General features: G+C 36.6%; 15 protein-coding genes across 21 annotated transcripts in view; 8 read left to right on the top strand and 7 right to left on the bottom strand.

Moving 5' to 3' along the window:
* LOC147559730 (uncharacterized) overlaps positions 1-1,755 on the top strand; it is a 2,771-nt gene extending 1,016 nt beyond the window's left edge. The window contains exons 1-3 of the mRNA XM_086661638.1: positions 1-115; positions 342-744; positions 936-1,755. The exon at positions 1-115 is cut by the window's left edge and continues 1,016 nt beyond it. Coding sequence (XP_086517764.1) covers positions 1-115; positions 342-744; positions 936-1,572 — 1,155 coding nt within the window. The 3' untranslated portion in view covers positions 1,573-1,755. The remainder of the gene's footprint in view (positions 116-341; positions 745-935) is intronic.
* Positions 1,756-27,891: 26,136 nt separating this feature from the next.
* On the top strand, positions 27,892-34,348 carry LOC147559729 (beta-glucosidase 42-like). Its single transcript, XM_086661634.1, has 18 exons — positions 27,892-28,116; positions 28,335-28,400; positions 28,867-28,929; positions 29,304-29,410; positions 30,772-30,871; positions 31,026-31,087; positions 31,201-31,267; positions 31,355-31,413; positions 31,696-31,771; positions 31,863-31,937; positions 32,020-32,107; positions 32,338-32,563; positions 32,694-32,809; positions 33,072-33,289; positions 33,387-33,421; positions 33,526-33,628; positions 33,761-33,872; positions 33,959-34,348. Exons 1-18 carry the CDS (start codon positions 27,945-27,947, stop codon positions 34,143-34,145), a joined length of 1,932 nt encoding a protein of 643 aa, XP_086517760.1. The 5' UTR covers positions 27,892-27,944; the 3' UTR covers positions 34,146-34,348.
* Positions 34,349-49,644: 15,296 nt separating this feature from the next.
* On the top strand, positions 49,645-57,965 carry LOC147559728 (beta-glucosidase 4-like). Its single transcript, XM_086661633.1, has 19 exons — positions 49,645-49,865; positions 50,074-50,130; positions 50,510-50,563; positions 50,950-51,068; positions 51,180-51,329; positions 51,932-52,025; positions 54,951-55,024; positions 55,145-55,211; positions 55,298-55,356; positions 55,587-55,662; positions 55,758-55,832; positions 55,906-55,993; positions 56,172-56,397; positions 56,513-56,628; positions 56,728-56,942; positions 57,022-57,056; positions 57,160-57,265; positions 57,355-57,454; positions 57,547-57,965. The coding sequence occupies exons 1-19, from the start codon at positions 49,688-49,690 to the stop codon at positions 57,722-57,724; spliced, it is 2,067 nt and encodes a 688-aa protein (XP_086517759.1). The 5' UTR covers positions 49,645-49,687; the 3' UTR covers positions 57,725-57,965.
* A 342-nt stretch (positions 57,966-58,307) lies between these two features.
* On the bottom strand, positions 58,308-60,397 carry LOC147559727 (mogroside I-E synthase-like). The gene is made up of 2 exons (XM_086661632.1): positions 59,620-60,397; positions 58,308-59,293 (listed from the first exon to the last, which is right to left on the bottom strand). The coding sequence occupies exons 1-2, from the start codon at positions 60,253-60,255 to the stop codon at positions 58,559-58,561; spliced, it is 1,371 nt and encodes a 456-aa protein (XP_086517758.1). The 5' UTR covers positions 60,256-60,397; the 3' UTR covers positions 58,308-58,558.
* A 4,273-nt stretch (positions 60,398-64,670) lies between these two features.
* LOC147559726 (beta-hexosaminidase 3-like) lies at positions 64,671-69,308 on the bottom strand. Its single transcript, XM_086657864.1, has 15 exons — positions 69,143-69,308; positions 67,838-68,182; positions 67,651-67,725; positions 67,515-67,550; positions 67,277-67,388; positions 66,670-66,740; positions 66,450-66,580; positions 66,294-66,359; positions 66,088-66,188; positions 65,943-66,002; positions 65,798-65,831; positions 65,625-65,723; positions 65,472-65,531; positions 65,127-65,377; positions 64,671-65,036 (listed from the first exon to the last, which is right to left on the bottom strand). The coding sequence occupies exons 2-15, from the start codon at positions 68,168-68,170 to the stop codon at positions 64,876-64,878; spliced, it is 1,590 nt and encodes a 529-aa protein (XP_086513990.1). The 5' UTR covers positions 68,171-68,182; positions 69,143-69,308; the 3' UTR covers positions 64,671-64,875.
* A 4,823-nt stretch (positions 69,309-74,131) lies between these two features.
* Positions 74,132-76,810, bottom strand: LOC147559725 (uncharacterized). The gene is made up of 3 exons (XM_086659210.1): positions 76,036-76,810; positions 75,773-75,858; positions 74,132-75,715 (listed from the first exon to the last, which is right to left on the bottom strand). The coding sequence occupies exons 1-3, from the start codon at positions 76,808-76,810 to the stop codon at positions 74,132-74,134; spliced, it is 2,445 nt and encodes an 814-aa protein (XP_086515336.1).
* A 3,520-nt stretch (positions 76,811-80,330) lies between these two features.
* Positions 80,331-84,117, top strand: LOC147559724 (polygalacturonase-like). The gene is made up of 4 exons (XM_086657863.1): positions 80,331-82,780; positions 82,872-83,161; positions 83,265-83,493; positions 83,746-84,117. Exons 1-4 carry the CDS (start codon positions 82,346-82,348, stop codon positions 83,962-83,964), a joined length of 1,173 nt encoding a protein of 390 aa, XP_086513989.1. The 5' UTR covers positions 80,331-82,345; the 3' UTR covers positions 83,965-84,117.
* A 9,491-nt stretch (positions 84,118-93,608) lies between these two features.
* Positions 93,609-95,580, top strand: LOC147559723 (polygalacturonase-like). Its single transcript, XM_086661627.1, has 4 exons — positions 93,609-94,158; positions 94,292-94,581; positions 94,670-94,898; positions 95,063-95,580. Exons 1-4 carry the CDS (start codon positions 93,706-93,708, stop codon positions 95,279-95,281), a joined length of 1,191 nt encoding a protein of 396 aa, XP_086517753.1. The 5' UTR covers positions 93,609-93,705; the 3' UTR covers positions 95,282-95,580.
* A 3,532-nt stretch (positions 95,581-99,112) lies between these two features.
* Positions 99,113-100,533, top strand: LOC147559722 (putative expansin-A17). The gene is made up of 3 exons (XM_086661628.1): positions 99,113-99,370; positions 99,486-99,798; positions 99,966-100,533. Exons 1-3 carry the CDS (start codon positions 99,202-99,204, stop codon positions 100,273-100,275), a joined length of 792 nt encoding a protein of 263 aa, XP_086517754.1. The 5' UTR covers positions 99,113-99,201; the 3' UTR covers positions 100,276-100,533.
* A 1,951-nt stretch (positions 100,534-102,484) lies between these two features.
* Positions 102,485-103,526, top strand: NDHS (NAD(P)H-quinone oxidoreductase subunit S). The gene has a single exon (XM_086661625.1). The coding sequence runs from the start codon at positions 102,640-102,642 to the stop codon at positions 103,378-103,380; it is 741 nt and encodes a 246-aa protein (XP_086517751.1). The 5' UTR covers positions 102,485-102,639; the 3' UTR covers positions 103,381-103,526.
* Positions 103,527-104,562, bottom strand: LOC147559720 (germin-like protein subfamily 2 member 4). Its single transcript, XM_086661626.1, has 2 exons — positions 104,333-104,562; positions 103,527-104,235 (listed from the first exon to the last, which is right to left on the bottom strand). The coding sequence occupies exons 1-2, from the start codon at positions 104,436-104,438 to the stop codon at positions 103,691-103,693; spliced, it is 651 nt and encodes a 216-aa protein (XP_086517752.1). The 5' UTR covers positions 104,439-104,562; the 3' UTR covers positions 103,527-103,690.
* Positions 104,563-105,158: 596 nt separating this feature from the next.
* Positions 105,159-108,271, bottom strand: LOC147559719 (Haloacid dehalogenase-like hydrolase (HAD) superfamily protein). Its single transcript, XM_086661624.1, has 8 exons — positions 107,217-108,271; positions 107,058-107,126; positions 106,906-106,971; positions 106,714-106,811; positions 106,502-106,627; positions 106,053-106,385; positions 105,893-105,958; positions 105,159-105,517 (listed from the first exon to the last, which is right to left on the bottom strand). Exons 2-8 carry the CDS (start codon positions 107,110-107,112, stop codon positions 105,365-105,367), a joined length of 897 nt encoding a protein of 298 aa, XP_086517750.1. The 5' UTR covers positions 107,113-107,126; positions 107,217-108,271; the 3' UTR covers positions 105,159-105,364.
* Positions 108,272-108,440: 169 nt separating this feature from the next.
* LOC147559718 (flap endonuclease 1-A-like) lies at positions 108,441-114,852 on the bottom strand. 4 transcript variants are annotated; one of them, XM_086661620.1, is made up of 19 exons: positions 114,452-114,852; positions 114,250-114,366; positions 114,101-114,159; positions 113,910-113,969; positions 113,765-113,818; positions 113,609-113,657; positions 113,474-113,521; positions 112,636-112,701; positions 112,441-112,491; positions 112,231-112,350; positions 112,070-112,154; positions 111,792-111,873; positions 111,061-111,175; positions 110,910-110,966; positions 110,758-110,804; positions 110,628-110,679; positions 110,147-110,333; positions 109,710-109,810; positions 108,441-108,808 (listed from the first exon to the last, which is right to left on the bottom strand). In XM_086661620.1, exons 1-17 carry the CDS (start codon positions 114,461-114,463, stop codon positions 110,169-110,171), a joined length of 1,239 nt encoding a protein of 412 aa, XP_086517746.1. In that variant the 5' UTR covers positions 114,464-114,852; the 3' UTR covers positions 108,441-108,808; positions 109,710-109,810; positions 110,147-110,168. The 4 variants fall into 4 exon arrangements, with proteins under 4 accessions (XP_086517746.1, XP_086517748.1, XP_086517747.1 ...); XM_086661622.1 differs by having other exon boundaries at positions 114,093-114,159; positions 114,452-114,614; XM_086661621.1 differs by having other exon boundaries at positions 109,766-109,810; positions 114,452-114,614.
* Positions 114,853-115,082: 230 nt separating this feature from the next.
* Positions 115,083-119,919, top strand: LOC147559717 (pectin acetylesterase 10-like). Of its 4 annotated transcripts, none has more exons than XM_086661617.1 (13): positions 115,153-115,288; positions 115,678-116,918; positions 117,492-117,574; positions 117,683-117,812; positions 117,924-117,997; positions 118,166-118,252; positions 118,335-118,459; positions 118,567-118,627; positions 118,782-118,835; positions 119,012-119,089; positions 119,202-119,307; positions 119,402-119,547; positions 119,648-119,919. In XM_086661617.1, exons 2-13 carry the CDS (start codon positions 116,711-116,713, stop codon positions 119,759-119,761), a joined length of 1,266 nt encoding a protein of 421 aa, XP_086517743.1. In that variant the 5' UTR covers positions 115,153-115,288; positions 115,678-116,710; the 3' UTR covers positions 119,762-119,919. The 4 variants fall into 4 exon arrangements, with proteins under 4 accessions (XP_086517741.1, XP_086517743.1, XP_086517744.1 ...); XM_086661618.1 differs by having other exon boundaries at positions 115,153-115,343; XM_086661616.1 differs by having other exon boundaries at positions 115,153-115,418.
* Positions 119,920-122,178: 2,259 nt separating this feature from the next.
* On the bottom strand, positions 122,179-124,304 carry LOC147559716 (uncharacterized). The gene is made up of 2 exons (XM_086661614.1): positions 123,082-124,304; positions 122,179-122,492 (listed from the first exon to the last, which is right to left on the bottom strand). The coding sequence occupies exons 1-2, from the start codon at positions 123,962-123,964 to the stop codon at positions 122,407-122,409; spliced, it is 969 nt and encodes a 322-aa protein (XP_086517740.1). The 5' UTR covers positions 123,965-124,304; the 3' UTR covers positions 122,179-122,406.
* Positions 124,305-141,778: the final 17,474 nt, after the last annotated feature.

The raw sequence follows: 141,778 nt of genomic DNA, 5'->3' as shown, positions 1-141,778 counted from the left end.
GCATCTATCCTTGGGTTTCAACACTGTCGCCCTGTGATCTATATTGATGGAACATTCGCCAAAACTCGTTTTAATGGCTGCATTTTAGCTGCGGTTACCAAGGACGGAAACGACGGTATGTTTTCATTTTCACATCACATGTTAACATTCTAATGTTCCTGCTAACACTTGACAAAATGTTAGAACATGATCAATAATGACGCGTCATAGAAAGAGATGCGGCGTAATTTATTGAAGTCATACCTCATTCCCAAATATGTTTTTACATTTCCGGAAATGCTTATGCACTTTTGCTTCATGCATCAACAGAACTAATTTTGTATTTCATTTTTTTTTGTTAGGTCTTTTCCCCATTGCTTACGCAGTTGTGGACATTGAGAATGATCATAATTGGGATTGGTTTCTGCAAAATTTGAAATTAGCGGTGGATCCGATAAAACGTTACACCTTTATTTCGGATAGACATGCTGGAATTCTAAAAGGCGTGAAGAACGTTTTTCCCACCGCTCATCACTCATTCTGTGCTTGGCACTTACGATGTAATCTGAACTTGAGGATACGTAACGGGGCGCGCCAGTCACGTTATTTTCAGAGTCTTATGTTTACGGCGGCACGGGCATTACCCGAAAGCGAGTATCACGCAACCATTGAACAAATGGTTGAGATGGGTGGAACCAATGTCGAGAGGTTTTTCCAATCCCTTAATCCGGAATCATGGGCAGATTCCTTTTTCCCAGGGGATAGGTATTTTGTTTTCTCTTTTTCAGTTATTTTTTCACATTAATCATATCTTTCTGTTATGAAAAGACATTTGTTCCTTTGTTCCGTCAGACATATACATGTTACCACATTACGCGCATTGTTTTAACACGACATGATTTATTACAAGCATTCCATTTAATGTCCTGGCATTCGTTTTAATGTTTTTCCTACAGGTATGGCGCCATCAGTTCCCAACTGTCTGAGAGCTTCAACAACATGGTCAAGAAAGTCCGCGTCCTCCCTATTACAGCATTGTTGGATGCCATAAGACAGAAGATTATGAACAAGATGAGAAAGCATAGAGACGCTGCTATTGGATGGAATACATTTCTTTGCCCATCCATTAACTTGGAGCAACAAGCAAAATACAAAGTTGCGGAGACTTGGAGATACGTCGAGGCAGCCCCACTTGTTTATGAAGTATATTCGACTCCACGCCATTCCGTAAATCTTGGTACTCTCACATGCTCTTGTCGGCGTTGGCAAGTAGATTCGCTTCCGTGTCAACATGCAATGTTATGCATCAACAAGACTCGTGGTGATAGTACATGTTTTTACGATCTGGTCTGGACCGTGGAGGCTTACAGGAACACATACCAACATTGTGTTTACCCCGTTCCAAATTTTGACGAACCCTATACTTTTGATCCATTAACCAAGACTCTTCCTCCACTAGTTAAAAGGGCACCAGGCAGACCACGTACAACAAGGTTGCAGAGTTCCGGAGATGTTACCAGGAGGAAAAGAATATGTCGCAGGTGCAACCAACCCGCTTATCACAACAGTGCGACATGTCGAGCCCAACTGTAGTTCTCATTTTCGAAAATGATTTAACATTCACCGATATGTCTCAACATGTAAGAGAGTGTTGTTACATTGTGCTCAATGTTTTAGTAAAATCTTTTGGTCTTTAGTACATATATTTTTGTCTAGTGAATATGTTATAACATTCTACAAAATGTTCAATGAATGAATCCCTACATGTCTAGCTACTATTTACAATGTGTCAACATTATGAAGTTTTTTGAATACATTCTAAAAAATGTTAGTTCATTATTACATATTTCTCGAGACATTTGTCAATATGTCCCACCATTAAGAGGAATGTTCTAACATGTCTGTGTATGTTCTTTCCTGAAACAAACTTAAAGGGGACAATGCATGTCACACATGTTGTTGAAGAAAACTAATAATATATTCAAATTTACTTCATTTAGTTTTAACATAAATATCCCATCCAAAATCATTGTATGTTGTTAACATCCCAAAATAATTTACAAACCATCTTTGTTTGTAATCTAATCAAGAATGAAGTCGTTTCGGGTTTAGTGAACATAACCCGTTACCTCAACAACTACTTCATTTTTTATTAAAAGATCCTTTACAAAAAAACATATTCACGGCAACCACACTTTCAACATCGGGCCATCCTCCAAGATATCGTGTTCTCCTTCAATATATTGTGGGTGAGCTTAGCCCTCTTCCTTTGTGCCAGGGAGACCCAATCTGGGTTTTTTGTACGCTGTTTGGGTCCATTTGTCATGCAGTCTTCCACTAGCTCTTCAATTTTCAAAATTACAAATAGACCGCAATCCGGACTGTTCAAGACACAAATGGAATGTTAAAGCATAACCAATAATGTTTCTACAGTCCCACACAAAACAGAAACATTATGTTAAATGAGAATACATTAATAATAATGACGTGTCTTTTTATCAATTGTATGAAAACATAAAAGAGTTTTGTCCAACATTTCGCGGAATGTTAGAACATTTTCAAACTAATTAAACCATGCATCATAATGTTGGAACAAATAAAGAGTGAAAACACTTACTTTTCTCCCTGAGTTGGGAATTCTGGCTCCCCAAGAACATCTGCATATCTTTGTTGGGTTCCATACATTGTGAATCCCACCTCTTCCATTACATCCTCAACATATGCCGCGTACTCCCTGGCATTTTCGTAACACTCCTTGGCCATCTTCTTATCAAATGACATGGAATCATAATGGGTCCACCGATGGAGAAATGCATTATATACCAAGAGTGTTCAGTGCCCCCCCTTGCGGCGTCTCCCGTTGTTGGTTGGCAGATAGGTGCACACACAAATAATATCTCCGGTTTCCCAGCATTATTACTCAACGTACGATTGAGCATTTTTTCGATTGAAGGTTGGTTGACCTCGGACTTTATCATTGTCTGTAGAACATACACAAAGTTATCAAAATGTTCACTCATATAAAAGATGATGATAGGAAAACATTCTAATCACTAAACTTACATAGATTTCTGATGGGAGGCATATGACACTCTTTTCTTTCAAATCCTCGTGATTAGTGACGAAGGAACTCGCCCAGTTAATAATTTGTGAGTCGCACTCGAGATTCATCATCAACATATCGAGCTGCTTCCCACAGATGTCGTTGATCCCATCACTGAACCAGACTTTCGTGCTGCAAAATTTGAAAAAACCAGTGTCACCTTTTCTAATGTTATGACATTTATGATAATGCCTGGACATTACAGTAAGCGAATATAAATGCGGAAACACAAACACTAATGTTCGAACATTACTGTAAATGCATGAACATTACAGTAACCTCCTCGTACCTTTTGTCACTTTTCCTGATGAATTCTTCCAACAGGCCCTTTTCTTGTTCCTTCAACTTCTTCCACACTGGGCTTCTTTTCCAGTTACCTAGCTTCTGACCTTCCTCCTCTGCTGCTGACCTTCCGCCTCCCAACTCTACAATTTCTTCTACATTAATTGTTTTTTTCTTGTCGAGTTGCTTTGCTTTCTCGGTCATGGTTCGGGTTCTTGGCTGTGTTTTAACCCTCTTAACCAAAGAGTTTGGTTTGTTTTTATCTTTCTTTTCCACTACTTCAGCCGTTTCAACCTTTGGCTTATCTACAAAATCGTCTTCAGAAGAACTTTCATTCTCCACGATCTCATAGTTTTCATATACTTTTGCCACTTCACAAACCTCTGAAAAGAAAGCTGAAGGTCAAGTCAGCTGAAAGTCAACTTCTTCTGTCTCATTTTCACCTACATTCAAAAAACTTGGAAATTGCTTTTCACCTGTTCCCACCACCACACGTTTAACTAGTCAACATTCGATAGAAAACCAAATCTTAACATAAATGATTATCCAATTCTTGATCAATATATATAAACGTTATCACGTATGTTCAAACATTTTACGTATTTATGTGGGAGAAGAACACTTACTTGTTTGTTTCTTATTTATTACTTAGCCGACCAGTCTATTGTCGTTCCTTCGTGGTAAAAGAAAGTCTTCAATTGTCGTGGTAAAAGACATCGTGGGAGTACGATAGAACTCTTTTACTTACCGTTTATCAAAAAACTTGTAACGATGGCGGAACAATTTATGTTCATACCAATCATCTGACAAGTAAGTAAGAATTTCAGAGAAGATAGATTGATTGCACACAAGTTAATACGTTGCTTAAAAGAAATAAACTAGAAATAAAACCAACTTAAATCTAAAAAAAGACAATATTCATTACTTTTATAACAGTATCTCAAATGTTGAAGCATTCTGGTATTTGCTCCAACATTTCCTACTTCTTATCAAGCAAAGACAGGAATGTCAACAGAAGTAAAGAATTGCGTGAGCATTTACTCACTTGACCCAGCAACTTGGCTCTCTTTCTGCTCCTGGTTTTGCCCCTCCCCTGAAGTTTAACCCTTTACCAACTCATCAGAAATTGCCTTCTTACCCTTATTGTCTATTTCTGCTCCTTCAGTTTGGGCTTCGGCATCACTTTCTTTTTCGTTGCGGGCTTCTACGTTTACTTGTTCCGGATTTTTCGGGGCAACTTCCTTCTCCACTATATTCTCTCCACCATCTCCACTCTCTACCTCTTGTCTAACCTCCCCACCCTCCACCTCCTCTCCACCAATCACCTCATCTCGACCAATCACCTCGTCTCGAACATCCACCTCCCCTCCGACACCAAAATCAAATTCCAAAACATCATTCTTCTCTCCTCTCTCTCTCTTCATCCTCTCCAACTCCTCTCTTAATACTTCTCTCTCTCTCTTAACCATCTCATTCTCTCTCTTAACCAACACATTCTCTTCTCTCAACCTCTCAACTTCCTCCTTCAACTTTTCTACTTCCTCATCATTCATCTCCACCACCACCCTCTCAGTGAACTTTAACAACTCTTCCTCTTCAACAGACTCCGGCACCAACTCCACCTTCACCTACAAGGAGGATACATATGGTTATTATTCAACACCTCTCAAAAAAATTCATACATTTAATTAAATGTGAAAAAATTCATGCAAATGTTCCAACATTTGCTACAATGTCACTCAGACATCAGTTATGTTAGAACATTTATTCAAATCACAGAGACATTATAAGAAATGTTAAAACAAATTACCTGCTCCTCTGTAATGCTTTCCAGCTCTTCTTCCAGTCCTTTAAGGAAAAATGGCTCGATCATCCATCGAGCTATTCTAGGACTGACCCCTACTTCTCCAACCAGGTCCTCATGGATCCTGGTGTGCATGCAATACCAGTACTGCAAAGAAATTAAACACTCTTAGGTCAGTAGTGTTTTTCTTTATCATCATAAGGAATGGAAACACATTTTATAAAATGCCCAAACATTCTCCAAAATGTTTCAGCATTAGATAAGCCCCCAAAAGAATGATGAAACATTTTAAAGAATGTCAGAGCAAACTAATTTGACTTTTATCACTATAAGAAATTATGAAACATTTAAGTGCATGGTTATGAATACTTACAGGGAGAAGAGTCAGGCATCCTGAAGCTTTTGTCGGGTCTTCCGAGTGCTTGTTTATTCTCTCCATCATGTAGGAGTGAATAGCTCTCGCCCATGAAACTCTTTTCATCATTCTCTCCGTTTGGAGATTGTGATAAAAACTCCCGACAACCGAGGAGCCGGCAGCTGAAGCAAACAGGAATGTGGCTGCCATGTACATAATCCAGAGTTTCAAGAACTCAATGGCCGGAGCCTTTGTTCTTGCAGCCACATGCAAAGCCTTTTCGATGCTGGGGCCGCCAAAAGATGCAGCCTTTCCCTCTACAATACAGTCTCTGAAGTACTTGCTCAGAAACTGGTCCTTTGTGGCATCTAGGGTGACATTGGTTGGGAATGCTTCATATATTTGTCCTTCCATTGGGACTCCCAACAGCAAAGCAACATCTCCGGGAGTGAACTGAATCATCTTCCCTCCGATGTTGAAGGCTTGGCTCTGTTTGTCGAAGCAATAGAGCAGATCGTAGATGGCTTTGTTAGGCTTCTCGATAACATTCTCCTTTCGGAAAGTAATACTGGTCACTGCCTTAAACAAGGGCCCGAAGGGTGAAGCAAACAACATCTTTTTTTGCTCTTCAGTAATGTCGTTCTGCAATTCCCTCGCCACCTTATAAACTGCTTTCAAATTACATTTGTAATTGAAAGTAGTTTTCTTCATTTGTTCCTTAGCCTCTGTATGTTTGGGCTCCTCCGTCGGCACTCTAGCCTTCGATGTATACCCACGGTGCTTCACAGAAACAATAACAAAAATGTCAGGGCATTCAACAAAATGGTCAACAGTAAACTGAATGCTACATCACAATAAGTAATGGCAGATCATTTTTTAATATGTCTACACAATAAGCATAGGCCAATGGTCTACACAATAATGACAGATCAATAACTGAAGCAACATTTTACAGAATGACAACACACTAACAAATATGCATAACCATTATAAGAAATGTGAGAACACAAACATTAATTACATGACATTGTAAAAAATTTGTATACAATAACACACCTTTGCTTGTTTAGGGCTGGCAACTTTCTTGCCTTTTTTGCTTGGCCCAACATTTGATGGCTCTTCAGCAGGCCTCTTCCTGGGGCTAGCCCTCACAGGAGTCTGTTGTTTTTTATCAGCACCATCTCCTTTCTTTGTGTTTGTTTTAACCATCTTTTTTATCTGCAAAAGTTCTTATGTTTCAAACAAACACAAAGACAAACAAACGCAGAATGTATCTACACAACCAAAATGTATAAACATATACTAATTTCTTTTTCACAACCATGAATGTTAAAAAAAAAACATTCTGTTAATCAACAACCACAAACACCCATAAATCTAGATCAAATGACTAAATTTCTCCACAGAAACATAAATGTTAAAACAACCCTAACCTAGAAACTTGATGTAGTATCATAAACACCCAAATGACCTTTATGTGTAGATGCATGCTTTCGAAATCACTAACAACTATCAAAATGTCTAAACATAATCCAACATTTCTTCAACACAACCCACAATGATAAACCAAATCATGCACTTCATAAACAAAGACAGACCCCCAAAAAACAAAGACAAAGTACTAAATGTCTCCACAGAAACCTAACTTTCGGATCACAACCCTAAATGTTAAAACAAAACTAACCTAGAAGCTTGATGAAGAACCATAAACACCCAAATGCTTCCGAAATCACAAAACAACAACCAAAATGTTTTATCACAAACTTTAGAGCAACTTAACCCTAAAACTTTTTCGAAAAACAACCCAAAATGATTTATCACAGACTATAGATCAGACTACTAAACTTGAAATCATAAACCCTAATTGTTTGAAAACTCCCCCAAATTTTCAAACACCCCTAAAACTGTACCAAAATCCACAGATCTGAAACAAGAAACCCCAAAAATGTTCCAACAATCCTAATAATTTACCAACAACAGAGAGAGGATCAAGAGTTAGAGGAAGAACAGAGATGTACCTGTTTTTGAAAGAGAGAGAAATCGAGAGAGAAGCTTGAGATTCGTTGAAACAGAGCGAAATAGAGAGAAAAAAGAGTAGATCCGGTTGCTTAAATAGGTTTGGTTGAGAGAGATTCGGCTGTAACGTTTGGAATGCAAGAGGCGTTAATGGCTGTGCTTTTTCGCTTGAAAAAGAGATAGAGAGAGATAGAGATGGACCGGTTTAGTTTGATCGAGATAGAGAGGAGAGATAGAGAGGAGAGATAGAGAGGAGAGATAGAGTGCAATCGGTTGAATGAAGAGAGAGAGAGATGGAGAGTGTTGTGTCTGATCGGGTTTGAATGAGGAGAGAGGAGAGATGGAGATGGAGAGAAATCGTTTGAATGAAGAGAGAGAGATGGAGTGGGTTTGTGTGGATGTGAATGAAGCAGAGGGTGGTCAGTCTCGGGTTGTGTCTGCCGGCTCCTCTCAATCAAGTCAGAAGTCAGGGAGGGGAAGATGGGAGGGTGTTTTGGGCGGGAAATGTGTGAGGGATAAGAGAGGGAACAAATTCTTTTGGAGGGATAGAGAGGTAATCTAACATTTTGGGTTTTTTTTGAAATATAATTCCCTATTGGGTTGGATTTCCTATTTGGGCTCCTTTTTTGGGCCTTAGATTTATCCTCTCTATATGTTACGAGTAGTCCATGGAAATTCTGACCATAGATAGATGTATGAATGCATCGGGGTATCCTGTTGTGTTCTATATGTGTAAATGATCAGAGGAATCCTCCAGGCACTTACTAGTTCGTTCCTCCATGGCTTGCCAAGGCACTATGGGCTATTTCGCTACCTTCTTTATGGATTTGATCCATGACCAGGAGCGGAGCCATGATTTCGTTTAGGCAGGGCCGACTCAAATAAAGTTGTGTATGAAATTTTAAGACACTACTAATTTCGAAAGACGGCGACGTTTTTTGTTCGATTACAATTGCTTCATTCTTTTATTATTTTACAATAAAACTTTTAATTTTCTACCGCTAGACGTACCTGAGAAGCGACACAAATTTCGAGTTAGATTTATGACAAAAACACAAAAATTAAGGGCATCAATTCTTTTGTTTTTGTTACCAAGTAGTTGGAACGAAATATGATAGACATACCACATAATTTCACTAAGAAGAGCAGGGGAGAAGCCTACGGTGATGCTGGTTGAAGTGGTAATAAAAAAAAAATGATGGAAAAAGAGTAAAGGTAGAAAAGAGAAAGAAAAGAGAGGAAAAATTGAGAGCGAAAGAATTTCATAAATGCTTTTAAGACAACGTGGGCTGGAATTCCATGTTTGCTTTTAAGACAACGTGAGGTAATCAAAGATACATTAAGATACATTAATTGAATAAACATTATACTAACAACATTATTTTAGGACATCCTGAGCTCTTGAGAGACATGTGTCAAGCTCTAAATGCAACATGAAAGAGCTTAAAACCCATCTAATCAGCGTTTATTTTGTTTACACTCAAATTTAATAAATCATGAATTTATATATTTAAGATCTCGAACCTGAGACCTCATGGAATATACAGTTCATTTTATCAAATAATAACGTATTATGAAGCATGAGTCAATGTGCCGGGTAAGCAGGTCCATCGGTGGTGTGTCTCGGCTAGTTTCTGTCCATAATGGACATTAGAGCAACTCCAAGGCCAACTCTCTTTTGCCGAAAAAAAATCACATTTTCACCCAAAATTTCAGTCTCAATTTAGTCCGAAAAATTTAGCTTCAACTCCAACCTCTCCTAAAATTTGTCCAAACGCGTGTGTGGATTTTTTTTGGTGCACGAAAAGTGTGTGATCTTTTGTATATGTGAAACACGTGTTCAAATTATTTTCGAATTATTTTTTTTAAAACAAAAAGTAATTAAATTTAAAAAACAAAAACAAGAAACTTATTATATTTTAAGATAATATAAATTAGAAAAATCAGACCGTTGGATGTGATCCCCAACATGACCGTTGAAATGTCCCCAACTGTCATCTTGGGGACTTCATCCGACCTTAAACCATGGGTCGGCTGAAGTTTAAGTAGGGGCTGAGCTCAGCCTCAACCCCTACGGGCCCAGATTGGATGGGCCGACTGAGCACAAAATTTAAATTTTCGACCTCGGCCCACGCACGTTGGTGATGCTCTTATAAAATCAACCCGACCAAGTTGGAGTTGGTTAGGGAGTAAGAACCCCAAGGGAATCAAGTCCTTCATTAAAAGGAGACCGAGAGACCGGCGTAAGACTATTGAAGGGAGAGAGAATTAATTTCTTGACATGATATCCAAGGTATTAAAGAGGAGCATTAATTTATACACAGATGTTGCCTTTTGCTACCCTTATAGATTACAGGAATGGGCCATGATTGATGCGGATACAGTTTTTCAGGGAAAAAAGATTGATGCCCATACAGTTTTCAGAAAAAAATTAAATTTGATGCCCATACTAGCTAATAGCCTTATACTATAGATGAGAAAAAGGATAATGCTACTCAGACTCCCAAAGTACAGACAAAGTCAAGAATGTAAGCATTTTGAGGGTGTAGGTTTTATTCACCTTTACCAAAATAAAAGTGATTTACAAACCTTTAATCAAATAGGGCCTACTTTCTTGACTTTGTCTGTACTTTCGGAGTCTGAGTAACATTATCCTGAGAAAAAACCCTATCTCCTTGTTCCTTAATTGCTGTTCTTTCATCCAAGAGGACCAAGACTCATCCATAGTCCCACGAATCCAGCAAGCATCGTGTGTTTCACATATTTATAAAACTCACAAAACATTTCCTCCAAACAAATTTAAATACCTAATTAGGTATATATAACTCTAATAGTGCATAGGTGCAGACGTGCAGTGACATGTCTACTTTGATTGGGTGGTAACATATGTTATCTCTCCATTAGGAATATTGAAGTTCAAAACTTTTTTTTTTTGTTGAAATTGATAATTTTATTAAAACTAGAACTTAAGAGTCTTATTACAATACATATTAGAAACTATATAAGGAACATTCTTCCATGATTGCGTCTTATTCCTCTTCCTTGCCCATTTTGCCAATTTGTCTGCCGCTTGATTGAATTTCCTGTTCGTGTAAGAGAATTTAACTATTTCCAGCCTTGGTATATAAATTTACATAGAATTAATGATGTGGCGTGAAAATGCCACATTTAGGTCACTTAACTTTGATGAGTTAGTTCTTTTCGAGTTTTATCTCTAATTATTTATGTGTTTTTATTGCTAGGTAGTTTATTTGGGGTTTCGCGTGTAATTCGGAATAAAGAGAGCGAATTATCACATTTTCATCTTATGCGGCAAAAGGGAAGAAAAGAGTACCAGGGGTATTTTGGTCATTTTGGTCAAAATCAGAAGTCAAACAACAAGTGAATTCAATGACGAGTCCGACGGTGAAAACGGAAGTTGATTCGGAGTTCGGACGGAGAAGTTGTGAATGAAAGAAGCCGAGGTTCGGTCTTGAAACAAGGATTCTATGAAGGCACCCCCCTTGGTTCTAAATGTAGAGACAAGATGAAGACACTCCCTTGCTTTAGAAAGAAGCCCAACCCAAGAGCCCAAAGAGGAAGAGAATAATAGAGATTCTATGGGCACCTTTTTGGTCCAAGTCAAAATGATCTAAGACTTAGTCAAGTTAGGGTTGTGTATACACAAGAGAGAAAAAGGATAGGACACTATTCATCATCTTCTTGACTAAGAACCAAGGAAGAGAGAGAAGGGAGGGTTCTTGAGGGTCCTCTATCACCAAGGTTCTAGGGTTAGAGTTTGAAGAGAGGGAAGTAGAGAGAAGGTGCCGGCCAAGCTAGGCCGGCCAAGACTAAGGCCGGCCAAAGCTTGGCCGGCTTGGGCTGAACGAAGAGTACTCGGGACAGGCAGCAAGAACAGCTCGGTCCTTCAACTCGGGCAGCAAGCTTCATAGCTCGGGGTGCTTCAACAGCTCGGGTTTTGAGGACACTCAACAGCAGCTCCGACCAGCAGCGCACGGGACCATCATCAAGCACGGGACAGCAGCTGGTTATGGCCGGGATTGATGTTCTTTGGCCGGATTTCTTGAAGCTTCTTTGCCGGATCTATCTAGGGTTCCCGGCCACTTTCTTGGCCGGAAACCTTAGGGTTTTTGCTCCCCATCATCTTGGCTACCTACCCATGTTGTTTGATTTGGTTTTTGATTAAAAGTGATTAGAGAGAGAAAGCTTGGTGAAGCTTTAATGGTGGTGGGTTTTAAATGAAGAAGATGAGTCTGGTTGCTAAGGGGAGATCTGATTTTTGCTCGGGGAGACCCATTATGCACTGTTAAGGGGAAATCCTGAAATTTGCTAAGGGGAGATCGGCTGAACCTTAACTACTCAAATTTTCCGACGAACCTAGCCCCGAACCACATCGAAAAAGGGGGATTTCTCATCATCTTCTTTTCATTTATTACTTATTCACCATGTTAGCTCAATCAAGTGTGTCGTTAATGAGATGAAATGTGATGAATTTGTGATTATCTATGTGATGATTTAATGTTTTGACAATAAATTGATGTTTTCTTATTTTGATTACTTGTTTCAATCGTTTTTCATGTGTCTTATCAAGTACTTCGCATAGTTAATCGATTAGGCAAAGTGATCGATATCGATCGTAGTCTAGATCCAAATTTCATGTGTCTTGTCATGCACTTCACATAGTTAGGCGGCTAGACGACATTTTCGATGATTCGGTTTTAATCGTTTAGGAAGTTTGTTTGACTAAGTATTATCTCCGGACATACGTAGTGCTTATGAACATCCACCGTAGGAATCGAGACTAGGTTTGTATCAATACATTCGATTGGACCGTAAATAGTTGTAGGTCCACCACAACGGATTCCCGGACCTCGACACTTCTCTCACTTATTTGTTGCCTCCCTACTCTTGTTCCTTTAACTCTTCTCTCGAATCTCTCTCGCCTGTTTACATTGATAATTTAGTTTGTTTACTTGTTTTCTTCTTTTGTTAGTTATTCGATTATCAAACTCCTCATTTACCTTTGTTCCCTTTTCGTCTTAGTCTAAGTTAGCTAGTAACACTTAAACCGACGAATAAGACCCTTCGATATCCAAACTACCTTCCTATCCTTGGATCGACTCCGGTTTTACCGGTTACTACTTGATACCTCCGCTTGGGTGTGCAACCTTTTCGGGTGCATCAATTAACAAACACTACTGTATTGTTATATGATACTTCATAATCAATTGAATTCACATGATATTACTTAAAGTGTGGAATTTTCTTTTTCGCACAATCGATATGAAAATTATTTATGTTCAGTTCGAGTTTCAGTTTACCCCTCTATCAATTAATTTTCTATTAGGAATTTTTAGCTATTTTAGCATATAATCTCATAGTACCATAACGAAATTCTCTTCGGTAACCCCTAGCATTAAGCGTTTTAGAGACCCCTTCGCTCGAGCCATTTAGAATCTCTTGGTTTGGCACCGTTAAGGCCTAAGGTCTAAGCTCCGTCGGCTTTAACAAAAACCCTCGGCCTTACTCTTATGGCCGACGGTTTTGAGGAATTCCATCGGCTGGTCGGCAATAGAGTGTCTTTTTTTCGTGAAGACTGTTGAAGTTTGCAGAGATGGTACAACATTTATTTAGGTTTGGTTGAGTCTAAACACAACATATTAACAAATGGTATTTTTAATCTTTGAATTTGAATCATAAAAATAAATAAAAAGTTGACTGAAGTGTAAAATCTACAAGACGATGAGTCAACTTTGAGTTAAACTGTAAGTAATAGTATTAGTTAACCAAGCATTTCTCTTACATATTATCAAGTTCAACTCTCTCACTTTTCTTGTCTTGAAAATGCATTTGTTTAAGGGTTATTTCCCAAATGGCCCCCAATTTTGTGACCAGCTTCCTGCCAGGTCCCCTAGATTAGCAATAATTCTCGTATGACCCCCTTTTTCTGTTATCTTTAACATTCTGTTACTCTCTCTCCTCCATCTCATTTTCTCTCTCTGCCAAGTTACCTATCACGCCATATCATCATCTTCTCCGACAGGGGTCGCCGGCCGGCAAAATTTCCGGTCGGCGACCTTCAATTTTTTTTTCTCTTTCTCTCTAAAAAAAAGGGTCTGTTCATGATGAACAGACCCAGCTCTGTTCATGACGAACAAACCAGATCATGGTCTGTTCGTCACGAACAAACCAGATCATGGTCTGTTCGTCACGAACAACCATCACGAACAGACCCTCCGGCGAAGGGAAACTCCCTTCACCGGAGTTTAGAGAGAGAGAAAAAAAATTTAAAGGTCGCCGGCCGGAAATTTGGCCGACCGGCGACCCCTGCCGGAGAAGATGATTATATGGCGTGATAGGTGACTTGGCAGAGAGAGAAAATGAGATGGAGAGGAGAGAGAGAGTAACGGAATGTTAAAGATAACGGAAAAAGGGGGCCATACAGAAATTATTGCTAATCTAGGAGGGCCTGGCAGGAAGCTGGTCATAAAGTTGGGGGCCATTTCGAAAATTACCCTTTCTTTAACTATCCTTTTTGATATATTTTATTTTGTCTCTGAAATTCATTTCTTTGTTCTTAGAGTAGTTATTATCTTTTTCTTGTAGAAGGAATTAAGCAATCGGGGGCAGAATTATGTGAAGACTAACCCAGGCTAAAGCAATCATGCAAGATTGATCCTCAGTGGATGCTTTGATCCAAAATATTATAAAATCATGAACCAATATTATGATGTGGAAACCTCGTACCCAATCCGATTTCACAAAATATCATTTGTTTTCCTCGTTTCTAGCTTTAATAGTTCCATTCTAGGCCAGTTAGTGGTACTCCATTTGGTAGTGCATCTACTCTGTAATACGTACGAAAATTTCAGGTTTGATCCCATGGAAAAACAAATACATGATTATTGAACTTGCGTATAAGCAAAATGAGTTTCATTGGAGCTTAAGCCAGTATTTTTCTGTAAAGTTTAATTATGCGGTCATCGTACTTATCACATCTTATTGATGATCAATGCATTTGTAACGACTATAATAATTGATATAAAAAAAATAGCTCCATTCTAACCCACTTCCGTATTAATTTTTCGATGTACTTTTAATTAGTCGGTGTCTTTACTCAGCGCCTATCTCGCATCCTTATTTAAACATAGAACACATCCAAGATATCTTTACCTCTCATCTTTTAGAAATTAATACTTCTGAACACACTTTGACCGCTTCAGACATTCTTAACCTCTTTCAACCGGCTATTTCCACTCAGCAAAACAATAATCTAACCGCCATCCCAGATGAATATGAAATCAACCATGCTATTTAAGAGTCTTAAGAGAGAAGCAGCGCCTGGGCCTGATGGTTATCCTCCTTTCTTCTTTCAAACTAACTGGGATACGGTCAGCCCGGATATCCTCCAGCTGGTTCAAAATTTTTTCCTCACAGCTTCGCTTCCTGAAGGAGCCAACCACACTCACATTTGTCTTATTCCTAAAACGAACACCCCGCAGACCCCGGCAGACTATAGGCCCATTAGTCTTCTGAACACGACCTATAAGATCATCACAAAAATTCTAGCGGATAGGTTCAAAGACACCCTAAATGGTATTATCACCCCAGTCCAAGCGGCCTATCTTCCGGGTAGACAAATTTCGGATAACATAGTCATCGGACAGGAAATTATTCACTCTATGAAAAATATGAAAGGTGCGACAAGTTACTTTGGATTGAAACTAGACATGTCCAAAGCTTTTGATAGAATCGAGTGGAATTTTTTAACTGACATTATGCTGAAGCTAGGTTATTCGGAGCACTGGATTAGGATGATTAACTCATGCCTCTCCACCTCCTCTATGGCAGTTCTGGTCAATGGTCTTCCCGAGCGCACCTTTTATCCGACCAGAGGCATTAGACAAGGAGACCCTCTATCCCCTTTCCTGTTTATCTTGGCTATGGAAGGGCTGAGCAGATTATTAGCAGACTACCAAGACCAAGACTCTTTTAAAGGGTTCCCTACTAACAGTACAGACCTTACCATTTCTCATCTTCTGTTTGCTGACGATTGCATTATCTTTGGCCGCAACTCCTTGGATAACATTCACATCCTAAAGAGCATCCTTAAAATTTTCTGCGATTCTTCAGGCCAGATGATCAATTATAAGAAGTCTAACATTTTCTATTCGAAAAACTCCCATCCGAAGTTTAAACGTATGATTATGCGCGCATTCAAAGTTAAGAATGCATCTACTTCGGATAAATATTTAGGGGCACACCTATTTATTGGAAAAAGCAAGAAAATTGCTTTTCAGGATATCCTTCAGCAGGTAAAGAATAAACTCGAGAAATGGAATTTTTCATTCCTTTCTCAAGCTGGGCGCACTATTGTTATTTCGACAATAGCTGCCGTCGTACCCCGATACCAAATGCAATGCTTTGCCATTCCTAAAGGCATCTGCAAAAGCATTACGACTCTCCAAAAGTCGTTCTGGTGGGGTAAGTCCAGAGGTATCTGTACGAAATCGTGGTCATCCATTTGCCTTCCTAAAGCCTTGGGAGGGTTAGGGATTCATCACACTGAGCTAGATAACGCAGCTATGCTCAGTAAATTAGCCTGGAGGCTTAAGGCGGAACCCAAAGCTATGTGGGTTCAATTCCTTAAAGCGAAGTATTTCCCTCATACAGAATCCCCAGGACCGGTTAAATCCCATCACTCTTGGCTATGGAAGACTATCAGTAAACAGCTTTATCAGATTGAAGATTTAACTACATGGGAAGTCCACAATGGATTTCAGATAAATATATGGTCTGATCATTGGATCCCGGATACTCTACCTTCTCAGCTATCTCACAGAGATAGTCATATCACGAAAGTGGCACAGTTAATTAATAATAATAGATGGGATGAAGAATCTCTTAATAATATTTTTGACCCCCAAACACAAAACCTTATTAAATCTATTCCCATTTATCCGATAGGAGAAGATCAACGGATGTGGAAGCTCACAAAATCAGGGAAATTCACGGTTAAATCCATGTATAAATACCTTACCACTAGTATAAATTCTCCCACTAATTTTAATCCCAACTGGAAATTCATTTGGAATATCCATAATGTTCCTAGAATACAAGTCTTTTTATGGAAGATTTGTACTAAAGCTCTACCGGTTAGAGAGAGAATTGGTAAATACATTGATAATAACCTTATCTGCCCCAACTGCAATGAGATTGAATCAATAGAACACGCTCTTCTTCATTGTCCGTTAGCTAAGAATATTTGGTTCTATTTCAATATTATCTCAGAAAATATTAAGAATGTAGCAGAATGTATCTTTTCTTGGGAACACACCCCTCAATACTGCGACTAAGACGTTCAAAATCTTCTATCCACTATTCTATGGATAATATGGAAAACTAGATGTGATCATTGCTTTCAGCACGAAATCATTGACCTCATCCACATTATTAAAATGATTTATAATTTCCCTAAAAAAATGTCATTAAACAATAACAAAACCAAACCCATACAAACTAGATGGAATCCACCAGAACATCCCTGGTTGAAAATCAATGTCGATGCATCCTTTATCAATGTGAATGAAATTACAGGTACGAGTTTAATTATTCATGACTCGGGTGCAAATTTCATAGAAGCTCATACGGCTATATCCAGGAACAGGAATAGTGAAGAAGGCGAAGCTGTCGCTATCCTTAATGGCCTCATCTGGGCAGCTGAACATAACTATCAAGACATAATCATTGAAAGCGATAATATTAATATTGCAATCATATTCAGAATTCCAAATGGGAAATGCAATGGCAATCAAGAGTTCACATCAAGAAAATCCTTGAAATCAAAAACCGGATAAACAGGGTGAAGTTTAACTACATAAACAGGAAATTCAATCTGCCAGCGGACAAGTTAGCGAAACGTGCGAGAAAGAAGAATAAATCGGAATCTTGGCATAGATTACCTTTCTTTTTAATTCCTATGTACTGTAATAACACTTTTATTTCGTAATGTATCTTGAACCTCTTAACAAAAAAAAAAAAAAAAAAAAAAACAAAAGATAACATAATTGGACACGTAAATCGGTAAATGAATTTTTTTTTTTTTAAGCGAGTTAAATGGAATTAACTCAATAGTCTATTAGTACATTTAAGTTGAGCAATTAATTAAACACCCCCAATATTTCATTTGATAAGTCTATGCACACATCTTGCTACATTTATTATTCGATTATTTCCCAAATAGCCCCCAACTGTGTGACTGGTTTCATGTCTAGCCTCCTACTTTGTCAAAAATATCTAGATGACTCCTTTGAGTTACCGTTATAACACCGTTAACTAGTGGTTACCTTCTCTCCTCCATCTCATCACCTCTCTTTGCCACCTCATCATCTTCACCGACGAAGGTCTCATCTCTCTCTTTTTAAGTACTCCTTCGCCGGAGAAACCAGACCTTCAAGGTTTGGTTTGAAATCAGACCAGAATAATTTTTTTTTAATGTTTGAAGGTCGCCGACCAGAAAATTGGCCGGCCGGCGACCTTCGCCGGTGAAGACGATGAGGTGACGAGAAGGTGATGAGGTGGAGGAGAGAAGGTGATGAGGTGGAGGAGAGAAGGTGATGACTAGTTAATAGTGTTATAACGGAAACTAAAAAAGGGGGTCATCTGGATATTTTTGACGAAGTAGGGGGCTTAGCAGGAAATTGATCACAAAGTTGGGGGCTATTTGAAAAATAACCCTTTATTATTTTACAGGGTCCTCCTCATTATCTTTTTTTTTGTTGAAGAGATATTATATTAATTAGAAATAAAAGTTCTATTACAATACATCTTACATAGAAAATAAGGAACATGTTTCCAAACCTTCGATCTGTTTTTCCTTCTAGCCCATTTCGCCACTGTGTCCGCTGCTTGATTGGATTTCCTGCTTATATATGAGAATTTCACTATTTCTAGTCTCGTTTTTATCTCTTTGATTTTCTTTATATGTTCTAGTGATTGCCATTGAATGTTGTTCTTTCCTTTCTGAAGGTAATTAATGATATTCAGGTTGTCACTTTCAATGATGATTCTTTTGTATTCTTGAGATTTTGCCCATTGTATTCCTTTGAGGATGGCGATAGCCTCACCCTCCTCTGCATTTCTACATCTAGTCGTGTAAGCTATTGTTTCCATTAGTTTAGATTCATGGTCGTGAATCATGATGCTGATCCCAGTGATATCCTGGATGTTAGTAAACGATGCATCAACATTGATTTTTTTGTAGGAAATTTCAGGCGGGGTCCATTTTTCCTGAGTTGATTTGGATTTTGTTTCTTTCGTTGTGTTGATTTGTGGGAACGCCCTGATCATGGATAACATCGTGTCGATTTTAGTAATTTCATACTGAAAGCAGTGGTCACATCTAAATTTCCAAATGTTCCACATTATGGTAGCATAATGGATGTTGTCAGTCGTGTATTGATTCTGATCCTCCTTCTCCCATGAGAATATCCAACCCGCGTAGATGAGATGTTTTCCGAAATGATATTATAATAAAACCATATATTTTTAGCAATGGGGCAGTGCAAGATAGCATGTTCTATCGATTCTATTTCATTGCAATTCGGGCAGATTTCGTTGTTATCAATGTATTTTCCGATCCTAACCCTGACCGGGAGAGCCTGGGTGCATATTTTCCAAAGGAACAGTTTGACCCTGGGAACTACCGAGAGTGACCAGAGAAAATTCCAATTGGGAGACTGGGGTAGGGGGAATTTCTACTTAGATTCAAGTGATGGTACATCGATTTCACACTAAATTTTCCTGATTTGGTAAGGATCCATTTCCTTTGATCCTCACTGTTAGTATCTATGGGGATAGCTAAGATTAGATTTTTTGTATCATTATCGAACTCATTAGTAAGAATGTGTTCGTTCCAGTTTCCATTGTGAATAAGTTGAGAGACTTTTTGAAGGTTTGAGTTCTGGTTGTGAGGGAGCGCTGGGAGCGTTGGAATCCAATTATCTGTCCAAATATTTATACTGTTACCGTTATGTACTTCCCATATCATGTGGTCCTCTATAATCTTGAGCTGTTTAGTAATATTTTTCCAAATCCAAGAATGGTGGTCCTCCTCATTATCTAATTCCTTAAACTAATAATCCGATACCCACAATCAATTATTTATCAGGAAATTGCTATCGACCATCTGCTGTCCAGATGAATTACAATAACATAAACATTATGTGACAAAAATGCCGAGCATGCGTTTATAGGGCATGGAATAGAAAGAAACCTAAAGCTTGTAAACTTTTTGAAAGGTAACTCAATTTTTTTTTCTTGTTTTTTTGGAAGACGACTACGATTTACGTATGTCGTGATATTTGACATTTGATACATCATAAATGTGATAAGCTCGATAACTGCCCATTCAAACATTAACAGCACCGAGCCTATAACCCAACAAAGACAATGGCCTAAAGCCCAACAACTTTATTAATACCTACATAATCCTAATTCAAATAACCAAGATTCCACCTTATCTGGGATTCAAACCTGGGACCTCCAAGGATATTTGGAGTTTATGTCAACACTTTGGAACCACTTGGGCTACCAACTGTTAACAAAGGTAACACAATTTTGATAAGGAGAGGATTCTCCAAATTTCCAAATAAATTATAATGTACATCTATTTATACATAATTAGGTTCTCACCCCACGTTACTGATGCGCTAGATCTTTTTTGACTATCTCAATTTTTTTACAGATTTGGGTTTTGTAAATTTTCTGGGGTAGAATTTTTTTAAGGTAAATTGTAGCTTTTGTCATGTTTTCACCGGCAATAAGCGTTTTTCTTCTTTCTCATCTCCGACCTCCCATTCTGCCACTTATTCCGACCATACATTTATGGTAATTGTGGCTTTTCTCCAATTTTCTTGGAAAATAAATTTTTTTTTTCTTCTTTCTCATCTCCGACCATCCGTTTTCGGCCACCCATCTTGACAATACATTTTCGGCTACCACCTTCGACCACCAATAACATTTCTTTGTGAATTTTCCCCCCAACTAGACCATGAACTGGTTCGGGTTTCCCCTTCGTCAGAATAAATAGAAAGAGGGAGTAAGGGTAGGAGAGAGAGAGAGAGAGGAAGGAAAGAGAAATTATGGTAATGCGAGGTGGTGGTGGGAGAAGAGAGATTTTATAAAATAAAAGTTGTCGGCAACTGTCGTTTGTCGACGACCATTTTGGAAGTGGAGAAAGAATGTTGGTGGAGTTTGGGGGAAATAAAAGGAGTATAAAATGAAAAGCAAAATAAAATCTAATACCAAATTATAACAGGCCTAATGGCCCCCCAACTTTGTGACCAGCTTCCCGCCTGGCCCTCACTTTACGAAAAATACCCATATGGCCCCCTTCCGTTATAACACCGTCACTCTCTGTCCTCCATCATGTGTTTCTCTCTCTCCCAAGTTACGCCACATCATCTGTTACGCCACCTCATCATCTTCTCCGGCATGGGTCGCCGACTGGCCAAATTTCCGGCCTGCGACCTTCAAATTTGGCCGGCCGGCAACCCATTCCGGAGAAGATGATGAGGTAGCGTAACAGATGATGTGGCGTGACTTGGCAGAGAGAGAAAACATGATGGAGGAGAGAGAGTGACGGTGTTATAACGGAAGGGGGCCATATGCGTATTTTTCGTAAAGTAGGGGGTCAGGCGGGAAGCTGGTCACAAAGTTGGGGGCCATTAGGGAAATAACCCAAAATATTATTGTTTCCCAAAACGGTGGCCTCAAAATTTTCATAACTGGAAACATGGAAGGTTTGGAGAGGATGAGTTTAGAAACCGAATGAAATTTAATCGAAGCAGAATTTGAGAGAGATATCGGGTGCATGATATAATCTTTTGCACAATTGGCATAGAAAAATATAGGGTTATTTCTAAAATAGCCCCCAACTTTGTGACTAGTTTTCTGCCTAGCCCCCTACTTTATCAAAAATACGCAGATACCCCCTTTTTGAGTTACCGTTATCACACCGTTAACCAGTCATCACCTCTCTCTCCTCCATCTCATCACCTCTCTCTGCCACCTCATCTTATCACCACTTCTTCTTCTTCCCCGACGAAGGTCGCCGAACGGCGACCTTCAAACATTAAATTTTTTTCTCTCTCCCTAAATACTCCGGCGAAGGGAAACCCCTTCGCCAGAGTATTTAGCGAGAGAGAGGAGAGAGAAAATAGAATTTTATTTGTTTATTTAAAGACAGGAGAGAGAAAATAATTTTTTTTTAATGTCTGAAAGTCGCCGATCGGAAAATTGGTTGGCCGGCGACCTTCGTCGGGGAAGACGATGAGGTGGCGAGAAGATGAGGTGGCAGAGAGAGGTGATGAGATGGAGGAGAGAGAAGTGATGAGATGGAGGAGAGAGAAGTGATGACTGATTAACGATGTTATAACGATAACTCTAAAAGGGAGTCATCTGGATATTTTTGACAAAGTAGGGGGCGAGGCAGAAAACTGGTCGCAAAGTTGGGCGCTATTTGGGAAATAACCTAAAAATATATAATGGTTCACCAAATCATTTTGCACTATTAGAACAGAAAAGTATGTTTATGCTTCGTAAAAAAAAATTACATCTTCAGACAACATATTTGTTTGTAAGAGGATCCTTCCATCTCCGCCCTTTACAATTTGAGTACCCAACAAAAATGCACTTTCTTGATTTTGGATCAAGTTTCATTCGGTTATGATCATATACGACTTCAAAAACAAATGATGTCGTTCCTGTCCATGGATGTAATCAATTGATGATGTAGCTTGCACATTGCGTAGCTTCTGCCCACAACCCATGACAGTTTCTTATCATGCAACCATGACAAACATACATCAGTAAGCTCTGCTACACATTTATGTGAGGTGTGACTGGGACATGTCATCTGTCGCCGAATCCCTTGATTCTCACAATATGTGAGAAATTCTTCAGACATGTATTCTCCTCATTCGAAAGCATTTAATCAACAGTCTGAACTTCTGCTTAACAAGCTAGCGTGTGAAACCTAATAAATGTTGAAAAAGTTTTCACTTTTGTGTGATACAAAATATATACAGGTGTATCGAGAAAATCATAGACAAAGATCATCACATATTGAGAACCGTTGTAGCTAGGTGCTCTTTACGCCTCCATTAGGTCTAAATGCACCAGCTGAAACATTTTTAATGCTCCAATCTTGGATTTTTTGAAAGGAATGCGATGTGATTTGCCATATTGACAAGTTGGACAACCCACATTAGTAAGAATCTCTTCAAGAGGAGGAACACCATCTAATAGGTTTTCTTTGGACATAATTTTCTGCAATAATTTTAGAAGAAAAAACATACAAAGGCTCCTTCTTTTAAAATTTCTAGTACCTGAACATTTTTTTTTACCAAAAAACACATACGTTCTTGATTCTGTAATTTGTGAAATTGAAACTAGTTTTTTTTATTAATCCCAGAATATAGTAGACATCACTAAGAGAAACACTACCGACATTGGTATCTTCAGTCTTAACAGACAACAAACCTTTGTTTGTGATAAGATGTACCGAGTCATCAGCTGTAATAGTGATTCGTTTTTTCCTTATGTGGATGAAAAACATAAAGTAAAGATGCATTCTCGTGGCATAGTGTGAGCATCCAGAATCAATTATCTACTCATTCGTGTAGTCTATGGAGTCTTGATTAGGGGTGGGAATCGGGCGGGCGCGGACGGGCTCGGACAACAATGAGCCGGACTCGGGCGGATCGGGCTCGGATAAGCCGAGCCCGCGGTAGGGAGTCGGGCGGATCGGGCCGGACCAAACTCGCATTATAGGAGCCCGTAGCCCGTCCGAGCCCGGCTGCCCGAGCGGGTTCCAACGGGCTCGAGCCGGACGGGCTCGGGTTTTTGACAATTAAAAAATATTAAAATAAAAAAGTATCTTTAATAAAAAAACAAATATTCATTTACAATTATTTGGTTTCTTCAAAAAAATTAAGATCGTCTTCATCAACGATAATATATTTGATCATCAAGCCAAAATACTTCATGTCCTCATCAAGCCAAAACAGATCCATGTCTTCATCAACCATCAACCATCAACCATAAGAGCATCTCCAATGGGACACTCAATCTCTAACACTTAGAGTGCCACATAGACTTTTTGGAGTTTTTGTTAAAAAATCATCTCCAATGGAACACTTTATTAGACACTCTAATATGAGGTGGACACATTTATTATAGAGTGTCTAGAGAGAGAAACTCTAAAATGAGAGTGTCTACTTGAGACTCTCTAAGTGTTACTTTTAAATTTCAACCAATAGGAAATCTTGCTTTTCAACTACTTTTTATCTATTAAATTGAAGAAGGACATGTGTATTAAATAGACTCACTTTAGATATCTCCATTGGAGACCAACAAAAGTTAGAGTGTCTCTATATTGACATTTAGGAAAGAGAATCTCTATTGGCCCTTGACAACTAGGACTTTTAGAGTGTTTGTTAGAGTGTCCCATTGGAGATGCTCTAAGAGATCATTTTTTTCACCTTACTGAAACAGAACTATAAACTCCAACTCATCAACATCATTAAAAGAAAATTATATCACATCATAACTAGGGTTTACTTAGAAAACCTAATACTCCCTAAAAGATAAGATAAAATCCAATATACAGACCTCCTCCAAATTAGGTACGAGGTGGTGCATCCAAATTGAGCATCTTATGCATAGAGAAAAATGAATTGGGAAGAAAACAAAATCATCATCATGAATCTTAACCTAATTCTTCATCATCAGGTGCATATACAATTCAAACTTAATTTATGAAAATTGAAACCCTAATTCATCATCATCATCAGAAGCAAGCAGGAGATTTATATCATCATCATCATCTTTTGTTCAGACAAAATCTATCAATATCATTACGAAAGGGATTAGTGATCAGGATGCTTCGAACTTTAGTTTCTTTTAGTTGATGATGAGAAGGTGTAATGGAACTAATGGTTTTTAGAGTTTAATGGAGTGTTCTCTGAGATTTAATGAGAATGGGAGAGAGACTAGAGATGGAGGCGGCAAGGTGTAAAGTGGGAGTAGAAATATGAGATTAGGGTTTTTATAAAGATGGAGGGGTGTCTTGCCGTTGATCTTAAGATCCCGCGGGTTTTTAATCGGGCGATCCTCGGGCTCGGGAATCGGACGGGCTTTTCGGGCCGGGACTCGGATTGGAGAGCCTGCCCGAGTCCTGGCCCTATGAGCCCGAGCCATCGGGGCCGGGTAAGCCCGGCTCGGGTTGGCTTCGGTCATCGGTCTCTCACGGTTCGGGCCGAACGGGCCGGATCGCGGGGTTTCAGACCGTTTTCCCAGCCCTAGCCTTGTTTAGTTGTATGTGCATCGGTCTGGTGCATAACATAGGGTACACTATCTGGTTTATCAATGACGACAACAGAAATATTTTTCTCCAATGCAGTTTGATCGTCATATTTGTTATCATGTATAGGGTCTTCATGTACTACATTAGCATCTGCATTTGTAGGCTTGGCACGACAATGATGCTTCACATATCTAGGTTTACATCATCTATTGCATACAACCTTAACTCGACAATCTCGCCTTAGGTTTCCAACCTTTTCGCACCTATAATATGTATTAAAGTTACCCCTAGATTGCCCATCATTTGTCAACTGCATTCTTTCGCTTAAAGAGTGCTAAAATTAATCTATTTTAGGTCTTTAGGTTAAAGAACATCATTCAACTTAAAGAGATGTTGGTTGGACATATGTTCACCAATACTTTCTGGCTAGAGAACCGATTCCCTAATTCAATGATTGAATGTTGTTTATCCACCTTTGTGCTCAGTGGCGGACCCAGAAAATCTTCTTTGTGGGGGCACTTTTAGTCAGGGACGGCACAGACCCAAAGCCACCAAAACGGTCGCTTTGGGCCGCAATGTAGTTAAAGGCCTCAAAATTTGGATTTTGTATGATATTTTCAAAATGATTTTATATTTCAAATATATTTAAAACTAGAGTTAACATGTAGCTTAATGGATAAGAGCATGTGTTTTGTGTAAGAGGTCAGTGGTTCGATTCCTCCTATTCTAATTTCTAAGTACTGTTAGAAATTTTATTTATTTTTTTAAATTTGCACTATATTAGAGACACAAATTTTAACTTCGCTTGGGGCCTCCAGAATGTTTGGGTCGACCTTGCTTTTAGTTATAATATGTTGTAAATTGTCTAGAAATCTTGATGTGCGTCCGAGCTAGTGATTTTATACATTACTGTTAGTTCTAAGCCAACTCAACTACTATTTACTTGCGAGTTATGTTGACTATAACCAATATAAATAAGTAGTCTTATAATTCGAAATATATAAAGAAGTTAAGGAAACAGAGAGTGTAAACTCATTTTAGAAAATAGTTAGAAACTAACACACATGCAATTTAGAAAAATAGACAAGAAAAAAATTATATATATAAAATGAATTAAGAAGAAGACATAAAATGGTAGTACGAAGAAAATTAGCTCTAACAACATTACAGGATTCAATAGCGAATTTACAAAGAATAAAGGCAAAAAGATGAAATGATCAATAAATAAAGGGGTCAAAATGTAATAACATTGGGTTAATATTACAGTTAATTGAAAACTAGGGGGCATACAAGAATTTACCCACAAAAAAAAATCAATAAATGAAAGGCTCCCAGACTCGAACTCGGGTCTCCAAAACCATCACCTTACTCTACAACCACTACACCATTCCATACTAAATGTTATTTCTAGGGTTTGTTTGTATTTATTTTCGTTCTATTCGGAAAAACTATATAACTTTAGACACTGGACCCGTGGGGGCACGTGCCCCCACGGGTCCCTCTCTGGGTCCGCCCCTGTTTGTGCTGAAGAAATGAATGACATAAATTCTCTCATTAAGTCACGAATAAGGTAACGACGTAGTCGTGCTTCTCTAATGGGCTCGTCTGTATCTACTTATGGAATTTCAGCACCCAAATTCTTTTCTTCTAAGAAATATTTTGGTATATAATGAGTATCTCAGATCCTCTTAGATAGCTCGTTCTCCAAAAAGGTGCAAAAACACCTTATTCTTTTGACTGAATAGCCTATAAAATGTCTCCCACACCTCTTTTGGTGTCTTCTTATCACGAACATGATCAATATACTTTTTACTTGTTTGCAGAGCAAATAACGCTTTGCCGCACTTGGTCTTCCACTTTCGACGTAAATCAAGATTTTGGGAGTGTCATCTGGAAATATCATTTCAACACAAGATATAAGCTCCGATAAATCTTGTCCTTGTACGTAAGCTTCCATACAAAACTTTCAATAACAATAATTTTTACCATCAAGCTTATCCAAAGAGGTGAGAACCATTACCATTATTCAGCTTGAGAGAGTACTAATAAATAGACTTCAAGATGCAAGATTTGACCAATATAGCTTCACTAAGAAATAAAATCAAAACACTTCCTAGACAACCTAGCTTTGGTACCATGTCATAAATCAAAGTGTACTACAAAAAGATAAACTTAACAAAAAAAAAAAAGATCAAATTAATATGACCAAACTTATTTTAGTTCTAACTCAAGCGAGAGCAACGGTGACACGTAATAACAAGTGCTGAAAATTACTACTGGACTGACTTTAATGATATTTACGTTTCTCCTAAAAGAGCTCAACTATTGTTGAATATATGGCGCTCCTGAATTTAATCAACTTCTTATCTTGACTCCTGAATAAACTGAAGACTACATAAAGTAAAGACTGACTGATTCAAAAATCTGCACTAATTTGTAACAAAAATTGCCTCGAATAGATTACCTTGCCTCTAACCATTTGTAGGATTGTCTTGGTATAATAACGTTCTATCCCTAAGTATAATAACGTTCTATCCTTCTAAGACCCCACTGACTGGATAAGTAAAATATTAGGAGGTAGCCGTTCGAAAATCAACAAGGCTAGACAACCCACCCCTAGGGACTCCCACTTGGACCGCATGTGAGAGAAACCATTGTTTCTTCTCTCCTCTCACATGTTCAGTCACGTGGAGAAAGAAACAAAATTTTCTCTCACATGCGGTTCAAGTGGGAGTCTCAGGATGCGGGTTGAGTATACTTTGTGTTCGGAAATTGACACCAATTATAAGGGAAATTACTGGGAGTATTTTAACTCCGAATCATATATGAATTATTATTCTCGGTGTGATCCTGACCTCAGAAAAAAAAGAAAATTAATTACTTGGACGTGCAGGTAAATGATTCCAATAATTTATTGACTATGACCTTGGCTAGCTAGCTGCATCTACTACTATAAATAGGGATATTGATATAATGAGTGTTTTGAACATAAAACAGACTGAGAGCTGAATAGAGAGAAATAGAAAGAGAGAAAAAGATGGCTAATCTTTTATCAGCTGGTGGTGCAACAGATGTTTTTTTACCAAAACAACTGAAACTATCATCCAAACTTAATTTCATAAATCGATCTCAACGTCTTCCACAATTACGTCGTAGCTTTAATGTGAAACCACTCTTCTGCATTTCTGCAACTTCCACTCAGGTCGAAGGTAATTAACTTTCATCCCAAACTGTTAACTTTTCCGCAAACAATTTTGACAAAATTCGTACTAAACAGTCTAGATATGTGTGTTCAAAGATGTTTACTTCGTCGGGGTGCACTAGATTTGAAAGTTCATTACAAAGAATTTCTTAAGATATTATTTTATGTCTACTTCGTCGTAAACAACACTGGAAAGCATTTTTTATAAATATATTTTTACGACAGATTCCAAGAATTCGAATGGCAACTTGTCCACCATGGAGCAGGTTAAAGATATTGAGACTGTTGAAGGTAATCTTTATAAATCCATTGAACTAAAATACGAAAAATAAAATTACAACCCTGATAGTATGTCCGATGACGTATGTGGCCAGACAAGATATAGTAATATTTGACCTACGATCAAGAACTCGGATCTGTAAAACCTCCTATGGACCATAGGGTTTGGTACAATAATTTGGACTATAATGTGATTTGAGGCCATGTGTGTCTGGTCATTTTAATTTGTTCTTCCCTCATAGAAAATCTGATCGTACTCAGACGTGCTAAAAAGTACCCGTTAATTTTTTAGGACTCACCGATGATTAGTAAATGATATTAATGATCAGATCTAAATGCTTCACAGAAAAATATAGTATATTAGAGTGATTGTTATTCAACATATATACGACTATCTGTTTTGTTGTATTTATATCCCACTAGGGTCAATCCAATTAGTGATAGTTCTAAATTTTTATCGTTATATATTTACATGCAGATACCACGAAAGTTGATGCTGCAACGGAAGTTAAAGATATTCCGACGGCCCCATCTGTTCAAGGTATACACATGCAGAGTTCAACAAAAAAAAAAACTATACACATGCATATGCATATACATTCATTTATCCACACAACTAACCTACACAATCTTATAAGGTGGTGTTTTTTTAATGGTCGGACTCGTATAAAACTGAATTGTCAGAATTAGATACACTCTAATAAACAAAAATGAGCTATTCAAACAGTTAAGACAAAAACAAACATTTTGAAATCGAATTAGAGTAAATTCAGACTTGGGTAAGATTTCTGATTTGGCTTAGAAAAAAAAAATACTACCTCATTTAGGTGATTTTGTTGTTCATAATTGAAAATATATAAAAACGAATTAATCTTAATCGACAATAAGAATAACTTACATGATAATTTGCAACAGAGTTTAAGAATCCCAATGTTGAGATGCCACCAATGGATATTTACGACACGTCTATACCAAAATCAAGACCAGAATTTCCAACCAGAACGACATATGAATACGCCGTTGTAAGTAATTTATGAAGTCATTGATAGTTTTGAATTTAAACTAATTACTTAATTAGGTCAAAGTCGATTCATTTTTGTATTTGGTCTAATGGTGTTGTATTGAAGGTAGTAAGAAGGTCTAAGGTATATAACAGTGAGGAGCCCATAAACCTGTACAAGGACTCACCCAAGGTCGAATCTGATCCACTATTGGAATCCGCAATTGATATTTTATGCAAGAAGTATAATATCACCAAAGATGACATTGAAGTCCCCACTCCCCCATCATCATTATCTAACTAAAAAACTAGTATAATGTTATTTGACCCAAATTTCTAGATAAAATAAATGTAGCTTCAAAGCTGTTAAGATAATGTTTACAATAATGTTATTAGATGTGTAACGAATGTAATGACTCTTACAGTAATAGATTCCTTAGTATATTTGCAACAAAAAAAATATAGAATTGCTTACGTTATTATTATTTCTTTATATATAAAACCAGGTCAGTTGGTTATTTTGGATAAATCTGACCGTCTATTTTTTCTGAAAGTTTGATAGAGATCAAATCTGACAGACCAAAAACTGCTTTCTCCATTGATTATTTGCAATTAACTAGCAAGGCATTTGTTCCAAATATAGGCTTAATTTGGTAGTTTAATTTTATTTTTTCTAAGTGAGATCTAAATCTTACTCAAAATCTGAATTGACAGGAGTAAGATTTTAGAGTGGTTGTTTTTTTTTTCTTTTTTTTTTATTTTATTTATGAAAGTAGGCATTTGCCTAGAATTTATTAAATCAAAATATTGGCTTTATCTGTCGCCAATGGACTTACAATGCAATTAGGGGTATTAGGAACCTCCCAAATTTGAGTTACATTCTCATTAAGAGCGAACTTAGCTAGTAAGTGAGCAACTTCATTAATCTTGCGCGGACAATATTGAAATTGAACGTTCTCAAAAGTTGCAATTTCCGATTGGATCTCCGATACTATAGTCCTGATCCTCCACGAAGGGTCTTCATCTGATCTTGAACAAGCTTCAACCACAACCATTGCATCTCTTTCGATAATACAGTTCCAACTATGTAATGATTTCGCTCGAGCAATGGCTAGTTTACCCACCATTGCTTCGGCTACTAATGTGTTTGGAACTGTGATGATCTCTGTGCAAGATGTAGCAAAATTTGTTTTTGTTTGATTTATAATGTCTGGTTCATTTGGTTTAGTTTTAGATTTTTGTGAGTCAAATAATTGAAATTTACACGAAAAACAAACACACCATCGTATTATGATTTTAAATGTGGTAACCAATATGATTCCGATTTAGATCCATAAAAATTATTTATTTTATAATTTCTTACTTTTATCTGTTGTGTTTTAGATTGTCCCTGTTATCGTCGGGTGCTCTGACATTTCTACAACAATACGAAAGCTTGAGAAACTTGGAAGATATAAAGAGATATTATGCGTCGGAACAGTAGGTAACAGTCATGGTCGTTAACTCGTTATAGCTTACTTGAGGCTGTACTAGAATTTCTTTTCTCATTGTAATGATCACTTGAAGACGTCTAAAAATTTATCGACAATATTTTAAGCGAACTAACCATATATCCAACCAATCAAATGCATGGAAAGAATTAAAACTGAGCAGCTTCCCTAAAGATTTCATGTTCGGTGTTGCTACGTCTGCTTATCAGGTACTAGCACAAATTAATACATTAAAAAGCAATGCATTATTAAAATATTCCAAGTTTTCGTGAATCAAACAAATTCTCCACAAAATAAAAGAGAAAAAATGTGGTTATTATAGGTTGAAGGGGCCAGTAAAGAAGGGGGGAAAGGCGAAAGTATTTGGGATGTCTACGCACGCACACCAGGTATATACAGTTTCCATCCTTTGATATGTCATATATTCCACCAAAGACCGTTCCTGTTTTGCTTTACATCTTTGTTGTATTTATCAGGAAACACCCATGACAATGCAACTGGAGATATTGCAGTCGATCAATACCATCGCTATAAGGTATGAGATCTTAAAAAAAATAACCTATATTCCTGGAGTGTCTTCTTGAAAAATAGATATAATATATCTTAGGCACAAAGGACATGAACTTCAAAAGGGGATGGTATTGGGTCTAGGATGACAAACCTGCACCCATGAGTATGCATCGCCATGTCCGAATCTACGTATACCCTCCACTAATCGCGTGCCCAACATTTTGTTTGTGGAACTAGATCTACCGGATGTTTTATAAGTTGGCCTTGATCACCTATTTATAACTTCAATATTTTTCCTATAATGCAGGATGATGTCAAACTTATGGCACAATTAGGATTTCAAGCTTACCGCTTTTCTATAGCATGGACCCGTATTTTTCCTGGTAACCGATAAAAAATTTCAAATACCGGTATAGAAACTACGATATATGTACCTTTTCTTTCATATTTATATTGAAATTGAAATGTCGGCAGATGGGTGTGGAACCAAACCCAATGAAGAGGGAATTCAATACTACAGCAATCTCATTGATGAGCTGCACGCAAATGGTGCTGGTTTCTTATACTTTCATATATACTGTATTTATACAAAGATACTAGATCATAAACCTTTTATATGTCATGTTTGCAGGCATGAAACCTATTGTGACATTATATCATTGGGATCTCCCACAACATATCGAAACGAAATACAAAGGATTTCTAGGTCCTGAAATTGTGTAAGTTAATAATTTCGATATTTTATCAATTCAACTTGACATTTGTGACTGGAAAGTTCTATAAATGCTCCAGATTATTGTTCTGAGCCCCCCAATTACGCACGAATGGCTTGTAAATTTTTGCCTGCAGAGGGCTCTAGTAACAATAATATGGAGCGCCTATAGAACCACCCTTGTGGCTTGTGACAGTGGGTACAATGCCTGTTGGATTAACATTGATGCTGATTCAGGGATCTTTTCGGGAACTATGCACGAACATGCTTTTCGAGGCTTGGACACAAAGTAAAGCACTGGATCACATTTAATGAACCGATTAGGACTGCGACAAAAGGATATGGTAGTGGAGATCATGCTCCAGGAAAGAATGATAATCAATTTACTGAACCATATGTTGCTGCACATCACTTGATCTTGGCTCATGCGAAAGCTGCTTCCATATATAAGAAAGAATTTCAGGTAATAACTTTAAGATAATTAATAAAAGAAATCAAACATATAACTTGTTTGAAGAAATAATAAAATTATTGTCATTAGTATTGTTTTGGGTTAAAAATGATTGTTGTTAAATTGTATTAATGTTGTATAGGCACAACAAAAAGGTGTAATAGGCATAGCACCTGACTGCGAATACGCAAAAGCTGTTTCGAGTAAACCTGAGGATAAAACAGCTGCATATAGACACAACGATTTTCAGCTTGGATGGTAATTCCTACTCCCATTCAATTAGATTTGGTTGGCCCTTTTTACAATGTTTTTTTTTTTGAAGAAGTAAAGTAGTATCATTCATTAAGAAAATCAAAGCAAAGGTGGAAGCTAAGATAGCTAGCCAGCCCTTGCAGCCAACAAACCAAGAACAATTATCATCTACAAAAGGCTCACTTTTTACGATGTTTTTCTCATGCATATTGTAGTATATATATGTGAAATTCTATTGAAGAAGCTAGCTTTCCTCTTTGTTGTGAAGGTTCTTAGATCCATTATTCTTTCAAGAATATCCTCTTAGCATGCGCGAGAGATTTGGAGATCGACTTCCAAAATTCTCATCTCAAGATTTAGAAATGCTAAAGGACTCAATAGACTTTGTTGGTATTAATCAATATACAACAAGGTATATTGCTCATAATGGAGTAAGCGAGGAGCTTAACTCTTATTTTAAAGAGACACAAATTATAAAAAGACTTAGTAAGTTCATTACCCCTTTCTCATGCACAATTTTCAAGCTATTAATAAGTTTTTGTGTTTTTTATACCAAGTTTTTTTTTCTTCCTTTTTTCTTCAGTTGAATCACCTGAACACGGGGTTATCGGTGAACAGGTATTGTTATCTTCGATCTCTTATATATATATATATATATATAGCTCCTTACTAGTTATAAGTTAAAGCATTTGATATAAGTTGTTTCTTTTGTTACCAAACAGGTTGGCCCAGAATGGCTCTACGATGTACCATGGGGTTTACGAGGATGTCTCAACTATATTAAAAACAAATATAGAAACCCTCCCATATTTATCACTGAAAATGGTATTAGTATTTTCTGAACATATATACTAATAATTTTGTGGTCATCCAACTCAAAATCAATTGGCAATAAGTAGAGAGGACCTACTTTAATCTCAAAAACCATTAGTACAGTTCTGATTTTTAATTTTGTAGGAATGGGCGATGACGATCATCCAGAATATAATCTCATTGAAGCCCTTGATGATCAAAAGAGAGTTGAATATTATAAGGGCCATATTGCTGCAGTAGCTAAGGCTATAAATGAGTTAGTACATTTTTATCTATCCTTCCTCAATATATAAATTTGAATATTTCCATCATCTTATGTTCATTCGCCGTGTAATAAATCAGGGATAAGGTGAACGTGAAAGGGTATTTTGCATGGTCGTTCATGGACAACTTCGAGTGGAACAGAGGCTACTCCAAGCGATTTGGTTTGGTGTATGTTGACTACAAGAACGGACTGGCCCGTCACCCAAAATCTTCTGCCAGATGGTTCAAAAAGTTCCTTAAGAAAAGTGACAGTGAAGGACATTAAGACCATAATGCAATAATATGTATTGCGCCCATTAGGAGTGTGGTGCCGCGGATTTTTTCTTAATCCTTTCTTATTTAATAAGTAACTTAAGGGAATCACACTTCTCTCTGTTTTTTCTAAAAAGTCTAAAGTTGATGTTATCTTATCTTTAGTTTTAAATTGCGGTAGAAATAAATAAATTAAATAGGAAAATTTGGTCAAAACTCCATGTTAACTTTTTTATTTTTTGAAAAAGAATCACTCAATTTTTCTAGTCTTCAGCTCCTTTGACATTGCCAACTGAGTTAAAAAATCAAGGTTATTACCGACGGCATAAAACCGTCGGAATTACTACAGATGGAAAACGTCGACTTGATCAGCGTCGGGAGGACTGTTGCCGACAAACATCGCGGGGATATAGGTCGTCGGATTTCTGACGATGTTATTAATTCTTCTACCGTAGGCAATAGTCAAATAATCTCAGAATGACGCTATATTGCCGACCGTACTTGAAACAAATTACCGTCGGCAATGTTTTAAAAAAAAGTTCACCTTTGCTGCAACAGGTGATCAATAAACTGCATAAACACAATAAACAATAACTTGTTATTTTTTTAATCATAACAAATTTGTAACAAATAAACCAATAGAAGTAACAACACATATCTGAGCATGGAGTGACTTAAAAATCCAACACATTCATAATCTATATATAACTATCAACATCAAAATGTATATAGTAAATCTTCGTTCTTCAAAATTTATATTTCTTCGCCATCAATTTCAATCCGTACAAAAGAAGAAACAACACATATCTTAGTAGCGAGTGACATAAAAAAATCTACAAGAAAAGCAAATGAATTTCGATATGTGATCACAAATCTATACTATATTATTGTTACGTTCTGTGAGATATTAGTTTAACTTCTATAGGACTTTAATCAAAGTCATCAAGCTCCCAACAAAAAATCTACATGCTATAAAATTACAATGACCTACTTTCCTTAGTGAAACTTGGTACTATAAGTACACAATAATTGAATCATGAATTTCATCCTTATCTCCTACTTCGACAAACAAATGAACAGAAAAACAACCTAATGGATTGATCACTATCATGTACTCTGTTAGTGACAATAAGCTACTTTTGAACAAACATATGTTATTGCTAATATCAAAGTTGTTGTAATTAGTTTCATACATAGATCCATACATAGGAAGATAATCATGAAGATATTAGGTATGCCAAAAAACGACGTGAATATAGACAGTGATGGATAATAGTAGTGACGACTAAATTCACTCATAGTTCATTGTTCTTTAGCTTTTAACAAAAAGGAGAAGAAAGTTCACCTGTTGGAGAAGAAGCGTTGAATGGAGTGATGAAAATGGAAGAAGCATAGAGAGAAGGCGACTATCTTCAAAATGGACAACAATATCAAAGAAGGAATCGGAGAAGAAAGAGAAAAACCTGAGAGGGAGAAAGAGAAAATGTCGAACTGCCCTAAGGCTTTTTAAACCCCCTTCTGATGGAAAAATTCTCGGAAACATATTTCCTTCTTCCGACAGACAATCTTCCGTTGGCAGTGGATATATTTCGGAAGGGCGCAAATTTTTCCGTAATTACCGACGGAAGGTACAAAAACATCGACAATACAATGCAGTCTTCTTCCTAAAGCCGGAGGCAACCTCTGGTCCTGATGGGTACCCCCCATTCTTATACCAATCCAATTAGGAGTCTGTTCAGCAAGATATATTCGATATGATCAACAACTTCTTCCAGACTTCAATTCTTTCCATCCAAGCTAACCACACACATATCTGTCTTATCCCCAAAACCAAATCCACTCAAACCCTAGCTGACTTCAGACCCATTAGTCTTCTCAACACGACTTATAAGATTATCACCAAAATTTTGGCGAATCAACTGAAGCAATACTTTCCAGACCTTATTTCTCCTTTCCTAGCAGCCTACGTTCTGGGTAGAAAGATCACGGATAACATTATTATTAGTCAGGAGCTTGGCAACTCATTCAAAAAATTCGAGGTTCAAAAAGCTACTTCGGTCTCAAGCTCGACATGTCCAAAGCCTTTGATCACATCGAGTGGACTTACATTGAGAAACTTATGTCCTAAATGGGTTTATTTAACCGCTGGATCCAACTTATTCACTCTTGCCTTTCTTCCTCCTCGATGACAGTTCTTATCAGCGGTCGCCCAGACCCTACGTTTGATATTAGCAGAGGCACCAGACAAGGAGATCCTTTATCTCCTTCCTTGTTCATTATTTCCATGGAAGGTCTAAGTAGACACTTAAAAAATAATGATGATCCAAATCATTTCATTGAATTCCCTATCGCCAACTCCAACCTCGGCATTAAGCACTTCCTTTTTGTTGATGACTGCATCATTTTTTGCCAAAATACACTGAAAAATGTTTATAATCTGAAACAAATCCTTAAGAAGTTCTGTGATGCCTTTAGCCAAATTATCAACTATGCGAAATCCAATATTTTCTTCTCCAAAAACTCTCATCCCAAATTCAAAAGGATGATTATCCGAAGTCTAAAAGTTAGTCGATCCTCAACTCTTTAAAAAAATCTTCATGCTAATCTCTTCATTAATGGTAACAAGAAGCAAGATTTCTCTTCCCTTTTCACACAAATCCAAAATAAATTGTCCAAATGACAAACCAATCTCCTCTCCCAAGCAGGTCGCTCAGTTGTGATCTACACAATAATATCGCAGCAACCGTTCCCCGATACTAAATGTAGTGCTTTGTCATTCCCAATCAAAGACATTAGTAACCGAATTGAGACCGTGCAAAGGTCCTTCTGGTGGGTAAAATCTAAAAACATCCGTTTTATCAACTGGTCCTCGATTTACCTTCCCCACAAACTGGGCGGACTGGGATTCCGCGTCCCTCATCTCGACAACCAAACTTTTCTCGGTAAACTGGCGTGGCGCATGCTCAAAGATCCTCAAACTCTTTGGGCACACTTACTCAAAGCCAAGTACTTTCCGAAAACCCCTACTCCCTGCCTAACTAAACCGAATCACTTTTGGATTTGGAAATCCATCCTTAAGCATGTGGACTAGATTTATGGTCTTATATTCTGGGATGTTAATAAAGGGAACTCAGCATTTGGCAGGATTATTGGATCCCTGACCATCCCCCTCCAATCCCCAATCCTAGTAACATTAACCCGACTTGGTGGCCCAACTCATTAATGATAATGACTGGAATATGAATATTATTACACATTATTTTGATCATGACATAAGTAACGCTATTCTCAGTATTAATTTGCAGGTAGACAATGAAGATACGATCAAATTGTTGGGTTTTACACCCTTCTACTAGTGTTTATAGCAGAATTAGGACATCTAATGTCTACAAACACTAGTATTCCCAGGATCACATGCATAAACCTATGATAATCATTAATTAAAACTAGAAAGATAAATACCTTATTCGCTTGTTTTCCCTCGAACCTTTCCAATTGCTTATAAGAAGACCAAGAGCTTCAAGTGTAGCTCCACTACTTGGGACACGAGCAATCAATTTGATCTCCCACCTTGTTGTATAGCTAGCACACCAATGGTGGTTGGATAGAAGAACACCTTCTTCTTTAACTAGATAGATAGTTAATGGGAATTAGCTCACTTTCTCCTCTCTACTTGATGTGGTAGAGTAAGAAAGCTTAGAGAGAAATTCCACACCTTATTCTCTGCCCTAAGAGTGTTTATATAGAACCCTAATAAGAATCCACCTCCTTTTAGGTTTCCTAAAACACCCTTTAGAATAAGATTTAGGGAAATAGTCGAAAATAGCAACTATTGGTATTTTCTCAATTCCCTAAGGAGATGACGTCCAAACCCAGCCAAAATTGGCAGATTTAATGTTCATAACATAAGGAAACGTCCCCCCAAAAATCAGCCCAATCCGAGCCCTAAAAGTGCCCGAATCGGCCTAGGCCCAAAAACCCTGTTTTTGGCCTTTTTGTACTATCTTTGCCTAATTCCTTTTTAGGCCTATGAGATATGTTTATGGGACACTCCCATGATTATATCTCACTCCCACTAGTCATATCCTAGATCAATTTGTCACTCTTATGTGTAACCCGTTGTAAGATCCGATCGAAGTTAGCCGCAAATTACTTCGTAATTCGACGATCGTAGTTGGTCTCTAGCTACAACTCTACGATCCCTAAATCAATCGGACTTGATGATCTTCCACATCAATTGTCCTATCCGACAAATTGTTCGCATTGTCACCTTGGTCGAAGGACATCTCCTTCAACTCCTTCAGACTCCCACTTGGACTTAGAACAAGTACAATGCTCGATTCCCATGTCACTTAGTATCCCATCTGATACGTCACCTTATTCAGACTTTCTTGATCTCGAGTACAACTGTCTAAACAAATGATTAACTTTTAATCCATTTGAGCACGGCCATGCATTTTCAGTTGCTGCTCGTCAAGTGGCCCAAGGACACTGCATCCTAACATGGTTAGGAGGACATAATCCATTCTTGCGCTCCCACTCAACTTCATGTCTATCCTGTCCTTCCCAGTATCCGCCTTTATAACCTCCTTTTACGGCGCGGCGTTTAACGGAACCAAAGTCAGACATTCCTTACATAAGATGAGCTGAGCACTCATGTTTTGAGGAATCTCTTCAATCTTGTCTTTATGAGAAGTTTGACGATTTCATCATTCTTTGGATGAACTTCTCATGTTGAGGGTTATTCCAGTGTATAATCCCTATTATGCACTCACGTAGTCGAATCGAATACACTATTCCTATAGCCCATGAAACTGCGCTATCCCATCGACTCCCGTACTAGTCTTCGTGAGTCATTGTTGTCCATGCAATGACCTGGACTAGGGAATTGATAATGAATCACTCCAAGTTCACTTAGTAGGGTTTCATTCATCAGATCACGTATCTGACAAGCCTACTCGGAGCGTTTTCTTTATCGCGTGGACTGTCTCTTAAAATACCAAACCAAATTCTAAGGACAAAATAAAATTTCTTTTATTTTATTTATCGAATGTAAGTAATTAGGCACATAAACTCTTTTATGAATCCAAATTACATTAGTTGCCATTCCCCAATGCGCTTTATACCAATGTCCCTCATGTGTGAATCATGTTTGGGCTGAGGTAACGGTTTGGTCAACGGATCTGCAACGTTATCATCCGTATGAACCTTGCAAATTACCACATCTTTTCTTTCTATGATTTCTCTAATCAAGTGGTACTTCCTTTGGATATGTTTGGATTTTTGGTGCGCTCTTGGTTCCTTGGCTTGGGCTATTGCTCCGTTGTTGTCACAATAGAGAGTCACGCCCTCTTCCATGCCAGGTACGACACCAAGTTCTATCATGAACTTCTTGATCCAAACTCCTTCCTTTGCAGCTTCCGAGGCCGCTAGGTATTCTGCTTCAGTGGTAGAGTCAGCAACTGTGCTCTGCTTGGAACTTTTCCAACATACCGCTCCTCCATTCAGACAGTAGACGAACCCAGATTGTGATTTGAAGTCGTCTCTATCCGTTTGAAAGCTTGCATCCACATGGCCTACAACTTTTAGTGTATCTTCCCCGCCATATACCAGGAAATGATCCTTAGTCCTTTTTAGGTACTTTAGGATATTCTTGGCGGCGTGCCAGTGCGCTTGGCCTGGATTTGATTGGTAACGGCTACACATGCTCAAAGCATATGAGACGTCTGGGCGAGTGCAGATCATGGCGTACATGATTGATCCTATTGCCGAAGCATAGGGTACTTTCATCATGTGTGCTAGCTCATCAGGACTCTTAGGACACTGATCTTTGCTAAGCACCATACCATGTGACATGGGAAGGAATCCTCTTTTGGAGTTTGTCATCTCGAACCGTTGAAGAATCTTATCTATATAAGTTTCTTGACTAAGTCCGATCATCCTCCTTGATCTATCTCTATAGATCTTGATTCCCAATATGTATTCTGCTTCCCCTAAGTCCTTCATAGAGAAGCATTTCCGAAGCCAGTCTTTAACTGATTCCAACATCGGAATATTGTTTCCTATGATTAATATGTCATCGACATAAAGGACTAAGAAAACTAGGTCGCTCCCACTAACCTTCTTGTAAACATAAGATTCTTCTGCATTCTTGAGAAATCCAAATTCTTTGATTTTCTCGTCGAATCGAAGATTCCAACTCCGGCTTGCTTGCTTGAGTCCATAAATGGATTTCTTAAGCTTGCAAACTTTTCCAGCATTTTTGGAATCTACAAAACCTTCGGGTTGTGTCATGTACACATCCTCTTCCAAGTGTCCGTTTAGGAAGGCGGTTTTGACATCCATTTGCCAAATCTCATAATCATAATGAGCTGCAATTGCTAGAATGATCCGAATGGATTTAAGCATTGCGACAGGTGAAAAGGTTTCATCATAGTCTATACCATGAATCTGTTTGTATTCTTTCGCCACGAGTCTAGCTTTGAAAACGCTAACGTTTCCATCCTTGTCAGTTTTTACTTTGAAAACCCATTTGCATCCGATTGGTTTTGCTCCATCGGGCAAATCGATCAAGTTCCATACTTGATTTTCTGACATGGAATCCATTTCCGATCTCATGGCCTTTAGCCATTTTTCGGAGTCGGGGCTCGTCATAGCTTGGTTGTAGGTACTCGGCTCATTATCTTCTAACAGTAGGATATCTGTTTTCTGAGATAATTCCTGGAGCCTTTGAGATCTACGAGGGGCCTGAGCAACTTTTGGAGTGTTCTCAACTAATTGAGATGTCTCCTGCGAATTTAATCCGACTTGAGCGGGAGGTACTCTCTCGACCTCATTCTCCTTTTCCATACTTTGTGTATAGATAGGAGCCGCTAAACCTCTTGATATCTCTATATCTTCGTTTATTTGTTGCTCATATCGAATTTCATCGATATCTACATTTCTCCCACTTGTCTGTTTGGAAAGGAATTCCTTTTCAAGGAAGACACCATCTCGAGCAACAAACACTTTGTTCTCAGATTCGTGGTAGAAGTAGTAACCCCTTGTCTCTTTTGGATAGCCCACAAAGAGACATTTGTCTGATTTAGGTGCGAGTTTGTCTCCTTGTAAACGTTTTACATAAACTTCGCATCCCCAGACTTTGAGAAAAGACAGCTTTGGAATCTTTCCAAACCATAACTCATATGGCGTCTTTTCTACAGCTTTTGACGGAGCTCGGTTAAGTGTGAAAGCAGCCGTTTCTAGAGCATACCCCCAGAACGTGTTTGGAAGATTTGCTAAACTCATCATAGATCGAACCATGTCTAACAAGGTACGATTTCTCCTTTCAGAAACACCATTTATCTGGGGTGTTCCTGGTGGAGTGAGTTGAGATACTATACCACAACTCCTAAGATGATCGTCAAATTCTTGACTTAAATATTCACCACCTCGATCAGATCGAATGGCTTTTATTTTCTTGCCAAGTTGATTCTCTACTTCGTTCTGAAATTGTTTGAACATGTCAAACGATTCGGACTTATGCCTCATCAAGTATATGTAACCATAACGAGTGAAGTCATCTGTGAACGTGATGAAGTAGCCATAGTTACCTCTCGCCGGAGTACTCATTGGTCCGCATACATCCGTATGTATGAGTTCCAAGGGTTCTTTGGCTCGGTCTCCTTTTCCTTTAAAAGAAGACCTCGTCATTTTACCCATTAAACATGATTCGCATGTGTCATATGATTCTAAATTATACGAACCTAGAAGTCCATGCTCATGGAGTTTCTTCATGCGTGTCATGTTAATGTGACCCAAACGACAATGCCAAAGGTAACTTGGATTTGAATCATCTGACCGTAGCCTATTGGTTTCTATGTTAAAGACTTCGTTCTCAATATTCGTAATATAGAGACCGTTGTATAGCTTAGCACTGGTATAAAACATTTCACCTTTGTATAAAGAACAACGCTGGTTTTTTATTAATAGGTGATATCCCTCTTTGTCTAATTCTGAGACAGAGATAATGTTTCTAGAAATAGAGGGTACATAATAGCAATTATGAAGTTCTAAAACTAGACTAGTTTCTAAAGGTAGACTGAATGTTCCTACAGCTTTCGCAGCAACCGTTGCTCTATTTGCTACTCGTAGGACAAGCTCCCTTCCAGATAAATACTTGATTCCCTTAAGGCCCTGCACATCATAAATGATATGAGCACCACATCCGGTATCGAATACCCAGGATTGAGAATCAAATGTATTTGCTAAGTTAACTTCGATAACATAGATACCTTGGTCGGAATCGTGAGTTCCTTCCTTTTTCCTTTTGTTCTTCTGAATCAGTTGAAGTTCTTTCTTTGATTCAGACATTCCAATGCCTCTCCGGATTGCCTTGGAAGTCCCGTACTTCCTCAACCGTGATTTGTTTCGGGACATGTCCCTTAATCGACGGATGATTGTGTGCGCATCCATTTTCCTGAATCTCTTTTGAAGATTAGGCTCCATGGTTGCCAACATAAGGCAAGTTACTGAAATTGATTTCATCCGGATACTTTTGGCCTGCTTTTGTTCCTCAACCTTTGAGTTTGCAGTTATTCTTGGAATAGGGGTATCCAGTACGCTTTCTTTGTTTGTAGACTTGAGAACACTTCTCAATCTCTTTTCCCAATCAAGGAAGTTATCCATGTTCAATTTGTCCTCATCAAGGATTGAACATAGGTTGAAAAGATTGATTTTTGCCATAGTAAAACTACATGAAACAGAAAAAGGATTTTGCTAAGTATTACATTCGATAATTTTTGCAAAAAGTTCTAAGTTTTTGCCACATTATTCAAGATAAAACATGTCCCTAGATGAATAATGCGATTCCGAGATCCCATCTCTCAAGGATTAAGCGGACTAGGGCCCTGCCCTTAATTCCCATTGATTTAGGTGAGTGAACACTTTCACTGATCATACCGTATGATTCTCGGTTGATGGATTACATGTTTAGTGTAAAAATCCATCCTTTTGCCTCGAGTATCCAAGACTCTCTTGCTGATCTCGTTGAGTAGAACCATTTAGACATGTAGGCCTCTTCTATAGGCCTACCCGCAATGTCCCAAGGTAGAGGAGGTACTCTGCGAAGGCCGACCCACCTTCCTCGAACAAGGGCGCAAGGAGTGTCTTAATTTGGATAGGCACTGTACTCAAAATTACTTTTAGGGACTTTTACGCTAGTCTGGCGTTCGTTTTAGTGAACTAATTAGCCTAACTAACATCCACGACATAAAGCGTAAATAAGTAAGTAAATGCGCGCGAGAAAGTAAATCAAGCACATATGGATCCGAGTATGGCCCCTAACCTAGAAGATCTAATCTCCTTTGGTTTTCTTCTTGTTTCGTCTTTTGGTTCGTCTAGATCTCCATCTTTGAACCTCCATTGATTTCTCCCACTCACCTTAGGACTCCTTCCTTGAGCTTCTTCAATGGACTCATAAACCCTAAACTCTAATTACAAGACTCAAACGATTCGCAGATCGTGTAAACTTGAAAATTAAAATTATTACAAATTAGGCACCCATCCGTGCTCAAAACAAAAATAAGAAACACTTTCTATGGCCATACTAGTTTCCGCATTCACATCACATGCAATCATATAATATATTTCAAGGCTAACAATTATATATGCATGTATATCCGGGAGATACTTTAGTCGACATCCATATGTCATGTACGTACCTTAAGTCTACATCAAAGGATTAGACCAATGGTGCGTCTTGGTTTGATTTTAAAATCTGATTTTAAAGAGAAATTCCGTTTGGGCTATGAATGGCCCGGGTTTATTTCGGAAATATTTGGATTGGAATTTGGGAGAAAATTTGGATAAAACTCCCACTCGAATAGTGGTCCCTTTTCGTGGTCCGAAAAGCTTTGAAAAGACCCGGGACAAGTCCTAGACAAGTCCCGGCCCAAGCCCAAAAAGGGGCCCGGACAAGGTCCGGACATGGCACGGCCCATAGGGCCGGCATGTCCGAGCCGAGGCCAATAGGCCTGATCTCGTCCTGGCCGGAGCCAGGACGCTAGTCCAAGCACCAGACGCGTCCTAGAAGCATCTGGTGCTGGACCGGACCAGCACTAGGTGTCTCGGATTCAGTCCGAGGCACCCAGGACCCCAGACGCGTCTCCAAGACGCGTCTGGTGGTAGCTACTGGTCGCGTCTGGAAGACGCGACCTGAATTAGCTGGACGCGTCCCCAGACGCATCCATCAGTAACCTGGGACGCGTCTCCCAGACGCGTCCTCCTGGCTACTGGTCCGGCCAGGAAGCTTCCTGGCCGGACCTATTGAGTTTCTAAAAACTCAATAGTTTCTCCTTTTTTTTTTTTGTGTTGCAATTCTAAATTGCTATTTCCAAAATTTGAAACACTTCTAAAATATTTCAAATTCTTTTTAGAACAATTCTAAATTTCCAAATTTTGTTTTTCACAAGTTTCCAAAACTTAAAAACAACTCTTATTCAAACTAATTTGGATCAAAATTTTAGGTTTTGAAACTCTTTTCAAGAACAAATTTTGAAATCTTTTGACAAATACTTGAATCTTATTCAAAATTAATCAAAATTTTGTGTTCAAAACACTTTTAAACACAATAATCTATCTAGAAAAGCATGGAATTGGTCCAAAACTTAGATAAGATAGGCTAATTGCAAGAGGCTCTGACGCCACTGTTGGGTTTTACACCCTTCTACTAGTGTTTATAGCGGAATTAGGACATCTAATGTCTACACTAGTATTCCCAGGATCACATGCATAAACCTATGATAATCATTAATTAAAACTAGAAAGATAAATACCTTATTCGCTAGTTTTCCCTCGAACCTTTCCAATTGCTTATAAGAAGACCAAGAGCTTCAAGTGTAGCTCCTCTACTTGGGACACGAGCAATCAATTTGATCTCCCACCTTGTTGTATAGCTAGCACACCAATGGTGGTTGGATAGAAGAACACCTTGTTCTTTAACTAGATAGATAGACGTTAATGGGAATTAGCTCACTTTCTCCTCTCTACTTGATGTGGTAGAGTAAGAAAGCTTAGAGAGAAATTCCACACCTTATTCTCTGCCCTAAGAGTGTTTATATAGAACCCTAATAAGAATCCACCTCCTTTTAGGTTTCCTAAAACACCCTTTAGAATAAGATTTAGGGAAATAGTCGAAAATAGCAACTATTGGTATTTTCTCAATTCCCTAAGGATATGACGTCCAAACTCAGCCAAAATTGGCAGATTTAATGTTCATAACATAAGGAAACGTCCCTCCAAAAATCAGCCCAATCCGAGCCCTAAAAGTGCCCGAATCGGCCTAGGCCCAAAAACCCTGTTTTTGGCCTTTTTGTACTATCTTTGCCTAATTCCTTTTTAGGCCTATGAGATATGTTTATGGGACACTCCCATGATTATATCTCACTCCCACTAGTCATATCCTAGATCAATTTGTCACTCTTATGTGTAACCCGTTGTAGGATCCGATCGAAGTTAGCCGCAAATTACTTCGTAATTCGACGATCGTAGTTGGTCTCTAGCTACAACTCTACGATCCCTAAATCAATCGGACTTGATGATCTTCCACATCAATTGTCCTATCCGACAAATTATTCGCATTGTCACCTTGGTCGAAGGACATCTCCTTCAACTCCTTCACAAATGGCCTTTGACAAAATCAGGAAATTATACGATCTGTTCTATGTACCACCATCTGAGAACTAACGTGTATGAGAATTTTAATGAAACGATTGAATGAGGTTTTATTTGGAACACAAATAAGACTTCTAGAATTAAACTCTTTATATGGAAGTGTTGTACTAACAGTCTACCAGTCAAAGACAAGATAGATAAATTTATTGGAAACAATTACTCTTGTCCTTACTGCGACAATAATGAAACGATAGACCATGCCCTTATCCACTCTCACTATGCACAAACTATTTGCTTTTATTTTCAGGTGCGTACAGAAAATATCATTTTGGTTAAACATTGGATTCTCCAATGGAAAGAACTAGGAATTGACTAATTTATATGCAAAAATCCTATGGATCATATGGAAGGTGAGATGTGACAAATGCTTTTCTAAGCAGGAAAGAAAACTCCTCATTACAAGTAATAAACAAAATCAAGGCAACGTCAACAAAACCTCTGAAAATGAACTTCGAAGTTAAAAAGAAAACTTCGACACAATGGAGTCCACCAACGACACCACATCTCAAAATCAATGTCGACGCCTCTTTTAGAAAACTAACAGAATTAGGAGGTATTGGTAACGTTATTCATGATAAACATGCAAACTTTGTAGCAGCATTATCAAACACGACCAAAAGACAGAATCCAGAAGAATGGGAAACCCCTTCGCCGGAGTTTTTAAAGAGAGAGAGGGGTGAGGAATTTTTTTTTCTAGGGAGAGAGAGAGGAAAAAGAAAATAATTTTTTTTTTTAATATTTGAAGGTCGCCGGCCGGTGACCCCTGCCGGAGAAGATGATGATGTGGCGTGATAGGTGACTTGACAGAGAGAGAAAATGAGATGGAGGAGAGAGAGTAACGGTCAGTTAAAGATAACGAAAAAGGGGACCATACGAGAATATTTGTTAAAGTAGGGGGCCAGACAGGAAGCTGGTCACAAAGTTTGGGTCCATTAGGGAAATAACCCTTTTAAAATGGAGGAACATTAATTTTATAAGGGCGCCTCCCCGAATTGCTGTAGGGGCCTCCCATAGCTGTTTGACCAGCAGTCAACACCCGACACCTGTAGGCGCCCCCATTCGGGCAGACCAGTCTGAGGCCCACAATTTTGTCTCGGACTGGCCCAGCCCGAAACAAATCGGACTGGAGAGTCCGACAGTCGTCGGCCTGGTGAGTCCGACAAAGATTAAACCTTTATCAACTGGTTTTTCAAGCTTCCTTCTCTGTTGGGTCCAATAGAATCAGATGGTTCATTCGAATAGAAGGAGGCAACGACATCATCTCATCTCATACAAACCTAAAGCCATTACAAATCTATATAACTCATTGAATCTTGATTCGTGACCCACCATTAATGAAGATCCAAACTAGTAGAAAGCTTATCAGAGGTAATGATGTTCGAAATCTTAGTAGGTTTTACCCAGTCAACTTCCAAAAAAACTTGTTTCTAATATCAAAAAGCATCTTGATTCATTACGAATCAGTCTAGGTTAAGATCAATAAAAATCCACATATTTTTTTTACTTTCAAATATAGAGATTTGGTTATTTCTTATTGTTGGTTGGATCTTTTTTATAGATTAATGCATCTTTTTTTGCTTAATTTTTGTTTTAAGTCTTCATATTTTTGAAATTGGACAACACATCTAGGGGTTTTTCACCAAACTTTCGAAATTGGATGGCCAATCTAGGGTTTTCAGTTTTGTGTTTAAGATGGTTTAACATAGAGAGAGAAAGAAGCCAAAGGAGATAGAAAATGGATTATCGTTTTGTGTTTAATCTTTTGTGCTAAATCTTTTTGAAGATGAATGGGTTTTAGTTGGTTGATTTTCAGATTTCGGATTGATTTTCAGATTGAAAGTAGAGAGAGATAGAAGAGAAAAACGAAGAAGATGAGAAGAAGAGGGAGGTGCTCAGGAGGCCCCTATAGTCGGTTAGGGAGGCGCCTACGGAGGGGAGGCCCCTACAGTAGTTTTGGGAGGCGCCTATAGACGCACCCATTTTATAAACATGATGTTGACATTTTGTTCCCCTCGATATACTAGTGTAGATTTTTTTTTGTTAAGGATACTATTGTAGATTAGAAGGAGTGCGACGTCACGACTCAGAAGACGTGCATGTCCGTAGTAATAATTGTTGTTCCATTTATGGCCCTCCATAGTCCCCCCAATTAATCATGTTTCAAATATTTATTAATTAAGATATACAGAGCATACCATTTCAGCCGACTCTTAATTCTTCACGTTCATTTAGTTATTAATATTTGGTTATTATTAATGAAGAAATGTTGTCCTATTTTTTCTTTCTCTTCGAACCCCTAGTTTCACAAATATGAATTCTTAGATTAATGGTGTACATTGTACAAATGATCCCCTGAAGTACGTGATCCAGAAAATATTTCGCAATTATGATGCACTAAAATTATGATGCGAAGAACTCGTGCCCCTTTCACAACATGTCTTTTGTTTTTCCCTTCATCTAGTTTTAATGGTGTGGCTTTTAATCCTATCATGTGTGTGCCTATCTCGCATATCATTTTAAATTTGTGGCCATCCAACTCAAAACCAATTGACAATGAGTAGAGAGGACCTAGACCTCATATTCTTGGTTGCTAGATACTCATTTTCCCATGTGGAACTATTCTTATATTAAGTGATTTCAATACATTTATTTTTTCTTTCTTCTTTCAACTATGATCAAGTAACCAAAAATGTAATGTTTAGGTCACCTCCACTCATTGTCAACTGATTTTGATATGACAAATGTAACAATAACTAACAAACTAAAGTATTCGTTGACGATAATTGTATTTGCGTCCTGATTTGAGCATTCCCTTAATGTTCATGGCCATTTTGAGGGGAGTGCCTGGTTAGTTAGAGCAACTCCAATGTAAGGGCCCGGACTCCCAATTTTAAGAGTCTCTTAATTTTTTCAACTCTAACGTCAGACTCCTAAATCCAAATTACGTACATGTGTGATGTATGTGTACGGGATTTGTGTTTTGAATTTTCATCCCAAATTCCAAACACATCTCGAGACTTTGTATGCATTTGAGTTTAAATATGTAATTGACTTTTCGATCAATGAAATAACAACTAAAAAAGTTTTACATTCTAAAAGTTTAATTAAAAACAAATAAGATTTAAATAAAATAATTCAAAGACAAAAAAAAATGGAGGGTCCCTCAGGGATCCGTCACATTTCACAGTTGGGAGCCCCCAACGGCTACTCCTAACGGTTGGAAAATGGGACTGGGAGCTCGGGAGAGTAGGACTTCTGAGTTGGAGCAACCAAAGGCTGGTCTGGACCTTCCAAAGTTGAATTTGGTGGCCCCATGCACATTGGAGTTGCCCTCAGGCCAAGGATTTTTCACACAGACAAACAGGAAGGCCACTAGTTAATTTCCTTTACGTCACCTCGCTCTTGTTTCCTGTACATCACCTTGCTCCAACCGATCCACCTTAGCTTTTTCTTAGGCGAACTTAAACTTAATAATAATTTATGAATTCTTTACACTAATTCAACTCCATTAATTGTCTCTAAATATATTCTTTTGAGGTTTCACATGCATGATGCTAATGAAAGTCCCTAATTAAGAGGTAGTTTTTGCCAAATTAGGCACGATTAATTAACTCCAAATCAACGGGGAATTCTTATACACGTTGTGACCGATCTTGATCTAACAAAAATATAATAATTTCCTAGACGTGCAGGCAAATGATTCGAATAGTTTGTTAATTATATTAATAATTTGTGACCTAATTGGGTGACTAGCTGCATGTAGAACTACTATAAATAGGGATTGATATTGTGAGCGTCTTGAACATATAACAGATCGACTGAGAACTGAATAGAGAGAAAGAGATGGCTAATCTTTTATCAGCTGGTTGTGCTACAAATGTTTTTTTACCAAAACAGCTGAAACTATCATCCAAACTTAGTTTCGTAAACCCATCTCAACGTCTTCCACAGTTACGACATAATTTTACTGTCAAACCACTCTTCTCCGTTTCCGCAAATGCAGGTTTGTCAAATGCACAAGGTAATTAAGTTTAATCCCAAACTGTTAATTTTTTCTGCAATTTTGACAACATTCATATTGAACGAGGTTTACATGATCATTTTGTCCTATCTGGGCACATTAGATTTAGATTTGAAAGTTTATTACGAAGAATTTTTCTTAAGATGTCTACTTCATAGTAAGTAATCACACTAATTAAAAGCATTGTCGATAATTTTTTTTGTCACAGAGCTCACAAGTCAGAATGGCATTACCATGAAGACTAAAGAAACTAGGACCAAAAAAGGTAATATCCATAAACCCATCTAACTAAACTGACAAAATAAAACATTTCGGATTAATTAGTAATATTTTTGGAAACTAGGGATTGGTATAAGAATTTGTAACAATCAAGGACTTGGATTTATAATTTATTCTATACCTCAGTATGGACCCTAGGGATTGGTCACTTTTCTAATGGTTAGATCTAAACGCTTGAGAATGATATATATCAGAATGATTTGTATTCAACATAGGATTGTTCGTTTGTTGTATTTATATTCGATTAGGGTCGAGGTTGGAAGACTTTAAGGGAAAAAAAATGTTGTTCAATTTAATTAGCGGTAGTTCCAAATATTTCTTGTTATATTTTCAACAAAAAAAAAATTCTTGTTATGTATTTACAGATACCAAGAAACTAGAGGTTGACTCACCTGGAGTGGAGGACAAAGATGGTAAAGGTAATTATATATATAGTGGTGTGTAAATATTTATATATACATGTTCATTTTACGCACAGAACTAAGCTACTTAACCGTATAATGGTGCCCTTTTTCATAATCTGAATCAGACTTGTTTAAAACCGAATTGTCAATTAGATACACTTCTAATAAACACAAATGAGTTATTCTGACGATTAAGACAAAAAAAAACCATTTTGAAATTGCATTCGAATAAATTTAGATTTTTTATTTGACTTGGAAATAAAAACAAACACTACATACATTTGTGTGATTTTTCTATTCTTAGTTGAAGATATATAAAAGAATTTTGCACAATTACTTATTTGGTGAGTAGATTAATGTTAAATCACAACGAGAAGAACTTACATGAAATTTTGTAATAGATTCTGACGACGAGGAGTTCTCACTGTCCGAATCCGATATTATCTACTCATCTGTACGAGAACCAAAAAATCCAGCTGAACAAGAATCTCTCGAACCAAAGAAATCTAAATACGCCATTGTAAGTAATATTTGATGTCATCGATTATTTATGAATTTAAATGAAGTATTTAATTAGTTCAAAATCGATTCATTTGTAAATAATGTATTATTGTTTTTTGGTGTATTATAGGTAGTAGCAAGGTCTAAGGATTACAACTGTGAGGAGCCCAAAACCCTACCCAAGGAGCAAATCGAGCAGCTGGTCGAATCTAATCCGTTTTTGAAATCCGCAATTGAAATTTTACTCAAGAAGGTCGGCGTCACGGAAGGTGACATTGAAGTAAGTCCCCCTCCCCGATCATGAATGATAATCTCCAAATTTCACTTGAAGGCATCTTAAGATTATTACTAAATTGACAAGTATTCACTACAAAAAGTTGGATTATTTGTGACGAATTTTTTCATGAGAGTTGGTCGCAAATACCCGTAATATACCGACGGCAAGATGAAAGTCGTCAGGAATATGCATATTTCCGACGAGGTATTCTGTTTCCGTCGATCAAACACCCCGCAGGTTCCCTACTATAAAGGGTCCATTTTTCAGGTTTAATTTTTATTTTTCATTTTCAGTCTTACAAAGAAACAATTACGATCAAACAAACATCTTAATTGATTCTAGATCTTAATTGACTTGAGTTAGACTATAGAATTTGTCTGTTTTCACAATATCTGGCTCGTTTGGATAACTCATTGGGTTGATTCGTGATGTATTTGAGTCAAGATGATTCAGATTCAAACAAATGACGAGTTAAACTCAAACACTAAGAAAAAAAGACCACCATCACAATTTGATTTTAATTATGGCATACAATATGATTTCGATTTAGATCCACAAAAGTTTACCTACTTGATTATTCCTTACTTTTATATGTTGCATTTTAGATTGTCCCTGTTATGGTTGGGTTCTCTGATTGCACTGTGCAAAAGCTAAAGAAACTTGGAAGATATGCAAACGTTTTAGCCGTTGGAACACTAGGTAAGAGGTTATCTTATATCCTAGTCGTTAGATCTCATCCAAATCAAACATCCCAATAGAAAATAATTATACCTACAATTAAAGGATAAGTTAATATTTTATTGAGTTAATTCCTATTTGGCCCCCTACTTTGTGACCAGTCCTTCTTGGCCCCCTATTTCTTGTAAATTTAAATTTGGTCCCCTTTTTTTAAGAGAAATTCCTTAACTATCCTTCCTATAAATTTATATGTTTAAAATAAAAATATTAAGAAACATCCCTCCACCTCACCCCTCTCTCGCTGTCTTCTCCGACGAGGTCGCCGACCGGAAAATTTTATGGTCGACGACCTTGAAGATTAAAAAGAAAAATTCTCTCTCTAAAAACTCCGGCGATGGGAAACCTCTTCGTCGGAGTTTTTAAAGAGAGAGAGAGAGTGAATTTTTTTTTTTAAATCTTCAAGGTGACCGGAGGGAAAATTTTCCGGCCGACGACCTTGTTGAGAAGAGAGAGATAGAGGGGTGAAGTGGAGAGAGATGTGAAGTGGAGAGACGTGAGGTGGAGGGATGTTTCTTAATATTTTTATTTTAAACATATAAATTTAGGATTTTTGAGTAAACAGTCCAATTTTTGGGCGGTAAAACAAAAAAAAATCCAAACTTGCCAAAATATTGAGTGCAGGTCCAAATGTCAGGGACAACTCATTATTCCCTGGTATTTATTTTTTTTTCTCCCCTTCTTGCCCCTGGACAGGAAATTCTGGTGTTTTCTGAAAATATAAAGCGGGAAAGTAAATTTTTTTGAAAATTCGAAATTTTTGGCCGAAATTTTGGGATCTCGTCCAGCAAACTCTGTCTTTTCGTTTTCTTTCTCTCTCTAAAACCTTAAGAGAGTCACTACTTTCGTTCCTTCCCTCTTTCCGTTTCTTTCTCTCTCTAAAATTTCCATGTTTTTCTCCTCCATTATCTCTCAAATTTTTCCTATTGAGCCCTATTTTCCAGAAATTTTCGCCAAGATCTTTATCTCTCTAGATTTATCTCTCCCCCTAATTTCTCTCATAAATTTACGGTAAATTTATCTCTCTTTTCGGAAGTTTTTTTTTTAAATCTTAAAGTTTTTTTTGGATGGATTTCATTTTCAAATTTTAGATTTATCTCCAGATTTTCCTTCTCTCTTTATCATATTTCTCTCTAGATTTTTTACCTTTTGAATCAAATACTTTATTTTCTCAAATACTTTCATTTTATTTTACACTTTCTCTGTAAACAATAAAATTTCCAGAACACAAGAAAATTTCCTACTACAAAAATGTCTAGTACATAACCCAATTGGTAATATACAAAACAATTCCCGGTACATAATTTAATTCCCAGTTCGAAAAGTGTCTAGTACACAATACAATTCCCAGTAAATAAAAAAATTCCCGATAAACAAGAACATTTACAGTACAAAAGTGTCTAGTACAAAAGAAAATTCCTAGTAAATAAAATAATTTCTGGTACACAAGAAAATTTCCCGGTACAAAAGTGTCTAGTACACAAGAAAATTCCAGTAAATAAAGTAATTTCCGGTAAACAAAAAAATTTACCAAGAAAATTCCCAGTAAATAAAATAATTTACCAGAGAAAAATTCGAAATTTGAACCAATCTAAAAAAACTCGAAATTTGAACCAATCTTGAAAAATTCGAAATTTGAACCAATCTGGAAAAATTCAAAATTTGAGATAAGAAACAAATCTTAAGAAAAAAATAGAATTTTGAACCAATCTGAAAATATTTGTTGAGATTGGTTAAATTTGGAGAGAGAAAAAATCTAAGTTAGTTAGAATTTGATTAAATTGGGAGTGAAATTAGGATTTGGTTAAATAAGTAAAGAGAAATAAATCTGGAAAGAGATTTAGAGAGAGAAAGTAAAACAGTAGAGAGAGAAAGTAAATCCCGTGATTTTTCAGAGTGGCATTTCCGTAATTTTCTGGGTGGCAGATTCCGTAAATTTGATGAAAAAAGAAGGACGTTACGGTACTTTCGCGTGGGCCTCTGACTATTTGGACCTGGCTTTCATTTATTGGCAACCCAGGATGGGAATCCTATTTCCTCCCTGGTTTTGGACGGTTCACCCAATCCCCCATAAATTTACAGGAAGGGTAGTTACGAAATTTATCTTTAAAAATGGATCAAATTTGATTTTACAAGAAATAGGGGACCAAGAAGGAAGCTGGTCACAAAGTAGGGGCCAAATAGGAATTAACTCTATTTTATTCCCCATATTTTGAGCTGAGAGAAAAATGGGAACTCCCCAAAAAATCTTTTGCAGAAAATTTGGTTATTTTTTTAAATTAAAAAATATTATATTTTGTTTAGTTAACATTTTTTTTTTTTTTTTGTTAAAAACTCAAATATTTGTAATTTGTTTAGTTAAAGATCTAATATTTTTTGCAACATTCTTGCGAGATGTTACAACCTTCTTGCGAGTTATTGCAAACCTAATCTTTTGCAAGTTGTTGCAAACCACTTGAAAGTTCTTGCAAATTACAAAATTCCGTAAAGATCTGAAGACTAAATAACTGATCAATTTTCACCAAAATAAAAATTTATAGGGATTTGACAAAATTTCTCATTTTTTCATCTTAACAATTTAAATTTATTTTTTCTTCCGTTACCTAAGAAGGATCTACTGCGTCCGTAAGACGGTATGAAAATATTGGAATTATTAAATTGATGGTTACCCCAATGGTTGAAAACGTTAACAAAAAAGAAAAGACAAAAAGTACAAATTACAAAACCTAAAAAATAATGACCTTCTTTATATATATTCTTTTAATCAGGAAAGAAATGATTATTGAATAAATATATATTTTTTGTCTCCTTACAATGATACCTTTAGGACGTGTTAAAGTGTATCGACTAATATTCGAAGCAAACTAACCATCGTATCCAACACATCAGATGAACGGGAAGAAATAAAACGAGGTAATTTCCCTCAAGATTTCCTGTTCGGTGTAGCTACATCTGCGTATCAGGTACGAGCAGTACCATTTAATACGTTAAAACCCAGTGCATTACTAAAATATTTAATTTTTTCATGGTGAATGAAACAAATTCTTCACAAAATAACATAAACAAAATGTTGGTTATTGTAGGTTGAAGGGGCAAGTAAAGAAGGCGGGAAAGGAGAAAGTATTTGGGATGTCTACGCGCGCACACCAGGTATGCAGTCTCTATTTTCTTGATTTATCATATATTCCACTGGAGATTGTTCCTGTTTTGCTTTACATCTTTGTTGTATTTATCAGGAAATACCCATGAAAATGCAACTGGAGATATTGCAGTCGATCAATACCATCGATATGAGGTATCAGATCTAAAGAAAAAAACTATATTTCAAGAGTGTCTTCTTCAAAAATGGATAACATTCTGCGCATATGCTATGATTGAGGACATAGCATCCCCGTGTCTCAATCTACGTATACCCTCGACTTATCGCCCAACACCTTGTTCGCGGAACTAGATCTACATGATGTTTTATTAGTTGGTTCTGATAAACTATTCATTACTTCATTATTTTTCCTATATATAATGCAGGATGATGTCAAACTTATGGCAGATTTAGGATTCAAAGCTTACCGCTTTTCAATAGCATGGACCCGTATATTTCCTGGTATCCGATATAAATTTCTCAGATCCCAAAATAAAAACTATGATATATAATCCTTACCTTTCATATATTTATACATGAAATTGAAATGTTGGCAGATGGGTGTGGAAACAAACCCAATGAGGAGGGAATTCAATATTACAACAATCTCATTGATGAGCTGATAAAATATGGTGTGTGTTTGGTATACTTCTAATACCGTATTTCTGCAAAGATATTAGATCATAAACTTATACATATTTGCAGGCATGGAACCTGTAGTTACATTATATCATTGGGATCTCCCTCAAAATCTTGAAACGAAATACAAAGGATTTTTAGGTCGTGAACTTGTGTAAGTTTCAATATCTTAGATCGTGAACTTGGGTTCATTATAGTATTTAAATGCATCAATATTGTATAATTCATAATACTTTCTTGCAATTTTGTACATTGAAATTTATCGATTCCAATTGACATTTGTGACTGTTTTAACAATATTCGCTGTTGGAATAACATCGATGTTGATTCAGGGATTTCTTTGCAACCTACGCAAGAACTTGCTTTTTAAAGTTTGGAGACAAAGTAAAGCATTGGATCACATTTAATGAACCAATTAGGACCGCGACAAAGGGATATGGTAGTGGAGATCATGCTCCAGGAAAGAATGATAGTCGATTTACTGACCCATATGTAGCTGCACATAACTTGATCCTGGCTCATGCAAAAGCTGCTTCCATATATAAGAATGAGTTTCAGGTAATCACTTTAAGAAATCAAACATAACTAGTTTGAACAATTAGGAAAATATAATTATCATTTGTATTGTTTTGCCCTAAAAAGACAATTGTTATATTGTAATAATATCATCTAGGCAAGACAAGGAGGTTTCATAGGCATAGCACCTGATTGCGAATACGCGAAAGCTGCTTCAAGTGATCCTAAGGACAAAGAAGCTGCAGACAGGCACAATGAATTTCAGCTTGGATGGTAATTTATCTTGCATTTTGATTTGGTAGGCGCTTTCTTAAATTGTTCTTAAACCCATTATTCAATGTTATAAAGAAGCTACCTTTCCTCTTTGTGAAGGTTCTTAAATCCATTATTTAATCAAGAATATCCTAAAACCATGCGCGAGAGATTTGGAGATCGACTTCCGAAATTCTCACCAGAAGATATAGAAATGCTCAAGGACTCAATAGACTTTGTTGGTATTAATCAATATACAACAAGGTATGTTGCTCATGAAGGAGAAAGCAATGAGCCTAACTTCTATTCTAAGGAGACACAAATAAAAAGACATAGTAAGTTCATTGCCCCCTTCCCATGCATGCAAAATTTTCAAGGTACTAATAAGTTTTTGTTATCCTTTTTTTTCTTCAGTTGAATCACCTGACCACGGGGTTATCGGTGAGCAGGTATTGTTATCTCTCTCTCTCTCTCTCTCTCTGTATACATATATTATGATAGTTTGAAGTCTTTATACATTTGATATAAGTTGTTACTTTTTCAACCAAACAGGTTGGTCCAGAATGGCTATACGATGTACCATGGGGTTTACGTGGATGTCTCAACTATATTAAAGAAAAGTTTGGTGACGAAATTCCGATAATGATCACGGAAAATGGTATTTTATATTATTGAACATATATGCATATACGCTTTAATCTCAAATACTATTAGTACAGTTATGATTTTTGAGTGTTAATTTTGTAGGAATGGGTGATGACGATCGTCCAGAATATAATCTGGATGATCAAAGGAGAGTTGAATACTATATGGGCCATCTTGCTGCAGTAGATAAGGCTATAAATGTGTTAGTATCTTTATTCTTTAACCTTTCTCAATGGAGGGATAAATTGTAATATTTCCATCATCTTATGCTCATTTGCCTTCGTAATGAATCAGGGATAAGGTGAATGTGATAGGGTATTTTGCGTGGTCGTTCATGGACAACTTCGAGTGGAGCAGAGGTTACTCCAAGCGATTCGGTTTGGTGCACGTTGACTACAAGAATGACCTCAAACGTACACCAAAGTCTTCTGGGAAATGGTTCAAAAAATTCCTTACGGGGAGCGAAATATGAAGGATAATAAAACCATAATCCAATAATAGGAATGGAGTTGCCGTCTTTATCTTTTCTTATTTGATGATTAATTTTAAGCGAATTATTCCTCTTTATGTTTCTTTTAGAAAGGCTTAATAAGTTGGTATTATCTTCTCGTAGTTGGGTTCAATTTGGTGATGAATTTGGGGAAGTAAGGCTTTATGTCCTCTTCCGCCTATGTTATTGTTTTGAAGAAAATCAATCTCTATTACGTTTGATAGCCTTTGTTTTTAATAAAAATGAAATAATTAATTCAACAGTAATGCTATTTGGGGCGAAGCGCACAAAGCGACTCAATAGCGACCCAAATCAGTGCAGGACACGTAGCGAATAACATTACTGTTAAATGTTAATTCAATCATTTTTCTTGAATTAGCATTATTGTGGGTCGCTTTTCGGTCGCTCAGTTGGCTTCGCCTCAAATAGCATTACTATTAATTCAATCATTTTTGTTGTATAGAACTGTGGGTCCATTAATTTGAAATTGCACATGAGGAAACTTGGTTGTTTTTTTTTTTTTACTTGAGAGTATGCTACCATGTCTCTCCCATGAAATCAATTCGGCAGAACTTGTAGAAATTAATACACTTCCATGGAATACGTCTTCAAATAAGAATATAAGATGTTTAGCCTCTTCAAAGCAGATCTCAAGATGATTTGGTATCTCCAAGCCAAATTGCAGATTTCCATTAACGGCAAATATAAAAGAAATTAAAACACATATTACCATAACACTAGTGCCAGAGAATAAGTAATTTCAGACATATACTCTAGGCAGAAATACGATGTGGCTTTCTATGATTGAAGTGTTGATTAACTGTATAAAAGTGTAGCTACAAATTCTTCAATGTTGTTATCAGAGCTTCCACCTTCATCAACTGCCTCTTTTGCTAACTCCTTCCATTTCATGGAATTCCTCTTTATCTCCTCTTTTCTTTCTCCTTCCATTACTTCCTTTAAACATCTCTCTACTTCCTCTCTCCTCACCACCCCTCCTTCCTCATCAACTCTACATCTAACTCCTACCCTCCATACATCTTCCATGAACTTCGCATTCGTTGTTTGATCTACCCATTGCTGCATTCCCACCATCGGTACGCCCATACTCAATCCTTCCAATGTCGAATTCCACCCACAATGTGTAACGAAACACCCTACCGCTTTGTGTGAGAAAACTTCTAATTGTTTACACCACCTAACCACCAATCCTTTCCCCGCCGTAGACTCTTCGATGAACTCGGTCGGGAGTTTGTTTTCCTCTGAAGCCCTGACTACCCATAGAAAATAGTAGTTGCTATTCCTAAGCCCCCATGCTATTTCCTCCATTTGTACTTGTCCTAGATTAGCCAAACTCCCAAATGATACGTAAATAACAGAGGCGTTTTCTTTAGAGTCTAGCCACTTAATACATATATCTGAATTGGGCTGAAACATATGTAAACCGTAGTCGGAGTCACCTTCGATGCGGTTGTCTAGGTATTTAGATGGTACAGTAGGTCCGATCGCCACAACTTTTGTGTGTGATTGCTCCACAATCCAACTTAGTGCCTATGAGAAATCAAATGTTCATAGTAAATACTCAATATACAATAATAGAGACAAGATAGTCATATAGAATTCAATAACCAATCTCATGACAATTAAACATGTACAGAAGTGATAGAATACATATTTGGTCTGATTTTTCCACACGCTTGTCCGATTAACCTAATGAGAAATGGAAAGATCTCCACCCTGCTTCTATTTTATCATTAACCGAAAGTTCTGTTTTCTAAATCAGGTAGCCTTAATTATCACCGTTATAACATACGTTTTATGGTTGTTAGACGAACATTTAGATTTTCAAATAAAACAATTAAGTAGATATATTTTACCTCATCCTCGAGCTTATTAAATGTATTGAGGAAATGCCAATCTGCTTTCTCCATGTTGAGAAATTGATCCATAAGCATTCTCAACAATTTGGGATTAGAATCTATCTTGTAAATAAAAGAAGGCAACTCATCAGTTTTAAGTAATACTGGCAACCCAGGAATGGATATAGTGGGTTCATCTTCAATAGATGTTGAAATGAATCCTCTGTGTAAATTATAGTAGATTGAATTAACAGAACAAGATTGAGTATAAAATGCAGCTCCAATTAACCCAACTTCTCTCACTAGATCTAGAGCCCATGGAATAACAGAATCATATATGACACATTTCACAGGGTACCCAGATCTGTTCTGTTTCTCTATCAACTGTTTCAAGTTTCTTGGACCCATTGTTTTAAGCATTTGGACATATTCATCTGGCGTTCGAGGTTTTTCGTCAAGCTCATCGGATAACGGTTGGATTGTGACCGGAAAGACGTTGGCTTGCATAGATTTGGTGGTGAAGATGGTACTAGCAAGTGTGACTTTAAGTCCTTTAGAAGCTAAACGTTTGGAGAATTGGATCATTGGATTTATGTGACCAGGAACAGGAAAAGGGAGAACAAGAACATGACCATTTCCCCTCTCTGAATTCATCTCTTCCTCACTAATTTTTTGTTCTACAACTTTACTCTATATGATTTGATCAATAGTATTTGATTTCTTTAAACAACAGTCGTGTGATTTAAGTATAAAAAGTTCATTTGACTATAATCCCACTCAAGATTTTTTTTGTTTTGTTTTTAAATTCAAATAAGTCTAATACTTTATTAAACGGAATAAAGTATATTTGGTTTGGCTATATTATAAAAAGATATTTTGTTTTAGAATCTTTAGCTTTTTTCCATTTATCTCGGTGGAGTTATATTTTCACATCATCCATGAGACAAATACCATTAGAGGAGGAGTCCTGTCTCGGTGATCAACTTTTTTGTAGTGCTTTAGAGAAATGCATGATCTTTCTATTTAATAAAGAAATGATCAAATATTCAAAGATCCACAAATGCAAATATAATTGTTAGTAGGTTTCTCTTTATGTCCGGAGAGATATGATCATACCAATTTGGGCCAAGTAGATGTAGTTTAGGCAAAAGAGACACAGAATGTCAATCATGCTCCTATAATGTGAGGTGACATTTAAAGTAGGTCCACGGGGATGAGGCCTAAAATAAAACTCAAAAAGGGATTATGGTCGTATCTTCCCACAAAAAGAAATTTTACTCTTTTAGCACTTTGGACCCAATTATCCTCGTAGACATGAAATCTCTTCCGACCCGATCCCTCTTAAAATGTCGCCCAGATTTTAAAGAGTCGAACGACCTCAATTCATCTGACACAACAAACACACGTATTTCATCCAACAGAACGGGTACTTCATCCAATAAAACGCGCACCTCATCTTAGTTTCTCTCTAGAAACCGAGATGAAGCATTTCCCCCTCTCTCTTTCTAGATCTCTCAATATTTCATGTCACCATACATTTCTGAAGGTTCATCAAACACATTGTAAAGCACAATCGGAACCTTAAAAGTCAGAAACAAAACGTCATGAATGATTCATCATCTGCATCTTCAAGCTTCATCTTCATCTTCAAGCTCCATTAAAGATTGGTAATGTTTTATTAAGGTTTGGCAACCCTCATGAGAAGCTCTGGAGAATCTTGAAGTTTTATCTTCTTTCCTTCTTTATGCTTTTATTTGTACTGTTTCATTTTCAAGGTTATGTTTCATCATCTTTATCTTTTTTAGGGATTCATCTTCAAACTTACGTTCAGCATCTGTACCGTTTCACAAATTGTTTATTACAAAATCCATTTTGTATCATCCATTTCATATATTTTATGTTCATAAACATGTTGTTTCATATTATGATTTTCTATATTGTGATTTACAAATAACGAGATTTTCACTCATACTAATGTGCAATTTGATGTGTTATTATCCAATAAAATAACTATTTTTGTAATACATAACAAAATATATTTTTAACGCAAAATGATGTTCATTATCTAGTAAAAATACCAAAAAGCGAAAATGAAAGTTTATTAGCAAAAGTAATATGTGTGTTTTATCAGACATTTGCTATTTTGGTATATAAAATAATATTAATTGTTGATTGGATAATGTTGATTTCAGAGAGCTAAATCAATTTTTTTTCTGCAGATTGTTAAAAAAAGTTCTAAGAACAAAAAAGATAAAGTGAAGTCAATGGGAGGTCACATGGTTGATGTGGTTGGAGACCCTAAATATATACCAGATTGGAAATTGAAAATTGAAAATATTTTGATATTTTTTCACTAACAAACAATGTAATTTTGTTAACAAATACAATTTGTTATTGAAATTTATGTATTTTGTTTGAAGCAAAATGTGTATTCATCTACTAAAGTATGTTTTTCATATACAAATGTTGTTCTGTAAACAACAAAAAACTATTATGTTATATTTTTTAGCCAATCAACCGATAAACTTCAAGTTGAAAAATATAAATATTGTTGGCGGCAAAATGAGTATTTCATCAGCCTAACATATATTGATTAGTGAAAGTTATATAAAACATACACAATAACGAGAATAAGTTGGAACATAATGTGTTTTACTATAGCAATAATACATTTTTTTTCCTTTGCATTTCAATGGTGTCTAACTATGGATTTCATTTCAACAGCGCCCAACCATGAACTCGCCAATTGCAGTTTTCTATAGGGAAAACTGCAGTGATACGCTTTAAATCATTCTTCACAAACTTGACATCGTGACCTGTGTTTATACTTTATTGACGAAGGACGAACCCAAATGTTTTCGCACCCTAGAGAATAACTGACCAACGTTAGTGGAAATTTTATCGCAACTCTCAAATTTGAGAGTCGTATTGTGATTGACAATATAAAAAATGAATTATTATGATAACAAAAAGCATTATGATGAATACAAAATTAATTATGTATCATACAATATGAGAAATGTTGAAAGAATTGTCTAATGTTAATGGTACATAAATTGTTTTCTGCTAAACAAAAGGAATTGTGTTAATTGTCTGTATCATAATGTTTATGGGTAAGAAAGATATAACATTGGAATTACTGAAACCTCCACCTTTTATTTATAATTACTAAAACCCCCACCTTTTCATAAAAAAAGGTGAGGGTTTCAGTAATGTGTATTATAAAAAGGTGGGGGTTTCAGTAATGTGTATTATGAAAAGGTGGGGGTTTCAGTAATGTAAATTATGAAAAGGTGGGGGTTTCAGTAATTATAAATAAAAGGTGGGGGTTTCAGTAATGTGTATTATGAAAAGGTGGGGGTTTCAGTAATTCTCCCCATACATTTGTTAAGAAGTGTAATCTGTTTGTAGATCTGACATTAATAGTTATCAAAAAATCTAAACAGAGACGAAATGTGTTTCCTTTCATACAAAATATGTTTTCTTTCATACAAAATATGTTGTGTATCATAAATATGTTATGCTTCAAAATCTGTTAGTATCTCTGACATCAAAAAAGTATCTTGACAGAGATCGAAAGAAGGAATCATATGATGGAGAGATTGAGAAAAAGAACTGGACATGAAGATGATTATGAACATGAAGATTAATGAGAAATTTTAATGAAAAAAAGGTATGCTTTATGTGAGAAACAAACAAAACTCTTGTATAATAATGGATTTTGGATTTAAAAGATGATAATGATGGTTGAATAAGAGGAAAAAAACATAATAAGATAATGTAAGGTTATCTGAAAACTGAAGAAGATGATGAAAATCGTGATTACCTTTGAAAATTATAGAGAAAGAAAGTAGGGAGCTCGGCTAAAAATCTTTTGATGAAAACCGTGATGATGCGAAGAAGATGAAGATGATCACTGAAGAAGATGAAGATGATCAATGAAGAAGATGAAGACAATGATGATGAATGAAGAAAATGAAGATGGTGAACGAGATTTTCTTTCCTATTAGTTTAGAATTTCTATTTTGAGAAAATAAGTTTTAGAGAGAGAAAGTGGAGAAAAAAAATAGAAAGATTTTCTTTGGGATTGGTTTTAGAAAGGGGGTTGGACCTCTATATATAGAAGGTTATAAAGGGTATTAGGAAACAATATATATCATAGGAATTTATGTTTTGTATGGAGATGGTAACATTTAGACTAGATTTCCATTATAATTATTATTTTGGCTTAAAAACTTATATTAATATTTATGGTAGACTAAATGTGAGTTTAGGTGTTATTTTTTGGACAATAAACCCTTTAAAGTATGACAGTTCTTCCTAAGAAATTTCAATTTATTCCGGTGCGTGCCACAAAACTTTTACATGGTAGTTGATGAATGCACATTGGTTGTGGTCATAAGTGTGAGGTGTTAACTTTGTGGTCTTCCACCTCAAAACCATTAACAATGAGTAGAGAGAATCTAGCTATTATAAATTTGGTTACTAGATCACAATTCTCCAATGTGCGACTATTCTCACATGAGGAATAGCCTCAAGCAAGTTTTTTCTTTAACTAAGATAAGCTCAAGATGATTTTGGGACAAGTAAAAACCATACACCTACAAGTGGTATCACCCGTTTATCAAAGTCTTGTCTATTGTAGAGAGGAAGATAATCTTTCAGGTCCAATGTATACAGGAAAACTAGGAAAAATGAACCACATCTACACTCCATCTATCACATGCGGGTTGTCTCAAGTTTGAAGGGTTTGTTCTTGATGAAGAAGAAAAACGAACCACCATAGCTTCAACTTTTCTCTAAGAGCTCTCTTGTGTCCTACTCCTACATATCAATTTGCTCTGTTTTAAGGTCTCTGCCGGACTTATGGGGATTCAGTTCTCTCCGGGACTTGGTTAATTATAACTGTAGAAGTCTAAAGACTTCACCATAGAATGTCTCCCAACTTATTGGTGGGTTTTTAGTGGAGTTGGAAGGTACTCTTCCCCCCTTCGAAAATATCAGAGTAGGAAGCCAGAGGCGTCAAGTGCTTCATATCGCTTCGCAAATTAGAGATATATGGATGGTATGGTCTCAAGTTTCTGCCTGATTCCTCCGATTCCTCACTTCAGCACAAGATCTTTGATTACATGAATTTCACTCTTTAGAAATACTGTCTGAGTGGTTGAGAAATAGCAAACATGAATAAGATAAAACGGAGCGAGCTCACCACATATTATTGAAATGCAAAATTACAGAACATATAGAGAAAGATGGAATATGTGAGAAGTATAATTATTGGACATAACAGGAGCCAGGAGCGTCAGGGGCGAGAAGGCCAGACAATGGAGAAGCAGCCACTCCTCGCTGATTTAGCAAACATCTGAATCTACCAAGCCTTTCATTAACTTCACTTGCATCTTTAGCCAGCCTCTCCATCGGTGTCCACATTCGCTCTTCAAAAACAAGAAAAATAAAGAACGATAAATTAATTTTGAACGATCAAACTAGTACGTTTTAATGAGAGGGAGAGAAGTTGTATGTACCTGCAGCAGCAGCTGCTCGAGGCCATATGGTCCTCTCGAGATTTGACTCATCAATGCGCTCCGACCACAAAGCTACAGCTCCGCCAATGACTAATTTCTGTTGTTCCGGGTCGGTAATACCCGTTAGTGGTTCATTCATATAGAAGTCCTCCCATGGTGTATCCAAGTGGTCCAAGTACCAATTCTCCTGGTTACTCACTACGCACCTCAACCCTTTCGCTACCACTGCCGGAGCAACTCGACCTCCTAGCCTGCCCCCAACAACATATACATATGAAGCAAAACGTGAATAAGTTTTTACAAACGTTACAACCTCTAATTTGAAGACTAATATATCGAAGATACCAGTTGTGAACGACGGTCTTCGGGTGCAATTCGCTTCCAAAACTGTTGAATGTTTCTTCCCTATAAATAACTTTTATCTGTTAATGACGGGTTTTAACTGAGAAAAATATGTCGTTTTCTAGGAACAAGTAACGTTCATCAGAACTTTCTTACCAGTTAATAATTTCGTATCCATGGGATAAGGCTATCTTCTGTGCTCGTAAAACAAAGTATTCATAAGCTTTTTCCGCGTCCATCCCTTTCTTCTTTAACCTGCACATACATTGTAAAAGTCTATGACTAGCTTACATGAGGATATTTAGTTCTCGGACTTTTCTTTTTCTTACCATTCCGCTACATGAGGCGTTGTCTCCCAGCAACCTGAAACCAATAATTACACTAAACATCGATTTTTGTGTGGGTCGTAGAGGTTGTCATATATATAATCACAAACAGGAATACTAAAGGTATAATACCGACTAAAAAACGTACTTGTGTCAACTTCATCACCTCCCAAGTGAACAAATTTAAACTTGAAGATTTTACTGAAATCTGATAAGGAAACCAAATTAGAATTGTTTTGACATATAATGAAAAAAAATGGAAGAAATTTCATAAGATAAAACCACAAAATTACCTGAAAGAATTCCATCAATAATCTTGAAAGTAAACTCATTACTAACATCAAGTGGTTGCTGACAACTTTCTGATGGCCAAATTGAAGGATAGCCAGTACCCCTGAACATAGCAACAACTATTTAGAGTCTTTCGGAAACTTTGAAGCAATATCTCATGCATTTTCATTCCAACTTCCAAAAACAAACTTTGATCAAAATTACATACCATGATAGAGCATGCCCTGGTACATCAATCTCAGCCAATACATTAACCCCACGTCTTCGAGCATATCTGCAGAGCTCAAAATTAACCATACCTATCTTAGATGGAGACAGGAGAGAGAAGAATTGAGGAAGAACAAGTTAGAAATGAAAAACTTACTCGACGATTTCAGCAGCATCAGCTATTGTATATCGTTCTGAAAGACTATAAGCACCATCCCAGAGTTTTGGATATGATGGTATTTCTAAGGGGAAAGATTGTGAATCTACAAAATGCCAGTGCAAAACATTCTGTGCAACCGACGTAGGGAACTCGATAAGTAGTAGTATGAGCTATCGAAATAGTAAAAACAGAGCAATTTGTTGTTGTATAAGATTACCAGCTTTGTGTAGGCCATAGCATCAATAAGTTTCTTTAACACTGGGATAGGCTGATAATGTCTAGATGTATCTGCATATGCATCAAATAATGGATACAAAAATTAGATGCATGTAGGCATAGAGGGGATAATATGAGGCTAAATTTTAGCTAGTTGTGTCAATTGGGTCTGGCCAGGTTGGCCAATGACGGCCGGGCCAGATAGGCCTCGGCACGTGCAAGGGGTGCCCTCGATAGTCTGGCCCACAACCTACGCAATCTAAGAAGGTTCTTTATATGCAGCACTACCATAAGTAAGAGAGTTTAGGTTCGTCTCCGCCCTCTCTCAAGAAACCTGAGCCACTTGAATCCACTATTTGTAGTTATTCGACTCACTTATCTTTCTTGACAAGTTATAGGGAGGGTTCTCTATAGTCTGTTAACAATATGACATGGCCGACCAAAACGCATAATCCTTTTGATTAATTTGTCTTCTAGTACTTTCATATGTTCTTCATATACAAGTACTATGTTCACGTCTACTCGAGAAATGTTTCCCTCCTGTTGTTATTTCTTCTAAAGACTATTTCATTGCATAAAAAGAAAAGGCATAAAAACAATCATCTCACCAATTAGAATTCCTCGAAAAGGAAATCGTGGATGATCAACAATGCTCCATGGAGCCTGATGAACTTCAATTATTCTACTTGTAAAATTGAAGTGACACAGTTGGCTCAATGTCTGCATCATAGCAAGTTAATGTATATATATAGATATATAGATATATATATATATATATATATATATATATATCATCAAACAATTTTTCAAACTAGGCTTTAACAAGTTAAAGAAAATAGTAGTAACCTGCAATCCATGAAGAGCCCCATAAACTGTTTGTGCCTACAATTTTCCACAATGAACACAAGTTTGTTGATTAATTGATAAAAAGAAAACAATGATTATACGAACTAATTGGAAAATTTAATGTAAAAATAAATACCTCAATTTTAGCATAAATTGGATTTCCATTTATTGGTATAGATAAATTATAGGACTCATCAATCCCATACTGCAACTGAATCCCATATAACAAATCAAATGTTTGATCAGTTTCTTCATAAAGCAGAAGAACGCAAAAGAGCTAGCTAGCTAGGATATATATATATATGTGTACAGATACGGGATACCTCATCATTCCGGGAGGAGATAACGACGTGCAATCCCTTGAGAAGAGAAGAAGTATTGGAGTAGAAGGTTGAATTAGCATCAACCACATGAAATGCTTGAACTAAATTGACTAATCTCGAAACCCCATCTTTTAGTATCTTAGAATCATCTTTGTAGTTGCTCCCAACTGTATTAAGTTCAAAATCTTTACTTAGATAAAGAGTGTTCCTTCCATGACTCACTGTTTTTGGCATTGGCCATATATCCACCACCCCCTCAACACCATAAGCTGATGATAAAATGAGAAATACCAAGAAGGACACTGGTATGAAATCTCTTCCTTTTTTCCCCATTTCCAAAGCACCCTGTAAACCAATTTAAAAAATTCTAAGTTTTTGAAATTTCCCGCCAGCAATACTTACCTGTTTTCTTTGTTTAAGTGACACATACAGATCCTTGTTTTCACTGGAAATGGTTTTTAAGGAAAAATGCTAAAAAAAAAATCTTATATGACACTCTAAGGTTTAAATTCGAGTGTTGCATTGGAAATGTTCTTAAGTGACACTTAGAGATCCTCAAGAGAACACTCTAAATTAAACGTGTACCCTTAAGGGAATCTCCATGGAAATCTAAAAAAAAAACTATATTTGTCTTATGTGACACTCAAAATTTCTAAGATTGAGTGTTGCATTAGAGATGCTCTAAAGATCTAAATAATAGCATATCTGAATGTGACATCTAAACACGATTTACTTCTAAATTTAATTGTTTTTCTCCCATGTGAGACTATTCTCACACGCCCCCTCACGTGTGGCTTCTTTACGGGTGACGTGGAGCACGTGTGACTTTTAAGCCTATCACGTGTGGGCCTAGCTCTGATACCATATTAAGTTTGTGGCCATCTAACTCAAAACCAATTGGCAATGGGTGGAGATGACCTATACTTTATATTCTTGGTTGCTAGTTACCTATTCTCCCATGTGGGACTATTCTTGGTTGCTAGTTACCCTAGTTTATGTAAATTTAGATATCTCACCTCACAAGGGAAAAACTCTTCTTTTTTTTTTTTGTTGAAAATGGAAAAACTCTTTATTTTTTTATATCCTATTCAAATAATTAAACAAAAAACAATGAAATGTGATCTAATCAGACAAATGTTGGATTAAGGAGAATCCAAGTAAAAGCTAGATCTCTCTTAAAACCACCTAATCAAAGTTAACGACGTCTGAAGCAGTGAAGCTCCTCCAAAAACGACTTGATATCTCTAATGGATCTCTATAATGAGAATTAAACTCTTAATTAGTGGTGTTAAATGTAGTACTTACTTGTCTTGTCAGCCTTCTGATAGCAGTGCGGATTCAACTTCAAGATCAACCACACTCAAAAATAGATAATTAACTGTCTTTGTTTTGTTAGCACTCAGACCTAGGGTGGTAAAAACATGACAAGGAGAAAAGGGTGTGACATCTTATTTATAGGGATCTCTTCAAACATTTCTTCTAGGAAACATGCTCAATCATATATTATTTCTACTTTTAATATATTTAAGTTCTAGTGCCGCATTGATTGTATCGATTCTAATATACTTTATCAGTTAAAGAAAACAAAAGAATTTATGTCTGGAAATCTCTAATTGCAGAAATCCAACTAGGAGGGTGAGACTAGGAGTTTTCTTGATTCAAATGTTTGCTGGTTATAGTTAGAAAGATCTTATCACTTAACTTAAATGTAATATAATAAAACAGAAGGGAAAATGTTGACCGGGACAAACATCATTTTTTTAATAAAGGATATTATTAAATAGTCCTTCCCAAAATTTAAAATATAATTCTTCTTAGAAATAAAATATCCTATTTAAAGAAAAAAATAATCGTGTTATTCTTAGAAATAAAATAATCAATTTAAAAAAAAAAGAAACCAAAGAAATAGAAAGGGTTAAAAAAAGAAATTGAAATCTCTCTCTCAATAAAATAACTAATTTAGAAAAATGAAGCAAAAGAAAATAAACCAATAAGTAGAATACCAAAAAAATTAGGGTATCCAGAACATAGCAATAATAAATATGAGAAATCGGGTGACATGTTTGGGGAGAGCGCCTAGAGCCCAGAGCAATACTATGAGTCGCTTATACAAGCACTGGATTAAAATTTCGTCACATTTAATTCATACAACTGTTTGTGCCCTAGGGCACGGGATATACCCTAGTGTAATATTATACTGGATTATATTTTTTTTTAACTTTCATTATTTAATTTTGCCGGTGCTTAGCAAGTTGGGTTATTGGGGATTCAGAATTTGGGTGAAAATTTTGAGAGAGCAAATTTTTTAGACTCGCGTTCTGGAGAAATAAGAAAATTTTCGATTTGCAAATATTTTGTCAAGTGACTGAATTTTTGTAATTGTTAGAAGGAATCAGTTTTGAGTGAAATATTTTACTTTTCCTTTTTGTTCTCCACAAGTCCGCCATCATTTTTTATCCACTCCGGTAATAGTCGTCGACAAACGACCAATAATCTTTAAATGGAAAGAACAATATTCTTGCAAATATTGTATTATTTGGTATGATATCAATCAAATATCTACCGTACTTAATTAGTTGCTTGGTTGGTGTCAATAATATCTTGGGTTGATCTAATATGCTCCCTCAAGTTCAACGGTCTCTAGAGAACGTTGAACTTGTAAGGTAGAAAAGTAAACTAGATAATCTTTTGTAAAATATCAGGCCAAATGATCTTTAGTGGAAATGAACTTGACTAGATGTTTTTGTTTTACGATTTCCTGAACAAAATGAAAAATCAATTTCGATGTTTTTAATAGGTGCATGAAAAATTGGATTTGAAGTTAAATATGTAGCACCAATATTATCACACCATAAGGCTGGTGGAGCAAAAAATTTAACACCCAACTCTTGAAACAACGAGATGAGCCAAATGACTTTTTGTTGTTGCCCAAGCAATTGCTTGATATTCGGCTTCAGGACTAAATTTTGTTGCAGCTTTTTGCTTTTTAGAGCTCTATGATATTAAATTATTTCCCAAAAATATAGCAAAACCATCCGACGATCTTCTATCATCCGGGCAACCACCCCAGTCAGCATAAGATTCGACTCAAATGATTGAAGGAGACGACTTATAGAACTGTAGTCCGTGAAACTGTTTCTTTTAAATATCACAACATACGCTTAACAAGTTGGCAATGCTCTGTCGATGGTTGTTACATAAATTGAAATGCTTTATTCACTACACGGGAATGTCGGGGCAAGTTATGGTTAAATATTGTAGAACACCTACCACACTTCGATATTGAGTGGCATTGGAAGAACCTTACCAGATTCACAAGAGAGTTTATGTGATCCTAAAATTGGTGAGGATATAGGTTTAGAATCTTCCATCGTTACTCTTTTAAAAAGATCTGCAATATATTTTTGTTGAGAGAGAATAACACCTGACTGATTACGAGTAATTTTCATACCCAAAAGATAATGAAGATCCCCAAGGTCCTTGGGAGCAAATTCTTCACTAATCTGTTGCACAAGTCGATGAACAGTTGAGGTGTTATTTCCAACAATTAATATATCGTCAACTTAAATTAAAAAGTAAAGAAAATTAGTCCCTTAGTTTAAGATAAACAATGAGGCATCAGTTTTAAAACTTTCAGAATCAATAGATAATAAGTGTGTGCTCAGTCGAGTATATTAAGCGCGTGGAGACTATTTTAAATTATATGGACTTCACAAGTTTGCATACGTAATCGGGATTGGAAGAATCAATGAAACCCGAAGCTTGAGACATATATACCTCATCTTGGAAAACACCATTCACAAAAGCATTATTAACATCAATTTGTCGCATACACCAATTTTGAGACATCGTTAAGGAAATAACAACACAAATTGTTGTAAATTTGACAACTGGACTGAGTGTCTCCTTATAATCCACTCGAAACTTTTGGTTGAACCCCTTCGCCACTAGACGAGCTTCATACCTTGCAATGGTGCCACCAACATGTTGTTGAATCGAAAAGCCCATTTGAACCCAACACATTCATATTTTTTTTGTCGTGAAACCAAAACCCAAGTACCTTATTGTAACAATGCATTTAATTCAGTTGTCATTGCATGCCATCAATGAGGTACCTTAACTGCTTGAGATGTACAAGTCGATATTTCTTCTTCGCGGTTGAAGACGGTGGAATAAACTAATCTAATACTTCGAACAACTAAGAATCCATCTTTTGAAAATACCATCCTTGGCACGAGTGTGCATGGGATGAACATAGACTCTTTTGTTTTCACTTGGAACATATGGTGCAGCACTTTGTGGAGCATTATCATTAGTTGATGAGAGAAAACTTCGAGAAATTTGAGTTGGTAAGGAATCCTAAGCCAACTCTGACCTTGGTAAGGGACTCTGTAGATGAAGAAGTACTATTTTTATCATCTGCGGAAGAGAAAATAGATTCATTAAAAATAACATGTCGAGCAATATAATTTCGTTTACTTGAGAGATCAAGGCATCGATAACCGTGTTGCTGAAGAGAATAATCCAAAAATACACAAATACTGAATGGTAATCCATCTTATACTTAAAATGTGATGAAGAAAGTATATATCATTACAAACCTCTTAGAGGTATTTATAGGATTACAAAGGATAACATAATATATTCTAATAATCCCTAATATGTTGCTAATTCCTTGATATCATACAACTCTTATTTTATCTCAAATATTTGACCTTGATATCTTGATCTTTTGCCAACTATTATTATTCACAAGATTAAATCTAATATTTCATAATATACTATCATGCCAACACTCCCCCTCAAGGTGGAGCATAAACATCATACATGCCCAGCTTGACAAGTGAGCTACTGAAGGCTTGACTTGACAAGTGAGCTACTGAAGGCTTGACTTGAAACAGCTTTAGTTAGAATATCCGCCAATTGGTCTGAGGTTTTCACATATGGAACTTCAATGCTTTTGTCTTCAAAATTTTCATATATGAAATTACGATCTATCTCCATATATTTAGTACGGTCATGTTGATTAGGATTCTCTGCAATCTTAATAGCCGATTGATTGTCACAATATAACTTCATAGGTTCCGTAGGAGGAAAACCTAACTTTTCCATAAGCCTTTTCAGCCACAATAGTTCTTGAATTCCTTTGACCATTGCTCGGTATTCAGCTTCCGCGCTGGATAACGAGACAACCTTTTGTTTTTTACTCTTCCAACAAACTAGATTACCACCAACAAATGTGAAGTATCCACTAGTTGAACGTCGTTTATCTCCTTTTGCACCCCAATCAGAATCACAATAACCTGTAATTGTGGTATTATAGTGCTTTGAGAACATTATACCTTTTCCTGGTGTGGACTTTAAAAATCGTAAGATCCTAATGACGGTGTTCATATGAGCCTCACTTGGATTATGCATAAATCGACTTACCACACTAACTGCGTATGCGATATCTGGTCGCGTATGTGATAAGTAAATTAAGCGACCAACAAGTCTTTGATATCTTCCTTTGTTAGTGGGAACTTGATCAGGAAGTTCCTCTAACCCATGATTTTGCTCAATTGGTGTATTGATGGGTTGACAACTTAACATACCAACCTCCTTCAACAGATCGAGAATATATTTGCGTTGTGATAAAAAAAAAATTCCTTGCTTGGATCTGATAACTTCAATGCCCAAAAATACTTTAATCCTCCAAGGTCTTTCATGTCGAATTCAGATGACAAACAAGTCTTCAACTTAGTCATTTCATCTATATCATCACCTGTAACAATCATATCATCTATATAGATGATAAGTGCAGTTAACTTACCATTTTGTCTCTTCAAAAGTAAGGTGTGGTCCGCATTGCTTTGAGTATAACCATATTTCTTCATTGCTAGTTGGAATCTCCCAAACCATGCCTTGGGTGATTGTTTTAAACCATATAACGCCTTCTTTAACCTGCACACTGAATTTGTATTATCGGAAGTATTGTAACCAGGAGGTATATTCATATAAATTTCTTCTGATAAATCTCCATGTAAAAATGCATTTTTTTACATCATATTGTTGTAATGGCCAATCAAGGTTAGCAGCAATAGACAATAAAACTCGAATGGTATTTAACTTTGCAACAGGCGCAAAAGTCTCTTGATAGTCAACACCATAGGTTTGTGTGAAGCCATGAGCCACTAACCTTGCTTTGTACCGATCAATCGAACCATCTGGCTTATGTTTTATTGAAAATATCCATTTACATCCAACTGGTTTCTTGCCTTCTGGTAAAGTTACGATGTCAAATTTTATTTCTTTCTAGAGCTGCATCTCCTCAGCCATGGATTTTGCCCACTTAGGGTCATTTAACGCTTCTTCAGCTCTTGTAGGAATTATGACATTTGTCATTTTGTTAACAAACCCTTGAATACTATCAGGTAAATGTTTACTAGAAACATAATGAGCAATTGGATACCTGATGACTTTTGAGTTGTCAGGTGAATATCTCTCTGGTGGCTTTCCTCGATTACTCCGAGAAGGTAATTGATACCTGTCATTATCACTAGGCAACACTGGAACATCATCATTAATTAAATTACTAATATTAATATTATCTTCAAAATTAGTACATACCTCAGGATCCACATCAGAAGAAGAATTATTGGTGGGTACTGTCGAAGAAGGGGGTTCTTCAATATTTCGTTGCATCACTTGATTAGGAGTATGATCTATGTTAGGTCCTTCATCTACCATATCCTGTATTGAGAATGTCGGATCACTATTATCTGTTGAGGCTAAATCAGTTAACAAACATCCCAAATCATTATTGTCAGGTAGTAAACTTGTCCACCTTTTCTCTTCACTCATATTCTCCCCCTGAAGATTAGAGGTGGACGTTGGAGAAAAATACAAATCTGCCTCAGAAAAAGTAACATCCATAGTAATGTATAACTTCTTGGTAGGAGGGTGATAACATTTATACCCCTTTTTATGAGGAGAATACCCAATAAATGCACACTTTAATGCACATGGATCAAGTTTATTACGTTGATGTTTAGGGATATGAATAAATACTACACATCCAAATATTCGAGGCTCTAGATTTAAATGTGATGGGATGCTACAATAGCTAGAAAGTTTTTCGAAAGGAGTCTTGAAGTCTAGGACACTGCTAGGTACACGATTGATAAGATAAACAGCGTAGGTAATAGCATCTCCCCAAGAAACAGGTTGCATATTGGCACCAATTAAGCATGCACGTGTGACTTCTAAAATATGGAGATTTTTCCTTTCTGCCACGCCATTTTGTTGTGGGGTAAAGGAACATGTTGTTTCATGAATTATCCCATTATCTTGAAGATAAGACTTCAAGACTTGATTAATAAATTCACCACCATTATCGGACCTAAAAACTTTCATTGTAGTAGAGAACTGTGTTTGTATCATCTTATGAAATAAACGGAAGCATTCTGAAACATCACTTTTATTCTTCATTAGATAAAGCCAAGTCATACGACTAAAATCATCAATAAAAATCACAAACCAACGAAAACCAGACAAAGTAGGAACAGGAGCAAGACCCCACACATCTGAATGAATCAAAGCAAATGGTTCTGTCGCCTTACTGGTGCTCAAAGGATAATTAATACGATGACTTTTAGCTAATACGCAGATATCACAATGAAAATCAGAAAGTTTGCAATCTAAAAATAGGGTCGGAAATAAGTGTTTGATGTAACCAAAAGAAGCATGGCCAAGTCTTCGATGCCACATCCAAATTTTACTTTGTTTAACTGACGAAGAACCTTGATTCATTAAGACAATTCTTGGACATACATTATCAACATAATATAGCCCCCCTCTCTTAGTACCACACCCAATAATCTCCTTGCTGTTGAGGTCCTGAAAAAGACAAAATTGTGGATACATTAACACTAGACAATTTAATTGTTCAGTTACTTGAGACACGGATAGAAGATTATTAGATAGTGAGGGAACATATAATGTATGCTCAAGAGATAATGAAGGTGTTAACACCACTGTCCCTGCACCGATGACAGGGGATGATACTCCATTGGCGTTAGATACATGTGTTCGACGCGGTGTATTCGAACTTTGTAAAAGTGACCGGTCAAAGGTCATGTGATCAGTAGCTCCTTAATCAATGACCCATCCAGTGTCTTTGGTTGAGTCTGTGTTTATAAAAACATATCCAATATTACCTGTTGAATGACTCGATATATCAGAGTCACCAAGTTCAGTTGATACTGATGAAAAAACTTCAACATTTGATGGTAGATCACAGGTACTAGATACCAGAACTGCAGCTTTCCCATCTACCTTGTCACCTTCTTTTTTACTACGTCGTTCACGAGATTTTTTTTCATTAAAACCATCCCACCAATCTAGGTAACCATGTAACTTAAAACAATTTTCTACAGTATGCTTAGAATTTCCACAATGAGTACACCCTTGTTCACTTACATTTCGAGTTTTTAAGTGATTATTTCGATGTTGATTAATAGTAGTTTTAGCTGCCATGACCATACTGGATTCTACATTATTATTTAACATGGTATTTCTTCGTTGTTCTTCACTACGAACCATAGCAAATGTAGATTCTGGATTTGGAAAAGGATTTGTGCGAAGAATATCACTTCGCACTCGATCATAGATATCATCAAGACCAGCCAAGAAAATATAAACACGTTCTTCTTCAATTTCTTTTTGACGAGTAAGTATAACATCAGGTTGCGTGAATGTGATTGGCTTGAGATAATCTAGTTCCTGCCATATTTTGCGTAAATCAGCAAAATATGTAGACACAGATTTACCGTCTTGTTTCATACGCATAGCCTGACAAGACAGATCATATATTACTGATCTATCTGCTCCTTCGTAATAAGTTTGAGATAAAGTATCCCAAATCTGTTTTGCAGTGGGAAGTCGAACAAATAATATCATTACATCGAGACCAAAGACAGTAATTTGTACCATTAAGTTTCACCCCGTAAGGAATGGTCACTGGTTCAGGTACAAGATTTGAGGTTCCAGATAAGTCACTCATATTTGATAAAAAAAAAAAGATAAAGAAACAAATTGCAGTACTCTACTAATCAATCAAAATAACAAGGAATAAATTGAAACTCTTTCGTTCTCTTTTGTTTTCAAAAAAGAAAAACAAAAAACAATAGTAATATTGAACCCCTCTGTTACCAACTTAAAATGTGATGAAAAAAGTATATATCATTACAAATCTCTTAGAGGTATTTATAGGATTACAAAGGATAACATAATATATTCTAATAATCCCTAATATGTTGCTAATTCCTTGATATCGTACAATTCTTATTTTATCTCAAATATTTGATCTTGATATCTTGATCTTTTGCCAACTGATATTATTCACAAGATTAAATCCAATATTCCATAATATACTATCATGCCAACACTTATGACGGTTGTACGATCTACTGTGCGGATAACATTCACAACCAAAGACCTTCAAAAAATTTGTAATCTAGTTTTGTCTTACACAAGAGTTCCAACAGTGTACTTCTTTGTAATACTTTGGAAGGAGGACGATTAATTAAGTATCCAACACTTTCGAAAACATGATGCCCAAATATTGTTTTGGAACGTTTCTTTGTGCCAACATGATAAGGCACGTTTCAACCACATGAGAATCACGTTGTTCAACAACCCCATTTTGCTCATGAATATGGGAGCAAGCAATACGATGTAAAATACCATGATCATGAAAAAATACATTTGATTTTCAAAATTCACACCCCAGTTAGATTGCACCGACTTAATTTTAGTATTAAATAAATTCTCAACTAAAACTTATTATTAAAAATACTAAATGCTTCAGACTTCAGTGTCGTCAGAAAAAATCAATAATATTTAGAAAAACCATCCACGAAACAAAATAAAATACAGATTTCCTTGGATAAAAGCGAATGGAGACGGTCCCCATGCACCAGTAAAAATTAAGTCCAATGGTGCACTTGAAACAGAGAGTGTATGAGCCAGTAGAACTCGATGACTTTTACCGAGTTGACATGAGCCACATTTTCTAATTGCTTTATTTGAGTCGACTGACAACTTATTATTATGTAGAACAAACGCGTGACATGTTCAATCGGATGGCCAAGACGATTGTGCAACATTTCTACCGAACAACGTTCACCTACTCCTACAAAAATCTCCTTGTAGTAGAACGTTCCTCGACGAACGATTCTTTATTTAGAAGACATCATCAAAAAAGACAAAGTAAACATTATTGTCACGACAAAATTGTTGAATTGATAACGGATTCTTTTTAATGCAAGGAACCCATATAAACTTTATGCAATTTAAAGTAATGGCCAGAAGAACTTAAGACAGATGTACCAATATGAGTCATTGACAAATTTTGTACCATTATAATCAAATGAGTTGTAAGATTACGAAGATCTGGTGTTACATGATGAGAAGCCCCAGAGTCAGAGCACCAAGATTGAATGAAGTCTTCTTCATTATGGGTCAAAAGTGATGTAACATGAGCATATGGTTGCTCAGAGTCAGAGCACCAAGATTGAATGAAGTCTTCTTCATTATGGGTCAAAAGTGATGTAACATGAGCATATGGTTGAGCACTGAAAGTCTGTTGGCGACTAATATATTATTAAGGCTCGTTGTCATAACAGTTATAACATCGTTTGGCACTATGTCCATTCTTCCACATATTTTTCAGGGCACCTGAAAACTAGAAGAACCCCGGTTGCCATGAGAACGATTTGGGGGAGGTTGAGAATTACCTTGATATTGTTGGCTTTCTCGACTATAATTCTTGTAAAGACCTCGACTCCCTTGTCCGCGACCACAACTAATTTTTTATGTTGGGGTTGATTAGAGAACTATTTGGAAGACCGATTACTTTTGTTTTCCTCCAATATGAATCTGAGCAGATGCATCAGTAGTCATAATTTCTTCGGCAATACGAAGTTCTTGGATAAGGAGAAAGCCTTGTAATCAGCAAATGTGATTAGAGAAGTCCTTGTAGTGATAGATGTCACAAATGCACTATATTATGTCCAAGACCTCTAAGTACATGAAGGATGATTAACTTGTGGTCAGAAAAAGGTCGAGAAGCAGCAACAAGTTGATCGGCGATATTTTTCATAGTGGTAGGTAATCTAAATTAGATGAAGACCCTTTCTTGGTTGTGTGTAACTACAATTTAAGATGCATAAGACGAGCTTGAGATGGGGATGCAAATGTTTGTTCAAGACGACACCTACACCATGCTTCACGAGAAGTTGTAGAGCCAAAAATTTGAGCATCAACACTTTCACAGACAGATGAATACGTACAACTTAGGATCAACTTATCTTAACGCTCCCATTTTGCAAATTCAAGATTGGTAGGAGTAGAATCCGCATCAGATTTATCAATATAACGAGACGGACATGGAAGACTACCATCAAGGTATCTAAATAAATCGATCGTTCCCAAGTGAAAAAGCAACAAATTGTGGGTGATGGGTCATGAAAATGTCCCATCAGAGTCGTTTAATTTAGTCGAGTTAGTTCGTTTCGAGTCTTTATTATAATAAAATGGTTGGTTTTCTTGATTAGGTGTCTTTTGGAGAGTTAGGTGTGAAAAAACGGTTAAAAACGAGGAAAAGATGCATGAAGGGTATTTTGGTCATTTGGAGTCAAGGACATTCTGGAAATTTGGCCAAGGTCAGTGCATGGTTGAAAAGTAGAGGTCGAGACAAGTCCGTAGGAGAAAACGGAAGTCAAATCGGAGTCCGGACGAAGGAATAAATTAAAGTCAAAGTTGAGTCAAAGGTGTTGACTAAGTGGGACAATTTCGGTAGACGTTTTGGCATGCGGTATTGCGCTGGACACGTGGAAAAGCCTGGTGGCCATTGCATCCAACTTCTGTATACCCGAGGAACAGCGAAGTGGAGCCATCGAGCATGATCCAATGTGGCGCGCTGCAACTATTTTCGGTAGTCCCTTGCTCACCTTTTAATCTCAGCCGCAACCTTCCGCGTAATCAAGATCTAAGGGCTTCCGAGATTCAGCTCCATTTCTTATGATCCCATGCAACCGAAGTCACTTAGCTCCCATGATCCCGAGCCCACGTTTTAATCTTGGTCGTCCGCTACCGCGTTTTTGAGATCTAACGGCTGCTGAGCGTTTGACCCATTTCCTCATATTTCTTTGTAACCCGAGGCATCTTATTAAGATGCTCCCGGACACGTGGCCTTATACCAACCCTCCAGATCTGTGCCTTGAAGATCCGACGGCTTCTGATCTTGTCATTGCTTCTTAAGTTGCTTCCGGCCACACCTTATCATCTAAAATCCTTCCCACCAAACCCTAGCCGCCCAGACTTGTCTTTTCTTCATATTTAACCCATTAATTCCCAAAATGACCCTATCTTTTAGTTCTTTTTACCATTTAACCCAACCAAAAACCCTAACCCACCTATAAATAAATCCCTTTCTCCTCCATTAAAATCTAGACTTGCAAACCCTCTCAATATCCCTTCTTCTCTATTCCCATATACCTCTTCTTACCTATCCCTCTTCTCTATTCCCATACCTCTTCTTACCTAATCCCTTCTTCTCTACTATTAAATCCATCTTTTCCATTATTTTTCCATCTTTCTCTACTACTACTTCTTCTCTACCACTATTCTTTCTTCCATTAATAGTCTTCTTCTTCTTCCTTCCATATTCTTCTATCATCTTTACCCTCTTCATCTCTTCTTTCCAACTTCTTTCTAGATTTAATTTCTTCCTTTTCTTTCTTTTTCTTATTTGGGTGGCAATAAAATAGCTATTACTTGGATTTCTTGGAGTAAGATTCTTGAGCACAAATGGAGCAAATCTTAGACAAATTGGAGATACATGGGAATATGGAATTTGATTGGTGATTTCTTTCCATTAATTTCTTAGTATTTTCATTTATTTTACAATGTCAATGAATGTTATTCTAGATTCCATGTATAGTTAACTTAGCAATCTAAGGTTGTGAATGAAACCCATTTTGGATCTTTATAATACTTGTTCTTGATTAATTAAATCCTTTGATGTGCTTTAATGTCTATTGATTGTTTATCTATATGGATTTGATTTTCTTTCCATTACTCATGCCTCATAATTAGATATTTCATACTTTCGTTAAGTTGTTAGATGGAGTATGCTTTTTAGATGATGAATAATAGTTTAGCAATCCGAATCTCTATAAGGTAGACAATTAGAATTAGTAATTATAAAATAGTTTTATCTAGAACATCATCCGGAATTCAAATAGTTCATTATATTGGATCCCCAGTAAATACAAAAGAGATTTAAGTAATTAAGTACTTGTTTTATAAGTGAAATTATGCGGTGGATTTTATAACCTTAGATATCTTCTTACCTCTCTCTTAGTTAGTTTATTTAGTTTTATTCGTTTTCTTATTTCTTACATATCAATCATCAAATCTATGAAGTGGGGTGTGTGTGTGTGTGTTAGTCTAAGTTAGCTATTGACATTTTGATTATTGGGCTAAACTCGCCGTCAATATCCGAAGTTACCTACCTATCCCTTGGTGCGATACTCGATCTTATTTTCAATACTATAACTTGACCCCGTATACTTGCGGGAATAGACCTATTTTTAGGCCTATCAGTGGGTGCCATAAGATGTAACTGGTCGAATTCAACTTAACACTATGGCGGATCCCATAGAAACGGATGACAAAGAAGACAATTATCAACAATTCTTAGGAACTAGGAAAGCCACTAATACCATGTGAGATATGTATTTTTGAGTTCTCTTCTCTTTGAGAGTCTCAATATAATTCCTTGAATTCGTAGATGATCACAAGACAGGTTTACAAAAGTCAATGGACTATACAAAAAAATCGAGCTACAATGGAAACAAAAATATTCGTGCAACTGTTATATTATCTGGTATGATATCAATCAAAAGTCTATCATACTTGATTATTTGCTTGATTGGTGTCAATGGTACATTGGGTTGATCTAATGGGCAGCACGTATGAAAACAGTTTATAAGATAAAATGGATTATAGTAGTCAGTCAACTTACAAAAAGAAAATGTGTTGAAAGAGTTGACAAGATAAAATAGATCATTTGAGAATATAATCACATGCAGCATCAAGAAGTCTTAAATGTCAACAAAACCTCATGATGTATCATCCTATTTTCAACAAAATTCTGAATCTCAAATTGCGCCTTTTATTCCGCTTATGTTTCATTCTCCAACATGGGCACGTTAGTACAGCAAAATCTTTAAATAGTACGCTTCTTATCCTACGTCTGGTTGCAGGCCAATTAGGGTCGGCCACGAAGAAAAAGAATCTTTTTAGTTAGGACATTCTTTTTTCTTCAAAGTTCAACCCTAGAAAATCATTTACTCAAACACAAGCACTATAAATTGTTAGCACTTCCCCTACCTTGTTCTCATAATCTTATCTACTTTTGGATCTTTCCCATTTCAAGGGCACTAACTTACACAAATCAAAATGGGTGACTCAATCTTAGCATACCTTGCTATATTTACCCTCTTCTTCTTCTTTCCTTCATCAACAAATGCAGCTTACAATGTCGTAAATTTTGGGGCGAAACCCAACGGGCGAACCGATTCCACAAAAGCGTTTCTAAGTGCATGGGCTTCGGCGTGCAACTCCATTAAGCCGGCTGTCGTTTATGTCCCCACGGGGCGGTATCTAATCAACCAAATAGCTTTTGAAGGTCCATGTAAAAATAGTAGAATGGAAATATGGATACATGGTACACTTCTTGCCCCTCACAACTATGAGGTTGTAGGAAAAGTTGGAAGCTGGATCATGTTCCACTCTATTAGCGGATTATCCATATACGGAGGGGTAGTCAATGCTCGTGCCTCGCAATTTTGGGCTTGTAGAGATGCTCATCGAAATTGCCCACAGGGAGCACGGGTATGTTCCCATATTACTTATGTGCTAGTGAGTGAATTCCATCGATTCATTAATATTCAAAATAAGTCTAATTCTTAATCTGTGTTTGCAGTCAATAGCCTTTAATTATGTAAGAAACGTAGTAGTGGATGGATTAACGTCGATAAACAGTCAGACATCCCATATGGCCATCAGTGGTTGTGATAATATGGTCATCCGACGGTTCACAATAAAGGCCCCTCAACATAGCCCTAACACTGACGGTATAGATATACAAGACTCTACGGGTATTACTATAACGGATTCCAACATCAAAACTGGAGACGATTGTGTTGCTATTGGTCCTGGCAGCAAAAATATATCGGTCCAAAGAGTAACATGTGGCCCCGGCCACGGCATCAGGTATAAATAATCATATAGTCACATGGACCTTATTATATATAATATTGATATATAAGTTAGTGGATTGATTGATTGATTGATTAATGTGGTGGATTTGATGCAGTATTGGGAGTTTGGGTAAACAATATTATGAAGAGGGAGTAGAAGATGTGAGAGTAAGTGATGTGGTGTTCATAGGAACAGAAAATGGAGTGAGAATAAAGACTTGGGCAAGGCCAAGTAATGGGTTTGTAAGAAATGTCATTTACCAAAACATTATCATGCATAATGTCCAAAACCCTATCGTCATTGATCAAACTTACTGTCCTGGCGGCCACAACTGCCCTAATCAGGTACTATTACATTTTCCTTACAATGAGAGGAGTCTATAGGGGTTCCAAATTTTGCAATAGGTTTGCTCCTCTCATAGCACTCCTCGTGGGCAAGCCGAGTGGTACTTTGACTGGGCAAATCCGTGTTGTTCAAATATTTATGCACGGATTAGGTCCAACCCGAGTATCCTCAGACTGTCATGTGCAAAATATATATTCATGTATATTTTGTCAAACTAAAACCTTTTTTTTTGTGAACATACGTGCTAACAGGAATCGACCATTGAGATAAGTGGTGTGACATACCAAAATATAAGGGGAACATCAGCAACGGAAGTGGCAATAGAGTTCAACTGTAGCCCTAGGAGGTGGTGTGAAAGAATAACAATGAAGGATATAAAGCTCACTCACAAAATCAACCCAGCCTCGTCTACTTGTTTGAATGTTGTCGGAACGGCTAGTGGACTAATCCTCCCTGGGAGTTGTTTATAATCTCGTTTTTCCTATTTAATCTTCTTGTATTATATATATTGTGAGGAGGATATTCACTACATTCACGGCTAAAACTATATTGTATTGATATGACATGATGTAAATGTAGTGTCGTTATACATCGCCCAGTATTCTGTGGGCAGATTTTTCTAATTTTCTTCTATGCTTCCTTTTTATCCAGTTTGTTAGGAAGGCAGTGCAACTTCATTGTTATCGTTATGGCATGTCATTCTTGTTTATGTAATTGCCTGTACATAGAGGCGTGGGAACCGCAGGGGAGACCAGACAAATTTCTTTGTGGGGCTGGGGCATATTTAGAGTCCGTTTGCTACGTGAGAAATTGTAAGATGGAAAAATGAACTTGTCTAATGGGAAAGAAAGCCGTAATTGAGCATTGAAGTGTTTGGTAGGACTGTAAGTAAGTTTGAGGGTGCCTTTAAAAAGTAATATGTGCATTTTTGGGACAGGGTGGGAAATCGATTTTCCTACCTTTTGTGGTATTAATAATCCAACTCTTTCTTCCACTTTCTTCCCCATAAGAAGTTAGTTTTCACACATTCTGGGTCCAAGTGTCCAAACAGAAGAAAATAGATTTTCCCGTAAAAAATGATTTTCCTAGTTTATTTTCCTACGTAACAAACGTGCTCTTAGTTATAATAAACAATTTAAAATTGTGTGATAGCATTGATGTGAAATTCAAACGACTGATTTATATATTTTATGGTGACATACTCAACCAACGCAACCACCATTCAGTTTTGAATCGCGTTGACTGTCGTTTCAAAATAGACAATTGGTTTTATACGCATTTGAATTATATAAAAAGAATATGTCAAAAGAATGAGAGTCATTTGTGTCTTGAAAAAAATCACTACAATTTACGTTCTTAAAGAACTTAAGGAAAGAGAGCATTGCAATTTTCAAAAAAATTGTGAAATAAAATTAAGAAAGAAAATGTATAAGAATAAAATGAAGAAAAAAATAGTCCGAGTAAAATTTGGATGTAATTTTATTAAAATGGAGCCAAAATCAAATTTACAAAAAAAAATTAAAGATGAACTGATTTGGAAATAGAGTTAAAAGAGATACATATAGGGCCAAAACAATGGCTAAGGGTACAAACTAGTTTATTTGTAAAGAAACTCACAAAATATAAAAGTAAAATGTGTCAGAGGTCCAAAAACAAGACCTTAATAGTAATAGTCCAGTCATCTCCCAAAATGAATCAAAAGTCCAAAAACAAATCATAAACCCACATCTAGTCCAAAAACGAATTTCAATGCACTAAATTCCATCTCTAGGAAAAAAAGTTTTGCTTATTCCAACTTCACCCCTCTATATGTATAATTATGGATATATTTTTCAGAATTATAGTTCATTATTCAGATAGTTTGTACATTTTTTAGAATGTATATGTATGTTTTAAATGTCATGATTTACAATATGTACATTTTTCAGAATGTCTAAAAAATGATTATCATTCAATGATAATACAATGTAATCTCTTCAAGTTTCTTTTATATTTTAACCATTATTGTCGCATTGTATTAGTTGTACCATACATTACATACAATGTATACTTCATTTGTATTTTATAATTTAACTATTACTGTAACATTGCATAAGTCTTATCATGTTTTTCAAGCATTACTTATGATTCTCCATATATTTTTCAGAATTATTGTACATTATTCACATAGTTTGTGCAATATACCAGATACAATTACACACTTAAAAATGCATTGTACAAACTACAAGATACAATATACCAACATTGAATTAGAAATGCATTACATCTAAGATTCATACAAAGTCATTTATGCATAGTTCGTAACTTAATTTTTCAGATGCTAAGAACCTAAATCAATAGACCAAAATGGATTATACATTTAAAAATGTACTGTACAAACTGCCACATACAATATACAACTACCAGATGTATCAAATCTGTTGACTGAGGGTATTTTGGACATTTTAGACAAAGGACTAAAAACCATTTATAGGTGGATCTTGGACCGAAATTTTCCCAACTTTTGGACTTCCAGCCGATGGCCTCTAGGTTCAAGTCCCCACCCTATGCTTACTAAGTCGAAAACAGGCTTTTCAAAAAAAAAAATGGAAAGTAGGTCTTCAATCCACAGGGCTAAAAGTTGTTTTTGAAAGATTCCTCCATCGTCTTTTATCTAATTGAAACATAACCCACTCTAGTTACATTTTCGTTTGTGGTTTGTGGGTTCACGTGCCCCCACATGCCCTTACATAAAGCCGCCCCTGGTGGGAGGGGGCGCCATAGCTCATAGGAATAAATATTTTATAGTCAAAATCATTGTCGAAACTTGGTTGTAACTCAGTTGTAAACATCTCGTCTTACAAGCTAAAGGTTATGACTTGAGTACTCTCTCAAGTTTATTTTTGTTTTCCGAATAGTCAATTACACGTATATGGTTCTAGGATAGTTCTTTAAGGAATTTGAAATTCAATAGTTATTATTTTCATTCTTTTTATTGGATAATGATTCCTAAATGAATTCATACAGAACTAGTATTTGATTTATTTATTTTTCGTAAAAAAAGATAAGTCCATTAGTAAGTTGTTCTGTCGTAAGTACTTTGAAATATGAAATACAAAGTTAATTATTATGCTTATTCACATTTATTTAAAATATAAAAGAAAAAGTTTATGTAATCTAAAGTGCATTTTTGTTGTTTATTTTACATATAAAAAATGATATTGCATCTGTTAGGGAAAATAATTTAAATAACTTGTTTATAAATATGAAGATAGAAAATCAGAAAGTAAAAGTTAAGACATCAGAATAATTTAATGTGACAAAGTTTCCACCAAAAGTAAAAGGTAAAAAACCACAATACCTAGTCAAGAAAAAAATTCAACTATGATAATAATAATGGGTTACACAAGTTCATCCTAAAGTAATAGTCGAAGTTTTTTTGACACACAAGCTCTTATTTAAGTGATAGGGGATTAATTAACTTCTCAAGATGGGTAGAAACACTTTTGGACAATAATTCTTCACTAAAAACAAGAAAGGAGAAATACAGATTTCATGCACCTTAGGATTTGAACATATCCTAGATTACTACAATGCTTGAAGAAGTATATTTCCAAATTCCAACCAAAATGCTTCACAAGATTAATAATATTTTTTCTTCCAACTAATATTTATCTCTTTCAATCTCCCTTGCAAAGACCACTTCACATATCACTTTTTTTTCTTTCTCTTCGTCTTCAATATCTCCATCTCCATGATTTGAAAGTATGAATAATCTTTTTCCTTCTAATCTTCTTTACAATGATAAATAGGGATTCTAACAGAATAGGATATCCTTTTAGGCTTGAAATAAGAAACTTATTTCACTCGGGAAAAAAAAATACTCAGGAAAAATTGATCTATTTCAATTAGGGGTCATTTCTATATAAGGAGTGACACTAACAACATCTTATGTTATGGAAGGGCCCTGAATAAAACTTCGGATCGAGATTCGAGCCCCGTTTTTCTCAACCACGCAACAGCCTATACGTAGCCTATCTTGTAATCCTGAGACACTTTGATTTCATGGTATTAGAGTCATTATTCATGGTCCAAAAATTGATAATTAATTGGCTAAACCAATAATTCAAGGAAAAGTCATAAACCGAGCTTGTCAACCCGTGTCAAGTCACCAGGACGGTGAATCCGAAAGCGCTATACCACAAATCCAGAATTTGGGGGTCGGTACGAGTGTCCTAAGCGCCCAAGTCATACTTTGACTCTAAATACAATCAGGTCCCACTTTGACCCTGAATTTTATCTAAGAGCTTAGGCGGCAAAGGTCTTAAAAGTTTAAATAACTTGGGATACATAAGTCTCGCGAGAAAAAAATTTCTTCCCAATTATACAAGATCGAAAATTCGATCTATCTAAAATATCGAATATCCTTGAATAAGAGAACTTGCATCTATCAAATATACGGGATAATTGCTAAGAGGAATCTCGATATCTTACGACTGCAAAATAGCAGTTCCATCTCTCAAGACTGTGGGTCTAAACCGCCTATCAACAGTTGGTTAAATAAGCCTACATAAAGCGACATGCTCGCCTCAAACTTGGCACGACATATCAATTTCAAGTCAATACAATCAACCGAAGGTTCAATCCCTAAACTCAGAACTTCAGTACTAATCAATTTAACTGCAAGAACGCCTTTATTGACTTGGGGGTAGGAGAGTTTTATGAATTTTATGCAAGTTTCGTCCCTTAATTTATGAGGAGCAGTTCGAGATTTAACAAAGCAGTCTCTTATCCTGAATGGTAACTTAAAGTCAGTTTTTGACATCATTGGTTATGAAAGGGGAATTATGAAAGACTAATCTAGACTGTATTCGGGTTAGCTCTTTCTTGTTCCAGACCAAGATAGTAACAGCTAGAGCTAGTCGTCTAATTGATCGAAGTTTTTACTTCCCGTCAGTTAGGTATATATGGAATTTGATTCCACCCAAACATGTTCTCTCTTTTTTCATATGAGATTTTATAAAGTCTTTATTTTTTTTGTGGGATCCTAATTCTTTTTTATTGTGTCTTAGTGTTCTCATTTTTTCACTTTTGCGCTATTTGTGTTGTACTTTTTTTTGTTTTTGTTACTATTACGTTTATTTTATGTCATTTTCTCTCTCTTCCACTTCATTTTTCTCTCCTCCATATTATATTATATATATATATATATATATATATATATATACTAGGCATATCCCATGCCTCCGGCATGGTGACAGTCCTAATTATAGTGTGATTATAAATATTTTTGTTAAAACAATACCTACATTTTTTCTTGCTATCTTCGACAAAATAAAAAAGTGAATGAACATATGAGAATCATATACAGGAAATTGGACCGGAGACCCAATTTTAAACTTTCTTTAGTTGAAAAGACAAGTTAAATTTTTTTTTTTGTTAAAAATCCAAATTTTTTTTTTTTTAACCCAAATATTTACATTTTGTTTGATTAAAAACCCAATATTTTTTACAAAGGTGTAGCAAGGCGTTGCAAAGCTGTTGTAAGGTGTTGCAAGGCGCTTCAAAATTATTGCAAAGCAGTTGTAAAGTTGTCGAAAGGCGCTGCAAAGCTGTCGCAAATCAAAAACGTACTCAAGGAGCTGAAGACTAAAAAAATTTGACTGGTCCTTTTTAACCAAAGTCCAATTTTATTAATGAGTTTTGGCCAAAATTCCCAATCATATAATATAGAAATGCATACATCGATTATCGTTTAATATGAAGATGTATAGTTTGAGGATTGAGAGCAAATGTGTGGAGATATTTTTAAAGATAACAAAAAAAAAAATTGACTGATCCTTTTTAACCAAAGTCCAATTTTTTTTGTGAGTTTTGACCAAAATTCTCAATCATATAATATAGAGATGCATACATTGATTATCATTCAATATGAAGATGTATAGTTTGAGGATTGAGAGCAAATGTTTGAAGATATTTTTAAAGATAACAATTTGAAGAAAAATTGTATGATATGCAGTAAAGCATTGAATTTTATGCGTCAGACATGTTTCTTAAGAGTAAGACGGACAATACATGTTCAGTAATTAGGAAAAATAAAACCAGAATAAATTAATTAAAAATAAAAATAAATTTTTTTTATAAATTAAAATTTATAATAAAGAACTTTATTACAAAGAAAACAACATATATGAGCTAAATTGTGTCAGAATCAAAATCAGAAGAAGAAGAAGAAGAAGCCAGAATCAGAACAGTACTAATATTACTGAATTGCAGAACTCGAATCAAGTAAGAAGAAATAGCTGTTCATTCTTGACTATTGCAATATAGGTATATCTTATATGTACCCAAATATTTGTTGGCGATCGTAATTTGTATACGATCCATCTAATACAACATTTGTATAAGATTAAAAAAACAACATATAATAAACAATTAAGAAAGAAATGTAATGGTACCATAATAACATTGTATTCCTATTGTTGTAAATATTACCCTAATCAAGAGAGATTCACTAAGGTTATGTTTGATATCTCCTATTTCCATGGAATAAAAGAGTTTCCGTGGAAATAGTATTTCCACCGTTTGATAGTAAGTTTATTTCCATGGTTTGAATTTATCTGGGAATTTTTTTCCGTGAAATACATCACTTTTAATTCCTTGCTCCACCCTAGGAATTAGATTCCACGGAAATCAAATAAACAATGTTTCAATATATTTGGATACTAGAAGCCTATATGTATTACAATATTTTTGTTAGAAAAAACCTTAATATTTATCTTCATGTTTTTCGTCACTTTTATAACTATAAATTACGAAACTATTTCGAAATTTTTATTTGCATTTGTCGTTGAAGATGTTAATTTTTTACTTTTACTTTGTCAGAGTAGTGTTTATTTATTTTGGATAAGTTTTGACTTCAAATTTTGTAATCTTAGAAATTAGGTTAGATTTTGTGTTTTTTTTTTAAAATATATTTTCGTTCATTTCTTTGAAGAATATGGAGTATATTATAACCAATTTTAAGGTAGTTCTCAACCAAACAACAAAATTTTACAATTCTGCGAAATAACAAATGACAACCAAACAAAGGAATTTGTATTTCCGTGAAACACGTTCAAAGGAAATATTTTCATGGAGACGCTTTTATTTCCACGGAATTGTTTTCCTGTTATCAAACACAACCTAAATCTTAATTTTAATATTAGGTTTAATTGAGTTGTTAAACCGACTGTTTGCTTCTAAAGTGAATCCACCCTATACATGTTGCATCATAAAAAAAAAAAAAGTTGAATAGTGGAGGAGGAACACTTGGGTTAATTAACAACCGAATGAACTAAGTTGGTGTGCTTTAGTTGAGAATGAATTAAGTTTTTATAGAGAATTATAGCAGCCTAAATTCCAAAACTAATCCATTGATGAACATCAAATTTTAAGGAGGGCTAATGAAAAAACTTGGTGGTAGAAAGAGAGGTGTATGGGCTATGAAACTTGAATGATACGATGAGTGAGGGAAGGTAACAATGAATGAGGGATAGTAACTCAAAAAGGATGATGAACAGTCATGGAGTATTTGATATCAGGGCTCCTATTAATTAAAAAAATTAGATCTTCCTTGATACCAAAGGGTTGATGAACAGTGAATGAGGGAGAATAACTGATAAAGATGATGAACAATCAAGGAGTTGTCAATATAGTTGGAAATTTTTCTCTCTTTTGTCCTAGTCACAACCTGTTAGAAGTTACTCGAATATGGATTGGTATTGAACCCAGTTTACGACCCGCCAACCCGCTTACAATTTTGGACCCGTTAGCGAAGCTGATTACTGAGACAGAGCTGGTATGCGAAGCAGGGCTCCGAGGCAGAGTTGGACTCCAAGACAGAGCTGGAATGCGGAGCTAGGCTTATGTCGGTTATTGGTGTTATCGTATCCATGTGTAATTCGGAGTTAAAGAGAGTCGGTGTGGCGGTAGGATTAGGGTTTACTGGCTATATAAAATAAACCCTAAGGAGATATCAGTAGCACAATCTCACGAAATCTCTTGTGTAACTTGTTTGCTTATCATAGTGAAAATCATCGCGTCGTTGTCGCCGTGGAGTAGGCCTCACCAACCGAACCACGTCAATCTCTGTGTTCTGTTCTTGATTGTTCTTTACTATTTTTATTGCTTCTGTTTGATTACTCGTATTGATCACATTAAACCCCATTCGGTCATAACACAACCAAGGTGTATTATAAAATAATAAATTAGATCTTCCTTTTTTTTTTTTTTTTTTTTGTTGAATAAATTAGATCTTCCTTGATACCAAAGGGTTGATTAACAGTGAATGGGGGAGAATAACATAAAGGGATGATGAACAATCATGGAGTTGTAAATATAGTTATCAATTTTTCTCTTTTTAGTCCTAGTTAGCTTGTCTTAGTCACAACCCAGTTATATTGTAATATAGATATATATAAATATATATATATATATATATATATATATATATATATATATATATATATATATATATATATATATATATATATATATATATAGATACATATAATTAAAAAAATTTGTTGAAATCATACATATAATTAATAGGTAGAGATATAAATTGAAATAATGTTTGATAATAAAGATAATATATAGGCAGCAGGTAGATGATAATGTCTTCCAGACTCAAACTCGAGCCTGGGTGGGACCTTAGATAACCTCTAATACTTGTGTCCGCCCACTAAAATCTAGTGAGTCGAGCGGGTATTACCTATCATCGTGTTCGGACTTCCACGAGTCTCATTAGACTTGGTTAAAAGTTCTTATATCGAGTTTTCAAAATTTATCTTTCTCACCCCCCACGTTAAGAAATCTTTTAATTTGCACAGATTCTTTTTCTTTTGGGAATTGTCAGCGTGCCTCGAACCCTTGACGTCTAAGTTGAAAGATTAAACCTCTTGTCACTCCAACCAAGGATTGTTGGCCTTTTACACTAATTTGGTAAAGGGAGGTGGCGCCTTTTAATAGAATTGTTGGGTCGTTATACTTTATTGTCAATCAAATGGGCCAGAGCCGACAACAACTCACTAGTTGGTGGTTGTGCATTTACTCTAAAAATCTAGAGCAAGTTCAATTTAAAATTGAAATTCATATTTACTAACTTGTAATAACGGGTATAAATAAAGTAAAGGTAGGAATGAGTTTTCATGCTCCTAAGATAGTTTTAAGAGTCTTCATATATCTTTTAGGATCCAATGTGTCGATGAGGATGGTAGACATAGGCTTATTCAATTCATGTATTTGTTGGTAATGTATCAATGTCATAATGTTAATGTTCGATGTCAAAAAAATATGAATAAGGCGAGCCTGAGTCCTTAATTAAAAAAAACGAGTGCATAGCCCCGCTCGGGGCGAGCCGGCCAGGGCAGTCCTATTCTCATGAACTTCTACAGAGATTTTCCGAGACCTCTTTAGTTTCTGTGGAAGGTCGGGAGAAGTTCATATACATGAGTTCTAATAATTTCTACCTAATTTAAAACCCTTTGCTCCAAAAGATTTCATTATGGGCTTAACAAGTAGAAGTGAAAAACCTAATTTTTAGTTTAGCCAATTGCTACATAATTTTTTCCCCTCTTCCCAGATCTCTCTTTCATCTTATCATTAAAAGAAGTGATACGCCAACTTACCAATGATAAACAAATGATTGATAAGATAAGATGGGTATAAAAGAATATAATCACATGCATGTAATTATTAGAGACAAGTTGTATAAGGTAGTACTTATTTCAAAACCAACGGCCATATTATTTTATATAAGACTAAGTCCTTATCTGACTTTCACATTAAAAAAAAAATAGTCCTTATCTGACTTTATAATCAAGAAACCCATGAATCGAGTCCATGTTCATTATAGCCCACAATGCGCCTCTTGTGTCGCCTATATCTCCTCTCAACTTGTCACATGATTTATCGCATATATTCCATGTTATAATATTTTTATTGTTATCAAACCGTTAGATATTGTACGTCAACCGTATTTTATTTGACCAAAACATACTTAACGGTCGGATGGTATACATCTATGCTACGCTTTCTTGCAGGCCGTACGTACCTTTGACATTATAAATATTCGGGTTAACCGGCATAACTTATAATCAAAAACCCTATCTCTCTTTCCCTCACATTCCTTCTCTACTAGTACTAGCAGTAGTTAACTTTTCTCAGGGCATTTCAGTGGTTAATTGGAGATGTCGAACTACTTGATCTCAAATATGCTTCCACTTTCATTTTGCTTAATATTGGTCATTATCTTCTTCCCTTCCTCATCGAATGGAGCTTACGATGTCATAAAGTTGGGAGCAAAACCAGATGGGAGAACAGATTCGACAAAATCGTTCCTAAGAGCATGGGATTTAGCATGCAAGTCGATTAAGCCCATGACAATGTATGTACCAAGAGGGAGGTATTTGATCAAAAGAGCCGTATTTAGTGGTCCATGCAGAAATAGAATGATAGTGAGAATGGAAGGCACACTTGTTGCACCAAACAATTATAATGTTTTAGCGACCGGAAACTCTAGAAATTGGATATTGTTTGATTCTATCAATAGGCTCTCAATCTTCGGAGGAACCCTCGACGGGAGAGCATCACGTCTCTGGGCTTGTAAACTTGCTCACAAGAGTTGCCCTCAAGGGGCAATGGTACGTATATTGTTCCACTAACATTAATTTATCAGACTGACACACAGACTTGTGAGAATAGTTCTACATAGACTAAGCAAAATCTTTAACTAGTTAAGTTCATTTCTAACTAATTTCTATAATTATGGTGCAGTCGTTAACATTCAATAACGCAAGAAACGTAGTACTAAGTGGTTTAACGTCGAAGAACAGCCAGGGTTCTCATTTAGCCATCAATGGTTGTAAGAAAATGGTAATAAGGCGGATAACGCTAATAGCACCAGACCAGAGCCCAAACACAGATGGCATTGATATACAATCTTCGACTGATGTTACAATTACCGATTCAACTATCAAGACGGGCGATGACTGTATAGCAATTGGGCCTGGCACTAACAAGGTATTGATCGAGCGAGTAAGATGTGGTCCAGGACACGGCATCAGGTAGCTAATCAATTATATTTTCATTAGTAAATCGATTGTAAGCGTACGCCTACTATATATATAATATATATCTCTCTACTGAATGCAGTATTGGCAGTCTGGCTAGAGCATATAATGAACAAGGTGTGCAAAATGTTAGGGTAAAGGATGTGGTGTTCACAGGATCAGATAATGGGTTAAGGATAAAATCATGGGCAAGGCCAAGTAATGGTTTTGTAAGAGAAGTTTTTTATCAGAATATAACCATGAACAATGTGAGAAACCCTATTGTTATTGATCAGAGATACTGCCCAGGAAACAATGGCTGCCCTAATCAGGTTATTAGTTATTACTTATCAAATCTACTTCATATACCTTAAAATATGTTTACATTTTCAAAAGAAAAAATATATTACATTTTAATTATATTTGTACGTAGATAGAGGCAGTAATACTTATGATATTAATAAAATTAATAGTTTATATGTTGTATTTGATGCAGCATTCAGGAATAAAAATAAGTGGAGTGACATATAGAGATATAAGAGGGACGTCCGCGACAGAGGTAGCTATAAAATTCCATTGCAGCGCAACGAGCCCTTGTGATGGAATAAAACTACATAATGTGAAGCTTACTCATTTCAATAAACCTGCCCAGTCTTTTTGTTTGAACGCCGCCGGTTCAACAACTGGTGTAGTCTTCCCAGGGAGTTGTTTGTAGTTATTTCACCTCCACGCACCCAGCAACTGCTTTCGGCACAACTTATGCCCATGCTTCCGTCTCTCGTCACAACTTATGAGAAATGTTTCTCTTATCTTTTAGAATCTTTTTCAAAATTTGACTTATAAGTTGATGTGGCGTCTCCTTTATAGTGATCATGCCCATGTTTGTATGTAATGGTCGTTTGTTGCGTCTATTTCTTGGAGTTACATGTACGTTATATGTTGCCTCGCTCCTCAGCAACCTTCAATAAATCGACTTAATTTTTTCTAAAAAAATAAATAAATGTGGCTATTGGACTTGTTATATGTAGCTTAATTCTACTGACATTATAGTTTTGTTGTGTTTTCGTACATAATTATTATGCTAATGTAATTGTAACATGTGTGGAGATGGATAGGGTAGCTGAGATATGTTGGTAGGAAGGAACTAATTGGTTCTCATTCCCTTCTTTTGTGCTAAGAAGAATGTATTGCGTAAAGGAACTAGTTATACTCATCTCAATGTGGTGAGTGTAAGTTAATGGGTGAAGGTGTTACTGCAATATGAGTATTGAAATCTTAGGGTCAAAATATAAATGTCCTTAGGGAATAGGAATACAAAAGAGTTTGTAAATGGATGTTGTCCAGGGCATTGCCTTAGAGTCCTACGAAAAGGTGTCATAGAATGTACGTCCAAATCAACAAAAGTTCACTAGTGAACAGAAGAAATAAGTTACAAAGAAGGTTTCAAGTAGTAAAAAGGTTTTAGTCTTATTTTTCTTTCCCTAGTCCCTTTAATTTCTAACAAAGTGGTATCAGAGCAGAAGGTTCAGTCCCTAGTTGTGGAAAAGCACTAGTGAGATAATTGAAGAGAATAAAGTTTGGTGTATTTCCATGTCACAAAGTAACTAAGATACAAAAAATATGCATTCAAGGCGACTAATCCATCAACATTGAAAAAGTCGCAGTAGTGATCCACGGAGAATGATGAAGAAAAGAGTCATTCTCATGAGGGAAGAAAAACAAGAAAAGAAAAGAAAAAAGCATGAAGTTGTGTCATTCTCAAAGAACAAAGCCAAAAACGAAAAAGAGGGAACACTACAGAAAAAGAAAAAAAAAATCGACCGCAAAGTAGGTATGTCATCCTAATGGTGTGAGTGACACAGCCTCTACATTTAATGTGATCAAGCTCATTAAATTGAAGAGCCTCTGAATCTAATTTGATCAAGCTCAAAGATTGTGAAGAGCCTATCTACAATATAGAGATCATAACTATAGAGAAATCTAAAGTGGTTCACATTTGAAATACGACCAAAGTTGTCCTCTAAACACATACTAATAGGATACATTACATAAGACGGATCGAAAATAGGAGATCCGGCGGTCAAAGATAAGTTGCAGAAATAATATACGTGTGTAACACGTGTATGTACGTGACGGATCGAGAAGACGAAGTCCGACGATCAAGAAGAATTCAGAATATTGAAGATATATGAAGATTTAGTTTCTTATATTCAGAATATCTCTTGTAACTATCTAATGGTAATATTAGATAGATTTTGTATTATTTCCTAGTTTAGTAATTAGAAACTAGGAAACCCTAAACCCTAAGTCATCTATAAATAGGAGAGGGTTCTAGGATTCAAACTCATCGAGTTATGTCTGACCAATGTAACCGATCAAACCCACATACAATTGTATGTGGTGAATTATAATAAAGAAGTCATTCTCCGTGGATGTAGGTCTTGAGTATTCGACCGAACCACGTTAAATTATCGTGTCTTTACATTATGTCCATATCTCCGATTATTATATAATCGTGAATTTAACACATACATTGTGGAATATGGATGTGTGTTATTTATTGTGCAAATTATGATAATAATTTAGTAATTTGTATTTCATTTAAAAGTTCCATCTACCACTCTAAGAATATATGACAAACAAAAGTAATGATCAAATTCAAACATCTATGCGAATTCGCTGATTAAATGGTTTTGGTTCAGTTGAAGTCAATGGAGGCATCGTGTAAGAAATATTGATGCAGAAAAATGATGCAGCACTATGCGTTTTTGAATGAAAAATGTGAATTTCAAATTCACGATTACATCCTAAACGAGAAAGAAGCTAGATTACTCCGTATGTCTAAAAGCCAAATGAAAGAAATTTCTTTACCATATGAAAATGCTTGGAGATAAAAGATTCAACAACTAGCTAGGGGCAACATTAGTTTTTATTTTAGGCAACATATAAGTCTAAAAAGACTAAAATTCAAATTATAAGGAAGAGTGTTGTAACTAGTAAGTAGTAGTAATTTGATTTATGGGTCATAATGTATTTGAGTTAAGGATGACAAGTCTATGTGTCAAGGTTTTAGTGCAATGTGATTTTGACATCAAAGAAGTAAGAACAGAGAAATAGAAGAAGTGAAGTAGAAGAAGTTTGAGAAAATAAGTATTCCGTATCTCGAAAACTCTGTACAGTCGACTTTTAGTCCGCATATCTCCAAGTGGATCGCAGTTTATTATTTTGTAGTATAACATCTTTTATCAATAATATCTTATCCTGAAATACTTCTAACACTGTACATCTATATATAAAAGTACATTCAAATTGTATTAATGAGTCTTGTTCTTCATGTGACCCTTAAAACGCGGAGTGGGTATTAATTATCCGTGGTACTAGCTAAGTAGCTAACCACTCCATGTGCTTATCGATTTCAATCAACTTGTTTGTGTATCAATATTACACGATAATGAGAAAGACGATGATAACAGATTAATGGATAAATAACATGTTATATTTTCAAAGATACATGCACCAGACGCCAGTGATGACCATGGAATTATAATTTTGTATATATATATAAGTAGTAATGGGGATCAGTGGTTGCATAGATCACCAAGTTGCCATGTGCCTGGTAATTTTATTGATGAAATATATTCTTTCAATCAATCAATTATGGCGGATAGACCCTTATAAAGTGGCACCTCTCTTGGCCATTGACTTGTACCCGGGTAGTACTTCTATTCTCATTAGAAAATGTTATTTGACTTGAACCTGGAGACCAACGACAGCCCCAAAGGTGATGTGGTTGGTTCCCATTAGTCAAGACATCTGGAAAGAAAAACACCCTGACCGATGGGAGCCGGCCACGTTAGCTTTTCAGGTTGTGGTCGGCCTCCATTTTCGGGCACACTAGCATTTCTCTTCTCATTATCCACCCTTTTCAAACTATATAATTTTATTATATAAGTAGTAATGGGGATAAGTTATTGCATAGATCACCAAGTTGCCATGTGCATGGTAATTCCATTGATTTTTTTTTGTTAATAGTGGTAATTCCATTGATGAAATATATTCTTTCAATCAATCAATTGTGGCCGATAGACCCTTATAAAGCGGCACCTATCTTGGGCATTGACTTGTACCCGTCTAGTACGTCTATTCTCCTTAGAAAATGCTATATGACCCGAAAATGAGGCTGACCACAGCCGAAAAGATGATGTGGTTGGGTTCCATTGGTCAAGGCATGGAGAGAGAGAAAAATGTCCTGACAAATGAAAGCCGGCGACATCAGCTTTCATGTTGTGGTCGAACACAATTTTCAGGCACAATAGCATTTCTATTCTCATTATCCACCCTTTCAAACTACATCATTATTATTACCTTTGAAACGGTGGTCAATGCTTTTTTGTGAATTATCAAAATCCATCTGTAATACTAGCTAGCTTGTTCCTAGTTTTCCTCTCTTACTTTCTGTCCTAAACTAGGAAATAATAAACTAACAGATGATTGAGATATGTAGTTTAGAGTGACCTAAGTAGTATAAATACAAGTGCTTCTCATGAACATCATCATCAACAACAACAACAACAACAACAACAGGAGCTATAAACTCCATTGATTAGACCTTTCAAGTAGATAGAAAGAGAGAGAATGGAAAAGCTATCCAATTGCAGAAGATGTAGTAGTATAAATGCGATGATGATAATGATGATATATATGGCGGTGGTTATGGCCTCTACAATTGATGGAACTCTTGCTGCAGCTTGGCAACCTGCCCATGCTACATTCTACGGCGGAGGTGATGCCTCCGGAACTATGGGTGAGTAGTTTTGCATCCAAACATATATAAAATTGCCTTTTCTTTTTTCATTGTATGCAATATTAATTGAGTTGAAACAACACTCATGCATAGTATATATGTGATATGTGTTTAGGGGGTGCATGTGGTTATGGGAATTTATACAACGATGGATACGGCACAAACACGGCAGCATTGAGCACGGCACTCTTCAACAACGGAAAATCATGTGGTGCATGTTATCAGATAGTCTGTAATCACCCTAGATGGTGCTTGAAGGGAACCTACATTACCATCACAGCTACCAATTTTTGTCCACCAAACTACAATCTCCCTAACAACAATGGTGGATGGTGCAACCCACCCCTTCAGCATTTCGACATGTCTCAACCTGCTTTTCAAAAGATTGCTATATATAAGGCAGGGATTGTCCCAGTCCTCTATAGGAAGTATGTCCATCTATCTATCTATTTATCTATCTATCTATCTATCTGTCTGTATAAGACAGGGATCATTCATGATTCCCCGTCCTATACGGAATTACTTTTGTTTGTCTGTCTGTCTATTTTTTATATTGATACATAAATGGAAGTTGACTTTGGAATGAAATGTGCAGGGTAAAATGCAAGAGAAGTGGTGGGATGAGATTTACAATGAATGGAAGGGACTACTTTGAGTTGGTGGTGATAAGCAATGTAGGAGGAGCAGGGGAGATCTCAAAAGTGTGGATAAAAGGTTCAAGAACAAATTCATGGGAAGGAATGGGGAGGAATTGGGGTTCAAGCTGGCAGAGCCTTACCTACCTAAATGGACAGGCCTTGTCTTTCAAAATTCAGACTACTGACGGTAAGACGCGTACCGCCTACAACGTCGCACCTTCGAATTGGAGGTTCGGACAAACTTTCTCCTCGTACACCCAGTTCTAAGTTATGGTTGGATGAGTAAAATGATGGAGCTAGCTACTGATTAGCCATAATTGGTCGCAAATATATCTTCTTCATCTTTTTATTTATGTTTTTTGAGCGTGTGTTTCTTGTACCTAATTTTGTACTTTTTTTCAAAAAGAGTGTATGATATCATGAATATTGAGGTTGTGGCTAGTGATATATAAAGCCCACCTACTTACTCATCAAGTGGTTTAGTAGAATTCCTTTGATTTTATTAATGAAGATTGTATTAAACAATAATAGTTGGGATTATGTCCAAAACGTAGACTATAACTATGTCATGTATTAATCAATAATAGTTGGAGTGTTTTATTGCGTTAACTTATTAGCTTAACTGGACACAAGAATGTACATTTAATTTTTTATTTTATTTTTTGGAATCAAACTTCATTTATAGGCCAAAAGGCTAATGAGAATTACATCATGAAGTTGAAAAACAAAGACACAATCAAAACAGACAAACAAGTCAAGTTATGTCCACTTGGGGTGCCTCTAGAGCTGCTTGGTCCAACTGGTGGGCTGCTTTTCTGGTGCAGTCACCAAGCCCATTTGTGAGTGGTTTTCTAACCGCTGCTTCTTCCACCTTCTCTTCTCGCCGTCAACCGTCGGCGTGCAGATTTCGGTATGCGCCTCTTCTTCTTCAACCATAATCTGGGTTGTAAATCGAACCCCCGCCTCTCTGAATGAAAAAAGTACGAACTCCTCTTTGTATTGTGGTTGTACCTTGCCCATTATGAGTTCTTGTCTAGCATTGTCGGTGGTTTCTTCCATTAATTGCAGCAACTTGAGTCTTCTGCTACAAAATGTTATGAAGTGTACCAAAAAACCACAACGTCTATAGTTTACGGATTGAACTTCTTGGGATGAACTTTGGGTTGTGACTGGTTCTAGTACATCGGTAGAGAGAGTTGTAAGTTGTTGAAGAAACTCCCACATGACCAAACATTCGATCTTGAATTCGTACGAAAACAACAAAAGGATCCTAAAGATCAACAAAACAGACCCTAAAGACCAACAAAGAAACTAACTCCTTTATTAAGAAACGAAGAAAGGAATCCGGCGAAGGGAAGACCCTTCGCCGTAGAAGCAAAGAAGCTCCCTGCAAAGTCTCTGGATAAGCAGTTATGGAGAGAGAGAGAGAGGTGCGGTGTCTGTAAAACTTAATGTGAGACTATTGTCACCCGAGTGTACATATAATTAAGATGGGTAAGTTAGTTACACACGAAACTTATGTCTCGTCGCCAAAGATGAAATTGCCACTAGTGAGCTGAATGTAGCCATATGACTGAACTAAACCAATTAAGAGTACAGGGTTAGTGGTTGTAGAACTATACGCCAAATGGTTATGAAGAGTATGTGTGAGCTTTCGCATTTTGGGGAGTACTCGAGTAAACGTATTTGGCAAAACTTGCTTCTAGCTAGTTTGTCTAAAATGAGGTTTAGGTTAAGAGTTTATTAAAGAGGGAAATGCTACAGTTACTTAGAATCTCTTATTTAGAGGATGACATGCTGACTCATCCGGGTAAAAGAACGGTCCAGATCGTAGTCAAACTTTGAAAAAACTGTCTTTTAGTGAAATCGAGTCAACATGTCATCCTCTAAGTAATCTTCTAAGTAATTGTAGCATCTCCCTATTAAAAACTAACTCGAACTATCATACGTGTTTATCTCTCTATCTCTATATTGATTTTAGCAAGAGACCTAAATTTTCTAAAGGCATTCGAAAAAGTGTAATAAGTATATCGATTTTTAAAGTCACTCTATCAAACACTTTTCCACACCAAATAGTTTTAGGATATGCAAATTAATCGGACCTTACTCGAAATTGTTTTTCTTTTGAAACTAAACACTACTAGTTTTTGGAGAGGATAATGTGAATGGAGTCAACCTGGTCCAACCTTTTTCACATTAAAATGAGGAATGGTAATGAAGAACTCGTCCCCGACCGACATGGAAAAACCCGTTTATCAATTGGATAGGTTTGGGAACAGGGTGATCCATCCCAAATCCGCCCAGATGGATCCTAAATGAGAAATGCTATTTGGCCTGAAAATAGAAGCCGACCACAACCCAAAAAGGGAATGTATCTGGTTCCTAACCAATGTGGGTCGGCCTAATCAGCTTTCGCGGTGTGGTGGGCTCCATTTTCAGGCCAAATAGCATCTCTGATCCTCAATTAGATGTCACCATCAGTTAATCTTGAAGTCTCCTAACAATGTGGATTTTCATCCCTCCACCTCCATTGTGTGGCTGTGGCTAACAAGAAATCTCCCTTTCAGATTAATAATTCCTCATAAATCTCTCTCTCTCTCTCCTCTCTCTCTCTCTCTCTCTCGGTTGGCCATGGCTTCTTTCAGTTTCCCAAACCTTCAAAGTTCTCTTCTACAGAAATCCTCCTTTCTCAGTGAAACCCCTGTTCCTTATAAACCACTTAGCACCACCAAGTTATCCCCAAAGACACCTTCCACTTTTTCTCTCAAGCCCACTGCTAAATTCAATCTCTTTGAGATCATGGGTGGCAGAGGCCTCTTGAGTGGTGAAAAATCTATAGAACAAGAACTCAAAAAGACAATATCTGATCAATCTCCTACCAAAGAACAAGTAGAAGATAACCCTTCTCAAACTACCACCTCTTCTTCTTCCTCCTCTAAACCCCTCACTGAATCTCTAGATGTTCCAGATAAAGCTTTCGAAAAGGAGCTACTGGGTCTGACTGGGGGTTTCCCTGGTGGAGAGAAAGGATTGAGAAGTTTCATTGAGAAAAACCCTCCACCCAAAAAACCAACCTCTGTTTCAAGCAAGGGGGAATCAGAAATCACTAGTTCGAAGGCGAAGCCACCGGAATTACCACTTCTGATGCCTGGAATGATTGCAATTGTGAAGAATCCTAAAAACCCATTTTATCAGTATTGTGGAATCATTCAGAGAATCACTGATGGTAAGGCTGGTGTCCTATTTGAAGGAGGAAATTGGGATAAGCTTATTACATTTAGGCTCAACGAGCTCGAACGTAGAGAGAAGGGTCCGCCTATGGTGAACCCTAAGTCAGCTTCACTTGAACCTCTGTTTCAGAAGGAACCTTGATTGATCCCTTCATAGGTAGTTAGTTAATGTTTCTACTTGTTTTGTATCTACTTTTCACTCTATTTGGATGTAATTAACTACGATTTGTTCTGTATGAAAACAATCGAATTTCTTAATTAGTCATTTAGACTTGATTGTGCTCTAAATTTGTATAGAAGAATTAGTAAAGTTTGATAAGTAAGAATTGAATACAAATTATGAATTATTTGAATAGAATGATGCAGTAATTCACTTAAAACAAATCCAAACACCCACCGGAATCAATCAAAATAAACCATTCTAAAGTTTTGAATCTTACAAACCACTAGTTTTACGACTTGGGTGCGAATTTTGATTTGATCTTGTCAACCTCCTTGGTGCCAATTTGGAAGGCCTTGGTGAGAACATTGTCAGGGACAGGAGGGTTCGAAGCGAAAAGAGTTGTAGCGATGGACTGAGTTCCGGGTAATTGACTATTGAAGGCACAGAGAACTGAAGCTGGCTCAGCTCCATTGTTCTTCTGGAAGTGAAGGAGTGCTTTTGGGAAAACAAAGACTTCACCTTTCTTGATTGTCTTGGATATTAGAACACTAGAAGTGGTAATGAATCCGACATCGAGTTGGCCTTCAAGGACGAAGACGACTTCAGTGGCACGGGGGTGGGTGTGGGGTGGGTTTAATCCTCCGGGTGCATAGTCGATGCGAGCCAAAGACACCCCCAGTGTGTTTAGACCTGGTATCTTTTCGACGTTTGCCCCAGTAACAACTGATCCGACTGAGTTGTTTATTGTTCGAGATTGAGAGAGTCCGTCGAAGAAAAAATCTTCGGCCGTGATGGTAGATGCTTCTTTACAGCTAAACCCATTTACTTTTATCCCTGTGTGTGAAAGACAGAGAGAAAGAACTAAAAATGAGTCAAATTAAGTATATTGAGAAGAGAAATTTGATGGTTAAAAAATGGTAGTGGGGAGAACCTGAAGAGCGATCGGCGACACATAGGTCTTGAAGCGAGTCGGGGTCCGAAGCAACGCCTCCGGTGCTTATGGCGAAAAGGAGGAGAAAGCTTGCTAAGGCATTCATTGCTGAAACAGAGAGAAAGGGAGAGAAGGGGAGTATTGAGACAGAGAGAGAGAAAGGAGAGTTGATGAAGGAGAGAGCAGGGGAAGGTAGTAAATATATGATAAAGGTAGTTGAAGAAAGAAAATAGGTAGAGCAACAGACAGATAGATAGGGCCTTCTTAAAGCCAAAGTAAACTGTAATATCTAATCTCTGTATTTCTATTTATTTTTGTTAATAATCTTCTTATCAAAACCCTAAATGGCTAGTATTAGTTAGGATAAAGTTATCTTTAGTTCACTAATTGTAATTTAAGTTGTAGATTACGCCAATACCGTGAAGTTATTAGGTGTGAAAATTGACCCATTAGTTAATATTTACAAGAGGAAAGTTGGCTTTTGTTTCTTTATAACAATTTGTTGTTGTTGTTATTAGGTAAATGTGCATTAATCAGTCCAATTCCAAAGGTATGATGTAAAAGAAAAGTAAGGATTAGGTCAGTGATGGGGTCTTAGAATGCCTCCTAAGACAAGAATGATCAATGATTACATCCTTTTCTTTTAGCCTTTTAAGGAAAGAATGAAATCACTTCTTATCAACCTAAACCCAACCGCCTCGGACCAGACCCGACCCTTCCTCGTCACGTATTAAGAATATCGTTGGCATTAAGATATATGTGACGCCCAACGGAGAGAGAGTCTCTATGAATATATGAAAAGAAAGACGGGTCGATAAAGAGAAGATTGACAGTAAGAAACTTAGTATTCATTAATTTTTCTGTTTTTCATTTTTCACACCTAGAGAAACAAGACATCAGATTTTTGTTGCTCTCTTCTTTTCCTCTCTCTCTCTCTCTCTCTCTCTCTCTCTCTTGGGTAGCATTTGTCATGAAAGATTTTACTGAAACCAGCAATGTTCTTTCTTATGTTAAAGATGGGAATCGGATCGATCAAGCCCGGACTACAGTTTCAACAGCAGCGGATTGCATATGTTGCTCCAACTGGTCCTCTTCTCCTTCCCATATCTCTGGCAAAGCTTCTTTCATGTTGTGGATACTACTCAGTGCAAGATCTGCTCCCGGTACTAGTACCGAACTCCCAACCTGCACATTTTAGATTCGAATAATATAACATACCCGATGTTTGTGTTCACTACGCCCGAACTCTAAAGATGAGCTACTGAGCCCAAAGTCTTTGTTCTTTTGAATAAACATACATCATATACAGACATGGCCTAGTTCTAGTTCATATTGTTACTCTATTGAAAGTCGAAAAAAAGGTCCTATTTCTGTTCAGTGTTGTGGGACTATGAGCACCAGCTATGAGCTCAGCTAGATATATTGTACTCAAACACTTAAAAGCAAACAGCCGACAAGCAAGATCCTTCGGTTTAGATGATCGAAGATTACTTTACGACTGACTGTATATTTGCATTAAATTCGAATAAAACGCAATCTACTAATAGATAGAAAGCTTACAATAACTGTACGAAGTCCAGCTATCTTGGCACTCGCTATGTTTCTTACACTATCATCAAAGAAAATCTGGGAAGAAACAACAAATTGAATGTGAAGAAAACTTCAACATTAATGTGAGAAATAATATATTCGAAATAGCAAGCTAGGTTTCTCTTATTACCGTTTTGTGGGGGTCGATCTCAGCAATCCTTATAGCAGCTTGCATAGCTTTCACAGAGGGTTTACAGAGAATCCGAGACTTAGGAGGTAAAACATCACAGTTTACACAACCAATGTCTTCGGACATGGATTCATTCCTAGTAATGAATCCGAAATCATCTTGCTCATCCAAGTAGAAATTAGTTGAACTGTTATTAGCTACTTTACCATCAGGGTTGTCAGATTCAGGAGGAGGGTTAAGAGTTTCAAAGCATATAATGCCTTGGAAACAGTCTTCGAGACCCAACCTACAAAGAACTTGAAGAGCATGAGCTTTGTCCGCGTTCGTGAAGATCTGAATCAGCCAATCAAACACCACAAAAGTTTATACAGACTAGATTGATAATTGATTCATACATATCTTTTACAACTATTCAAACGTAAATTACGTCACTTGGCGTTAAAACTCACAATTTTGCGTTGGGGCGTAGAGAGCAATAGATTCCTAAGAACGGGATCGGGCTTTAGTGTATCATATGGCAATTTTCCATGAACTTGAGCATGGAATTCATCATCGTCGAATTCATATCCCAGAAGCTGCATAAGTAGTAAGTTAGAAGCAAATCTAAAGCATCAAAGAGTCTAAAATGAAGTCTGAAATAAAGGGTAGTTCATGGTTGTACCTTGAGACCAGCCATTGTAGTTCCATATTCCTTGTACAAATCCAAGCACATCTTGGGCACTTCACTTTCTTCAATCTTGAGATGTTCCAACATGTAATCTGCAATTCGTATAATGAGAAATTTTCGATTGTTATTACTAAGCATTCCAAAAAAAAACAAGAAAAGAAAAGTAGGAGTAAGGATGATAGTAACCTTGAATGTTATGACGACAAGCGAGATTGAGACCAGAGCTCATGGGGTATAATGTGTCATCCATATCTGTTTAAAACAATCAAACAAAGAGTTTTATGTGGTTGATGAAAATTCATGAAATAATAAGAATCATATAATTGGTTGGTACTTACCAAATAGCAAGCACTCAATCTTGGAGTCGTTGGAGGTTCGAAGAGAATCGGCCATACTGATAAATTATGCTGTAAATTTCAATGAAAAGAACAATCAACATCTATAATAATGATCAAAAGAAGAAGTGGGTCATAGATGAGAAGAAGAAATAACTTGACCTTGTGATTGAGAGAAGAGTTCGATGAGGAGAATGAGTTGATTAGTTAAGTTGGGAAGAGGGTCTATTTAAAAGAAGCCATGGATCAAATTGAGGAGGAAAAGAAGAATATTTGAGGGAGAAGAGTGGATTGTGATGATGCATATTTCATTGGGAATAATGGTGTTACTTTTTAGTAGATATGGGGAATTCGAATAGAATTTGTAAACAAATAGATCATATTTGTTGCTTTTTCAGTTAAGGGTCGTTTTCTAGATGACAACATCCCACTAGGACAAGTGTCAATAAGTGAATGAATGAATTCTTCTTCTTGAGAGGTTTATCCCTCAGGATTGAGTTTATTCTTCTTCTTCTTCGCTGGGAAGGTTTGAACTAACAAGAATGATAGGAACATCAACAATTGGACATGGGTAGGTTTAGCAAGAACACGTTAAGTTTGACACAATGATCCAAACTTAACTCGGACATCTCCCGTTTTATCATAGCACGGTTATGAAAATCCACGAAAAGCAACATGGCCTATTGTATGTGCCAATTGTCATTTAGCTAGTAAGCCCGTAGATATTGAGGTTCCATGAGCGATCCTTCCGGATATTGTTAAACTTGACTTTCGAATCAGTTCCCTTAAAAGTAATAAAGAATAAGATTTTAATGAAGAAGATTAGGTCCTCACTCTTCAAATCACTCCCTTTGCATTTTCTTCTCTGAAAATCCACCACCAAGTAACGTGGGATTGTCGGGCCATTTTGGCTACTTTTTGTCGGGAGAAATAGCATTTTCTGTAGTTTTAATAAAGAGTGGGTTCATCATAGTTTGCTCGCGTAGGCAAACAAAGTCACAACCCCCACCAACTTCCATGCTGATGACAAAGAAGGCATAGTTCAAAATCAGACCTATTTTTTACTCCCCCACCCCAAATCCAGATCAACTCACCCTCCACAAACCCAATAAACTTCTGTTTTCTTTTTGTAGTAGTGACTAACAACTCGAAGATTATGAAATTGTACTAATTTATATTTGGGTAGTGGCATATAAAAGTATACTAATAATAGTATCGTTTGCTATCTCTAATACTATAATACGTTATAAAAACGACTTACTCATACTAACCAAAACTGAAAAAGCAAAAAACGACACGCAAAATCAACTCCCATACCTTCCTTCTGTCCCTCCCTCCTCACACCTCCCTTTCCCTCATGAGAAATGCAACCAATATCTTTCCACATTCACAATAATGCATCCTACTTTATTATATAAATTATAGTAATATAATACCCTAACTAATAAACCTTCCTCCACTAGGAAAAGGCAAACAAAAAGGCTACTTGCAAATCTCAATTTTAGGGAGTATTCTAAGATATCAGCATAACTAATACAATAACAATAAGATTTGAAAAGAATAAAATCTAAACCGAAACAATTTATAGCGTCTTCTCTCAACTCTTTTCCAAACAAAAACCCATCTCTTGATGTATTCTTAGTAAGAAAATGACACTGCATATGAATACTATGAAAACCTTGCCCTTCTAGGAGATCCAAACTTGTATTCTTTTCCAAACGAAGCTTCTGCAACTAAAAGTAGGTCTAGACACCCTGCCATCAAAAATTACACAATTAATCGTTCTCTTTTCCTATTGGTATGTCTTGAGTTTGGATTTTTAAACCACATGCAAAACTTACTGAATTCTCAATACTTAAATGATATATGACGCGAAAGTGCGGGTGTAAGTTGGGTCGGGTTGGCCTGGGTTAGCCTATCACTCGGCCCGGCCACAAGTTGACTAGGCGGCAGGAGTCACGACTAGCTCTTGAAATTCAAAAACTAGTTATCGCGAGTTCGGGGTGTTTTAACAATTTTAACTCCCTCAACAGCCATAATCGACTAATTTTGGGTGTTCAATTGTCAAAACCCCCCAAAAGTAACCGTTTCAGGGTTAGGCAGGCAAGGCCTCACCTGGCTAGTGTAAGGGCCTAACTAGGACCTTACATGGGCTTCCAGGACAGGCCTGTCACACGCCCAAGCCAATAGGCTGGGCTGGGCCACCTTGAACGGATCAAGGCTCGAGCAGCCCAGTTTAGAGAAGAAAGGTGAGAGAGAAAACCATAGATAGTATTGTGTGGTAAGGTTCTTTTCTTCATACATAGGAGCAACAAACAGGGGGTACACTAAAACAGGCCCTATATGCAAAACCACAATCAATATAAAATCCATTTTCCAACCATAATTTTCTAATACTTCACGACTTTAGATGAGAACGAGCAAGATATATTACTTTTCAGTTATTATTGATTGATTACATTGTGGGAAGGAAAAACATCAAGATGCGGTGGAAGTCTGTACTCTTCCTGCCCATGCTAACGGGCATCTACATGATGGTCTATATAACTCCCTTTTGATCATGGAAAATTAATTTGTCCCCATTCAATAAAGATAAGAAACAAATAGAGCATGATGAGGGAAAAGGGAAGTGGTCGTCTTAAGAAGACTTCTAACCTGGATCGAATATAATTGTCAGATTGATCTCACTGAACAGGTGCTGCTTAATTTACCTTCATCTATGATTTCCCCATTGTGCTTTGATTTAAAATATGCCCCTGCTTGTCAAAATAATATAGCAAAAAAATTGAAAATCAGAAACTACAATTAATGTTAATAACACATAATTCGCGGAAGCTTAAAATAAGAATTGGAGTAAAGCAAGTTACTAAACATTTGTAATATGACTTCAGTACTGCAAATAACATAAATGAGAACTGATGAAACATACATACTCGAGGACAACACTTTAGTAACTACACTTCGAGTACGCCAGGAAACTTGAATACAATAAACTTTTCAAAAAAATTTATTACATTCACTAACAACTAAAACGAGAATATTTTACTATAAAAGAAAAGAAAACAGCACTGAGTAGAGTAATGAAAACTCACCAGTGGCTTTCAGCTTTATGCACTAAAGCAGGCACATGGAGAAAGGACGCAAGTGCTTTGAACTCAAACCCAGACTTGGCAGGTGTAAGAAACCAATGACTTTCAGTGGTGAGTGGACACGAACTTGCAAGGAGAACATCTTCGGCTTGAGAGCTGGACAAGGAGCTCCAAGAATGCATTTGGTTTCCTGTTACCCAGGGTACCAGAAGAATCATTTTAACTAATCAGGCAACTGTTTCGAACAAATCCCATAGGCCAAAGGCTACCTAAGAGGCTAAGAACACTACAAGTAGATAAGTGCACATAAGCCTTCTGGCTCACATCATCTTTATTTGAACAAGAGTTGGAGCTCACATCATCCACCAAACTTGGAAGAGAGAACTTTCTTAGGCTCTGATAGACTGATACCACATGAAGTGCACATGGAACCTTCAGAGTAACATCAATATAAGAAATCTGCTTGCTGTTTGGAAAGGCATACCTTCTGTTTAAGAGGAACTGATGAGCTCGGGACTGATTTGAATGAGTTCAATCTGTAGATAAGAAATCGGTAGCATAAGAATGCATAAGAGATGTGCCATTCATCTATTTCATTTCTTCAAGAAACCTACCTTCTTTGGGATTGCTTGTTCTTGGCTGCTTCAATCTTTTCTATAGCCTATTCAAAAAAAAATATCAAAGCATGGAAAGATATGTTGTTAACAGCAAGATATGATTGGTGAATGTTCTTAAGAAATTTAAAACTGTGAAACAGATGGCATGCCTTTGTCACCCGGTTATAATTGAACCCGTTTTCCTTCACTAAAAAAGTAATCAGCCCCTACGAGATTGAAAGCAGTAAATATCACGTCAGCTTTCTCAAAAGGAAGGAAATGAACAACTTACACAATTCAAACACAAGGAAAATAAAAGACCTCCTCATCTGGAAGTGTCCACTTTAGCTCAGGCTGCTGATCATCAGCGGAGACTAAGGGCTCTTTAAAAAGACTTCGAGCTTCTTGATACAGCCAACTTTCAGGTACTTTATACCTACATAACCATATACCCAGTAAAATAATAGTTTGAAGTTTATAATACAAGGATACAATTACAACCAATAATAGAAAGACAATGTAACATAACAGATAATTTTTTAAGTATTCCTTTAACATATGAATTCTAAGCATGCTTGGCAGGAGTCAAATTTGTTTGAACAGTCTACAAAGTACAAACATGTAATCCTGAATCATGATTACCATAACTAACAGGCAGCGAAAGCAGGCAAATGATAAACAAGAAATTTCATAGATGTGTAGACAATGTATGAATGAACAAGAAATCTAGTGCAAGCTCACAGGTGAGTAGTACAGTGATTTGGATTCTATAGAGATAATCAGTTTCACCGTGAGCTCAGGCTAGGCCAAAAAAACTCATTTATTGTCCAAGTTATCCTTTCAGCCACGTTTGCAGCAAACAGCTGACAGTAAATCACCTCAAGTTTATTGACATTACACCTCGAGATTCAATTTCAACATCCACAATATCCAGAAAATCTATATATTATCTAACCTCCAGAAAGATGTAACTTCACTATCTAAAAGGAATGCCACACAACTAAAGCACGAACTTTAAACAAGAAAAATTCAAATCAGGTGAAAGCAAGCACCTTTGTCTATTAATGTTCACCAGTATATTATCAATAGAACCATGTTGACGGATGAGTTTTAAGGCTGTCTGTCCCCCAATACCTGATGGAAGAATATATTTATGTTGTATAATGATTTATAATTCAAAAGCTTTTCTCAGAATTGGAAGTGAAGCAACCTTTAACACAAGAACTCAATACATATGCAAGGTGTCAAATGTGCGAGACTTTTTCTCTTAAAGCTTTTCATTGATTTATTTGAAAGAAAAGGAAAAAAAAGGAATTTGTAAGAGCACTACCTCGAATACCGGCACAATAATCACATCCACAGAGAATGCATAAATCGATAAATTGGTCCATAGTGATATTCAGTTCACCTAATATCTGAGACAAGAAAATGGTCTTAAATTTCATGTTGTACTCAGCATTAAGAAACACAGTTAAGCTTTGATGTATGCACCTTAGCAATTTCAAATTCCATAACTGGAAGTTTCCTTGAAGTTGGACCCATTAAATGGCGAAGAAATCTAGGAGCTCCAAAAGTTAGGGTATCCATGTCTTCAGAAGCAACAGCATAAACCTAAAACATATAACAGACTATGATAACTAATCTAGAAACCAAAACCTTTAAAATATAGGTAAACCTGATAGAAGCACTAAAGATTCATGCCTTCCCACTTTTGCAAAGTGCAGCACACTCTGCCTCAGCTTCAGAGGAAGCCTACAAAAGACAAAAGAGAAAAGCTTAGTTCTACCCATACAACTTAAAGAAATATGTGCAACTTTATAAACTTTGCAACACAAGTTGATGTATGCATATTATAGCTCGGACAGACTATAAGCAGTTCAATTGATATAATGTCACCTCCACTATAGGTACTCCCATGAGTCTTAGAAGTCTTTTGCAGTCATCACTGTGTTGCTTTGTCATCTAGAAGAAAACAAAGAGCAGATGCTATTACACATATACAAAAATAAAACAGGGATATCTCAGAAAAATGAATTAGTGATACAAATAACTGATAAAAAAAATCATTAATTTTAGTAAAGCGAGAAGAAAATGTTTTGAAGAAACAAAATGTCATCTTATTTGAAAAACTAAAGGTATTCTAATATATCAGTCCAATATGCATAAGGAATGACCGACCAGAATCAAGGTTATGGTAAGCTCTAAGTCTTACACTCAGCTCTAGTACAACATTTTATCATCATTTATCGTACAACACAGAATAATTAACAGGGTTACGTACGAATCCTATTTGATTTCATGTATGTCACTTAACCGATGGAATCTGGGGTCTGGACCAATGAAAGTTGAATGAAGGCTCTTTCCCAATCATTCAAGGTAGTAGGGCCGGAAAGGGAAAAAAAGGAAATCACTCGCATAGACGTGATGAAAAGAAGATTTCAACTATCTTAAACAAATTTAACTTCTGTTTTCATAATCCAGGTTCATTTAGTCAAATCTACTCGCCCCACACGGGGCAAGCCATATATTGATAAAAGTTGGTACTATAAAGAAGGAAAAAAGTGGCAAAGAAATTATAAACCTCGAAAAATGACAGGGTTACAAATACTACTCGTCTGAAATTATTGAAATATCATACACCTTCCGGGTGTTTTTACGTTTCAAATGTACGCTATCCTATAGGGACAAAACTTTATTGGTTGGAAACTGAAAAGCAGTTGAGAAAAGACAGCACCTTCACGGTTCGTTTACTGAACTTCTCAATTTCATCTTTATCTCCACTCTGCAGTTGTAAAGACCCAACAATACAATGTTTACATGTTAGGAAATAAGTATACAAGCCAAATGAGTAAAATATGAAAGTCTCTACCTCAATTGCAGCTGCCAAATCCTCAGTAGCATCCAACCTTTTTAAATACCTAAAATTAGTTAACAAATATTAACACACACGGCAAGGCAAGGCAAGACTAACAACAGTATAATACTACGAAATCGTAAAACCGAAATAACAAATTCACGAACTTACCGTTTAGCCAACTCTAGCTTCTTTAGCTCTGGTGGTTTCCCATCAAAAACATACCTAAGTTATTAAAAAATTCGAATCGAAACTTAAGAAATGGTTTGTTCCTTTAAACTGCGAAAGTTGGATTGGAAATAGATAGAGAGATTACACGGGTTTCAACCCCGCTTCCATAAGCCTAATCGTCCGAGAAAGCATTCCATGTAAGTGCCTATAAATATAGGAAAAGGGTTAATAATACGAGGTATTGGAATGATTTGATAGACAAATGAAATACTAAGGAATTACTCTAATCTATTCCCTAATGTTTGAAAGAAAATAAATTGCTAATTACTCTCGAACCCAGTTGTTTCGCCAGCTTCATTCGTTAGTGTCTTAGTTCCATTTCTTCCAACAACAATCTGCATTTCAGAAATTCAATTACATAATCCTAAAACTAATAAAATAAACAGCAAGGAAACTGAAAAAGGATTTAGGGTTTAGTTACGGACAAGGAACTGATAGATGCTTAAGCTGGCGTCAATGGCGATATCACGACCGAAGTAGTTCTCGAGTTTCTGTTCTTTGATGGCTTGAGGTGCGTTATCAGCTAGCAGCTTCGTTAAACCCTAAATTAAAAAAAAAGGATATTGAGAAGATTAGTAGTAGCAGAAATAGAAGTCAGGTGATATGAAAAGAAAATAACTTGCTTGCCTTTATCCCCATTAATACGTTTTTCAGTGATGAAATGAAAGCTTTCAGAAAGTTTTTGTGATAACGGATTAAGCTCGCAAGTCCAGATACATGGAGTAGTTTTCTTCCTTATACTTTCCCGCCTTCTTCCACTCGCCCTACCGCCAACCCGACGCCCGCCCCCAGAAACCTTGGTTAACCAGTGGGTCTATTACTATAGGGGTGGGAGTCAGTCTACGTCCGGTGACCGCGGGTTTACTCATTCACCAGGTCGGGCATGGGCGAGTTTCGAGTTTTATGACCATCAAAATTATCGAATTCGGGGTGGGTGATTAATCAAAAATCGAAGTCCAGAACCCATCCAAGTCTACATACTATTTTGGGGTTTTCGGTTTTCGGGCATTCCACGTTTCTTGTAAAACTCAAGATGCCTCAAGTGGTGCATCTTATGTCACCTAAATTGGAGTTCCGAAGCCCGATAAAGCATAATAGAAGTATGAATTATGAAGTCTGGAATTTATAAACAAACCCACGCTCAATCACTAAGCACGTAAAAGTATCGTGTTTCTTTTTCATTCTGAAACATTATATCTGTGACCACATTTGTTTGAGGGCATACTCAATCCAAAAGTTGCGTGCAAAAACATACCAAAGAGTAAGAGACTAATGCTATCTTTGGGTGTTTCATATAAAGAGAGGGAGGAGATAGGAGATAATCAGACATGGATGAAGAGGCAGAGGGAAAGTGGAGAATGGAGATAGACAATTAAACATGGATAAAGAGAGTCACACTATAAGAGAAATAGTCGGCCATGGTTGTCCACAGTGTTAGGTCCCTGACAGAAATGACAGAAGAAGGTGGTGTGTGCAAATAACAATTTGCTAGTTGGCTTGGTCTTTATCAATTGACAAGGTCAAGGGTGATATGTGTGCATATAAAATACCCCATGATTAGGTCTGGACTGCCTTGTCCAACCCTTTGACAAGGGTAATTTAAAGGCCTTCTATGGAGGATATTTGGCTCTTATTGCGTTTCTTATGTTTTTTCTTTTTGTTGAAAGATTGTGTTTCTTATGTTAAAATGAACTGTTATAGATCTGGAGACCGCTCTTTAAACAGAAACTGTCAAAACACAGTAAAAAATACATGCATAACGATACGCCACAAGTGTATGGGAAATGGTGGTGTAATACAAATATTACCATCGATTTGAGGGTGATTGTGAAAATTTCTATGGGTGCATGCAGGTGTAAGGACAAAATGGTTCAGGTAAGTTGGGTGGACGATGTGTGTAACAACTGATGGAGCTAATTTTGAGTGGAGCAGGAAAGGGTAACGTCCAAGTGTAGAAGTGCTTTTTGTTGGTCCATTTGGATTTATCAAAAGAGACTGTTTCCAAATTTTCACCAACCAAACACAAATATGAAAATTTTCATACTTTTTTTTCTATATAATTTTCTCCTCCTTGGGTACTAGAGATAATACATCGAAGAAAATATCGTCCCACAATCACTCTCATTTTGGACCGGATAGGAAAAATATAAGAGAGATCGATCCAACGTTCTCTTTACCGAATCAGTACCTCATAAGACGTGTTAACTTTTACCCACTGCGAAAACAATAACTCAAATACATCTAATTTAGATCATAATCGTTAATCTTTACCGTAACAAAATTTAGATTTTAATATAGAAATTAGAGATCTTTTGCGTTGCTTTTTCACTTTTGGGTCTTGGTTGTGAGAGTTTAGATTCTTGTATTTGTTTGTTTCTTTTCAATAAATATTTTACTTATTTTAAGAGAAATCAAGATACTTGGTAAACTCCAACTAGACCAAAACCGAAAAAGTTATAAAAGGTAATAACCCAATAAATTATCCGTTTCCATATAGAGATCAGAGAGAGATATAGTCACACCTTTTTCCTCTCTTTCTCTCCTCTCTAAAACATAAAGAATATATATACTATAAATCTTCCTTTGGATAGCTCATCTTTAAAAAGAAAGAAGAAAGATCTCCACTAAGATTACCCTCTCAAGGAGGATTATACATACATTGCCACTGATAGTAACTTTTCAAATTTTCCTTTATGTGGTGGTGGTGGTGGGGATGAGGGTGTAATGATTCTTGATTCTTCCCTTCTTTAAGAATTGGTGATCTTTTCTTTTTCACTATAAACCCATACCTTTTTTGTCATGCTTTTCTTTTTGTCCTTGTGAGAAAGTGAAAGTGGAGAAGAAAGAAGGTACAGAGAGAGAGAGAAAAAAAAAGAGATCAAGAACATGAAGCTTTTGTTGGTTTTGGGTTTTATTGTTGTTTTGAGTAGATGGGTAGATGGGTTTAGTGAGTTAGAGGACTTGAATATGATTGTGGAGTCTTCTTCTTTTTCTTCTTCTTTTGATGTGGAGAAGGGAAATGGAGGAGGAGGGTTGGCCAATCAACTAATGGTTGGTCTTACTCTCATTCAAGGAGCTGCTTCTAAAGGAGCTGGTATACAAATTAACATTTTTCCTCATCTCTTATACTTGTTATATGTTTATACTTACTCTGCTTCAAATCATCATTTGTTTTTTTTTTCTGGTTAATGGCTTGCTTTCGTTCACAAATAAGATTGAATTTTCTGTTGGGTGGTAAATTGGTTATATCAAAATGATTGGTGTGGGTTTGATTTTTCATTAGGTCTATGTTTTGGTAGTAGATCACTCCGATTACTTCATCTTTGATATATTTGGCCACTGTTATATTGAGTGAATCATCTCAATATTTTACTGCAAAACAAGATTCCCCAATATCGAAATTTATCCCGGAACTCTTAAATTCTTCCTTGGGACTACTCAATTGATTCCGGTTATGTTTAATACGTATTTCTTTTCTCTGTTAACGTTAACATTTCTCGTACAGGTATTGAAACTAACTCTTGAATGAATGAACTTCCAATTCCTTTTGTGTATAAATCGTGATTGGATTTTATGTGGTTAATGCTGGTTGAATTCGTGTATGTTCATTTTCTTTCCTAATGTTGAAATTGATCTCATGTATAATGTATTGCTTTGATGGTCACAGTTTGTTTAGACGGAACACTGCCTGGTTACCACTTACATCGTGGATTTGGATCTGGGGCAAACAGTTGGCTGGTCAATTTAGAGGTGAATAAAACAATTAGAAGACGCACATAAAACAAAATAAACTCAATAATGTAGTTGCATTCTTATTCATTTTTGTTATATTGACAGAGATGAGTTTTTTTGTGACAGGGAGGAGGTTGGTGTAATAACATTAGAACATGTGTCTATAGGAAGACATCTCGTCGTGGTTCTTCATCGTTTATGGAAAAACAGATACCGTTTACAGGAATTATGAGCAATAAACCCGAAGAAAACCCTGGTTTCTTCTTAAACTTATATTTTAAATTGCTAAGGACTAGTTCTTCTTCACAATATTTCCATGTAATAATTTATAATGACTTTCTTTTTTTCCTCGTGCCCGAACGTGTAGACTTTTACAATTGGAATAGAGTGAAGCTTCGTTATTGTGATGGTGCATCTTTTAGTGGTGACAGTCAAGATGAGGTTAGGAATGACAATCTTGAGATCTAATTTCGATATGAACCAGTTTGTTCATTAGTTGTTCAACGATTTTGGCATAGACTCTGGTCACACACTAGATTGTGGCCATGTTTGAGTTGATCCAATGTTAATGGAGTTACATGACATTAGCCATTTTCCGTGTCTGTGTAGACTGCAAAACTTCAATTCCGTGGACAGAAAATCTGGTTAGCTGGGATAGAAGAGTTAATGTCGTTAGGATTACGAAATGCCAACCAGGTACATCATACTGTATTTACCGTGTATTCTCAACTCCCTAATTCTATCCAAATTGTCTAAACAGATTATGTTCTAATTTTAGGCTTTCCTCACTGGATGTTCCGCCGGTGGTCTAGCATCTATACTACATTGTGATGAGTTTAGACAAATGTTTCCAAACAGTACGAAAATCAAGTGTTTGAGTGACGCTGGCTTATTTCTCGACGCGTAAGCACCTTGTGTTCTTATTTTTATTCGTACAAGTATTTGACCTACTCGTTTATGTTTCCTTCATTTCGTTATCCTGATATCCTTTGAAATTTCTGAAAATGTAGAGTCGATGTAGCTGGAGGCCGTTCATTGAGGAATATGTACCAAGGTGTTGTTACGTTACAGGTATTCTCCCTTTTTCCCATTCAAATTATGTTCTTGAACTCTTCTATTGGTTCTTCAAGAATATGAATCTACTGCCTAACAAGTTGTTTCACTACCTACTACCATATTTACTAGCATGGGTTTTTACGCTCGTTAAATTTTTATACGTAAACAGGGTGCGGAGACGAGCTTGCCAGAGTCATGCACTAACCACCTCGATCCAACTTCGGTAATTTTTTGCATTCATTTTTTGTGAAGGCTCCGGGAGCCCACCTTAAGGACTCACAGTTACCAAGCTTGAGCTCAAACCTATAGCCCAGGATTTTGAGCTTCTCTGAGCAATTTGAGACTATCACAAAACCTCTTCTTAACTTTCTTTCTCCCCGGCTTTTTCTTTGGTTTCAGTGTTTCTTTCCTCAGAATTTGATTGCAAGTATCAAGACCCCGATGTTCCTCGTCAATGCCGCGTATGATGTATGGCAGGTAAACTTCCATCACTAGTATAACAAGAAAAATATTCCGATGTCGTTCATTGTCGGGTAAACTAGGTGCTATAGATGGTTAAGCTACTTATCTTTTTATTGGCTTTTACCAGCTCCAACAAAGCTTGGCTCCACCGTCTGCGGATCCTCAAGGTTATTGGCGCGCTTGTAAATTGAATTATGCTAATTGTACTTCATCACAAATCCAATTTCTTCAAGGTAAATTCTCTTTTTTCTATCCCCCAATCTTCTTATGCTTGGTATAAAGCTCAACATGAAACTAATATAGCTTATCGTCTGATCAATCAAACAGGATTTAGGGACCAAATGCTGAATGCAGTGAAAGGTTTCTCAGAGTCGGACCAAAATGGGTTATTCATAAATTCATGTTTTGCTCATTGCCATACCGAAAGACAAGACACGTGGTTTGCCAACGATTCTCCTGTTGTCAACAAAAAGGTATGTCCAACTACAAGTCCCCCAGTTGTTTCTTCTCATTAGGATTATAATCATGGCACAGGAACACTAAGCAAAGATCATTTTCTTCTTTAAAATGCAGAGAATAGCAGAAGCAGTAGGAGACTGGTATTTTGATAGACAAAAAGTGAAGGAGATTGATTGTCCTTACCCATGTGACAAAACTTGTCATAATCTGGTTTCTAGGAGCAAATAATAATATGGGCTTAGAATCTCCCCAAGAAGATTTTGATTTATTCTTCTTTTATAATCTTTTCAAAGAAAAAAATAAAGACTAGTGCTTGTACTACTATATCAATGGTTTCAATTTTGGAAATAAGACATGAAAATGGGAGCAAATGCCTCTCTTAATTCTTTGTTAGCTCAATATTTGAAAAATGAGTACTATTATAATGAAAATTGTTTATTGGTTTTTTGGTAACTGCAGGCAACCGATACCTTTTATGTTACGACAAAAAACATTTTTTCATGGTCGTGGTTCTCCTTTTATGATTGTAACATGTTTTGACAAATGATTGTGCAATTTTTTCTCTTTGTGACTATAACGACCAACTATGTTTCCATTATATTGGTCGATGTTTTGTGAAAACAAGAAAAGTTTTTGGATACAAAATTTTATAGGGTGGGATACCTAAAATTTCCTCCAAACACATCCTTCTTTTCAATTCGTAGGCAGAAGGTTGTCGGCAGGCGATGACCGGTGACCTCTCATTAGGAGAGGAGTTCCTTTCACTACCTTTTGTAGAGATAGGTGGCTTGGAAGAGGACAAGGTAGTCTGGAAAATCACTTCAACAGGAGAATATACGGTGAAAGACACGTACAACTATATTCGGCGAAAAGGTACACCAATCCCATGGACCAAATTAGTATGGTGTACGGAATGTATACATAAACACTCATTTGCTGCTTGGATATCACTTAAGAGGGGTTTAAAAACGAAAACAAAACTACGTTCATGGGGTTTGGATATTGATGTTCGATGTCCACTATGTTTATTGGCTGAGGAGACGGATGAACACCTTTTGTTCCAATGTCCATATTCGATTTCTATTTGGACAAATTTACTACAGCTGCTGGGTGTGACTCGTAACTATACGGGAAATTGGGACGACGAAATTACATGGTGTGTTAAAACGTTTCATGGAAGCACACTGCTAGGCAGAATGGGTGGGCTGGTATTCACTGGCTACGTTTACCACATTTGGGGTGAGAGAAATAACAGGGTCTTTCGGAAACACAATAAACCACCACACACTATCCTTCAAACAGAAATTACTGTGGTTAAAATCAAAGTGGTCGCTTGAAAACAACCACCGAAATTAACAAGTGAGGCCCAACAAATATTAGCGAAGTGGAATTGGTAATTCCTTTACATTCTAAGGCACCCACCATATGTAAATGGCAAGGCCCATTGGGTGATGAGGTTATCATAAACACGGACGGATCATACATAGAATCGTGGGGCGGATACGGGGCCATCCTACGAAACTCAGAGGGGGACCCCATTGTTGCTGCAGCAGTCAAGACAACTCGGGTATCAGTTCTGATGCACGAAATGCAAGGGGTTTTGTTGGGCCTTCAACTCGCCCTCAAGTATAACAGGCCCAAGGTTAAGATCGCCACGGATTCAGCCCTCACGGTCTTAATCTTGACAAAGTTAGACAAGGAACCCCCTTGGCAGATTATGAGAATTGTCCGAGAAATTAGAGATTTATGGGTACGACTAGAGGAATGCTCAGTAATACATGTATATAGAGAAATAAATCAAGTGGCAGACTTTCTTTCCAAAATGAGTTTACAGGTGGGTTATACTGAGATGACACCAAATGAACTTCCGGACGAGTTACAAAGGCTCATACGGGAGGACAAAAGAGGAGTAATAAGAGTGCGGCATCCTTAGATTTTCATTGTTTTCTATTTCTTAGTTCAGTTTTGAGTTGTAAGAGTATGGTTTATTTGATTTCTTAGACTTGCCTTTTTGGTTTCTTTCTTTGTAAGGGTCGGGCCCCTAAATCCCGTTGACAATTTCAAATAAAAAAAAATGTCTTTTCTTTCTCTATGTTATGTCCCTCCCTTCTTTCTCTTTCTCTTTCTCTCTCTCCTTCTCCCTTTCTTTCTCTCTCTCCATCCATCCATCTCCGTGCCTTTCTTTCTCTCTCTCCATCCTTCTCCCTGCCTTTCTCTCTTTAAATTTCTACGAAGGGGAGGGGCCCTTCGCTCTCGAATGCTTTGTTTGAATTTGGAAACCCTAGATCCAAATGAGAGTTCCCACATATGGCCCTCCCCTTTCACTAGAACCTAAAGAGATAAAGGTATGGAGAGGGATGGAGAGAAATATAAAGAGATAGAGTGAGAGAGAGGAACAAGAGTGGTTGTGGCACCGAAGTTGATCGTAGTTGTGGGAGGAAGACAGGGAAGAAGAAACAGAGAAATATTAAGGGTAGGCAGTGTTTAGAGAAAACGAAAGATTACAATTTTCTTTTATTTCTGCAAAAATTTGTAATTCGGATTTTTTTTTTGTTTCTCTAGAGCATCGACCATTACATTCTATCGCTACCCAAACATTGGTCTATAATATACTAAATTGATATTTTGAAATATTTGAAAAATAGTTTTAGGGCTATCCCACAGCCGCAATATTTTCAAATTGTATTTCCGATAGAACAACCCCATACAAGAAAAATAGTGACAGTGTCTAATTATTTAGAAACACGATACTTCTCTCTCTCTGCGTCTCTGCACTCACTCTCTCAGCATTCTCTCTCTCAGCATTCTCTCTCTCTCTCTCTGCATTCTCTATTTACAGACATTCATAACGTGATAGTATGAAGTTGGGGGGTTCAGCTTGTGAGGTGAGGAGAAGATGCAAAAGCCACTGCTTGTGCCCACACTTTCAGTCGAGCCTTCACATCTCTTGGATCATCCCCTGTAAAATATGCTCCAAATTTAGTCCCATATCATGATAATCTTAAAAAAACTTCACTCATAAATTTAGCACCTATTTCACCAATCAAATAAAAATATAAAATGTAGTAAGCTTAAAAGAAAAAGGCGATTGATAATTCGTAAGGTCAACTTAGGTATTATTCGAATCTTATAGATATTCGTCTTTGATATGAAATCTAATCCGAGATTTGAATCGAATTAGATTTCAATATCTGTTTTTTAGACAATTAAAAACAAGAAGAAAGGAAGAAACACAACTCATAGTCATTAAATGACACCAAACCCCAACTTTTTATTTTAGTGGGTAGGCATTGGGCAAAGGTAATATTCCTTTCCTTTTCTTAATAAATTACTATTTAATCACCACTTTAATTGCCACTTTTTAGACAAATACTTCAAATTCCCCCTTTTTATTCCTTTAACAAATCCTCTGTTTCTTTCTAATCATTTTTTATCTCAAAAGTAAACATAACCCAATCATGGTTGATTTGCATATCTTCTAACCTATATTCTCAATCAATATTACATAGAGAGAGAGAGAAAGAGACAGAGAGAGAGAGAGAGGTTACCAGGGCTAGAAATTCTCCAGTTAGAAATAGGTGAATTTCCACCACTGCTAGCAGTATCAACAGTAGAACAAGCAGCAGATATTGAAATTCTAGGTGGAAATTCTAATATCCTTTCATGTTCAAGTTCAAACCCTAAATCTCTACAAGCCCTAACTTCCTCCATATCCATACACAAACTTCTTTTCCCTCCTTTAGGTCTAGTTATCACTAAACACTCACTCTGTTCCCCACCTATACTATCTTGATTGCTCTGTTCTTGATATACCATCTTCTCCTCATCACCAATATTATTGTTATTATATCTATTCTTCTTCTTCTCCCATGATTTTTCTACCCATCTCTCTCTAAACAGTCTCCTCCTTTGATTACCATTATTTCTCCTCAAACCCACTCTATGAGCTTCATTCTCACTTGCATACTCTTTTTCACTTCTCCTCTGATCATCAACTAATAACCCTTTTCTCCTCCGGTGCCTAGGAGGCGTCGCCGGCAGGGATAAAGTACCTGTTTCTTTGTCGGAATCTGAGGAAAGTAGAACCAGTGATGAAATACCTTTCCTGCTCCTTTCTTTTTCATCATCTGAAAATTCCTCATCGGCATCGTCTCCCTGATCCGAACCCTCAATCGATAATCTTGACAAGTATATACCCATATGATTATCATGACCAACATCCCCATCCCTATAATAATTTGCATCATCAATTTCACCATTAGAAGAATCCATGATATTGTTGGAAACCATGGAAAGTCTAGATAAGTTATGGGGATGATGATAATGCTGATCCTCATCATTAGGAATAGGTGAATGGGCATCACCATCATCATCATCATCATGATAATATTGAGCAGATGAATTTATGGTCATGGTGTCACCAGAAGCCATCTTAATTTACCTTTGAGAGAGAGAGAGAGAGAGAGAGAGAGAGAGAGAGGATTTGAAGAGGTTTTAGAGAATTGTATTGGTTAATTAAGTTGAAGATGAGAAGCAAGAAATAGAACCTTCACTATTTATACCCTCTACTAATTCTTGAAGTCTTTGTGTGCCCATTGCTTCCACTTTATCTTTTTCTAATCATTTTTTAGTTAGCTAGACCCACATATAAAACCATGGCATAGAAAAGTGCAAACATAATTGATGTTACAACCTACTAGAATTGCTCCACTCAGGAGGAATCCATGTCTCGTTTAGAAGACTTTGTTAGGGGAATTGCAGAACATCTAACTCTTTGCTTGGTCTCAGAAACTTTAAGACGTAATAGAGATTTCGTGTTCAGACCACTTAATTATCATATGAGAAAGACAAAATAAATCATTCAAATTGACAAATAAATCATTCAAATTTATTCACATACTCAGTTGACTACTAGTTAAACTAATTTCTACAAATAATCGACTAAAAGTTAGACTACCTTAAATATGAACCTAAGTTTGTAGCATCAGTCAATTGGGGATGGACAAAGAAAACTAATAATTGGGGTATTAGTTCCAAATGAGAGATCTTCTTTCCCATCGACGTGACTATCATTATCTCTAAGGGAAGGGGTATTTCCGTCAAGAAGAAATTGTGGTCCGTATGAAAGGCCGTCCGTGTTCAAAGTTTACTATTCGAGGAAGGACTACTTTTCAATCACAAGAAAAGCAAGGACGAAATAATAGTATTATAATAAGATAAAAGTAACAGCTCAGAACAAAGTGGGTCCCATGAGCTATCATCACTCTACACGTGGCCAGGTAAGGATGTGTCAAGATCAGAACCCGTGACACACGCATATCAAAATAGATGAGTGAGATGTGGGTCCCACAATCCCACTCTCCTCCCATTCCCGGTCCACCTCTTGTTTTTTACTATTCAATCAAATTATTAATTCGAAGTTAAGATTTAATTATTTCATTATTAAGACATTCTCAAAGGGGAAACGAGAGTATTAGAAAACCAAGTAAGTATAAGAGAAATTTTATTCATCCTTCCATTTCGGTCCCTTACCCAGTCCTCCCTCAATGTGACGACATATCACATGAGTGTAGAGTAATTAGAGAGAGAATGGTGAGAAAACATACTCTAGTGGTATGTTGTCACAACAGAGGAAGGTTGGGGGAGGAACCAAAATGAAGAAATGAATAGAACTTTTGTAAAGGCTCTTCTATGGGTCTCATTTCTTTACCTCTTACTCACTCTCTCACTTTGCATCAGTACGAAGCCTGCAGGAGTCCAAACTAGTGCTTGGACAGTTGGACTGAGTCTAAGACATGTTGTTCAAGTCGAGCACATATTAGGTCTAGTCTGAATGTCCAATCCGTGTTGTGGGAAGAGAGAAGAAAGTTATGAGTCAAATGAAGGGATGCCAAAAGAAAAGAGGTTCCCTTAGTATTAAACTAATTAGCTAAGAGAATTTGGGGAGTGGGATTACGTGATGAAGGACTGATTCAGAATGGTTGATAGTTACAAGTAAGATTTGAACACGTGTAATTCTGTCTTCATTATTATGAAGTGGCAGTCCATTATTCGATTGACGACAAAAGAGAACCAATAATAATGTTGGAGTGAGAGGGTAAGCCAGAATGGAGCCCACTGTGGGTAGAAGTAGTATTGAACCACATAAACAGTGACACGTATTAGCTGGACATATGGAAGAGATAATTCCCATTTTCCAACCCACAGAGAAGAGCTATGTGTGTGCTTGATATTTTTTAAACCGTATAGTTCTCCCTCGGAAAATCATACTCACTCCCGTTTTGTTTGTAGTTTTGGAGAATTCAATTTATTGAGAAATGTTATTTAATGTTGACAGATATAAAGACTTTTTCTAAACTATCCTCATTTAATATAGAGTATTTCATTAAATACAATATTAGTAGAAGCGTAGAACCAATTAGAACCTTTGAACGGTATTCAAACTAAATGGTAGTCTTGGAAGTTTCATCATTTTAAAAATTAAATTAGTGTTATAAAAGGAAAGTGAACAAACATTTTGGGACATCCATAAAAGGAATGACAACCAAACAAAATGGACGGAAGGAGTATATTATACTTCCTCCTCAGTTCCTACTATACTGTCCTAGCAGACACGTTCATAAGGACAAAACGAACAGAGGGTTATTACGAACAGAGGGTTATTATCGATTGATAATTTATGGAACAGTTCTAAAAGGCAATTGTTCTTGGAATCGAGGATTGTCTTTCAATCTCGATAACTTTATTGATAAGGGCATAAGGCTAAGTCAAAGTTGTGTACATCACAAAGTTAAAAGTAGGTTGAATAAATAATACAGGGAATCGGTTCACAAAGTAGTATCATGACCTATAAGACCGAGTGGGCTAGGTTGTGGGCTTCTAAATAAGCCCCCCATCTAGCAAAAGTTGAGTTCTCAAAGCGATTGTAGGCTCAACCAGTTCTGAACTTTTTGAACATAAGGTTGAATTCTCCAAAAGATTGAATCGCCACCGTCCCTTAGATTATCTATAAGGGCCCTGCAATCCCCTTCTAGAATCATATCTGAAAATCCTAGCTCATTTCCAACCCTGAGCATAAGCAGGAGAGCTCGAACTTCACACTCCAAGGCTGAATTTGCTTCGATGGTCTCCACATTTTCACTGATCTTCTCACCATGACTATTTTTGGCAATTACCGCTATAAATGATCCATGAGGCTGGGTGAAAGTCCCATCGAAATTTAGCTCAAGATTTAACTGGCAGACCGTTTATCAATTTTTGTATGATGCTCATCTCTCTCTCCTTTCTTGAAGAAATCCTCGACTTGGAGAAATAACGTAAGATGACCCTCATGAAGATCGAAGAACCGCCACCATACCAACTGGCTCTACTTCCCCCCTTTATCTGCTCCAAAGACGCAGAAAGATGTAGAAACTAAACTAATACCAAAATGTATTCCGACGCCATTATTTTCGACGACACTATACCGTCAGAAAAAACTTTTTCAAATGGAATTTTGATCTTTTTGAAGGTTTTATACTCTCGAAAATAGTCTTCGTTTTTGTAGTGGCAGTATGAAAGGTTTGAATGATTTCCGTGTCTGGGGAAGATTCAACAAACCACAACTGGTTTGGAGGAAATCTCCAACCAGTAGGTAGTTCGGGAAGGATTACCCTAACCACTACTGGTTCAGGAAGATTGCCAAGACCACTACTGGTTTGATTTCCCCAACCTTACGAATAGAGGTGGAGGGGAGAGAAGAAAGATAAATGGAGGCGGTGGTAGAAGGAGAGGAGGAAGAAAAAAAGGAGAAAAATGGTGAACGGAGTTGGTGGTGGTGGTCAGTGTTGGTGGTCTAAGATGAGGAAGAAGAAGATGTTTTGTCTCCCTTTTAAATTTTGTATCTCAGGAAATTTGATATAATTCACAATTTATCTTTTGAATTTTGCAGTAAGAAAATTTTTCTTGCTTCCTTATAACTCCGACCTGTGATTGCAATGCGTTTATTTAGTGTCCCTCTAGTTTATTAAATTTTTTTTTTTTGTTGAAACGTTAAAAGATTCCCTATCACATCCTTTTTTCTGTTCTCTTAGGATAGAAATACGAATTTCTTGACTAGTTCCTTGTAGGACTAGTTTGGGCGGAAATCTATGTTTTTTTTTTTTTTTTTTTTTGTTGAAAGGGGCGGAAATCTATGTGCTTATTTCATTATTTGGAGTATCCATGATATATGACATAAAATCATGATAAATTAATTTAAGAAAAAAATGCATATTAGAAGAGAGGTTGAAAACAAGTTTAGTGTGACTTTTTTGTTTTTTGACACATGAAATTATCTTTTTATTTATTTAAAAATTCTAACCGTCCAAAAATCGATTCCTGTTTCTACCCCCCGTTATATGACTATTTGACCTAGCAACTTAAAAACTACATCTTTCATCATTTCTCGAAGTTACTCTGAAATTTTATCATTCTCTTTCTTATAACTAGGTAAAAGAGTGGTAAAGAAAAACGTGAAGGAAGCCAATTTTTGATGTTTTTGTTGTCCACAGTGAAATAGTGGATGTGATTAAGGCTAAACTGCAGGTTAAAAGGCTAAACTGCATGATTACATTTTTTAAGGCATATTAATCCTCAACAAATATATATATAGAAGATAAAATACTAATTGTTTTCCTCATATGTTATGTGACAGTCGTTCTTTATCTGGTATCTATTTTATTTCTAGTTCTACGTCACATATCCCAATCATCAAAACTTTACATTCAATACTTTTCCCGAACAAATCTTACTTAACATGGAATAATTGTTATTTAATCTATAACCCCCCGCGTGAACTACGTGTGTCTTAATTAAATAAATGAAGTCTTTCAAACAAAAATAAACAAAAATAGCACCGTCTCCAACATTTGTACTCTCATTAATATACAACACAAGAATTGGTAGCCCTGCAATCACTTAACACTCGGCACAACACCATAATTGGATGCCTATGTCTTAATTCAATAGAACAAGGTTTGAAATCGGAAACTTATCTGTCGATCTCATTTCCTTTGGTGCCCCCAAAGTTGTATAAAGCAAAAGTGTGCTTTGAGGCGTGGTACCATGATAATCAAGCTGAAATCTTAATATATCCTGTTAAAAAGGTAGCATGAGCTCAAAGAAGGCCTTGAAGTAATTACTAATTGGAGGTGACATAAACAGAGGAACTTAAAAGAGAATATTCATGTGGCCCCTTGGATGTGATCATAACAAGGTATTGCATGAAGGTATATCATTAGCCTCATAGGTTAACATAGTGGAGGACACAAAACTCCTTTATGGTGAAAACATGAGATGTTGATATTTGAGCACAATCAATTTTCTTTCAACTCAAACAATACAATAACACCCGAGATAGGATTCATGTCAAAGTGTGGATGGGTCTCTTGAGTCATATTCGTATGATTGGAGCATCGGTTCTTCACAATATTACCATAGTCATTACGCGTTTACACTTCTCGTTAAAGGGAAAAAGTATGATAGTGCGCTTGTTTCATGTGAACTCGAAGGTATTTCGTTCAACATAATGTAATGCATCAACAACAACAAGCCAAGGTTGGCCAAAAATTAGGTGAACACAATTTATGTCTACAACATCACAAGTATGTAATCAAAATAATGTGCCCTCATGGAGAAAGAGAACTTACATCGCTTTGTAACAAGTATCTAACCATTTTTCATGAACCAATTGACTTGATAAGGAAATAAGTGAGAAACCAAAGGTACATAAATCATTCGAACAAAGCTTAAGTGACACCTTATTTGCATCAATCCTATTGTCAATGAGAAAATCCCGTAACTTACAGTTGATTGTGCAATGAGAGTCACAATCTCAGAGCTTTGGAATGCATCTTCGTAAGGACTAAAGAGAATAAGTCGATGGTTAACTAAAGAATATGATATGAGGTGGGGGCGCATTGCCCTGCAATAGATCGGCTAAAGGAGAAGAACAAACGGAATTGGGTGCTCTCCGTTCATGGAGCACGTACTGAAGAATGCTTCTAAAATATATTGGGAGTTGTTGTTGGGGTGGGTTGGCCTGAGGAGCCATGGGTGCCTATAGACGTCATTGTTTGAGTGGGTGGCAGGAGCTATGTGGTGCCTCCAGAATTCGTCACGCAGGCTGGTTATGGCAGAACGATAGTGGCTGCAGAATCTATTTTGTCGAAGGCACAATGTTCTTAAAGTATTATCCGTCACCTCTTGATTGAGATTACTACGCACGCTGCTTCCCAAGATATGACAAGTTTTTTTTTTAAATTACTCCAAATAATTTGTAGAGATTTCAATTTAAGAGCGTTAGAATATATTGATTATGATAAAGAAGAACTCCCCAACACAATAAACATATAAAGGTTCGCTTTAGCAACATCAGGAAATACGTTTCCACAACTTCTATGTATAAAAAGGAAAAGACGCATTTTGAAATTGAAATTCCTATAGAAAAGATGCTCCTCTCTCAACAATTGGTTGCCCAAAGTTGTCCAATGTGTTGACATAAACTCCAAAATCTTGGAGGTCCCAGATTCGATTCCCATAGGAGGTGGTTTCCATGGTTTATTGAACTTGGGTTATTAAGGTATAAACAATGTTGTTGGGCTCTAGGCCATAGTTTAGTTGAGCTATAGGCCCGTTCTTTGTAAGAGTTTGAATTCGGCAGTTATCGTGTTTATCACATCTTTGATGTATCAATGCCAATGTAATGACTATCGTAGATCGTAGTCAATCTCCAAAAAAAATGTCCCTCTCCAATTATTTTCATCAAATGATATGACTATTGGAAATAAAATTCAATTCTAAATATTACAAAACTACTCTCGAAATTTATAAAACAATTAAATGAATATCTCAGCCAAAAATATAATGTATAAGTCATTTCCACATCGTTAATTGATTGAGTTAGATGACCACAAATTTAATAATTTGTAAATTTTTGTGTTCAGAAAGAAGGGAGATTTTGTAGCGCCAAAGCTGCTGACACTCATTCTTTCTCTTGTTCTAAAATGGTTTGGTGTGTCGATTCTCTATACTTTTAGTTTCTAGTTTCATTCTTTGAAAACCATTGAAACAGTGATGTCGACTATCTACCGCCGGTATGGCAAAAGCGGGGACAAATCCGATATAATATGCTTGGGATAGTGTTAGGTATGACATGTTTTAATAGATTTAAAAGTTTTTTTTTTTTGATGAATTAATAGATTTAAAAGTTACAAGGCGTAAAATGAAATTTCATTCTTTTGAGCAGCAGAATATTATTATCCATGAACTTACTGAGTAGATTTTTTGTGTCAGAAGGAATTTTCGATTCATTTGGTATATAAAGGACCAAAGAGACAATGGATCATTCATTATTTGCTAGTCCTTTTCTTTAAATACACATTATTGATATGTTGGTTGGAGAATATTGGGTCAACTCAAACTTGTTCTGTTTTGGTTTTTTGTCTAAAGATATATTGTGATTTTGATTTTGAGAACTTAAGTTGGGTGTTGCTTATTGTTTTTTTCTCGTTTTCTACATCTGACTCATTTGAATCAGAGTAACCCAAAATCAACTCAAATAAGTCTTTCAGATGAGGAATATAACATAAGTAAAAAAAAACAAACTATTCTCAAATTTGACTAAACACAAATCAGGCTTCGAGTCAGATGTAATTTTACATCTGAATTAAAGAAAAAAAGAAATACAGATAGATTTTTAGTTTCTTCCCATGTGAAACAAGATCCCTACCTCTGTGATATATGCTTCCCTCCCCTTGTTTGATACTTATATTATGACCAATTGGTGATCACCAATCCTATCCAATTCCATCTAATATTAAAAGAGATTTTCCCACAAAACAGTGAATATTAACTTCATAAAATAATAAGATAGGCTTTTGGGACATGGAAGATTTCCCTATGGAAACCCAAGATCTTTGCGAGATAATAAGGGTTCTTCCTTTAGTTATAGACGAAGGAGGATGGTAGAGGCTTGGAGAAAAGTGAGAGGGTGGTGGTGGCAAATGACAATGCTATTGTTAGCGAAGATGATGAATATGAACGGATGCTTTTGAAAGACTAGGAAGTTTTCTTCGTTAATAAATTATATAGAGTTTCAATTCTTTATAATTTAATTTACATAATAATTCTACATCTCATAAAACAGAGCGATAAAAAAATGTTCTGCAAATGACAGAGTTGAGGTAACAAGGAAAATAATAAAAAGAAGGTATAAACATAGTAAATGAGACCAAATCCTTATCTTTCAGCAAAATAGGGTGGAACCTAAGGTAATATTGGAGTAATTGGTAAAGTCAACTCTTTCTTATTGGGTCAAGGGTTCTTTATATATATGTATTGTACTCTTAGATGCTAAAGATTGGGCTTTAGGCCCGGTCTTGTTAGTGTTTGAGGGGTGGTTATCGAGCTTATCACATCTATGATGTATCAAGTGCCTAATGTAACGACATACGTAGATCGTAGTCGACTTCAAAAAAAAAAATGCTAAAGAACAAGAAAAACTAGACATAAATTATGTTTGGTTTGGTGTGATTCTGTTTTCGATGATTTGGATCTACTGAAAAACAAAACACGACAAATTACTTAAAATTTCTGCCAAGAATTTGTCTGATTTTTCTTGCTCTCCTTGACATTACTCATTCTTAATTCTTGAATAAGAGTAGTAAATGGGATGGATGAGGTCTAAAATAAGAAAAGAATCTAATAATGTAGTTCACATGGACATCAACCAATATTCAAATCAAATTGCCTGATTAAGAGCCCTAACTTAATTACTTTATGCAGTGGGGACATACCCATTTTCTCTTGATGATTAAGAGACTTGACATATTTTAATTGACAGACAAATTAAAATAGAGAGAAATAGTCCATAGCAAGCGAAGGAGAGAGAGAGAGGGAGAGACTCTCCTTTAAAGATTCTTAGTAAGAAGTAGAAGAAGACTAGAATGAGATTGTCCTTATGAGTGAGTGGACTAATGACTTCAATTTAGAAGTATTCCATGGATTTCGCATTATACAACACCTACCCTTTACTTTGAATTCGAGTAAATTTGTAGGTGATGCTTCGACAACATGGTATCATAGGCCCAATTTCCTTCTAATGGCACAAGTTTACAAAATTGAGTGAGGACGATGGCATGACCGCATGAGCTAAGTAGAAATTGATCAAAAATATAACATAGAGGATGTGAATATCTTAGATACCAAACAACACCTTAAAAAATGTTTTTAGCACCAAACCATTGACTCCTTTCGAATTCATCCCCCCATCCCTTTTGTCCTCATTTTCTCCCAAATGAATCTCTTGCTCCTTTTAGGTAAAATATACATAATAACACCATCTCTATAACTAGATATAATAGTATAACTCCAAACTAGGGAGTAAAATACACAATATCGGTACGAGATCATGACAAATGGACCGCGATAGATTGGACTTCCAAATTAGGCCATGCATATTTAGATATTCCTTGTATTGAGAGTTTTACTTGCTTTTATAGAAAATAGTATATTGAGATAATGTTAGTATCTACAAGGAAACTCTAATACCATGCAAACAAGGTCCTTTTCAAATTGACTAGTAGGTAAATAACTCTCTACTATTACTAGTTCATTATAATTTATGAACTGCCTCACTTGCTAATTTCCTCTCTTTTTTGTTTGAAATTGGAAGAGAGTAAGTTTTCAATGCTCTATACCTTTGCTTGATAACTTAACCTGATTCCGTATATAGCATCATCCATGTATGGATGGGAGAAAAGCCCGTAGGCCAATAACCTTGTCCAGAACGCCAGAGTCTGTGGTGGTTGTCGTGTACTGAAATTTGTCAAGTATTAGTCTTGAGTTCGCCTGATAATCCTAGTGCAGTTGTATTTTCTATCTGGGCTGACCGCCCCAAGTAGAACCTACCCGTACCCTGCCTCGTGCATTTCCCACTCTTACATCCATGACCCACTCCAAATTGAGGTAAGCTTAGGACTAGGTTGTGTTGAAAGGTGGAATTGGGTAAGATAGGTGTACAAAATAAAGAAATAGAGACAATATAATAAGTTATGTCACAATTGAGACATGAATTTAAGTGAAAAACTATTTAACCTCACTATGGGAGGGTAAAGTACCTTAAAAACAGTCAAAAGTGAAAACATTATGACACTCATTGACAACCATTCACATTTTACAAAGCAAAAGAGGAAACACAAAAAGAAACTACTAATGAGTTTTCAGTTTAAATGTAAATGAAAGAGACAGAGAGAAGAAGAAGATTAACAAACAAAAATTCCCTACCGGAAGTAAGAATTTTTTATTATAATCTTAAGGTAAGATAGTTACTAAGTATCGTTTTTTCTATCGTGTACCCAGTAAGCATAAACATATTTTAAAACATAAATTCTTTCATTTTCATTTGAGATTATTAGGGTATAAATAATGTAGTTGGGTTTTAGGCCATTGTCTTGTTGGGCTATAGATCCGGTCTTGTTCCAGTTTGAGTGGGCAGTTATTGAGCTTATCACATCTTTGATGTATCAATGCCAATTGTAACGACTAACGTTGATCGTAGTCGACTTCCAAAAAAAATTTGGAAATCTTCGAATTCTTAACGTGAATTTTTTTTTTTGAGAAAGAGGTAATATATTGATTATTGTGCCGAGACAGCACTCTAAAAGTCAAATTTTACATATTAGATAACATCGACTCCCAAGAAGACAAGAAGACTGAGAAAGGTACCCCTATGAAAATTCTAGTTGGTAAAGCCCATGTAAAAATTAATCTCTTGACCTCTACAATTATTTGTTCAACCGAACTAAAATTATCTTTAAATATCCTTGTGTTTCGCTCCTTCCACAACGCCCACCAAATAGCAAAAGGAATAGCAGTTCCTAAGTATCCTTTTGGTGTATCTAACTTATATCTCTTCCATCTTGTAAAGAAAACCTCCATCTGATATGGTAAACTCCTGAAACCAAAAATCGTTTGTGAGAGAAAATAATCCCATATCTTCCTAGAGACTGAACAATTCAGGAGCAAATGATCTGCATCTTCTTCTTCACACTGACATAACACACATCTATTAGGGATAGAGTAACCCCTTTGTTTTAAAAGATCTAAAGTAGGGATTGATCTCAGCATTGTCGCCCAAATGAAAATGGAGACTTTCTCTGGTATCCTTCGACGCCATATTTTTTTATATGGGAGACGATGGCTGATTATATTTGAGGAGCTGAAGGAGTCGTGTAACGAGTGTACCGTGAATTTTTTATTCTCAGTGAGAGTCCATATTCTGCTATCTTCCTCCATTGATAGAACGGGAGGTTCTCCGATTTCATTCAGGAGGTTGATCAAATCCTGCAAATTAGAATTTTGAGTATGTTGACCTATGCCCAAGTTCCATGCCGAATTACCTTCCTCATCTGTTATTATGCAATCCACAATTTTAGCATTTTTCTTGGATGAGTATCTCCATAACTCACGGTATTGTTCTTTTAGACACAAATTACCTTTCCAAATATCCTCCCAAAATCGAACTCTACATCCATTTTGAATAGATATATTTGAAAGAGAGGCAATGTTATCCTTAGTAGCAAGAATTGATTTCCAACACCCTACGCCATATGATAGATTTGTTTCCTTTGGAAAAAAGTCAAGAGTGGTACCACCATATTTATCAATGATTACCCGTTTCCAATCGCTTTGGTTTTCATCACCGAAACGCCAAATCCATTTTCCAAGGAGTGCTGCGCTCATTGACTTTATTCTTCTAATACCAAGACCCCCTCGTGCTTTTGAACGAGATACCTTTTTCCAGCTAACCCAATGAAATCTTTTCTTAATCGGAGTATCACCCCATAAGAAATCCTTTATCATCTTCTCTGCTCTATTAATAATTGATGAAGGAGGGACAAGAATGGACATAAGGTATGTAAATGTATTATTTAGGGTACTCTTGATTAATGTTAAACGCCCCCCTTTTGAAAGGTACCTTCTCTTCCATGGTGCCATTTTATTTTGCAACCGAATTAATAATAACTCCCAAATGTCTTTATTTTTCAATCTTGAACCGAGTGGAATACCAAGGTATGAAAAGGGGAGTGAACCCACACCACAACCCAATATTTCGGCATAAGGTTCTATAGAAAAGATACCGCCAACACCATACATGGAGGTCTTCGCCATATTCACCTTTAAACCTGTAATTGCCTCGAAGCAGATAAGAATGTCGCGTAGCATTCTTACTTGATGAACATCAGCGTCAATAAAAATCACGGTATCGTCAGCGAATTGTAAATGGGTGACGTTTATGGAATCAATACTCACCTCAAATCCGCTAAATAATCCTGACTGTTTAGCTTCATTAATCAATAGGGAGAGAACTTCAGCCACAAGAATAAATAAATAAGGTGATAGAGGGTCACCTTGGCGAATTCCACGACTATTCTGAAAAAAACCTGAAGCCTTCCCATTAACTAGAACCGAGAAGCGAGGACTGCGAACACACCATTTTAGCCATCTTCTCCATCTCCAACCGAACCCTGTCTTCATTAAAATATCATCAACCACCTTCCAATTGACATGATCAAATGCTTTTTCTATGTCTATTTTACATATTAAACCCGGCTTTTGAGATCTTATTCTTGAATCGATACATTCTCTCGCAATCAAAACATTATCCAGAATTTGCCTACCTTCCACATATGCTCCTTGACTGAAGGAAATTAACTTCCCCATTACCGTTTTTATACGAGTAGCTAGCACTTTTGAGATCACTTTATATACACATCCAGTTAAACTAATGGGTCGGAAATGTTTCAGCTCGATTGCTCCTTGAATCTTTGGAATCAAAGCTATGAAGTTACAATTTAACCTCCAATTCAACTTACCTTCGCTGCAGAATTCATGTATTACCTTCATGAAGTCATCTCTGAGAATATCCCAACAAGCTTTCAAGAATTCACAAGTCATCCCTTCAGGACCGGGCGACTTATTAGAGCCACAACGAGATAAAGCCACTAACACCTCTGCTTCGGGAATGGTTCCATCTAAGTCCTTACGATCTTCTTCTGAGATTACACCAAAAGGGAGATTTTCTATGCTTGGTCTCCAATCTGATGTTTCAGAGTATAGGTTCTCATAAAACTTAGAGATGTAATCTCTAATTTGGTTCATGTTTGTTACTTCCTCATTCTGAACTAGCAATTTGGTAATTCTGTTGTTGGCATGCTTCATGTTCACCATATTATGAAAGAATTTTGTATTTCTTTCCCCTTCATCAACCCATTTCAATTTGCATCTCTGCTTCCACTTTTGTTCGATAAGAATTTCTATCGACTCATACTCCGTCTTTAAACTTGCTCTCTCTAAAAATTCTTCGGTCGATAAGTGATCTTCCTCTTCCTTTCTGTCTAATAATCCTATCTTTTCTTCAATTTCTGACATATTTATTTCCTGGCTTCGAAAAGTTGACTTACTCCATTCCTGAAGAATTCCTTTAAGACCTTGAAGCTTCTTCGCAAAAACAAAACTTGGCCAACCTGTGACAGATAAACGAGGCCACCAAAAAGCAATGATCTCCTTAAACTTATGATGTTCTAACCAGAAATTCTCGAAACGAAAAGGTCCTCTGTAACGTTCTTGGTGACCACATTGAAGGCAAATCGGAGAATGATCGGAGCCCGTTCTTACTAAAATATGTTGCTGAAAAACTATACCTTCATCCATCCATTCTTTACTAACCAAGAAACGGTCTAACCTTGCCAAAATAGGTGAAGATTGCCCATTCGACCATGTAAATCTACCCCCCACTAGTGCAGGATCAATAATGTCATATTGGTTGATAAATTTGTTAAACCTTCTCATATTGTTATATCTTCTAGCGCCTCTATTACGCTCAAGAGGAGACCTGACTTCATTAATATCTCCGCCAATTATCCAAGGCGCATCCCAAAGCCCTCTAATATCGCTTAATTCTCTCCATAGAAACCGCTTCTCGTAATCAGCCGTTGGACCATACACTGCCGTCACTACCATTTCTTGATGAGAACGAACCGAGCACAAAATTGAAACTGAATAAGCTCCGAATAAGTGCTCCCGAACTGATATAACACTATCCCTCCATACTACCAAAATACCCCCAGACCTGCCTATCGGTGGTAGGTGGAGCCACTTACAATCTGTAGATCCCCACATACTAAACACTAAAGCATCAGAAATGTTAGTTTTCATGGTCTCCTGAAATAAGCCAACATCAATATTCTTTTTACGCACTATCCGTCTAATCGCTGGAATCCTACCATTTGCACTTATACCACGTACGTTCCAGGATAGTAAATTGATCTCCATTAAATTACCCTCTCAACTCCCGTCCATTGTAGCTTTCTTCGACTTGACCTCACCTCCAAATCATTAAGTGACCATGCTAGTCTCGCCTTTTCCCTATCAACCCTTGAAGCCTTTTTCCGAATAGCTTTAGTGTCAACACTATGTGGAGTGGAGCTTATCACCAACTCTGAGTTATCTACTAGAGGATTAGCATTTGAAGCGATTGTTGACTCTACCATTAGAATTACCTGATCATTGTGGTCAGGTGACGCTGATATGACTTCCTTCTCAATATTAGTGTCCGGTTCTTCTCGTTGAGTAATCGTCTCATGAAGATAAGTACCCAAATCATCTATATCCAGCGTCTTCTTTTGGTGAGATGGACTGAAGTCCGGTGGGATGACGTTGGTTTCCTTTTCCGGACTAAAATCTGCAACATCAATAGTTTGTAACACTGTCTCTCCTTCTAGCTCTCTTTGTTCTGACAATATATCAACTGGGACTCTATTTGAATTGTTTCGTTCTAAGATATTTGCCAAGAGAAGATGAAATTCTTTCTCTTTGCCGGAAAAGTTAATTTTCCATTTATGACATTCTTGCATTAGAGCTTGAATTCTCTCCTCCATGTCAATTTCGATTGTAGAATCCACAACTGGTTCTGAGGTAGCATCTCTCTCCCTCTCTGTTGAAGAAACTTCACTAGGTGACTGCTCGGTCACTTTATATGAATCTTCTCTTACTGTTATAGTAGCAATAGTAAGTGGTGCTAGCCCATCAGGAACTACAACTTCAGCATCTCCATGTGAAGGTATAGTTTGAAAAACAATAGCATTTTCTCTGTTCAGTAATCCACCCTCCAAGCAGCCAGATAGGGTGCCAAGAGAGTTCATTAAACCAAGGCATAAATTCTTTAATTGGTTGGGTCCAACAGTGTAAGAAAGTCTATCTTTATTAGCTTTCATGAATCCAAAAACAATTACAAGATGTTTATTTATATTACATAGCTTTGAGCTAGAGAGAGAAAGTTCAAGAGAGGGAAAACAGTAATCAGTCGGTTAGTTGTTAATCATTGACTTAACAACTAACTAACCTAGTCTTGCACACGAGTGGTTGACACATACGAGTGAGGCGCCTTTATAGTTCTTCAGAGTTAGGTATTTCGGTTAATTTCCTCCTTCTTCCTTCTTCTTCTTACAGCCCCCCTCAAACACATGTTGAGAAGGTGGAACAAACATGAGTTTGCTTCGAATATTATCCAAAGTAGAGAATAGAACTCCTTTTGTTAGTATGTCTGCCCAATTCTTCTGAGTAACCACAAATTCAATCACAAGTGTGCCATTCATCACCAAATCCCTAATGAAATGAAAATCTATTTCTACATGTTTAGTCCTAGCATGAAGCACTGGGTTAGAAGCCAAATATTTGGCACCCATATTATCACAGAATAGCTTCATGGGTAGTTGAACAGGATGATGCAGCTCTTTCAACAAATAAGAAAGCCAAAGTATTTCTGAAACAGCAAGAGAGAGAGACCTGTACTCTGCCTCAGTGGATGATCTAGCCACAACCTGTTGCTTCTTAGAAGACCAGCAAATGAGAGAAGACCCCAAGAAAAGACAATAGCCACTGGTGGATCTCCTGGAATCAGGACAGCTCCCCCAATCAGAATCACAATAACCATAAAGACAGGATATATCTCCTGATGAAATAGTAATCCCTGCACCCAAAGTGCCTTTTAGATACCTAAGCACCTTCTTAAGTAAGACCAGATGAGTTGTGCTAGGTGCTTGCATAAACTGAGCCAAATAATTCACAGCAAATGTTATGTCTGGCCTAGTCATAGTGGCATATTGGAGACCCCCAACCATGCTCCTGTAAAAGAGTGGATTAGCAATAGGTTCTCCATCAAACTTAGATGCTCTTTTTCCAAAAGAGACTGGAATAGCACTTGGTTTGCTGTCCAGGAGCTCAGCCTTTGTAAGTAACTCAGTAACATACTTGGATTGGGTTAAAAGAAGAGAATCACCATTGTCTTTCACTTCTATACCCAAGAGGTAGTGAAGAGACCCCAATTGTTTCATTGCAAATTCACTACCAAGGTCACCAACCAGCTTGTTCACCAAAGTCATACTAGAGCCAGTAAGTATGATATCATCTACATACAGTAGAAAGAGAAGAATTTGACCTTCTGAGAAATACACAAACATTGAAGTGTCTGATGAGCTCTTCACAAACCCCCAATGTAGTAAATAGGTAGCAATTCTAGTAAACCATGCCCTAGGGGCCTGCTTCAACCCATACAAAGACTTTTGAAGTAGACACACATAATCAGGATGGGCAGAGTCTTCAAAACCAGGTGGCTGCTTCATATAGACAGATTCATTCAAGTCTCCATGCAAGAAAGCATTGGAGACATCAAGTTGCTGAATAGGCCAGTGATTTGTCATAGCCAAAGTCAATGCTACTCTAACTGTTTGAATTTTCACCACAGGACTAAAGGTCTCTTGGTAATCAACCCCTTCCTGTTGAGTGTAGCCCTGAGCCACAAGCCTGGCTTTATATCTTTCTAAAGATCCATCAGCTTTATACTTAACCTTGTATACCCATTTACAGCCTAATATATTCATATTTGGCAGCTTAGGAGTCAAAACCCATGTGTTGTTTTGAACTAAGGCCTTGAATTCAGACTCCATTGCTTGAACCCAATTCTTGTCTAGAGCAGCTACCTTATATGACTTAGGTTCAGGAATTTGGGAAAAGGCAGCAAGATAAGAAGTGTGGAGAGCATGAGGTGTACTAAAATGTATCACATGATCAGGAATTCCTTTTGGTTTCACTATCCCACTTTTCAATCTAGTTTGCATAGGATGAGTGTTACTAGGAGGAGGAGGAGAAGGAGGAGAAAGGTGTTGGTTCTCTGGAATTGAGGTGTCTAGAGCAGGAATCTCTGATATGTGATCATTGGAAGAGGATGAAGAAGAAGATGACATAGGGGATGGTATAGGGTTATTACTTTGGGATTGAGACAGCTCTTGATCACCCAGTGGATAGCTATGATGATAAGATGGGATAGAAGAGAAAGAATTTTGTGGCAAAGAGGGTAATTGAACAAACTGATATGGAGTATGTACCTCATGGTTTGTTTTAGAAAGGCTTACTGCATCTTCAGCAAATGGAAAACAAGTCTCATCAAAAATCACATGTCTTGAAATATATTCCTTATTAGAAGAGATATCAAGACATCTATAGCCTTTGTGTGATGTGCTATACCCTATGAATACACACTTAGCTGATCTAGGACTAAGTTTATCACTTTTCACATCTCCCAAATAGGGATAGCACATAGAACCAAATACTTTAAGCATGGAATAATCTGGATTTGTGCCAAATAATACTTCATAGGGAGTAAGATAAGAGAGTACCTTTGTTGGTGTCCTGTTGATAAGATAAGCTGCTGTGTCATAGGCATGAAACCAAAAGTGTTTTGGCATAGATGCCTGAATCAAGAGTGTATTACCAACAGATGTGACTTGTCTGTTCTTCCTCTCAGCAGCACCATTTTGCTCTGGGGTATAGGGACAGGAGCTTCTAAACAGTATACCACATTTATGCAGGTGAGCTCTAAAGTCTCCTTTTGCCAATTCAGGAGCTCCATCACTTTGGAAGCTTTTGATAGGCACAGACAGTAGCTTTTCATAATGTTTTTGAAAAGATTGAAAACATTTGACACTGTCTGATCTAAGTTGCATAGGATATATCCAAAAAAAATTTGTTGTAATCATCCATGAACAGTATGTAGTATTTTATACCTGATTTTGTGATCACAGGAGATGGCCCCCATATGTCACAATGAATTAGCTCAAGGGGACCAGTAGATATGCTATCTGATGTTGTGAAAGGTAACCTGTGGCT

The sequence above is a fragment of the Eschscholzia californica genome, unplaced genomic scaffold, assembly GCF_041429995.1.
Source record: "Eschscholzia californica isolate CP2 unplaced genomic scaffold, dmEscCali1.0.p SCAF_2, whole genome shotgun sequence".
NCBI lineage: Eukaryota > Viridiplantae > Streptophyta > Magnoliopsida > Ranunculales > Papaveraceae > Eschscholzia > Eschscholzia californica.
This window is presented reverse-complemented; position numbering and strand designations above follow the sequence as displayed.

Excerpts from the sequence above, each read along its gene's own strand:
- LOC147559720 (XM_086661626.1), bottom strand. The coding sequence starts at position 104,438 with ATGAATGCCTTAGCAAGCTTTCTCCTCCTTTTCGCCATAAGCACCGGA. Across the intron at positions 104,236-104,332 it reads TGTCGCCGATCGCTCTTCAG|GGATAAAAGTAAATGGGTTT; the intron begins GTTCTCCCCACT and ends TTTCACACACAG.
- LOC147559717 (XM_086661615.1), top strand. The coding sequence starts at position 116,711 with ATGAAGCTTTTGTTGGTTTTGGGTTTTATTGTTGTTTTGAGTAGATGG. Across the intron at positions 118,836-119,011 it reads ACCACCTCGATCCAACTTCG|TGTTTCTTTCCTCAGAATTT; the intron begins GTAATTTTTTGC and ends CTTTGGTTTCAG. Across the intron at positions 119,090-119,201 it reads CCGCGTATGATGTATGGCAG|CTCCAACAAAGCTTGGCTCC; the intron begins GTAAACTTCCAT and ends GGCTTTTACCAG.
- LOC147559729 (XM_086661634.1), top strand. The coding sequence starts at position 27,945 with ATGGCTAATCTTTTATCAGCTGGTGGTGCAACAGATGTTTTTTTACCA. Across the intron at positions 31,088-31,200 it reads TTGCTACGTCTGCTTATCAG|GTTGAAGGGGCCAGTAAAGA; the intron begins GTACTAGCACAA and ends TGGTTATTATAG. Across the intron at positions 33,873-33,958 it reads GTAGCTAAGGCTATAAATGA|GGATAAGGTGAACGTGAAAG; the intron begins GTTAGTACATTT and ends GTAATAAATCAG.
- LOC147559728 (XM_086661633.1), top strand. The coding sequence starts at position 49,688 with ATGGCTAATCTTTTATCAGCTGGTTGTGCTACAAATGTTTTTTTACCA. Across the intron at positions 52,026-54,950 it reads TTTAGCCGTTGGAACACTAG|ATGAACGGGAAGAAATAAAA; the intron begins GTAAGAGGTTAT and ends CCAACACATCAG. Across the intron at positions 57,455-57,546 it reads GTAGATAAGGCTATAAATGT|GGATAAGGTGAATGTGATAG; the intron begins GTTAGTATCTTT and ends GTAATGAATCAG.
- LOC147559722 (XM_086661628.1), top strand. The coding sequence starts at position 99,202 with ATGGAAAAGCTATCCAATTGCAGAAGATGTAGTAGTATAAATGCGATG. Across the intron at positions 99,371-99,485 it reads TGATGCCTCCGGAACTATGG|GGGGTGCATGTGGTTATGGG; the intron begins GTGAGTAGTTTT and ends ATATGTGTTTAG. Across the intron at positions 99,799-99,965 it reads GTCCCAGTCCTCTATAGGAA|GGTAAAATGCAAGAGAAGTG; the intron begins GTATGTCCATCT and ends TGAAATGTGCAG.
- LOC147559719 (XM_086661624.1), bottom strand. The coding sequence starts at position 107,112 with ATGGCCGATTCTCTTCGAACCTCCAACGACTCCAAGATTGAGTGCTTG. Across the intron at positions 106,812-106,905 it reads TTGTCGTCATAACATTCAAG|ATTACATGTTGGAACATCTC; the intron begins GTTACTATCATC and ends TACGAATTGCAG. Across the intron at positions 106,386-106,501 it reads CTACGCCCCAACGCAAAATT|ATCTTCACGAACGCGGACAA; the intron begins GTGAGTTTTAAC and ends TGGCTGATTCAG.
- LOC147559726 (XM_086657864.1), bottom strand. The coding sequence starts at position 68,170 with ATGGGGAAAAAAGGAAGAGATTTCATACCAGTGTCCTTCTTGGTATTT. Across the intron at positions 65,532-65,624 it reads GGATACGAAATTATTAACTG|GGAAGAAACATTCAACAGTT; the intron begins GTAAGAAAGTTC and ends AGTTATTTATAG. Across the intron at positions 65,037-65,126 it reads TCGAGCAGCTGCTGCTGCAG|AGCGAATGTGGACACCGATG; the intron begins GTACATACAACT and ends TTGTTTTTGAAG.
- LOC147559727 (XM_086661632.1), bottom strand. The coding sequence starts at position 60,255 with ATGAATTCAGAGAGGGGAAATGGTCATGTTCTTGTTCTCCCTTTTCCT. Across the intron at positions 59,294-59,619 it reads TTAATAAGCTCGAGGATGAG|GCACTAAGTTGGATTGTGGA; the intron begins GTAAAATATATC and ends GATTTCTCATAG.
- LOC147559725 (XM_086659210.1), bottom strand. The coding sequence starts at position 76,810 with ATGGTACAAATTACTGTCTTTGGTCTCGATGTAATGATATTATTTGTT. Across the intron at positions 75,859-76,035 it reads TATATCGAGTCATTCAACAG|GGACAGTGGTGTTAACACCT; the intron begins GTAATATTGGAT and ends TCATCGGTGCAG. Across the intron at positions 75,716-75,772 it reads ATCTTCTATCCGTGTCTCAA|GACCTCAACAGCAAGGAGAT; the intron begins GTAACTGAACAA and ends TGTCTTTTTCAG.
- LOC147559723 (XM_086661627.1), top strand. The coding sequence starts at position 93,706 with ATGTCGAACTACTTGATCTCAAATATGCTTCCACTTTCATTTTGCTTA. Across the intron at positions 94,159-94,291 it reads GTTGCCCTCAAGGGGCAATG|TCGTTAACATTCAATAACGC; the intron begins GTACGTATATTG and ends ATTATGGTGCAG. Across the intron at positions 94,899-95,062 it reads ACAATGGCTGCCCTAATCAG|CATTCAGGAATAAAAATAAG; the intron begins GTTATTAGTTAT and ends TATTTGATGCAG.
- LOC147559716 (XM_086661614.1), bottom strand. The coding sequence starts at position 123,964 with ATGGCTTCTGGTGACACCATGACCATAAATTCATCTGCTCAATATTAT. Across the intron at positions 122,493-123,081 it reads CTGGAGAATTTCTAGCCCTG|GGGATGATCCAAGAGATGTG; the intron begins GTAACCTCTCTC and ends CATATTTTACAG.
- LOC147559718 (XM_086661620.1), bottom strand. Across the intron at positions 113,819-113,909 it reads GAAGCGGGGTTGAAACCCGT|GTATGTTTTTGATGGGAAAC; the intron begins GTAATCTCTCTA and ends TTAATAACTTAG. Across the intron at positions 110,334-110,627 it reads CAGTTCCTCTTAAACAGAAG|GAAACCAAATGCATTCTTGG; the intron begins GTATGCCTTTCC and ends CCTGGGTAACAG.
- LOC147559724 (XM_086657863.1), top strand. The coding sequence starts at position 82,346 with ATGGGTGACTCAATCTTAGCATACCTTGCTATATTTACCCTCTTCTTC. Across the intron at positions 82,781-82,871 it reads ATTGCCCACAGGGAGCACGG|TCAATAGCCTTTAATTATGT; the intron begins GTATGTTCCCAT and ends CTGTGTTTGCAG. Across the intron at positions 83,162-83,264 it reads GGCCCCGGCCACGGCATCAG|TATTGGGAGTTTGGGTAAAC; the intron begins GTATAAATAATC and ends GATTTGATGCAG.
- NDHS (XM_086661625.1), top strand. The coding sequence starts at position 102,640 with ATGGCTTCTTTCAGTTTCCCAAACCTTCAAAGTTCTCTTCTACAGAAA.